We start from the raw sequence: 144,179 nt of genomic DNA, 5'->3' as shown, positions 1-144,179 counted from the left end.
TCTGTCAAGGTGTCTGCATGCCCCAGTCAGACTGGTAATATGTACCTTAACAGTAACCGCGTTGGTGGTAATGTGGTGGTGACTGCGGACCTAGTAGCACGGTTGTATTTTGTTGGTTTTCGGAATGCGGCCAGGATTAAGTGGGCCGTGGCGGGGGGATGGTGTGGGGGCTCTCTTGTTGTGTCGGTAAAGGTGAAATTCTTGGACTGCCACCAGACGAACCAATGCAAAGGCACTTGCCAAGAATGTTTTCCCTGTTGGAGGAGGAGGGGGATGTTTTTGAGGCACTACGTGTCCTCTCCACGTGTCCGTGGTTATATGCACCTTAACAGTAACCGCGTTGGTGGGAAATGGCCTCGCCGCCATCATGTCTTTGGGAAGCCTCTGTTTCCACACCCCAGAGACATACCATTAGCAGCGGTATAGGCAGAGCCCAGAATTCGTAACATTTCAGCCGTAGCATTAGGACAGGCTCCACTAACATATCACTAGCAGCATTATAGGAGGAGCGCAGTCTTCGTTCCATGTCAGCAATAGTAGCACTCAAGACAGGCCCCAGTAACAATTCCGAAGCAGCAGTATAGCGGGAGCGCAGTCTTCGTTCCATGTCAGCAATAGTAGCACTCAAGACAGGCCCCAGTAACAATTCCGAAGCAGCAGTATAGCGGGAGCGCAGTCTTAGTTCCATTTCAGTAGCCTTAGTATAGCCAAGGCCCAAGTTACATTTATGTAGCTAAAGTGTAGGCCAACCCCACACACCTTTCTGTACCATGAGTGCAGGCGAAGAACATACAAATTGCTATGATTACACTGTAGGTGAGGGCCCCAAAAATTTGGTGTACCAACAGTACTAATGTACCTCAGTAAAAATTGGCCATGCCCAACCAAGATGGCAGGTGAATCGCTTTGGTTAATGTGGCTTAAGTGGTAACTAGGCCTGGAGGCAGCCCAGTGTAACGAAAAATTGGTTCAAGTTAAAGTTCCAACGCTTTTAAGCGCATTGAAACTTATAAAAATTGTTCAGAAAAATTATTTGAGTGAGCCTTGTGGCCCTAAGAAAAATTGCCCGTTCAGCGTGATTACGTGAGGTTTCAGGAGGAGGAGCAGGAGGAGGAGGAGGAATATTAGACACAGATTGATGAAGCAGAAATGTCCCCGTTTTGGATGGTGAGAGAGAACGTAGCTTCCATCCGCGGGTGCAGCCTACGTATTGCTTACGTATCGCTGCTGTCCGCTGGTGGAGAACAGAAGTCTGGGGAAATCCAGCCTTTGTTCATCTTGATGAGTGTCAGCCTGTCGGCACTGTCGGTTGACAAGCGGCTACGCTTATCTGTGATGATTCCCCCAGCCGCACTAAACACCCTCTCCGACAAGACGCTAGCCGCAGGACAAGCAAGCACCTCCAGGGCATACAGCGCTAGTTCAGGCCACGTGTCCAGCTTCGACACCCAGTAGTTGTAGGGGGCAGAGGCGTCACCGAGGATGGTCGTGCGATCGGCTACGTACTCCCTCACCATCCTTTTACAGTGCTCCCGCCGACTCAGCCTTGACTGGGGAGCGGTGACACAGTCTTGGTGGGGAGCCATAAAGCTGGCCAGGCCCTTAAAGACTGTTGCACTGCCTGGGATGTACATGCTGCTCGATCTACGCACATCCCCTGCTACCTTGCCCTCGGTACTGCGCCTTCTGCCACTAGCGCTGTCGGCTGGGAATTTTACCATCAGCTTGTCCGCAAGGGTCCTGTGGTATAGCAACACTCTCGAACCCCTTTCCTCTTCGGGAATCAGAGTGGGCAGGTTCTCCTTAAACCGTGGATCGAGCAGTGTGTACACGCAGTAATCCGTCGTGGCCAGAATGCGTGCAACGCGAGGGTCACGAGAAAGGCATCCTAACATGAAGTCAGCCATGTGTGCCAGGGTACCTGTACGCAACACATGGCTGTCTTCACTAGGAAGATCACTTTCAGGATCCTCCTCCTCCTCCTCCTCCTCAGGCCATACACGCTGAAAGGATGACAGGCAATCAGCCGGTGTACCGTCAGCAGCGGGCCAAGCTGTCTCTTCCCCCTCCTCCTCATCCTCCTCATGCTCCTCCTCCTCCTCCTGTACGCGCTGAGAAATAGACAGGAGGGTGCCCTGACTATCCAGCGGCATACTGTCTTCCCCCGCCCCCGTTTCCGAGCGCAAAGCAGCTGCCTTTATGGTTTGCAGGGAATTTCTCAAGATGCATAGCAGAGGAATGGTGACGCTAATAATTGTAGCATCGCCGCTCACCACCTGGGTAGACTCCTCAAAATTACCAAGGACATGGCAGATGTCTGCCAACCAGGCCCACTCTTCTGAAAGGAATTGAGGAGGCTGACTCCCACTGCGCCGCCCATGTTGGAGTTGGTATTCGACTATAGCTCTACGCTGTTCATAGAGCCTGGCCAACATGTGGAGCGTAGAGTTCCACCATGTGGGCACGTCGCACAGCAGTCGGTGCACTGGCAGCTTAAAGTGATGTTGCAGGGTGCGCAGGGTGGCAGCGTCCGTGTGGGACTTGCGGAAATGTGCGCAGAGCCGGCGCGCCTTTACGAGCAGGTCTGACAAGCGTGGGTAGCTTTTCAGAAAGCGCTGAACCACCAAATTAAAGACGTGGGCCAGGCATGGCATGTGCGTGAGGCTGCCGAGCTGCAGAGCCGCCACCAGGTTACGGCTGTTGTCACACACGACCATGCCCGGTTGGAGGCTCAGCGGCGCAAGCCAGCGGTCGGTCTGCTGTGTCAGACCCTGCAGCAGTTCGTGGGCCGTGTGCCTCTTATCGCCTAAGCTGAGTAGTTTCAGCACGGCCTGCTGACGCTTGCCCACCGCTGTGCTGCCACACCGCGCGACACGACTGCTGGCGACATGCTGCTGCTAACACATCTTGATTGCGAGACAGAGGAGGAGGAGGAGGAGGAGGGTGCTTTAGTGGAGGAAGCATACACCTCCGCAGATACCACCACCGAGCTGGGGCCCGCAATTCTGGGGGTGGGTAGGACGTGAGCGGTCCCAGGCTCTGACTCTGTCCCAGCCTCCACTAAATTCACCCAATGTGCCGTCAGGGAGATGTAGTGGCCCTGCCCGCCTGTGCTTGTCCACGTGTCCGTTGTTAAGTGGACCGTGGCAGTAACCGCGTTGGTGAGGGCGCGTACAATGTTGCGGGAGACGTGGTCGTGCAGGGCTGGGACGGCAGATCAGGAAAAGTAGTGGCGACTGGGAACTGAGTAGCGCGGGGCCGCCGCCTCCATGATACTTTTGAAGGACTCCGTTTCCACAACCCTATACGGCAGCATCTCAAGGCTGATGAATTTTGCTATGCGGACGGTTAACGTTTGAGCGTGCGGGTGCGTGGCGGCGTACTTGCGCTTGCGCTCCAACAGTTGCGCAAGCGACGGCTGGACGGTGCGCTGAACTACACTGCTGGATGGGGCCGAGGACAGCGGAGGTGAGGGTGTGGGTGCAGGCCAGGAGACGGTAGTGCCTGTGTCCTGAGAGGGGGGTTGCATCTCAGTGGCAGGTTGGGGCACAGGGGGAGAGGCAGGGGTGCAAACCGGAGGCGCTGAACGGCCTTCGTCCCACCTTGTGGGGTGCTTGGCCATCATATGTCTGCTCATGGTGGTGGTGGTGAGGCTGTTGGTGTTGGCTCCCCGGCTGAGCTTTGCGCGACAAAGGTTGCACACCACTGTTCGTCGGTCGTCAGGCGTCTCTGTGAAAAACTGCCAGACCTTAGAGCACCTCGGCCTCTGCAGGGTGGCATGGCGCGAGGGGGCGCTTTGGGAAACAGTTGGTGGATTATTCGGTCTGGCCCTGCCTCTACCCCTGGCCACCGCACTGTCTCTTGCAACCTGCCCTGCTGATGCCCTTGACTCCCCCTCTGAAGACCTGTCCTCCTGAGTAAGCGTTGCACACCAGGTGGGGTCAGTCACCTCATCGTCCTGCTGCTCTTTCTCCGAATCCTCTGTGCGCTGCTCCCTCGGACTTACTGCCCTTACTACTACCTCACTGCAAGACAACTGTGTCTGATCGTCATCGTCCTCCTCACCCACAGAAAGTTGTTGAGACAGTTGGCGGAAGTCCCCAGCCTCTTCCCCCGGACCCCGGGAACTTTCGAATGGTTGGGCATCAGTGACGATAAACTCCTCTGGTGGGAGAGGAACCGCTGCTGCCCAATCTAAGCAGGGGCCCGAGAACAGTTCCTGGGAGTGTTCCCGCTCCTGAGCAGGTGTCATTGTAGTGGAGTGAGGAGGCTGGGAGGAAGGAGGAGCAGCAGACAGAGGATTCGGATTTGCAGCAGTGGACGGCGCAGAACTGCGTGTTGACGATAGGTTGCTCGAAGCGCTTTCTGCCATCCAGGACAGGACCTGCTCACACTGCTCATTTTCTAATAACCGTCTCCCGCGTGGACCCATTAATTGGGCGATGAATGTGGGGACGCCAGAAACGTGCCTCTCTCCTAATCGCGCAGCAGTCGGCTGCGACACACCTGGATCAGGAGCTCGGCCTGTGCCCACACCCTGACTTGGCCCTCCGCGTCCTCGGCCGCGTCCACGTCCTCTAGGCCTACCCCTACCCCTCAGCATGCTGTATTACCAGTGATTTGATTTCACAGGCAGGAAATAAATTGGCGCAAGACTGCAGGCCAAATATAATTTTTTCCCTTTTTTGAAAACGAAAGGCCCCACTGCCTCTAGTGAATGAATAATCTAAGTTTAATAACTGTGCTGTGTCCCTGCTAATGTGTCACAGAACGTGAGGGTAGCAGAGTTATTAACTCTGGCAGAGCAGGTATTTTTTTTCCCAATTAAGGAAAGCAAATGGCGAAGCCAGGAGTAAAACGTAGCTGGGTGCGTCTGATTTTTAAACGTTGCACACGCAGCCGACACGTGTCCACCGCCCTTAGGACGGACAGAGGCAGGACAAATAGAATTATTTTCAGTTTTTTTCCACCAAAAGGCAGCACTGCGTATGTTCAATGAACATGAGAAGTTTAATAACTGTGCTGTGTCCCTGCTAATGTGTTACAGAACGTGAGGGTAGCAGAGTTATTAACTCTGGCAGAGCAGGTATTTTTTTTCCCAATTAAGGAAAGCAAATGGCGAAGCCAGGAGTAAAACGTAGCTGGGTGCGTCTGATTTTTAAACGTTGCACACGCAGCCGACACGTGTCCACCGCCCTTAGGACGGACAGAGGCAGGACAAATAGAATTATTTTCAGTTTTTTTCCACCAAAAGGCAGCACTGCGTATATTCAATGAATAATAACTGTGTTGTGGCCCTGCCTATACAATTCTTTCCCTGCAGTATCAATGGAGGGTGGAATGCTCTGCAGAGGCGATTTTGAGAAGCCCAAAAAAAATGCAGCACAGCTAACAGCAGCCTGGACAGTACTGCACACGGATAAATATGGCCCTAGAAAGGACCGTTGAGGTTCTTGAAGGCTACACTCACTCCTAACACTCTCCCTGCCTATGCAGCACTTCTGTCCCTAATGCCGGGTGCAACGCTCTGCAGAGGCGATTTTGAGAAAAAAAATAATTGCCACTGCTAACAGCAGCCAACACACAGCTATCAGTGGCCCTAATAAGGACCTTTGGGGGGTCTTGAAGCCTACACTAACTACCAATTCTTTCCCTACAGCAGCTCCGGTACAAACAGCATCTAACTCACACCGCATCTGAGGCGAACCGCGGGAGGGGCCGACTTTTATATTCGGCGGACACCTGATCACCCCAGCCACTCACAGCAGGGGGGTGGTATAGGGCTGGAACAACACAGGGGGAAGTTGTAATGCCTTCCCTGTCTTTCAATTGGCCAGAAAAGCGCGCTAACGTCTCAGGGAAGGAAGTGAAAGTAACCCGAAAACCGCATGGTGTTCGTTACGAATAACGAACATCCCGAACACCCTAATATTCGCACGAATATCAAGCTCGGACGAACACGTTCGCTCATCTCTAGTTAACTGCTACAAATCTAACGAAACAAACTGTTTTCCATGAAAATTAAATAGCTCTTTATCATTACCTCTTATAGTCATGATCTTACACAGAAGTTTTGACGATAGAAGACACCATAGATTTAACTCAACACTACGAATTCTGATTCCTAGAAAAGTAATGCAATTAACCCCTTAAGGACCAGGCTGTTTTGTACCTAAAGGACCAGAAATGTTTTAGGGATTTTTACCCATGTGGCGGTTTTACTGCCGTATTTTTTTTTCTTTAGCTACCAAAATTAGTTTTGCTATGTTATTTTTCCCCCATGACATATAAGGTGATTTGTTATACCATTTTAATCCTGTATTTTAGTTTTATTGGAGGTAATAAGCTAAAGGAAAAAAACCTTTTTTTATTCATAGTTTATTTTTAAAGTTAGTATATTTACGCTAAAATAAAGTACAGGAATAGGGGTCCTTGTTCTGTTTCGGATGTTTTGATATATAGTTTGTATGGTCTCGGATTGCAGGGCGCATACGGCAATGCTTTTGGTTGGCGGCGGCAGTGAGTCATTTGCTTTTTTATGTGTATATATATATATTTTTTTTTCTGTAATAGTTTTTTTTAACTTGTTTTTGTAACTATTTTTTAACATCTATGTCCCCCATGGCGTCATATAGGACCTTTAGGCCTCCTTCCCACGAACGGATTTCCGCTGCGTAATTCGCGGCGGAAATCCGCTGCGTTGCCCGCAGTTATTAGGTTCTATTGAACCTAATAGCTCAATGCTCACGGTGCATTCCGCACCGTGAAATCTCCCGTCCTCACCCGCGGCATGCTCTATTTGCCGCGGGTGTACACGCGGATGGCTTCCATTGCAGTCAATGAAAGCCGTCCGTTCACGCTATCTTCCACTGGAAGATAGCGTGAAAACGCTTCCCCGCCCACCACCGCCGCGTCATATGACGCGGCTGTCCGCGTCATGTGATGAGGTGGGTGTGTCACATGACGCGGTGGAGGTGGGCGGGGAAGCATCATGCGGGAGTGAGGACGCCGGATCCGCAGGTAAGTTTGGGGTCTCCTGGGGGGGCGCCGTGACGGGCTCCGTCGCGGAATTTTGTGGCGGAGCCCGACACAACCGTGTGCAGCCGGCCTTAGGAGTCATTCACATGGTCTTTTTTTATTTATTTCACACTTTTCCCCTGTAGCTGATGCATCCATAGGAGCTCCAGTTACAAGGGAAAACATCCCCCTGTAGTGACAATAGTCACTAACAGAGGTTATCTGGGTCTGCTTGGACCATGCAGCTCTGCTGTGTAAGGGGATACCCAGCAGTCACATGATCGCTGGGTCACCTAGTGGAAGTATTACTACTGCTTTCTCTCTGCACTACATAGCGCTCATTGAGAACTATGTAACGCGTCAAGGAGAAGCCAGAAGCTATATAAAATTGCTTCTCCCTTCTCCTCTGGGTCTTTGGCTGTCACTAACAGCTGAGAACCCGACCTCCCCCTACTTGATTGCAGGAACAGGAAATTTAAGCTTGCGCCGTTCTTTTGCTATCAGCGGGGATTAAAGCCCAGTACCAAGCGCCGTAAATTTAGCATGCTGGGTCCTTAAAGGGTTACTAAGTTATGGGAGAAAAAAGATTCAATCTGCTTATCTCTTTGCCTCTATCTGTCTTTCTCATATCCATCTCTCTCATATCTCTTTCTCATATCTATCTGTCTTGTATCTTCACATAGGAGACACTTTGGCAAAAGCTATAGATAACTCTGGGTTCCTTATGACAGCTCATACCTAACAGTATATGGGTTAGTAGGCCTAATTTAGGGGGCAGGCTTCTTTTAAGGGGCAATAGTACATGCAAGCCTGCAGGAGCGAAGAGTTTCCATAACATACAAACCGTACATATAAAGCACAAGGATGTCTCAAGGACTGTATTGTTGAGATGTTGTTAATTACATTCGGTTATGCCTAATATGTAAACACTTGTGTAGAGGTGCAGCAGCCCACCTGGTGCTAGACAAACAGTTTGAGAAAAAGGTAGTTGCAATTGGATAAACCCTCAGGTAAATTGGGAAATAGTGATGTTTACCATGACTGGCGTTCCAGTGAGAAGACACAGCCCCTACGGGACGGGGAAAAGGTCTGTTCTAAGTGAAGCAGAATATGATAGTGACTCCAATGGCCATGATGGGGAATAGGTGACTTGCTGCCTCCAAGGATTGAACACAGTGAACGTACTGCTATTTGTTGAGAGTTCTGTTACCGTAAATTATCCTGAAATGTTTAAAGTACAATTACCCTCCTATGGAGTGACAAAATACTGCGTAGCTCATAAAAGTGTTTTTTCTCAATCTACCCCTGTCTCCATCTGTCAGCTGTTGCACCATCCTAAACCTGTGTCATACCACCACCTGTGACACAGCAATGGTGTCGGAAGTTGTCATCTGCTGTTATAGCCCATCTGTTTGAGTTGTGCATTCGGCATGTTAGTTGGTTCAGTAGAGATGCATTTCGCTGCAGTTTCCTCAATCGCACCATTCTCTGTATACTTTCCACACCGCTGCACGAGAAAACCCACAAGTTGGCAATGAATCCGGGCCCCAGCTAGTCTAGCCCGATGACCAGGAACTCACTCTGATCGCTGGATTTTTCCATGTAATGTGAATTCTCACCAAAACTGATCCAAAACTTGGAACTTGATTTTATACTGCGATCCGGGATCACAGCTCTAATTTCAATACAGGGAAGCTCCAATCGTGACAGGGTGGGGTCTCTAATAAAGGGCCATCCAGTGTATACTTACTAGAACCCTTGCTGTGTCTTTTTAAATAGGTGAGCTATGAAAAAAACATGCAATAGAGAAATGCATTATTTTTGCATATAAGATTCCGGGGCTTCAATTTAAATTACATATATTTGTTGTCCCCAGACACCGGGAATATGGATGAATATACAGTATTATATGGCTGTTTGTGGAATTACTATGAACATGTAATGGTAACCATGGTGATTTTTTTCTCCAGATATTGGAAGTAAAATAAAAAGCTGTCCATCAAAAATACATAAAAATGAAAAACAATGGCATGTAACATAAAATTAACAAGTTTACAAAGAGTATTGTCATCCTTTAAAGGGTTTGCCCCACCAAAAAACTTATCTCCAATCCATAGGATAGGAGATACATATCTGATCAGCAGGGGTTTGATCACTGGAACTCCCAGTCATCACAAAAATAGAGTTCCCAAAGGTCCCCAAATGAATGGAGCGGTGTTTACACGTGTGGAATATTACGCCATTCATTTCAGTGGAAGTGCCAGAGATAGCCGAACACTTGTACTTGAGTACCTCTGGAAATCCCATTGAAATGAATGGAGTGGTTCACAAATCTGAACTCCCCTTTACTCATTCAATGACCTTTGGAACTCCCATTCTCGTGATCAGTGGGGATCATAGCACGCAAACCCCCACTGATCAGCTACTTATCCCCTATCCTGTGGGATTTATATAATGGTCTCTATATACATTTTTTTATCACCATAATTGTATTGACCCACAATATAACGATAACACATTATACTGAATACATATATGCTGACCGTTGGACAGTGCAAAATTTAAAACAAAAATCAGTGGGATTGCAGTTTTTTTCCTCCCCCCCCCCCCCGAGAAAGTGTTAATAAAATTAATAAACAAGTTCTATGTACTCCAAAATGGTGCCATTAAAAGTCCAACTCGTGCTGCAAAAACATACATCTTTGCTCATGGAAAAATACTGTTCAAAAATGTTATGGTTTTTGGAATGTGGAGATGGAAAAAAACAAAAAAAACAAATGTCCTTAAAACCAACAAAAGCTGTGGTACCATTCTGGGCCATTGCACATCTTATGATGCACTATGGCTCCTTCACAGCAGCTGATGGTAGGGGCACCGGGTGTAGGACCTCAGACAATTTGATACTGATAGTGATAACTCAAACCTCAAGCGGTTCATTTCTGCCAAATCAGAGCGTCCTAAAACATGTACTCAATGTCTAAAAGCTTTGAAATAGTTGTCTTTGTTCAGAATTGACCCTAGGACTCTATCACTACAAGGCAACAGTGCTAACCACTGAGCTACATCCATTTCTTTACCATTTCTGAGCTCTTCAACAGTGTTTAGCACTTGTTTTAGGCGTTTTTATGAATTTCCAGTTCGGTTAAAACTTATTCAGACTGAACTGAACTTTTTGATGAAATTTGGCAAATTAGCAGAACTGATTTTTTGAAAAGTTCGCTCCTCTCCAATCCTGAGGATAGGTCATCAATATTACAGTATAAGGGCGAGCACCCACTGGCGTTTGCGTTTCCCGCGGGAAAAAAACGCAGCGTTTTCGCCGCGTGTCCCGCGTTTTTTCCGCGCGTTTTCCGCGGCGTTTTTCGTGGCGTTTTCGCGGCTTTGCCATTAATTTCCATGGAGAAAAATAAGGACACATATGCAACTGACAGTTCCTATGTTAAAAACGCAAACGCAATGCAAAAAAAACGCCAGTGGACAGGAACACATGTTATCTCTATGCCTGTGCAGGAAAAACGCAAAACGCAAAACGCAGGTAAAAAAACGCCAGTGGGTGCTCGCCCTAATACTGGAAAACACCTTTATGAACCATTCTGCATAGGTGCCCCCCACCACTTATTGGGCCAGTGCCATGAATGATTGCACCTCTGTCCCAGAGATGGTGGCCACAACACAGACTGTTCTTCACTAATTGTCATTGCTGGTTTCGGTTATGGTGCAATCTACAACATACTACAATTCTGCTATATTCACAGTTAATCAGTGTTTAACTTTGAAAGGACATAATGACAAGTACACGTCTGGCTGCTTCCATTGTGCGTATTGGATGTCACTTTATGTTGAACTTCACCTTGAATTCTCAGCATCAGAGAATGATGCCACCATGGAAACCAGAAATCCATAAGAACGGAGAGTCTCAATACAATTTGTACTTTATTATTGTCTGATTTTTCTTTCTTGTTGAAGCTGAAATATAGTAATCTAATAAGAAAATGCGGTACATGTATCTGTTTAACCCTTACACGGCTAGAGCACATGGTGCTGCTCTGTACTCCCTTCTTTCAATAACCATTTAAGATTTATTATGTGCTGGCCATTGTGTTAGGCCTCATGTCCACGGGGAAAATCAGGCCCGCTACGGATTCTCCATGGTGAATCCGTAGCGGGTCCCTCCTGCCCCGCGGACATGAGCGCTGAAAATAAGAATAAACTTATCCGTAGCGGACCAGGCAGGTCTTCTCTTCTTCACGGCCGGATCTTCTTTCTTCGGCTGGAGGATGTACTCGGCACGCCGGCAGCGTGCCGCGCACATGCAACGGGCACATCCGCCGGGCCGAAGAAAGAAGATCCAGTTGTGAAGAAGAGAAGACGTGCCCGGTCCGCTGCGGGTAAGTTATTCTTATTTTAGGTCTCCCGCGGATCCCGACGGCTTCCATAGGTTTCAATAAAAGCCTGCGGGAGCCGTCCCCGCGGGAGACCCGCACGAAAATGGAGCATGTCACGTTTTTTTTCATGCTCCATTTTTTTTAAAATTCACTTTTATTGACCATCCGCGGGTATTTATCTACCCGCGGGTGGTCAATGCATCCCTATGGGATGCGGATCTGCATTCGGGTGATCCGCTGCGGATTTAAAATCATATTTTGCCCGTGGACATGAGGCCTTACACTTTACGGTTTATCTGCCATTTATTTGGTATTTGAATAGAGCATATAAATATTTGTTTTGGTCTTCAGAATTTGGAGAAAATTCAATGTTTTTGTAATTATCTGTAAAAAAAATTTACAAGATACATTTTTAATAAGGCCAAGTATGTTTTGGTTCTATTTTACAATTATTGACAAAAAAAAGGATTTTTATGCAATTCCATAGACTTCAATGGGTGATTTTGGTCCATATATGGGGATGAAAGTAGGGCATGCAGCATGTCTTTATTCATGCAAACAATTGATCCACAAAAGACAGCGCATCTGAATACACCAATGCAAATCAATGGTTTTGTATTCTTTCTGTATTTAACCCATAAAAAATATGAACGAAATACAGACAGAAAATATGCCCATGTGAACTGGCCAGTTGGAGTACAAAGTGGCAACAGAGAGTCTCTGTTCTTCTGGAGGACCCTGCATGTCCATGTATTACAGGAACAGAACATTGATTTCAGTAGGCACTATGCAATGCTTCATTAGCCCTGAGGAGGCACTGCAGGGAAATTGAACACTTAGGGCGTCTTCACACGATCATATTTGTGCATGTTTTTGTGCGCGTAAAATATACGGGTGCAAAACACAGAGAACAAACCCAGTGATGTCAATGAATTCATTCTCATGAGCGTGTTTTGCGCACGGAAAAAAGGAACCGCTCTATCTTTCTGCATATTGTGCAGCAAAGTTTCCCATAGAAGTCTATGAGAGGTGCACAAATACATAAGGGAATGTATGAAACAGTGCACAAAACCACGGTAAAAAGAACGCATCTTGACCTCATTAGCCTTTTAATCCATGGAAGGCGTGTGTCATGCGTGCATGTTACTGGCCCTGCACGCACAAAAAGTACAGTGCAGACACGTGCGCAAATCAACCAGAGCAACCTCATTCATAGTGCAATACGTTGCACTGAGGCATGCATTTTTGCGCATACACTTGTTTGAAGCCACGCTTAATGTCATGTTCCCCTGCTTAAACAGCTGATCATCAGGTTGGTTCAACAGCAGTACACCCTGTGTTCATGTTTGGGGTATGTCTAGGAGGCACATGCCCTGGGTGTGAGGGGTCACCAGCAAGCCACTCTACCCCATCCAGAGTATTTAGAGACAAGGCTTGGAAAGAGAACTGAATCTATACCTTGAGTGATGAAAGTCTAGATATGACTCTGTATCAGCTTATTGTTCTGTGAACACATTTGGCAAGTCAAGCTGACCAGTGATGGCCACATACTGGTAGCGATCAAATGGAGAGGTCATGCCCATGTCTCTTTCATTGGCTGTCCACAGATGGGGGTCTCTGATTTGGCTGATATGACTAATCCTGTTCCAAGCCTCTATAAATGGTCAGTTACTGAGAATGATATAGAGGGGTGTGATTTAGAGTATAATATAAGCCGTGGAGACTCACCAGGAGAGCTCCCACCGGATATGCTAGCTTCCTAGCTTGGTTTTCTTCCTGAGGTGGTGTTTTTAACTCTCCTGTACAGGCTGCCTTGCTTGTCCTTGAGCCTTTGGTTATGTTGCACCATGGTTCCTGTTTTGGAGGAGCAGTGATAGCAGAGACTGGTCTGTCGCGTAACTGAATTGCAATGACGTGAAGGAAATAAGCTGGCGGTGCACATGTGCTTCATGGTAGCTCTCAGGTGCAGGCATCTGTGAACTGTACTGCGAATACTTTGCACTATGAGTCTGCCTGTGCAACATGGGAGGTAATATCGAATATTGAGCGGGATGATCGTGTAGAATGCATGGAATGCTTTGACCATCCAGATTGCTTTACTGAGAGGTGCTGCGGTGCGGTAAACAGGTTGGTGGAATTTGCTTTCTCAACTCCTGCAACCCCAGTAAGAAATGCTCATGAAACATCTACAGTTGTATTTACCTTCTCTGATGGGGCTTTTAATAAGTCATCTCACTCCGCTGAGAAGGGTAAGCATGGCTCTCTTTTATATACTTGATCTGCTTCAGCTGCCTCTGTGAATACTATGATGCAGGCCATTTCATCACAAGCTAGTGGTGTGGATATGCATAATGATACACAGAATAAACCTGCTCTACACAATGTTTTTCTAGCTGTGACTAAAAGTAATTGGCTTTCCTCTCTGCTCAGGTTGGTTGCCTGAATGAGGATGTTGGATTAATAAAATATGATTTGCAGAAAGTTACTGAGAGATTGTTTAAAGCAGCGACACGTATCAATGAAGTGGAAGAAAAAAATGCAGGATACAATTAGTAAATGCGAACAGTCTATCCGTACTTTGTAATATAAAGCAGATGGTCCGGAAAATAGACTAAGGAAAAATAATTTGTGATGGGTGGTTCTAGAAAAGCTGGAAAATCAACTGTTAGGAAAGATGCTTTGTCAGCTTTCTCTGCTGTGGAAAGCACTCATAGAGTTCCTGCTAAACCACCTCCACCGGGTGCCACGTGAGAACTGGATTGATAAAACTCCTGCATTATAAAGATCAGGACATTATTTTAAAGAAAGCAATGGAGATGAAAGCGATAACTATGGACGGTCATCGTATAGCTGTCTTTCCAGATTATTCAGTAGATATGCAAAAAGAAAAAGGATTCACCTGCATGATGCAGAGAAGGGTTTGGGGTTTACAACTGCCTTATACTATTTTGTTCTGGAACGGCTGAGAGTTGTGATGCCGGGAGAGACTTTTTTCTTTGATAATCCTACGGATGCCTTCTCTTGGATTGATAAACATGAACAGCATTTATATAACAGTAAGGGCGGACACCCACTGGCGATATTTTCTGTCTTGCGCTGCGAGAGCAAGTGAAAACACTCGCTGCGCAAGAAAGACGCCGCAATGAGACCGGGATATCGCCAGTCATTTCAATGGGGCCAGCGGCAGCAGCGCTAGCCCCATTGAAAAGATATGGAGTATACCGCGGACTTCTGCCACAGCTATGAATGAATAGCTAAGCACTATCTGTAATTGGATGAGCGCTCAGCCAATAGCTAAGAACTAGCTGTTATTGGCTGAGCGCTCAGCCAATCAGCACAGCTCTTTCAGGAGGCGGAGATTTTTAAATCCCCGGCTGCTGAAAGTGCTGGACAGCAGTGTTGGGAAGCCAGCCGGAGGACGCGTCTGAGCGGCGGAGAGGTGAGTATTTTTTTTTTACTTTTTTTTACCACTTATTGATGATTTCCAGGGAAGGGCTTATATTTCAAGCCCTTCCCCGAAAATCATACTGCAGGGTTTGCCAAAAACCACTGCTTTCAATGGGACCGGCAGCAGCGCCGATCCCATTGAAAGCAATGGGATAGCATGCTGCACTTCTGCCAGTATTCTCCATATCTTTTCAATGGGGCTAGCGCTGCTGCCACTGGCCCCATTGATAAGACTGGCGATATCCCGGCGTCATCCCAGTTTTTTTCTCGCACTGTGAGGCGAGAGTTTTCACTTGCTCTCGCAGCGCAGTGGAGAAAAAAACGCCAGTGGGTGTCCACCCTAAGGCCCAATATACATGGGCAGATTTGAATTGCGGGCATCCGCGTGGACGATCTGCAGTTTAAGCCGCCTATAATGAAACATGGGCGTCCGCACCTGAATTAAAGCATGCGGATCTTTGTATGCGGAAATCAAACCGCAGTATGCTCCATTTCAGTGCGGTTCCCACATGGACGGCTTCCATTGACTTCAAGTCAGGGAAGTCAATGGAAGCCATCCCATCCGCAGCCCCTCCACAATTGACATAGCGAATAGACCTCGGATTCCACAAACATTTCCGCAGTCAAGAAAAAAGAAGACCCGGTATGCACGGTCCACAGCCGCGGGCAGGGTCAGATTCTATAAGTAGTCCTTTTTATTAGTGGATTATTGGTAGAGTATTAGACCACTTAAAATAAGATTATTTGGTAAGTGGAAGGTTCCTGGGTACTGCTCCTTAGTATTACTGACCTTAGGCTGCCCTCACATCTGCACTTGGGGGTTCTGTTCTCCTGCTCCATTATAGGAGCAGGAAAGAAGAATTCCCTGGCTGAATGGATCCATCTTATTATGGAACCAAACAGTGCCGAACAGACCCCATTGATTATACGAGGGGCTGCTGATAAGTCTTTGGCTTTGTGTTCTTTTTTTGTTTCTATGGTAACGAATGTTACATCACATGCAAGCCTTATGTGTCTAATATATATTTCTAAAACTTTGTGTTTGTAGCTTATGGCAACAGTGATCTAGGCACGCGGGAAAACAAAATAGCGGAGTCTAAGGCGATATTAACAGCAAATGAGAGCGGAGGAGTGATAAAATTCTTGTTTCTGCAAGGAAAGTCTGCGAAGGATATTCATGGTGATATGTCGCAGACATTGGGGGATCAATGCCCTTCATATTCTACAGTTAAGAACTGGGTTGCCAAATTTAAAATGGGCCACTTCAGCACCAATGATGAGGAACGTCCTGGACGACCGAGAGAGGTTGTTGTTCCGGAGATCGTCGATGCTGTGCACAACCTCATAGTGAAGAATCGGCGAATTTCAGCTAAAGGAATAGCAGACATCATGGGGATTTCTCATGAACGTTTTGTGTCATTATCCATAAACATTGGAACATGAAGAAGTTATCTGCAAAGTGGGTCCCCAAATGTTTGACAACAGATCAGACGAGCATGCGAGTGAAAACCTCCCGGTCCATTTGTCAGCGTTTCCGAACTGATAAGAACTTCCTGGATCGACTGGTCACTATGGATGAGACCTACATTTATTTGTATGACCCTGAAACTAAGCAGTAGTCAAAAGAGCAGCGGCACAGTGGTTCTCCTCCCCCAAAGAAGTTCAGGGTGCAAAAATCAGCCACTAAGGTGATGGCGTCTGTGTTCTGGGATATGGAGAGTGTGCTGCTACTAGACTACCTTCAAAATGGTTCCACCATCAATGCAAGGTATTACATTGAACTTTTGGACCAATTGAAAGCAATTCTGAAGGCCAAAAGGAGCGGCAAGCTGTCCAAAAGGAATCTTGTTCCTGCAAGACAATGCCTCCGCTCAAACTGCACAAGCGACCACAGCAAAACTGGTGGAGCTAGGCTTCCAGCTGGTTGACCACCCACCTTATTCACCAGATCTAGCTACCTCTGACTATCATCTGTTTTCAAACCTGAAGAAACACCTCAAGGGTACCAAATTTCACACCATTTCTGATGCCATGGCTGCTACGGATGACTGGTTTGAGGCACAACTGAAATCCTTCTTTTTGCAAGGCTTACAGAACTTGGAATACCGATGTAAGAAGTGTGCTGGCATCAGTGGAGAGTATGTGGAATAAATGTAAAGTTTCATCTTCCTATCTCGTTACTGGGTAAAGCCAAAGACTTATTAGCAGCCCCTCATAATAGGGTCCGTTTGGTTTCCGCTCAGCTGTCTGGCATTTTACCAGATGAAAAAAGTGCTGCATGCAGTGCTATCTCTTCTGGTATTTTGTTTTGGATCTGCAACAGAACCTACAAACAGAGGTTCCAGTGCAGACGTAAAAGCGACCTTACTGTGATATTGGGATTTTTTTGGACCATTATCACTACACCTAGCTGATTAGAGCCCTAGGGAATATGTATGTGTGTGTATGGGGTTGGGTGTGGCGGAGTGTTTTTTCCCCATGTTTATTTCCCCGCTCTCTCTTTCTTCTCCTCTACTATGCACTGCAGCCAATGTTTTAAGTTATATGTGTAAAACATAAATAATAAATATTATCTACCATGGTTTAAAAGTTTATTTAATTTTGTGGAATGTGCAGGTTTGCAGGTTATAGTGTTAAGCCATTGATGCGCCCCTTTTTCTTAACCCTTGGGTGCTCCCCCCCCCCCCTTTATCTTTTGTCTAGGTATACAACATTCAGTACACCTAGAATTCTGAGGGACTTACACAATATCAATGTTTCCTACCCCAGAATAGAATTTTAATAGATATTTGTTATAGTTTGTAGTAAAAAGGTGGTGGGTTAATTTATAATTTAGTATATCCTTATTTATAAGCCTGTGATTTATTTTATATTTAGTTATACTAATAAAAGTTACGTTTTACGAATCAGGCCAGTGAATTTGTTTAGAATAGAATTGATTCCTCTGCTTCAGTGAAAATAAAAAATATTTGTATTCAGATGCAACTATCTTACACTAATCTCCTTCAAAGCAGTCCCCTTGGGCAGCCACACACTTCTCCCAATGCTTCTGGCACTGTCGGAAGCAGTTCTGGAACGCCTCTTTTGAGATGGTGCGTAGATGGTCCGTGGCATTCTGCATGATGTTTTATCTGGACTGAAATCTGGTTCCTTTCAGGGGCATATTCAGCTTGGGGAACAGCCAGAAGTGACATGGAGCCATGTCGGGAGAGTAGGGAGCCTGACGAAGCATTAATCAGACGGAAATTAATTGGAAAGATGTACAGTCTCAACTTGCAGATTATCTGAGAAGTGATGTAAAAAATAAGTGTCTTTTTATGAAGCAGAGGATCTTTGAGGTAGGGGTAGCAGGAGTTGTTTTTTGGCTTCTATCATTAAGGCACAGGAATCATCAGCTTATGTGGAAGCATTGAGAAACTGATAATTCTTAGGTTTTAAAGAAGGATGACATGTGGAGACCTTTTTTTCACTATTTTAAAAGCCTGCATGCTTCTAAGTTTAGTGTGGATTGAGACGATGTTGATGAATATTTTGCTTGGGTGCAATTACCAACTTTGCCTGATGGTTAGGGAGTGATATTCGAGGCTACTTTAACACTGAATAAGTTAAGGGATGTAGTAGCAGTATTTTCTGATGAAAAATCTCCTGGGTTGGATGGACTTCCAAATGAATCTTTTAAGCATTAAGGCCCATTTACACGCAATGATTAACGCTCAAAATTTGTTCGAACGATAGCATATGAGCGATAATCGTTGCGTGTAAACGTTGCTATCATTCACTCTTTTCGGCTGAACGATGATTTTAAGGTGAGCTTAAAATCCATTGTTCAGCCAGAGAGAAGATAACACAGACTGCACACTGTGTTCTGCATGGGAGTTAGAGATTAGATTTTACTCTGCCAACAGCCTGTGCAAGAAAGAAGGAGCTGTGTGCAGAGCTCAGACCACATGCTGTGCTCTGCAAACAGCTTCCGGAGGCTCTTTTACACACAAATGAAGCTAATAAAGTGCTAATGGGCATTAGTGTCCATTAACATCTTATGCAAAACGATCGCTAAAACTGTCAAACTTTTAATGGTTTGAAAGATTGTCTTTGTGTGTAAATGGGCCTTTACCAGGATATGCTTATGCCACGTTTATTGATGGTGATTAATGAATTATTTCATGAAGGCATAATTCCACCACCAATGCGAGATGCTGGGACTGTCTTACTTCCTAACCCAGGAAAGGATATGTCTCTTCCTGACTTCTATCGTCCAATATCAGTGTTGACAACTGATGTTAAAATTTTGGCGGATGTACTTGCGAATAGATTACGTTTAGTAATGACTCATTTAATACATCAGTATCACTCCGGCTTTTTGCCAAACAAAACTGCTATTAATTTAAGGAGGTTATTTCTGAAACTTCAAGCGGATCATCAAGTTTGTGGAATCAGGGCTGTTTTTTCACTTGACACTGCCAAAGCTTTTGACAGTGTGGAGTGGAACTGTTTGTGAGAACTTTGTGGCATGGGTTAAGCTGCTCTATTCAATGCTAGTGCCAAGAAAGAGGGTATATGGACATACTTCTATACAGATGGTGTTAGAGAGGGGAACAAGGCAGGGGAAAATTTATATTCCCAAATTCTTTTATGGCTTTGTGATTTGAAATTGGCTTTCAGTATAATTGCAGCACCCGCGGAGCAGGCCCTCAGCAGGGTAGAGAAATACCTTGTCACAGGGCTCTACCGTCTCCTCCCTAAGGGTAGCTCAGGACTCGAACCCATTACTGCTGGAGGAATTCACGAAATAGTAACCGTGGTTACCTGTAGTCCAGTTTGTCACACATGACGCCAACGTTCCGTCATCTACGGTGGATCTCTTCTACATAAATCCTGAGAAATAAAGTAGTCTACGCACAGAGTTTACTTTTCTAAACAAGAACTGGGAACGTTCGGTTCTGCCCGTCTACCTTACTCTTACCAAGGCAAACCGCAATACAACAGTCTTAAGTAGAAAAACACAATTTAGAGTTTGTGCGGGATCAGGGAGGATTCCCGGGCCACTAGCATAACTATAGGGATGCAGGGAATGCAGTTGCACCTGAGTCCAGGAGCCTTAGGGGCCCAGAAGGCCTCTCTTCTCCATATAGGGAGTCCATACTATGAATGAAGCATTATAGTTGGGGGCTCTGTTACAGGTTTTGCATTGGGGTCCAGGAGCTTCAAGTTACGCCTCTGCCTGGGGCATTACTCAACCGCAGTCCCAGTTATCTGTCCGTTCTCTGTCTTTCCCGGTAACTCTCTCTCTCTTTCCACTGCCAGTCACTCACGATTTTCTTGCTTTCTAGCGGTTTTCTTCTCCCTCTCTGAACTCATGCTGTTCCTACGTGTATTCTCATGTCCGGGTGCGCTCACTCTTTTTTAGATAGTGGTCTTAGGGAGTTTCTCTAGAAGGGCTAGGCCCAAGCGGGGCAGTGGACCACCTCTCAGACTCTTCCATGTCTAACCCTCTCTGCACTTCAGTCTTTTTTTTCTCTCTCCTCTCACTTATCTTCTCTTCTTTCCTCCTCTTCACTTTCCCATTAACTCCCTCACTTTCTCTGGTCCGATGCTGAAAACACCTAGACCTCTTTGGGCTCCCACCTGACTACACTTTTATATGACACACAAGATAAAATGATACATATCCTAGACATTAACCCTTTCATGCCTGCAGACATCCAATACACATAACTCTGATTCATTTCACATACAAGACAGTGCACGAGACAAACATAAAACATGTATTTTAGGGTGCTGGAGGAGACCCTTAACTCTGGGCCACTACATACTGTAATAACTTTCATATCTTCTATGTTGTGTCCGTGACTAGAAAAGTGCTCCGCCACAGGTAATTCTCTTTTTCTGTGTTTAATCGTGTGGCGATGAGATCTCATCCTGGCTTTCAGTTTTTGTTCTGTTTCTCCGACATAAAGACCCCCAACAGGACATTTACTGTACAGGATCAGGTACACAACATCAGACATGGAATATGTGAATGTCCCCGGGATCTTATAGTCCTGCTGTGTGTTGGGGATCCGTATCCTGTCCGCAGTCAGTATATGTGAGCAGGTCTTACAGCTCCTTACATTGCAGGGATAAGATCCTTTTTGTGTGTCAGAGGGTAATGCACTCCTGATTATAAAGTTCTGCAAAATTGGGGGTTGCCTGTAACACAGAAGAGGAGGGTCTGGGAATATGGTTTTCAGACGGTCATCCTGGTGTAGGGTATTATGGAGTTTATTTGCGGTTTTCCTTAGTATCTCTAGATTTGAATTATAGGTCACTACTAGAGGTACACAATTGTTTCCTTCCTTCTCTGTGTATTGGAGTAGTTGATTTCTGGGTATCCTGGTGGCTCCGGTGATTTGGTCATCAAATGAGGTGGGATAGTAGCCCTGATTTAAAAATGTCCTTTTGTACTGTAATAGAGGTCAAGATGGCAAACAACCGAATACCTCTGTAAGGAGGTAGTGTTGTCGCACCCCCTCTTGCAATGCTTGCAGCCGCTATCTAGCACATTTCTGGAGCTGCGGCATGTACCTCTGCCCCCTCCAGTCCAGTACCCTTCCTGGAAGGAAAGTGGGGTGACAGGAGAGCCACGGCTGGGGAGGGGAGACAGAGAGAGTGTCCAAGGCATCATGTTACAAGCGCCGGACAGTGCCATTTTGTAGAAGACTACTGGAGGCTGTGTGAGGAGAGGGGTGCCACCCTTGTAGTGATGAGGGCGGTGATAGGGCTAGCATGTCATCACCCAGATAAATGCTCCCTCCATAGGAAATAGTCAAGGGCTAATCTCTCCCCCAGCACACAGGTCAAGAAAAGTCACTAGCAGCCTTAAAAGATTATAAATGAACTTGTAGCTGCATCATAGAGAGCTAAGCAGCAGGGAGGCGGGTGATTGCACCTACGTTACAGATAGTCCGCTAGGCTGTGGAGCTTCAAAAGTATAGATGAGAGAGACGGTCTGAGTTATATGCAGACCTTTTGCACCTACGATGCATTAGATCGTGAAGATACCGTGATGCCACAGACCTTTAGAAACATGAGGATAGCATGAAGGGCGACAACAGAGATGCCTTGATGGTAGTATGGGTCAAAGCGCATTGCCAGTCCGAGAATGAGACATATTGTCAGCGTGACTTCCAGCTAAAGTGTTATTGAGCCAGTGTAGAGCAACTGGTAAAGAGCGCGCATGTAATGAGTGATAAGTGATTGATTATTATGAAGCAACATTTAAGTATACTTACCCTCCAATGGAGCGGGGTGTTATTTATACTGTTCCGGTTTAGTAAGGTTATCTTTATAAAATAACAGCCTGAACCTGCATCACACCACCACCTGCTTCCGCCTGCACCTTCACATGCAGGACATTTATTGGTTACGTGTGATGATCTTGCAAAATAAGATGGGTTTCACCTTTTCTTTGGTTGTTTTCCTTTATTAATCCTCAGTTATCGTAACAGTCTGTTATGCAGTTTTTTGAGTCAAAGACAGGAGCGAGTTCAGAAGGAAATACAAATACGCCAAATGTTCCTTCAGCTATGACATTTGCTGCTCATGCTTGATCTGTATCTAGGCTTATAGTCCAACATACTTGACTTTCCTGGGGTCTTCTGGAGCTACGAAGGGTGTTACATCTTATTTATATAGACAGATGCTTTCTTACTATTTACAGAAATTACCAATAAAGGTAAAAGAAAAATGGCAATAAGATTTTGGTCATATTACTGAAGATAAATGGGTCACACTGTTGCGTATGATTTCAATGATAACTCTATCTGAGGCTTGATTCAGACGAACGTATATCGGCTGGGTTTTCACGAAAACCCAGCCGATATACGTCGTCTCTCTCTGCAGTGGGAGGAGGCTGGAAGAGCCAGGAGCAGTGCTCTGAGTTCCCACCCCCTCTCTGCCTCCTCTCCACCCCCTCTCCGACCTTCTGCACTATTTGCAATGAGGAGAGGCAGGATGGGGCGGGGCTAATTCTCAGAACTTAGCCCCTCCCCGTCCCGCCTCCTTTCATTGCAAATAGTGCAGAGGGGCGGAGAGGGGGTGGAGAGGAGGCAGAGAGGGGGTGGGAGCTCAGTTACTGCTCCTGGCTCTTACATCCCCCCCCCTGCAGATGAGGACACCGTATATCGGCTCAGCGTGAAAACCCAGCCGATATACGGTCGTCTGAATCCACCCTGAAAGTCAGAAATTGTATTAGGTGCATAGAGTTTATTGTACTCCATTACTCAATTAAAGATGTTTAACATGGGTTTTAGATTAAACTCAGACTGTCTGAAATGTTACATGGACGGTGCAGATTTAATGCAGTCCGGGATTGTGTAACATTGTGTACATTTTGGAATGGGGTACTGGAGATAATTACTAAAATATATCTAGTTAAGGCTGCATTCACACGAACGTATATCGGCTCGGTTTTCACGCCGAGCCGATATACGTCGTCCTCATCTACAGGGGGGGAGGATGGAAGAGCCAGGAGCAGGAACTGAGCTCCCGCCCCCTCTTTGCCTCCTCTCCGCCCCCCTACACTATTTGCAATGGGGGCAGGCGGGAGGTAGGCGGGCTGATTCTCGGAACTTAGCCCCGCCCCCACCCCACCTCCTTTCATTGCAAATAGTGCAGAGGGGCGGAGAGGAGGCAGAGAGGGGGTGGGAGCTCAGTTCCTGCTCCTGGCTCTTCCATCCCCCCCCCTGCAGATGAGGACGACATATATCGGCTCGGTGTGAAAACCAAACCGATATACGATCGTGTGAATGCAGCCTAATATTGGTCTTAGTCCCAGAACTTGTATATTGGACATCGTTGATTGGTTTGATGGGCATACTCTTCTGGGAATTCAGAGAGCATTGTACCAGAAGTAGAAGCGGATTACTGCCCATTGGATGCAGCCTGCCCCCAACAGTAGGAGATTTTGTCATAAAGTTAGGAGAGGTTATATCTTTGGAAAGGCGAATTTATAAAAATAGAGGCTGATTGACGAGGTTGGAGGAAACTTGGGGAAGATGGGCTGATATATATAATGGTTGGTTCATACTGAGTGCTGGTTGCATTGGGGTATCGTAGAAAAGCTGGTAGGATTTGGAGGGGGTGAGGAAGAGAAGTGAGAAGGGGGAGAAGAGGGAGTTTTTTTTTTTGTTTTTTTTTTTATATGTATCTAAATATTTTATTTTGCTTGCGTTTTTTTGTTTAGGGGGATTATGATTTGCTTAAATATAATTATGATTGATTGTATTTTGGGAATGGTATGTTTTATCTATATCATATTTATGCATGTCTAAAAGTCATGAAATTAAGGGCTAATTTTATTCAAAAATATAACTTCAATAAAAATAATCTGATAAAAAAACAAATATGCCAAAAAGCACTTCTGGTGCATTTCAACGGAAAAACTGCATAAAAAATTCCCTGGATATTTGAAATAACAATTTCGGCTCTGCTACATCTGTAAATCCCCTGCTTCGAACTCTCACTCAGCAGATTTATGTTTTTCACATCTTTCATTATGCAGAAACACGAGGGTGCCAGATATTCCCAGAAATACATTTACAACGCCATCCTCCCAGTCAATCACCGGAGAGCACAGGCAGCACATGAGCATCCTAATACAAACTACAACTCCCAGCAGGCTTTGCACACAACCACTCCCCAGCTAAGATCGTCCCTGCTGGAATATCTAGATGAGAAGAACAAGCAGCAACCGGGGCTACAAGTGCTGAGAGCTGCGATCCGCTCAGGGCTGGGACAGGGAGAAGAAGCAACTGTAAGTACTAAAGGCTCTTAAAGAGAATTGTTACATTGTTGCGATGAGTGTTATATTGTATATTAGACAATTTGTCATCTTTATGCCTTTAAAGTCCAATAGTCATCGGACACTCCTGTGCATGCTCACTATGTATATGCCCCTGTCCTTTTACATATGTGCTATTATATACCATGTACTCTATATTAATTCCAGTTTCTATAGACTTTTATGGACCGTCCGTAATAAGAACCCCAAAGGCTAATATTGCACATTACTTTTGGCTGCGTGCGTCCTATTACTACAACATGGATGTATTTCTATAGGGCTGAATATTAGCCTTTTGTCTATCTGCGATGCAGATTTAATTAGAGACGATTCACGGCATTACTGTATTTCTGCTGCTGAAGCATCAGCGCTTTCCCTCGGGATTATCAAATTTCCTTGGAGAATCCTCAGTATCTCCGGGTTACAATACCAGCGCCACACATTCCTATTTATCGTCTGCTTGCAACCTACTAATCTATGTAGTTCTCATTCTTCTCTCCCCCGGGGACTGTGCGGACAGTGCGCTCTGCTCATGTTCATTACTCACCATAATGTCGGGTTTTTTTCCTTTTATATATGGACATTGCTCTAAGTGGCGGCTTTAAACAGCCGCCATTGATCTGATTTATGAAGGTTAAATGTGGCCTGACTTCCAGATCCTTCTTTTTCCGTCATTGTTTCTATGTTGGTTATGGATTTGGAAGGACTGTATGATTAATAAGCGACTGGCGGAGGATGCATGAAGGAAGGCTGATATCGTACTTGTATGGCATGTTGTCGGAACCAACTTCGGAAGTTTTAGGAAACTGTCCTTTCGTACTTCTCTCAAGGCATCGAGAACTCTGCGAATAGAAGTGTTGTTCTGAGGAAGCCCTGTATTGTTACTAAGGGTGTATTCACACGAACGAGTTGCGTCCGATTGCGTTATGAACAGAACTTGCAGAACACCTATATTTAAATACTTTGAGTCACATTAGTGATTTTTCTCATGGACCGATGGTCTAATATAGAAGAGCTAATGCACGTCTTATTTTGGGGAAATTCTATTCAAGAATCGCCCATTATTTTCTATGGGTGGAAAAAAAAGAATGACATCACACTCGAATGTGATTTTCATGCATGTGAAAAGCGCATGTACGGTGATGCTTTTTGTTTTGCAAAACGCATCGCACGTGCAGGCAAAAATTGCATGTTTGCAAGTGCAATATTGGTCCAAGTTCCTTGGACTCACATTGCGCTCGCCCGTGTGAATTCACCCTTAGAGTAGCATGCGCTTTTAACTTTCATTCGTTTCTGCAGTGTAACCAGTATTGGATAACAAAAAGGGCAAAAGCGGCAATTGCCCTGGCAGTTCCACCATCCAATTGCCTCCAACCCCATAAGGCATGCTAAAGAATAGGAATGCTGAAGCATCTTTCTCTAAGATTCTGCGTTGCTCAGGTCCTCTGTTCCTCCTGCAAGTGTTCAAGCTTATGGACAACTAGATGTTACCATTTCTTTTGTTACTGGGTGTGTCCCTACACTCTCTGACAATGTGAGCACTGAGTGTATAGACAAGTCCTATTGACAAGGGAAATGGTATTAAATCGCCACTTTCTTCATACATTTCCAGGAAGGATAACAGAGGAACAGCCCATAGCAGAGTTCTAAGAAAAGAAGTTCCAGTATTTTTATTTTATGGTGAATGCAGGTATTTACTAACACAAACGGGTTAGCTAACAGGTCCTCTTTAAGATGTAACTCTAACCTTATGAATGTGGTAAGGCTTTTACTAATATCTATTATTAAGGGTCAGGGCTCCATTCTGCTGAATAGCAATGCTAACTACAGGACCCCCAGGGGGCCTTTATGATCAGTGTCAGCCTTAGGTTAGATGGCAACCAGTGCAGAAATCTTCTCTCTATCTCATTATAAGAAAAAATATACATATTGAACTGATAGGCAATCTGTGTATATTCTGATTGTGCATAAAGCAGCAAAATGGCAGCATACCCACACCAGAATAGATCAGTAAGTAAATGCTGTACCAGAACCAAGCTCATAACATAAATACTGTACCAGAACCATGCTCAGTAAATGCTTATAGCACCAGACCTAAGACCATACCATCAATACAGCACCAGAGCCAAGCTAATAACAAGAATATAGCTATAGTATCAAGTTTAGTACACAAATACAACGCAAGCCAAGCTCTATACATAAATATGGAACCAGAACCAAGATCATGCCATAAAGCACCAAAACCAGGCTCATACCATAAATACAGTCCTGGAACCAAATTAAGTACATACATATAGCACAAAATAAGCTCCATACATAAATATAGCACCAGAACCAAGCTCAATACAGTATGTATATATAATTCTAAAACTATATAAAATACAAAACCAGAACTGTGCTTAGTACATAAATACAGTACCAGAACAAAGCTCATATTATGAATGCAGTTGCAGAACTAAGCAATTTTGTTGCAAGGGTATCGATGGGCTGGCAGCTGCATCTTGGAACATCAGAGGGGAGGAGGCAGAGCCAGGAGGAGGATGCATGTAGCTCCACAAGACACTGCAGCACAAAGGAAAGAGACCATCTGAATCAGTAGACCTAAGGTGAGGGATTGCCCTCAGCCTACATCCTCCTGATGTCTTTCCAAGCTGGTGGCTGGCACACACAGGTCGTGAGTAGCCTTAGGCCTCCCTCACGCAGACTTTTTTTTGTACAGCGATTAGCGCTGCCCTTTCAGTGCTGCGGTAAACGCTGTACAATGCTCCCATTTATTTCAATGGAGCTGCTCACACAAGCGCCAAACTGCAGCTTCTTCAACAGCGATGCATGTTCTATCTTTGGCCGTTTTCAGCCCTGCTTCGTCTATTGAAATGAATGGGCAGTGGTTTTAGCGTTTCTGAAAACGGGGCACAACTTGGTACCATGTCTTTAGCAGCACTAAATGCAAGCGCTAGCTGCACTACCTAAAGAAAAAAAAAGAATATTCACTTAGCTGTCGCCGTTGTGGTCCCCGCCGCTGTTCTCCGGAGCTCCGGGCAGGCAGCTGGGCACTGTCAAGCCGACAAAGCATCTATTGCTAGTGATAGGGATTGAAATCCCTGCCTCCTATCGAGAGATTGCTCTGATTGGTTCAGGAAAGCCGATGCACCCAATCGGAGCCGGCGCTCGATGCGCCAATCACAGCCATTCAATGAACAATCTCTTGCTGGAGGCGGGGTCTTCAAACCCCGTCACTAGCAAAAGATCCTCTGTCGGCAATGACAAGTGCCGGGAGCTCCAGAGAACAGCGGCAGGACCTGGATGGCGCCAGTTAGGTGAGTATTGATTTTTGGTTTTTAGCATTCTTGGCTGCATTGTCAGCTATGCTGAAAACGCACCCAAACCTTTGTCAAAAATGCATGACAACGCTGCTAAAACTGCAGTACATACGGCGCTGAAAAACGCTGCGTTTCTGCAAACACCTGTGTGAAGGAGGCCAAAGGCCAGCCATGTATGTTACACATACAGGGTGCACACAGCAATACCTATCCAGGGGCAAAAGATATCTTTCCAGCATAGCATGAGGGGATGTGTGCAGAGCTTCTTGTTTTTAGAGCTAAAATAACAAAAATGAATCCATTTAAGACAAATTAGCATTAGAAACAAAATAACTTCTGACTCTAAAGGATAAAAAAACAAATACAAAAAATGTCCAAAATGACCAGTGTTAGCGGCTTTGAAAAGATGTACATGGTTCTTTTAGGGTCACCGGTTTATGGTCACTAATATTAGTCTCTCCAGTTCATCAACATCACAAGGTGCTGCTGGATTTCCATTATAGACAGCAGTCAGGAGATGACCCCACAGAAAGAAATACTTAGGTATTTCAGTCTATAGTAATAGATCACAGACTGAACGTGAGTCAACAATATGATGCAGCAGCAAAAAAGGTAAACACAACTGATGTTTTAAGAGATGGTATGTATTAAGAGAAGCATAGAGTCTAAATCCCGTGAGGTAATTATTCCCCTCTAATTTCCTCAGTCAGACCTCATCTGGAATACTGTGTCCAGTTTTGGGCACCCCACTTTAAAAAAGACATAGAAAAACTGGAGCAAGTTCAGAGAAGAGTTACCAAGATGGTGAGCGGTCTACAAATCATGTCCTATGAGGAACAGTTAAAGGATCTGAGAATATTTAACTTGCAAAAAAAAAGGCTGAGAGGAGACTTAATAGCTGTCTACAAATATCTGAAGGGCTGTCACAGTGCAGAGGGATCAGCCCTATTCTCATTTGTATAAGGAAAGACTAGAAGCAACGGGATGAAACTCAGGGGGAGGAGAAATGGATTAGATATTAGAATAAACTTTCCGACAGTGAGGATGATCAATGAGTGGAACAGGTTGCCATGGGAGGAAGTCTTCAAACAAAGGCTGGACAAATATCTGTCTGGGATGATTTAGGGAATCCTGCACTGAGCAGGGAGGTGGACCAGATGACCCTGGAGGTCCCTTCCAACTCTACCATTCTATTCTAAGTCTGTAGAACATGGTGGCCAAGGAACACTGCCTTTTTGTCCAAACTTGCAGGTTCCAAACCTAGCTGCAAGCCACTGACACACATCTCTTCGGGAATGAGGTGGAGCACCAACGTGCTGCTACCAAACCTGTAGGCTTTGCAGCTTCAGCTCATGTGTTTCATCCTGTTTCCACGTAAAGGATTTCACGCTGTACTCTACATATCACCTAGCAGCTTGCACCATGTTGTAGAGACACTGGCATCACGTGTTGCAATATGATTCACCAAGATTTCTTACATGATTTGCCTCCTGGCCTTATGTTAAAAAATGTGCCTATTGCTGCTGATTTACTCATCAGAGGAGCCTTTAGTGGACTGAATTATTTTATTTCACTGATTGCATTAATTCATTCCTGGTATTTTGTAATTGCCACCAATGAATAAATGTATTTTTATGCTGATTCATCTTAAATTGATTTCCTTCGATTATTTTAGTGCTGGAATGATAAGCTCTGCACACGTTCACTTGTGCATTGCTGGAAAGATCTCTTTTCTTGCCCCTGGATAGGTATTTCTGAGTGGTAGTAGTAATTTATTGCAAATTGTCAGCTTGCACCTGTAATTGAAACTTGAACAATGTCAAGTCCAAGTGCAGCCTGGTAATTAGCGATAAACCATGAGCATTACCTGTGCTAGCTAATGCTCGTGTAATAGCACTCTTGAAGAACAAAAAACCTGCATGGTGGCAGTTATCAGGTCTTATTGCCGGAATTAGCCAAAAACTAATGCTGGGAATAAAGTAGAGGTGGAACAACCTCCAGAATCTGGATATTGCAGTGCGATGACATAAAGAAGAGGGCCCCATTCTAGTTTTGCTCTGGGGTCTCTTTGTTTTATGCTGATCTGAGATAAGAAAATTAGATTTTGAGCCCCACTGAGAACAGGGATTGATGATAATTTACACTGACATGCCAAAAGTCATGGGACAGGAACTAATATCCGATAGCCTGGTGAAGTGCAGTAACTCAACATGGCATCAATTCCATAAGTGGACAGAAGACATATGAAAGATTGTTGAGCCATGCCATCTGGCTAGCCACCAAAAGCTCCACGGTATTTGTAGGTGTAGGATTTTTGGTTTGAGTGGACCTCTCTTTATTACGTTCCATAAATGTTCAGTTGGGCTCATGGCTGGTGAATGTGCAGGACACCACCATTCATAGGAATTCTTCAGAGTGCTCCTTGAAACAATTCTGGACAACTTGGATTCATGGGCGCTATGCATTATCCTTCTTGGAATATCCTATCATTGTGAAGGTACAGTTAGGTAGACCGGTGGACCCAACCCATGCCGTGAGAACACACCCCACACCAGTATGGAACCATCATCAGCCTGCACAGTTTTGACAACTGGGGTCCATGGCTTTACGGGATCTGCACCACAGACAAACTCTATCAGCCCAAAACAATTGGTAATGTTACTCTTCGCACCACGGCACACGTTGCTAGTCCTCTAGGGTCCAGTTAACAACCTCAAGAGCCAAGGTGAGGAGCTGTGTTTGGTGTTGTGCTGATAACAGAGGTGCTCTGGTGGGTCTTACTGAGTACCGTCAATAATAACGCAGGCAAAGAATGGGAAATGTTAGCGATTCTTAGTGATATCTGTAATGTAACAGGGTCTCTTTACCAAGGATATGCTAGCTGCTGATATGTGGGTTGCAGGCCTGCATAACTCCCTAGTGTCTCTTTATGTGTATGCACATTTGGCTTTAAATGAGGCCCAACCTCACTTACAACCTCAACCTGTCTGGTGAATAGGATGATGATGCTCCTAAAGTCGGTGGTGATATCCAGTGGCGAAAGCTGGAGAATAGCATGCCCTTCTCCGAAGCAGTCCTCTTATGTCCTACTGCAGTTCTGCCCTCTCTGCATTACTCACTGGTCGCAGCTATTGTTCCCAGACTGCCCTCTACAGTACGTCTGCTTCCTTCAGCCAAAACACAGTCCAATCTGATAGGATGCTCTCACACTGCACGAGCCTCCTCTTCTACGTGCCGTGCTCTTCTTCTCCCATCATAACCCAGGAGCTCCCGCCCATCCTGGGGGCGGAACTTCGTTTAGGCGCCAAAAACATTCTCTTGTGGGAATAACTGTTCACCCATCTGTAGATATTAGCAGGGGCACGTGAATTTTTGATAACGCTCTCACGTGGATCCCCTTACAGTGATATAACATCTTTTTATCTGCGTTACATTGCCATGTGACAGACTTGTCACATTTTCCTTCTCGTTGCCATGTTGTGACATCCTTTGGTACAGTATGATAATTGTGACTGTTTTATTTCTAGTTTTAGCTGACAGCTGTGGCGTTTTCCCTATTGCAATTTGGCATCGTGATTCAATTATTATAGTATAGAGTGTAAGCTGCAGATGTAGCAGAGCTGATTGTGTGAATTAACCCTTAGTGGCTGCACTGTTCATCTATTATGAGGAGGGTAATGTGTAATTAATACAGAGACCTATTTCATATGCAATGAATGGTACTTCTGACCCAAACGAGCCCTGCTACATCTTGTTGTTAGACTCCATTCAGACGACGATGTGCGACTCGCAGCTATCTGTGTGCCGTCCGATATTGACAGACACTGCATATTGTATGTGTGATTCTCATCCATGAAACCAAACAAGAATGGGACATGCAGCGAGCTCTTTCATATGAACCATTGGATTGTGCAAAGGAACATTCACGTGAATATCCTCATGGGCTGTTATGGGACCGTGTGCAGCCTGTCAAATACACGGCGCACATATACGACCGCCTGAATGAGCGCTTCTAGTCAATGATTATTGTCACTCCCACTTTCACTTTTCCTATATATCATTCCCAAGGCCTGTAGTACACAAGCCTATGCATATTTGTGTGTGCTTTTGCGCTGTGTGTTTGCAGAATGTTTGTTGCGTTTTTGCGTGTGCTTCGGTGTATCTTACTGTACTTTTGTGTGCGCAAAAAAACACGCACCAATGCTCGCAGCCATTAAAATGGCCAATTAGTTTAATGAGTTAGATTCATGCTGTTCCTGTGCAAATGAGCATGATGCTGCGGGATTATTTTGCGCAATGCAAGTGCGCAAGTAAAATAGGCGCTTGTGAATTTATCCACTGAAATCAATGGGTTTTATTTTCTGTGCCACAGACCTAAGGCCGGCTTAACGCAGATGTAAGAGTATTTGCGCGTATATTTGTACTATGTATTTACGTGATGGGTGTCACATTTTTTGTGCATGTGTACGTATTTTACTGTATTTTTTGCGTGTGCATGCCCTGTATATTTGCATACGCAAAAAAACATGCATGCATTCTCCCATTGATTTTAATAGGCAATTAAGTTTAATTAGTTTAATATGTGCTATTTTTGTACACACGAAAATAGGGTGTGCTGCGGATTATTTTGCACAAACGAAATGTTCATGCAAAATACGCTCATTTGACCAATGGGTTGTATTTATTGCGTATTGCGTGCACAAAATTTTCACACAATATGCAACGAAAAATACGCCCATGTGAATAAGCCCTTAGTCTGTAGCCAAATGGGTTCTATACATTTCAAAGTGTATGGATGACTGTTGCTTGTGCGCTTTTACATGGAGCGTTTATTGTTCACTTGTTTTCTAATATCTAATCTGTGTCTCCTCCCTTTCAGTTTCATCCCATTGCTTCTAGTCTTTCCTTGTGCAAATGAGAATATGGCTGATCCCTCTGCAGTGTGACAGCCCTTCAGATATTTGTAGATCGCTATTAAGTCTCTTCTTAGTCTTCTCTTTTGCAAACTAAACATTCCCAGATCCTTTAACTGTTCCTCATAGGACATGATTTGCAGACCACTCACCATCTTGGTAACTCTTCTCTGAACTTGCTCCAGTTTGTCTATGTCTTTTTTTTAAAGTGGGGTGCCCAGAACTGGACACAGTATTCCAGATGAGGTCTGACTAAGGAAGAGTAGAGGGTGATAATTACCTCACGTGATCTAGACTCTATGCTTCTCTTAATACCTCCCAGAATTGTGTTTGCCTTTTTGGCTGCTGCATCACATTGTTGACTCATGTTCAGTCTATGATCTATTAGTAAACCCAAGTCTTTTTCACATGTGCTGCTGCGTAGCCCAATTCCTCCCATTGTGTATATGCTTTTTTCATTTTTCTTGCCCAGATGTAGGACTTTGCATTTCTCCTTGTTAAATACCATTCTGTTAGTCGCTGCCCACTCTTCAAGCTTGTCTTGATCTTTTTGAATTTGCTCCCTCTCTTCTCTATTATTAGCTATTCTACCTAGCAAATTTGATCAGTTTCCCCTCAATTCCCTTCTCCAGATAATTTATAAAAATGTTGAACACTGGGCCTAGGACAGAGCCTTGTGGTACCCCACTTGACACATTCTTCCACTTGGATGTGCAGTCATTTATGACCACACTTTGAGTAGGATTACTCAGCCAGTTGAAGAAAGTGATAGTCATGTGACTTACTGAAAAAAGTGAGTCATGTGACTTACTGCTGCCAGGAGGAATGAAACGGGTGGCATATGTCGGAAGAGTCGCCAATTAATGAAAATGTATAATTTCAGTACAAGAGTACTGTCGCTTTAAAAAAAGAAATTATGCTACCAATTTAATACACAATGTTTAACCACTTTACACTCCATCACATACAGTTTCATCATGGAGGTTCGGGGGTTTGTATGGAACGAGATCAATTGTAAGCCATACAATGTGGGTGTTGGCTGTTTTTGGCAGCTGACACCTGCCTGCAACAGCTGCAATCAGCACTCATGCAGATCGTGGCTGTTAACCTCAATTCTGCCAGCTGCATTTAAATGCCCCATTGAAGTTCAGGGGTCCTGAATGCAGGGTGACTTCTGAAGACTCCCAGGGCTGCCATTGCAGATTGCCTATCAAGTCATGCATATGGTGTGGCTTGGTAGACTGCCTTTCAGAACGTGGTAGAATGTAATACTATGAGCAAAAAATCACAAGTTCAAGTACCCTATGGGAACTTAAAAAAAATTAAAAATGAGTAAAGAGTCATAAAAGTTTAAAAAAAAAACGTTTTCCCATATTCATAATAAAATTAATAAATAAATTTAAATAATAAAAATAAAAAAAAGCATATTTGGTATTGCTGTGTCCATAAAGGTATCAAAGTAATGCATTATTTTTCCTGCTCAGTGAACAATGTTAGAAAAAAAATAAAACAGAATTGCATTTTTTTGGTCACGCCGTCTCCAAGGAAAAATGTAATTAAAAGCAATCAAAAAGTTGTATGTATTCCAAAATGGTACTAATATAAATTACCGGAATTTCTGCAAAAACGAGCCCTCACACAACTATGTTGACAGAAAAAAAAGTTATGGCTGTCAGTAGATGGCAGCAGAAAATAATTAAATTTTTTTCCAAAGGTATTTTTTTTTATTAAACGGCAAAGGTCAAAGAAAACAGTTTCCAAATCATTTTAAAGTACCAATTTTCCTATTATAAATTCACGTCAGGGCTTCTTCAGATGACGTATATCGGCCGTGTATTCACACCGGCCGATATACGTCGTCCCTCTCTGCAGGGGGAGGAGGCTAGAAGAGCCTGGAGCAGTGCACTGAGCTCCTGCCCCCTCTCCGCCCCTCTGTACTATTTGCAATGAGGGGAGGCGGGATGAGGGCGGAGCTAATATAATGTAGTAACATTATATACTCGGAAATGAGAGATTAACATGAGATCATAATCAAGTAGTTCTTTAACATCGGAAAAACATTTCTGGAACATAGGGAGGGGGGTATAAGGTTTGAATTCAGATTGGCTCCTGAGGCATACATCATACATCAAAGGTATTTTATTTTTTAAAAGTTTTTTTTTTTCGCTGCACTACTGAATTTTGTGCCGTAGTAGTCGTACTGACTCATAGAATAAAGTTATCAGGTCCATTTTGCTGCGGTTTCTACACCTTAGACTCCCCCCCCCCCCCCAAAAAAAAAAGATGTCGGAATGACACTTTTTTCCCATTTCACTCCACTTTGAATTTTTAAACATTTTTCACTACATTATATGGTACACTACATAGTACCACTGAGAAATATAACTTGTCTCGCAAAAAAATAAGCCCTCAAACACTTACATTGATGGATAAATAAAAGAATTATGATTTTTTGAAAGTGAGGAGGAAAGTGAGTGGGGAGGAAAAACTGAAAATAAGGGAAAAAAGGCTGCGTCCTTAAAGGGGTTGTCCCGCGGCAGCAAGTGGGTCTATACACTTCTGTATGGCCATATTAATGCACTTTGTAATGTACATTGTGCATTAATTATGAGCCATACAGAAGTTATAAGAAGTTTTTCACTTACCTGCTCCGTTGCTAGCGTCCTCGTTCCCATGGAGCCGACTAATTTTCGCCATCTAATGGCCAAATTAGCCGCGCTTGCGCAGTCCGGGTCTTCTTCTGTTCTCAATGGGGCTCCGTGTAGCTCCGTGTAGCTCCGCCCCGTCACGTGCCGATTCCAGCCAATCAGGAGGCTGGAATCGGCAATGGACCGCACAGAAGAGCTGCGGTCCACGGAGGGAGAAGATGCCGGCGGCCATCTTCACCGGTAAGTATAGAAGTCACCAGAGCGCGGGGATTCAGGTAAGCGCTGTGCTGTTTGTTTTTTTTTTAAGTCCCTGCATCGGGGTTGTCTCGCGCCGAACGGGGGGGGGGGGGGGGGGGTTGAAAAAAAAAAAAACCTGTTTCGGCGCGGGACAACCCCTTTAAGGGGTTAAAGTACATGAGCCCCCTGCGGAGTCATATATGTCTATTACACACATCTTCATAAAACTTAATTTTATAAAATGGTCCGCCTCTGCCTCTGTCTGTCATCACCGCGCCATCTTGAACCTAGGCACGTACTACCAGGCTGTTACTAAAACGCCGCATTGCAGTCTCTCACCGGACCAAAGTCAGCCAAAGACCATGGCAGCGAGTGTCCCCTTGAAGACCAGCAGGGACTGCTCAGTCACAGATCACTTGCACACATATGTGTTTTCTGGGAACCAATGAGGGTTACATGGTAGAGCAAAATGTTCATAAGAAGGCAGGAGCCAAACAGTGTTAGCTGAACAAGCGCACACCTCCCTGCAAAGTTGTTGACTAGCCATTGAAAGGCAACAATTATGTATCTACACCAAGTGATAACTATTCAACCAGTGACTATTTTTAGGTGAGCTGAAAACTAAGCGACTAGTGAACAAATTCTTGTTCGTCACCCGATTGGTGAATGTGTTTACACGGAACAGCTGTCCCTTACATACACTCTATCAAGCGACCATTTAGATGATAGTTGTCCTATGTAAAGCCACCTATAAGTCCCACACATAGCCTAAAACTGGATCGCCCCTCTTCTCTCAACTTTTACTTCCCCTCCGTCTCCCTTCTTGAGTTCTTTGAGGTCACCTATGAAGTTTCTGAACATCTACAGAGAGTCGTCGGGCAGAGAAAGGGAGAACTACAGGATACTGGAAGGTGGTGAAGAGGCCTGGAAAGGCTGACACCAACAAGCCACTTCACATTGAGATATAAATGAAGACAAGGATAACTAGGACTTCTCCTCAAGGGCACTTTTCGTGGAGCAATTGACCGTCAACAGGGCATTGAGCAACAAATCGTTTACTTGTCGGAGTCGCTTGGTTTTTAGTTTTCCTTAAATTCTCGATTGGCCCATGTGAACAGGAGTCGCTCAATGTTTGAGCGACTCCTGTTTACTATCAATGTAGGCGGACGGGCCAGAAGGTTTCCTGGCCGCTCCGCCGCCATTTACTGAATGACTATCACTTCTGTGTAAAGCATAGGAGCGATAGTCAGGCGGCAGTCCATGGGACGGCTATCAGGCACTTATGCGCCCAACAGTTTTCCTATGTGAAGGGACCTTTAGCTCCTTAGACATATGAACTGAATAAATGGCTTAACAATAGAGTTGACTAATAGAGTCCTGACCCAGCTATATCTGGGATGTCACATTTATCTTACTCGTGTCAGTTTTCATATTTTTATGTATCAGTAACATAGGAGAGAAACATTTCTCAAAGCTTTACTCTATAGATGGTTTGCATTTAATTGGAACAGTAAATGCCCGGAAGGTCAAACTTGTCTCCATTCTTTGGTAATAAAGGGTCATGAAACCAGAGAAACTTCAGGGAGGAGAGGTGGAAAAAAAGCCTTAAAGTATATAATAAAGTAATAGGAAAAAAGAATGGACTGGGTGAAGGTACTGTACAAGATGACCTTATTAATGCGTTTATGGCAGGCCTTCTTACAAAGAAATGTTTGAAGTTTTTCACAACCAAAGAGCTACTGCACGTTTTTTGGATTTTTTGGATTTCATATTTCATGCAACATTTTATTTTAGTAGTTTCTTCTTTCCATGCATGGCCGGTCTTAGCTATGTACAACACATGTAATCCCACAAGGCGCTAGCCACCAGACTGTAGGGTGGGCACCAGGTGGATTTAGGCTGGGGGCAAGTGCCTCCTTAAGGTTGGCCCAGCCAGATGATCTTCACCTTTCATGTAGCAACATCTTGTGTAGCTACATGAATCATGCTCCTCCTGGCTCTGTCCCCTCAAATATTCTGAGGAACCGCTGTCAGCGCATCAGTGCCTCCGCAACAGAATCGCTTAGTACTGCCACTGTAATTATGTTATGAGCTTGGTTCTGGTATGGTATTTATGTATTGAGATTGGTTTGGCTGTGTCTACATTGTGAGTTTACTTCTGGGGCTGTATTTATGCACTGAGCTTGATTTTAGTGTTAAATATAGCACCAGAACCAATCTCAGTACATAAATATATGTGCTGAGCCTGGTTATGGGACTTTATGTATTTCCTGATGGTTATGGAGCTATATTTATGTTTTGAACTTGATTCTTGGGCTGTCTTTATGTGTTGAATCTGGATCTGGAGCTCTTTCTATGTGCTGGGCCTGGCCCTGGAGCTTTATCTATGTGCTCAGCACATAAATACAGCACAATAAACAGTCATAACAAAGCCCTTTAACAAGACTCAGCACATAGCTGTGAACCATGGCTCCTGGGACTGTATCTATGTGGTGAGTCTAGTTCTTGGGTTGTATCTATATTATGACTTTGGGCTGCAGCTATGTGCTGAGTCTTGTTAAAGGGCTTTGTTATGACTGTTTCTTGTGCTGTATTTATGTGCTGAGCTTGTCTCTGGTACAGTATTTATTCACTAAGCTACTCTTGTGTGAGTATGCTACTATCTTGCTGTTTTCTGTGCAAGAACAATGCAGGCAGACTGACCTATCGGTGCAATATGTGTTTTGTTTTTTTTACAATGGGGGTGGGAGAGTGTAAACTTCTGCACATATAACATAAAGCCAGCACTGTTTCCTTGTAAGTGTTAATTTCTGCAGCATCCAGTGATTTAATATTCTACATATCAGTTGGAAAAGGAAAGAAATTTGGCATGCCAACGCAAGAATGAGATATTATTATGCATTACGAGATCAAAGGCATAGAATAAAGCCATTGAGGGGGAGTTCCCCGCTCTACAGGGTGCAGGCGAGGATTTACCCTCGGTGAAGTCACACATTAAGATACATTGGACATGAAAATTAAAATAAATGAAAAAATGATAATGATAAAGTGGGTTTAGGCTGCAGCTTCACAGGAACATCTGCTGTGCGTGGAAATATGATTCACATAGTAACACTGCATTCTGTCACAGCCTGTTTCTTGCACACTTTGGGAGAAATAGGTGATTAGTTTACCTTAGCCTTTTTCCTAAATACATTGGGCCACATTTACTAACCCAGTGTTAATACTTAGACAATATTTAGGTAAGTTTGATCAGTGTAAAGATGCATCAAAGTGATCACAGTAGGTAATGATTAGAGATGAGCGAGCACCAAAATGCTCGGGTGCTCGTTACTCGGGACGAATTTATCGCGATGCTCGAGCGTTCGTTTCGAGTAACGAACCCCATTGAAGTCAATGGGCGACCGGAGCATTTTTGTATTTCGCCGATGCTCGCTAAGGTTTTTTATGTGTGAAAATCTAGGCAATTCAAGAAAGTGATGGGAACGACACAGCAACGGATAGGGCAGGCGAGGGGCTACATGTTGGGCTGCATCTCAAGTTCACAGGTCCCACTATTAAGCCACAATACCGGCAAGAGTGCCCCCCCCCCCCCCCTCCCAACAACTTTTACTTCTGAAAAGCCCTCATTAGCATGGCATACCTTAGCTAAGCACCACACTAGCTACAACAAAGCACAATCACTGCCTGCATGACACTCCGCTGCCACTTCTCCTGGGTTACATGCTGCCCAACCCCCCTCCCCCCTGCACGACACAGTGTCCACAGCGCACACCAAACTGTCCCTGCGCAGCCTTCAGCTGCCCTCATGCCACACCACCCTCATGTCTATTTATAAGTGCATCTGCCATGAGGAGGAACTGCAGGCACACACTGCAGAGGGTTGGCACGGCTAGGCAGCGACCCTCTTTAAAAGTGGTGGGGCGATAGCCCACAATGCTGTACAGAAGCAATGAGAAATCCAATCCTGTGCCACCTCCATCAGGAGCTGCACACGTGGGCATAGCAATGGGGAACCTATGTGCCACACACTATTCATTCTGTCAAGGTGTCTGTATGCCCCAGTCAGACTGGTAATATGTACCTTAACAGTAACCGTGTTGGTGGTAATGTGGTGGTGACTGCGGACCTAGTAGCACGGTTGTATTTTGTTGGTTTTCGGAATGCGGCCAGGATTAAGTGGGCCGTGGCGGGGGGATGGTGGGGGGGCTCTCTTGTTGTGTCGGTAAAGGTGAAATTCTTGGACTGCCACCAGACGAACCAATGCAAAGGCATTTGCCAAGAATGTTTTCATTGTTGGAGGAGGAGGAGGATGTTTTTGAGGCACTACGTGTCCTCTCCACGTGTCCGTGGTTATATGCACCTTAACAGTAACCGCGTTGGTGGGAAATGGCCTCGCCGCCATCATGTCTTTGGGAAGCCTCTGTTTCCACACCCCAGAGACATACCATTAGCAGCGGTATAGGCAGAGCCCAGAATTCGTAACATTTCAGCCGTAGCATTAGGACAGGCCCCACTAACATATTACTAGCAGCATTATAGGGGGAGCACAGTATTAGTTCCATTTCAGTAATAGTAGCACTCAAGACAGGCCCCAGTAACAATTCCGAAGCAGCAGTATAGGAAGAGCATAGTCTAAGTTCCATTTAAGTAATAGTAGCAGCCTATACAGGCCCCAGGAACAATTCCGAAGCAGCAGTATAGTGGGAGCGCAGTCTTAGTTCCATTTCAGTAGCTGCAGTATAGCCAAGGCCCAAGTTACATTTATGTAGCTAAAGTGTAGGCCAACCACACACACCTTTCTGTACCATGAGTGCAGGCGAAGAACATAGAAATTGCTATGATTACACTGTAGGTGAGGGCCCCAAAAAATTGGTGTACCAACAGTACTAATGTACCTCAGTAAAAATTGGCCATGCCCAACCAAGATGGCAGGTGAAACCCATTAATCGCTTTGGTTAATGGGGCTTAAGTGGTAACTAGGCCTGGATGCAGCCCAGTTTAACGAAAAATTGGTTCAAGTTAAAGTTCCAACGCTTTTAAGAGCATTGAAACGTATAAAAATTTTTTAGAAAAATTATATGAGTGAGCCTTGTGGCCCTAAGAAAAATTGCCCGTTCAGCGTGATTACGTGAGGTTTCAGGAGGAGGAGCAGGAGGAGGAGGAGGAATATTATACACAGATTGATGAAGCAGAAATGTCCCCGTTTTGGATGGTGAGAGAGAACTATGCTTCCATCCGCGGGTGCAGCCTACGTATTGCTTAGGTATCGCTGCTGTCCGCTGGTGGAGAAGAGAAGTCTGGGGAAATCCAGGCTTTGTTCATCTTGATGAGTGTTAGCCTGTCGGCACTGTCGGTTGACAGGCGGGTACGCTTATCTGTGATGATTCCCCCAGCCGCACTAAACACCCTCTCCGACAAGACGCTAGCCGCAGGACAAGCAAGCACCTCCAGGGCATACAGCGCTAGTTCAGGCCACGTGTCCAGCTTCGACACCCAGTAGTTGTAGGTGGCAGAGGCGTCACGGAGGACGGTCGTGCAATCGGCTACGTACTCCCTCACCATCCTTTTACAGTGCTCCCGCCGACTCAGCCTTGACTGGGGAGCAGTGACACAGTCTTGCTGGGGAGCCATAAAGCTGTCCAGGCCCTTAAAGACTGTTGCACTGCCTGGGCTGTACATGCTGCTCGATCTCCGCACCTCCCCTGCTACCTGGCCCTCGGAACTGCGCCTTCTGCCACTAGCGCTGTCGGGTGGGAATTTTACCATCAGCTTGTCCGCAAGGGTCCTGTGGTATAGCAACACTCTCGAACCCCTTTCCTCTTCGGGAATGAGAGTGGGAAGGTTCTCCTTATAGCGTGGGTCGAGCAGTGTGTACACCCAGTAATCCGTAGTGGCCAGAATGCGTGTAACGCGAGGGTCACGAGAAAGGCATCCTAACATGAAGTCAGCCATGTGTGCCAGGGTACCTGTACGCAACACATGGCTGTCTTCACTAGGAAGATCACTTTCAGGATCCTCCTCCTCCTCCTCCTCCTCCTCCTCAGGCCATACACGCTGAAATGATGACAGGCAAGCAGCATGGGTACCGTCAGCAGTGGGCCAAGCTGTCTCTTCCCCCTCCTCCTCCTCATCCTCCTCATGCTCCTCCTCCTCCTCCTCCTGAACGCGCTGAGATATAGACAGGAGGGTGCTCTGACTATCCAGCGACATACTGTCTTCCCCCGGCTCTGTTTCCGAGCGCAAAGCGGCTGCCTTTATGGTTTGCAGGGAACTTCTCAAGATGCATAGCAGAGGAATAGTGACGCTAATGATTGCAGCATCGCCGCTCACCACCTAGGTAGACTGCTCAAAGTTTCGAAGGACCTGGCAGATGTCTGCCAACCAGGCCCACTCTTCTGAAAAGAATTGAGGAGGCTGACTCCCACTGCGCCGCCCATGTTGGAGTTGGTATTCCACTATAGCTCTGCGCTGCTCATAGAGCCTAGCCAACATGTGGAGCGTAGAGTTCCACCGTGTGGGCACGTCGCACAGCAGTCGGTGTACTGGCAGATTAAACCGATGTTGCAGGGTGCGCAGGGTGGCAGCGTCCGTGTGGGACTTGCGGAAATGTGCGCAGAGCCGGCGTACCTTTACGAGCAGGTCTGACAAGCGTGGGTAGCTTTTCAGAAAGCGCTGAACCACCAAATTAAAGACATGGGGCAGGCATGGCACGTGCGTGAGGCTGCCGAGCTGCAGAGCCGCCACCAGGTTACGGCCGTTGTCACACACGACCATGCCCGGTTGGAGGCTCAGCGGCGCAAGCCAACGGTCGGTCTGCTCTGTCAGACCCTGCAGCAGTTCGTGGGCCGTGTGCCTCCTATCTCCTAAGCTGAGTAGTTTCAGCACGGCCTGCTGACGCTTGCCCACCGCTGTGCTGCCACGCCGCGCGACACCGACTGCTGGCGACGTCCTGCTGCTGCTGACACATCTAGAATGCGAGACAGAGGTTGAGGAGGAGGAGGAGGAGGAGGGTGCTTTAGTGGAGGAAGCATACACCGCCGAACATACCACCACCGAGCTGGGGCCCGCAATTCTGGGGGTGGGTAGGACGTGAGCGGTCCCAGGCTCTGACTCTGTCCCAGCCTCCACTAAATTCACCCAATGTGCCGTCAGGGAGATGTAGTGGCCCTGCCCGCCTGTGCTTGTCCACGTGTTTGTAGTTAAGTGGACCTTGCCACTAACCGCATTGGTGAGGGCGCGTACAATGTTGCGGGAGACGTGGTCGTGCAGGGCTGGGACGGCACATCGGGAAAAGTAGTGGCGACTGGGAACTGAGTAGCGCGGGGCCGCCGCCGCCATCATAGCTTTGAAAGCCTCCGTTTCCACAACCCTATATGGCAGCATCTCAAGGCTGATAAATTTGGCTATGTGGACGGTTAACGATTGAGCGTGCGGGTGCGTGGCGGCGTACTTGCGCTTGCGCTCCAACACTTGCGCTAGCAATGGCTGGATTGTGCAGTGCGAGACATTGGTGGATGGGGCCGAGGACAGCGGAGGTGAGGGTGTGGGTGCAGGCCAGGAGACGGTAGTGCCTGTGTCCTGAGAGGGGGGTTGTATCTCAGTGGCAGGTTGGGGCGCAGGGGGAGAGGCAGCGGTGCAAACCGGAGGCGGTGAACGGCCTTCATCCCACCTTGTGGGGTGCTTGGCCATCATATGTCTGCGCATGCTGGTGGTGGTGAGGCTGTTGGTGGTGGCTCCCCGGCTGATCTTGGCGCAACAAAGGTTGCACACCACTGTTCGTCGGTCGTCAGACCTTAGAGCACCTCGGCCTCTGCAGGGTGGCATGGCGCGAGGGTGCGCTTTGGGAAACAGTTGGTGGATTATTCGGTCTGGCCCTGCCTCCACCCCTGGCCACCGCACTGCCTCTTGCAACCTGCCCTGCTGCTGCCCTTGCCTGCCCCTCTGAAGACCTGTCCTGAGTAGGCGTTGCACACCAGGTGGGGTCAGTCACCTCATCGTCCTGCTGCTCTTCCTCCGAATCCTCTGTGCGCTCCTCCCTCGGACTTACTGCCCTTACTACTACCTCACTGCAAGACAACTGTGTCTCATCGTCATCGTCCTCCTCACCCACTGAAAGGTCTTGAGACAGTTGCCGGAAGTCCCCAGCCTCATCCCCCGGACCCTGGGAACTTTCCAATAGTTGTGCATCAGTGACGATAAACTCCTCTGGTGGGAGAGGAACCACTGCTGCCCAATCTGAGCAGGGGCCCGAGAACAGTTCCTGGGAGTCTTCCCGCTCCTGAGCATGTGTCATTGTAGTGGAGTGAGGAGGCTGGGAGGAAGGAGGAGCAGCAGACAGAGGATTCGGATTTGCAGCACTGGACGGCGCAGAACTCTGGGTGGATGATAGCTTGCTCGAAGCACTTTCTGCCATCCACGACAGGACCTGCTCATACTGCTCATTTTCTAATAAAGGTCTCCCGCGTGGACCCATTAATTGGGCGATGAATGTGGGGACGCCAGAAACGTGCCTCTCTCCTAATCGCGCAGCAGTCGGCTGCGACACACCTGGATCAGGAGCTCGGCCTGTGCCCACACCCTCACTTGGGCCTACGCGTCCTCGGACGCGTCCACGTCCTCTAGGCCTACCCCTACCCCTCAGCATGCTGTATTACCAGTGATTTCCAAGCCAGGAAAGAAATTGGCGCAAGCCTGCAGCCAAAATAGAATTTTTTCCCTTATTTTTCAAAGGACAAGCCACACTGCGTGTATTCAATGAATACTACTAAGTTTAATAACTGTGTTGTGGCCCTGCAAATGTGTCACAGACCTGCAGTGATGCAAAGTTATTCGCTACAGCAGATCAGGGATTTCCCATGCAGGAAAAAAATTGGCGCAAGCCTGCAGTAAAACGTAGCTGGCTGCGTCTGATTTTTTTTAACGTTCTGCACGCAGCACACACGTACCCAGAGCCCTGAGGACTGTCAGAGGCAGGCGAAATAGAATTTTTTCCCTTGTTTTTCAAAGGAAAAGCCACACTGCGTCTATTCAATGAATAATGTATGTCTTCTGGCCCTGCCTACACAATTCTATCCCTGTAGTATTAATGCCGGGTGCAATGGTCTGCACAGCCGGTTTTGAGAAAAAAGAAAAAAAATGCAACACTGCTAACAGCAGCCTGGACAGTACTGCACACGGATAGATGTGGCCCTAGAAAGGACCGTTGGGGTTCTTGAAGCCTACACTCACTGCTAACACTCTCCCTGCCTAACCACCACTTCTGTCCCTATTGCAGGGCGCAATGCTCTGCAGATCCAATTTTGAAAAAGAAAATACAGTGCTAACACAGTGCTGCACACTATTAGATGTGGCCCTGAGAAGGACCGTTGGGGTTCTTGAAGCCTACACTAACTCCTAACGCTCTCCCTACAGCAGCTCCAGCACGATAGCACTTTCCCTCAGCTAACTCACAAGGCATCTGAGCCGAGCCGCGGGAGGGGCCGATTTTTATACTCGGGTGACATCAGATCTCCCCAGCCACTCACAGCAGGGGGGTGGTATAGGGCTTGAACGTCACAGGGGGAAGTTGTAATGCCTTCCCTGTCTTTCAATTGGCCAGAAAAGCGCGCTAACGTCTCAGAGAGGAAACTGAAAGTAACCAGAACATCGCGTGGTACTCGTTACGAGTACCGAGCATCCCGAACACGCTAATATTCGCCCGAGTATCAAGCTCGGACGAGTACGTTCGCTCATCTCTAGTAATGATGGATGATAAATTTGGCACCAAAATTTGGTGCACTTCATGACCCTTCCCACACAAAGGGCCTAAAACACATTATAAATGTGGTGCATGGCATGTATGTATCAAGGCACTGCCAGTCACTCTCTGGGCAAGGGGGACCAGGGTGACATCACAACGTCCAGAGTGACATCAGCCCGCCTATCAATGATGCTTCTTATGGTATTTAAACCAATCCCCCACTCTTGACAGTGCCAGTTATACTATCTGTCTCCTTATGTAGTCAGGTTTGGTCAGTGGTCAGCTTCCTGTAGTTTCTGGTTCGGTTCCCCTATTGCGCTCTGACCTCAGACCTTACCACATACAAGCAATGAGGTCGCCCTTTTCAGGGTGGGTGCTCTGCTTCATGGTGGATCGAAAAGACGAATTAAGAAGTTAATGAGATTCTGTCACCACGTTCATGCTGACCAGATCCCGGGCAGTATTAAGCCGGGACAGGTATGCTTACTACCCCCATGTATGTTTTATTCTAATAAGCTATGACGTTTCAGAATAAACACACTTTGAAGTTAGCTTCAGAACTCAGCTCAGAGTCACAGAGGTGGGCCGCTCCAGCCTCTCCCTGCTTGCAGCATGTAGATGGACAGCTGTTTGGTACTGTTGTGTCTTGTCTCCACCAGAGTTATGGGTGGAGACATGGGCTGGGCTGCTGGAGCTAGAGAGAACGCCCACAGCTCCGGATTGGCTGCTGGAGACACACACCTGCACCGAGCTGAGGACATTTAGCAGAAGTCTCTGGCCCCGCTTCTCTGGCCCCCACTCTGCTAACCTCTGGCAAATATGTATGCTGCTGTAGCATTGTTCTTTCCCCCTCTTCTGGCTACTGTCACTGTCGCACCTGCTTTCCCTTCTCCCCTCCTGGCTCCTGCGCTGACCACAGTCACCCCCACGGACTTCCATATAGGCTGTAATTCGTGCTGCCGTAGTCTTTTTCCACCTGAAGGCGGCCACGTGCTGTCTCTCTCTTCCCATCCTTCCCCACCGTCTATCACATCTCGCAGTCGGGCAGTGCCTAGCAGCGGTAAAAAGTTGCCCCTAGCTGGGAGCAGCCTCGCCCGCAGTGGCAGCCAGCCGGTCATCCGGCCTCTTAGTATATCAGCAGTTGAGAACCGATCAGGAGAAATTACACAGTACAGAGGTCAATGAACAAGGGTCCAGGTGCACCAATCACACATCAATGGCCCATTTATAGCCAGTTTCCTATCTTAGTTAATGCTGATTAGATCTGGAATAATGGGGCACAGGAAATTGTATAATAATAATGAGAAGAAAACTAGTTTTTAATGACAGTTACATTTTAATTACTCAGATACACTCCATTGCATTTATATTGTTCTCATCTCAATTGAATGGCATTACTACAGAGAATAAAAAGTATTTCATGAGTAAACAAACATTTAAATGGAAAACAATGTCTCCATTAAAAGTCGATTTTGTTCCGTTATTTTGCAAGAAAATTCTATTTGTTAATTAAAAAATTAATGAAAAATCCAACGCTTCCTGCACTCCGAGATGTTTGTAATAGATTTCATTGTGTCATTTCTCATCGAATGCGGAGTTCTGGATATTATGAGTTTTTTTAATGTTGGTATTCTCGATGGAGCAAAAATAATCAAACAACTATGTGATAATTCCAGGAATATAGTCCATAGTTGTATAGTAAATAATGTCACTCATTGCTTCAATATTTCCGGAAAATGTATTTTTTTTATATCCGGTTTTAATCATAAACATAATTTTAAAAATGATAATCCATAAATCCTCCATGAACATACTGTAATATTGCAGTTTGCACACTGGCACTAGAGGAATTCTAATGGCCTGATATGGTATCTAATGTTTTCAGCTTTTTTGTGTAGACTAGGACAGGGTCACCAGAGCCATTTCATCATCATTAAAAGATGAGGGATTTAATAACATATGGCAACTCTGTTGTACAGCACTGCTGGAGGACTAGATAAAGAGGGATAACACTATACACACAGATAAAACTCTGTATGCAGCTCCCCTGCTGATACCTATTCTCTGGGGGAAGGGATCTATACTCTATTCCTTCCTGGAGACTGTATTAAAAAGGTTTTCCCATCTCATACATTTATAGCATATCTACAGGATATGTAATAAATGTCCAATAAGTGCAGGCCCCTCCACAGGGACTCATACCTCTCTACATAATTACCCCCTGTGGAACCCCTACTGGTTCACTGCTGCCCGAGGTGGCCGAGGTTCTTCGCTGTTTCTGTCACTTCTATAGAAGTAAACGTTGCAAGTTTCCAGATTGGGACTCTTTTTCACTATTGAAAATCAATGGTTCTGTTCCGGAACCCATCTTAATACCATTTTTGGTGATTTAGACAGAATGCCAAGCCAGAAAGGTTGAGCATATACGCTGATGTAGTGGGAATCCAGCCCTGACAGGCAGCCTATTAGGTCCTACCTTAGACAGTACATTAGCGTTGAGCGAACGGAAATAGTAGAACCCTGTTTAGAACTTTGCTGAAAGTTTGGTTCGATGAGAACCCAAACCTTGGGCGGTTCATCTCGGCTGAACCTACTAACAAAAGACGAAGTAAAAGGAAGGAAAACTGACAACAATAAGGTAAACGAACAAGAAGCAAACAGAACAAAAAGGAAAAACAATACTTTTGTCTTTTTTCATCTTTTTCCTTCACTAACTTTGCCTTAATAACATCTCAAAAAGTACTTGGGTGATCTAAAAGTGCTATATATAGGGCCTTCATGGCTTTTTGTTGCACACCAGTTTTGTAAATACTGGTGAAGTTGTGGTTCGGTTCTAACTCATTTGGACAGAACCAAACCTTTTGTCGAAAATGTGGCAAACCATCCAAACTGAACTTTTCAGAAGTTCACTCATCACTACAGTACATATCAGACCTGGAGGTCCTTGTTAGGTTCCCATTTGCCAGGTCAACTCATGGACACTCAGTAGTCTCTCCAATAGGCCTAAAGATGGACACTAATCCACTTAGTTGCTAGTGTCAGTTTTAACGTTGGCATCTTTTAGGGGCTAAAAACTTGTGTGTTACTGCTGATAACTGCCGTGGATAAAGCAAACACGGTTCCTGAGCCGGTGTTATCACTGTGCTGTACATTTAGGATGCTATTACATAAAGTGTCTCTTGGTTGCAAAACGCAGGCGGATCTCTGCTGATTGCGGCTGGCACCTGTACTCAGTAGTCCAATCTGTATGGCGTATCCAGGTGCCGGCCGCCATCAGTATTTCTTCACCTGTGTTTAACAACCTTACAGCTCCCTGCGTGAAGGGATTGATTTACTACTGTAAGGGAACACGTCTGCTCCCTGTTTCATTGTGTACCTGGTAATACTTTTTTTTAGAATGTGTCAAACATGGGAGCATATTTATTACTGCTGGCATACTTCTGAGCGGTGTGTCAGTATGTGATATCAGTCTAACAAGACAGCACACAGTATTTGATGACTTTGGCACAGGAACTGAACTACTATAAGTTATAAGAATATTGGAAGTCACAGAGGAGCTCCGTGACATGAATATGCACAAGGCACAGGTTGAGTACACTAACATAAGTCACTGCGTTCTGAAGTGACTCCTAATATGCTTTATAATTTATACCAGTAGTATAGGATACATTTCTTATAAGACACTGCTTAGCTGCTGGAGAACCTCTTTTTGAAGTTAATTCCTTCTAATTATTGGTTGATGTGAAACGCCCTCATCCTGTTTGCACCATCTGAGGTGTGTATTGTGATGTTCTGCAGCAGAGGTTCCGGTCATAGCCTCTGTCGCTGGTTTACTTTAAAATATAGCCCCAAATAATGCTTGTCCTGTAAAATGCCAGATGGTTGTATGGAAACTGAAAAAAACCTATTATAGTCAACGTCAACGGTCCTCCTATGACAGTTTCATTCGGCCAATGGGTTTCTTATTACTGCAGAGCAGGAACTCAAGGCGTTAGCGTGAACAAGTTCTAGGTAAAGGTAAAGTCCCCTGATGCAAGCACTGAGTCGTGACCGACTCCTAGGGTGACTGCATTTTTTGGCCTGACCCAGTGTGGGATGCATTTGGTGCTGCTGGTTGGATTCTTTTTTTCTTAGACTCATAGGGTGACGTCACATCGTGACATTTTCTTGGCAGACTGTTTTTGGGGGTGGTTTGCCATTGGCTTCCCCAGTCATTTTATCAGCCACAGAAGGATGGAGCTGGCTACCTGAACCATGCAATGATTCAACCCGCAACCTTCAGGTCGTGAGCGAGAGCTTAAGACTGTATTCTGCTGTCTTAACACTCTGCACCACACGAGGCTCTTATAACCAGCCCTAACATATGTCTTATTTTGTACTGCGGGTATAGTAAAGTGTGATGCAGACTACAGCTGCTGAATTATCACACTACGTGACAGTCAATTAGAGGGGTTGTGCCAAGATAGCATCTCTTAAATATATGCTCTAATGGGGCATATGAATGTCATAGGAGCCTCCCACTTAGGACTCTCCACTAGGGCCAGAATGGAGAGCAGCACTTCCGGTTGAACCATATGCTGTCCTTGTAAAGGCCATTCACATGCGTTTGCTGCAGGGAAAATGTCTCATTGACATTGGCTTCCTCCAACAATATCAACTGTTTGCAGGGGAATGCTTATCGCCTTGGGCCACCAAATTCTGAAAGGGGTTGTGCATGTTGGCACAACCACTTTTCATGGTTGACCTAGATAGAGAGTACATCCAGCCAGGGATGCCTCAGGCAGGATCAGATGTTGCCTTGCCACTTTCAGAGAGACTACAGGGCTAGCTATGAAGGCAGGGCGAGGACCAACCTCCACCGGGTGCCATTAGGTAAACGCTTAGTCGCATACTTGGGCGGAACGATGCCTTGGTTCATCGGATTACAATTGCTCATTAGTGCAGCAAATTGGACAAGACCTTAATTCAGTGCCTTCCTTGACCTTCAGAGGATGCAATCGGGACAAGCAAATAACACGGGCACTCTGTCAAACAGATCTTCAGCGTTTGGTGATCACAACACCACCTGGTCTCAACAGCTCCAACTCCAGGAGCCAGCTCGCTCCTATCTGTGCTATAAGCTTAACTCTTGACTGTGCCAGCCACATCCCGGAACCCTGTTCCACCTCTTTCAACCACTCACAATCAACACCTAGACAACCCTCTTCCAGTGCCACTTCCTCGATCACCCACCAATCAAGGTTGACACATGATGGCACAAGAACATTTAAAGAGAAATTTAATACAATAATGTAACACAAATCAAGAGCTGCACACTCCTACCACCCTCTTACCCAGGGAAGGAACTTCCTACACAAGTGATCTGTAGTAGAGAGCTTCAGTAGAAAGAGAGAAGTAGCACCTATTTAGCACTGCTCTTCTCTGTACTGCCAGGCTTCGGCATCAGAATGTGATGTTTTTATAGAAATATTATTTATAGACCTGTCACAGGAAAATTATTTAGAAGCGCAGTACTGTAGTTATCACATGTCTTTTCAATCCATATAATTCATCTATAAAATGAATGTCATCAATGTATCACCGTAAATGGTTTACATTCATTGTACCTAATGCAGACAGGAGATAATGTATACTTTAAAAAATCACCAAGAAAAAAAAAAAAGCCCTACTATCCCCTTTCATTGCAGCGAATTGCTATTATCATGAGTTATAAATAAGCTGAGCCGTTTCCCGGTGATTGGCTCCTGGCGTGCCTGGTGGTCGTATCATGTACACCGCTGTGAAACGTCTCTGAAATGAAGAGTAAAAATAAATATTCTCACCGCATCGACTAATGAAATGTCACTATACGATGACTCCGTGTGTCCTGGTAGACTGGAGATGCAGGATGGGATTTTGCTAAATTTACATTTCATACAGATATCTTCTATGTAATCATAAAATCTATAGTTAGATGTCATTGCATGTAGTCTACAATGTACATTATAGCCTCAATACACATTGCAGGGCTATTCGGAAAATATACTCACTCATCTGGTCTCTAACGAGGCTAATACGTTAGTGCTGGTGATAGATTAGAGAGAACTGTTGATAGTACATCTCATGATGGGTTTTTGTTGCTAATTGTACAGTATAGGAAAGTGTAGCAAAGTAAAGGTATACAGCATACAGCCGTCCTTCAGATGTGAAAGGACACTCATTTGGCCTATAGTTGTCTAAGGACCTGTTCTTTATAGGGTTGTCACGTTTGTCACAAAAAATACCGCCCAAGGTAACGGGTGTGGGTGGGGGTGTGGCGTATCACAACAAATGTTCTTACCTCTGTTATTCTAGTGGCCGCAGTTAGTAATTGCACCCACCTCATTGTCCCTAATAGTATAAGTTATGGCCTCAAAAGTAATAGTGCCTTTAGTATTGGCCTCAACAGTAACTCTGCCCTCTCAGTGGCCCCAATAGTAATAGTTCACCCAGTAGTGACCTAAATATTTAGTGTTTCCAGTAGTGGCCCCAACATTAATAGTGCCCCCAGTTTTGGCCCTAATACTAATAATGGCCACAATAGTAATAGTGCCTACAGCAGTGGCCCCAATAGTAAGTGGCCCCAATACTAATATTAGCCCCAATAGTAATAGTGCCTGCAGCAGTGGCCCCAATAGTAATAGTACCCCAGTTGTGGCTCTAGTAGTAATTTTGTATTTAGTTTTGGCCCCAATAGTAATTGTGCACCACATTGTGGCATCAAGAGTAATTGTGCCCTCAACCAGTGTAAATGTAATCTGGCCAATTAATTCTAGACCACAGGCCCGTGCACTGTGCCATGAGGTCATCACCTGCGGCTGCTGAGTCCTGCTGCTGTCGCCGTCTGCCAAGTCTGAGGAGAAGCCTTCTTGATCCACCTCTACCTGGCTGTGTATCAATGAGAGCCGTGCCTGCAGATGTAAGTGCCAACCACTACTTTGAGGTCGGCACAGAAACTTCCGCTCTGTATTTGCAGCGCTGACAGTATGCGCCTGCTCAGCTGATCAGTCAGGGTCCAGAGTGGCGTATTCCAGACAATCAACTATTGATGACCTATCCTGCTCAGTAATACAAATTTTGAGCTCTTTCCACACTGGAATCTTGCCTTTTTGTTCCTTTTGCTGGAACTGGCCTTCTGCTGTTCTAGTCCATTCGTGCTAGGGAACGACAAGTTGTGTATCCAGACACATTAGTTGGAGCATCACTGTTGTATTCAGCTGCAATTTGTTTGATTGCACAGTGCCTGTTCATCAGAACAATTCTTGACATCCTCCTTACTCCTTTTGCTCTACGAGTTGTTTATATTCACAGGATTCCCTTTCGCACGCCATTCCCGGTATACTCTCCACACGTGGTTGGCAGTGAAATCCCGGCCCCATCTAATTTAGCACCGATGACTAGGTCTTGTTAGAAGTCACTCAGATCGCTGAATTTTCCCATCTAATGTGGATTCACACGTAAACCGATCCACAAAAACTTGTCAGGTGACTTTATGCTGCACTCTGAGTTTAACTTCCATACAAGGAAGCTCCAATCATAAAAGGGTGAACATACACACCAAACATGCTGTGAACAATCATAGCCAGCTAGTACAGTCTAGTTCCAGGTCGGCAGTGGTAACCTCTCTCCTAAGAGAGAGCATCAAGAATGTTAGTGAGGAGACTTATAAGGCCAGCAATGCTCCTCTGGGTAATATTCAAATAAGGAAGATGGAACAATACCTCTGCAGCGCCACCTATTGAATGGCAGCATTCCTTCAAATCAGTGCTTGACTCTTTATACAGGTCTGTAGAGCAATGATTGGGAATTGAAAACCAAGTCAGAATCCATACACAGACAGCTGTTTCAGGGGTTTTTTCCCTTGTCAGTGTGCAGTAGGATCCTGCCTTGGCTAGTGAGAGGCCTATGACATGAGTAGGGAGGGGTAACATCTCTACTTAGGGAGAGCACCAAGAAGGTAAGTGAGGAAACTTATAAGGCTATCCATAATCCTCTAGGTAATATGCCCAATCATTGCTCTACAGACCTGTGTAAAGGATCCGATATTGATTTAAAGGAATGCTGCCATCCAATAGGTGGCGCTGCAGAGGTATTGTTCCATCGTCCTTATGTGCAGTCTAGTTCCGCACACAGCGGAAAATATCTTCTGTATTTTCTCCTCAAATATCCAAAATTTGCTCTGAAATCCGTACCTGATTTAGTTGCGCATTTACTGCAGATTTAGTTGCAGGATTTCACACATTACATTGAAATGAATGAAATTCACAGTGACTTCTCCTCGACAGATGGGGCATTCTGTGGAGTCAAATCGGCAGCAGACTTTCTCCGCTGCTAGCATATGATGCTTGTTATAACCACATTCACCAACATTGTACTGTATATAGTTGTGGAATTGGGGTGTAAAAGAATTCTGCAACTAGTATGCAATATGTTAAACTGACCTCAGGCTGCTTTCACACAGCCGAGAAAATCGTGCGAAATTTGTGCATTGCAAGACACACAAATTTCGCACGAATATGAACCCCATTCTTTTGAATGAAGTTGTAGTTGCCCAAAATACATATGTCTGGCCCCCTCATAAATGTTTATAGTTGCCCCATATATCATGTCTTAATTGTGGATGCACTGTGCAAATTGTCTTGTCAGCAGTTGTGTATTGCACAGCTGCAGCACGGAAAAGGTTAATGTCTGTGAATATCTGGGTTATGTCTGGATAATGTAACAGTTTTGTGTTGTGAGTTTGTGGTCACATGTCAACACTTGAGATTATATATATATATACGTATATATATATATATATATATATATATATATATATATATTTTTTTGCAGAGCGATAGAGATAGGGGTAATAGCTATAGCTATAGTAGTAATGGGTATAGCAATGGGTGGTAGTGGTGGTAGTGGATTACAGAGTCTTCCAGATAGTTTGGAGTGACAGAGCCAGCCGCATGGAGGTACCTTCAACCTTCATGTGGTGAAGTATGGAAGCTAAGGAGAGGTGTCCTGGAAGTCTATGCCTAGGACCCCTACCCTGAAGAGAGTGAAGAGAAGGAGAGAGTCTGCTGTGCGGTGTTCAGAGTCTACAGCAGCGAGTGAGTGTTCAGTGGAGTATTCTTGTCCTCCTCTGGAGTGTGTGTGTCCAGGAGCGAAGACATACAGATAACTTGGACTGTAGGCCCGGTGTCATCCTGTGTCCCAGAGTGTGTGTGTCCAAGAGTGGAGTCATACAGATAACTTGGACTGTAGGCCCAGTGTCATCCTGTGTTTTCTCCCTGACCTCCTTGATCATTTTCCTGCACTGGTATGTGTATTTTCTATGGACTGTAATCACGTGTTCGAGTGTCGTCTACAAGTAATGTTCTGGTTGCTGACCGTTCCCGGCAACTGAGTGTTTTCAAGTTAACCTGTGTGTGTGTGTGGACTTTATTCTTTAATGTCGGATTCACCGCAGAGTAAGGAACAGTGGTGTCACCTGTGACTAAGTCTGAAGTTCGTCTAACTAAGTTTATTTAGGTAACTGCTGCGCCAGTGTTGCCTGGAGAGGCCTGTCAGGGCCTTGGCAAAGGGTTGTACGCATCCCTCGGAGGAGGAGTTGGAATAGTGGGCAGAGAAAAAACAACCCCCAACGCTCCAGTGGTCTGGACACAAAAAGGAAATAACTTACTTTGTAGGGGTGCCTGGTCCGTGGCACCCCTCTATACCAGGAGGCTTTAAAAGTAGATACGGAGATAGGAGTATGCTCAAAGTTTCCAAGGATAGAAGTTTATTTTTGATAAGTGCAACACATTTCGGCTTTAGACAAGCCTTTTTCAAGCAAACTCCTGGGTCTGACATTTTGGTAAGGAGATCCCCCTTTCTTTTAAAGCCTCATTAAGTCACACCTTCATTAACCTCCTTTTTTACATAATCGATAGTTGGGCTCAGTAGATGTGATCTTCTGAATGGAAACCCAATGTAACATTTTGGCCAGATTTCCCTAGGAGGCACTCTAATAGGGGCGCTAAGGCCAGCATGTTTCATGTCATGCATTCTCTTACTCGTGGATAGCCAAGATGATATGCAACAAATGAGTAGCTTTGCAGATATGCGATTCTGTGGGTTACGGGGATTGCACAGAAGCAAAAGGGAATGCACTGCATCTGTGGTACACTCGTGATTCCAAAAATATAACCACTGTTGGGCTAGGACCCTTGGATGACCCATAGTCCCTGTTACACGCTTACTAGGAGACACTCTTCCCTCCGAAATCCAGACGTCTTCAGTCTCAGTTATCTGATAGACCATCTGTTGGGTATGCACTCCTCACTCAGTAACATCATTCACTCAAGTTTTCTATTTGGTTCTCAGGCCTCTTAAGTTGCTTTCCTTCTTTTTGTAGTGGCAGGAAACCCGTCTAGCTCAGTGCTGGAACGTCCACCACCTCCGACTACATTTTCTCAACTCGCTTTCACTAAACTCCACCTCTCAACTACCTAAGTGTTTATGCAACACCCCAGAGGGGTGACCCTGGGCACCTGGCTAACATGAAGAGCTGGGAGGATTAAGAACTGTCTCTAACCAGGCTCTGGTCCCAGAGGGATGACACGTAGCCAAGGCCAGAGCAGGATCGCAGCACAGCTTCGACACTCCTTTGGCAGGGAGTGCCAATAAAGGGAATGAGGGGAGTTGTAGTAGATGTCACTCATGACGCCACCGTTCCCACACACTGTTATTCTATGCGACAGAGTAATAAACACGGAGACTTGGGTATAGTACCTCGGGTCCCCAGGAACAGTTAGGGCCCGGTATAACTTTTACTTGAGAATAACTTGGTATAACAGGTAGTACAGGTACAATTCACTTCAAGTAGTTACAGGCTAAAGCTCAGAGGTAGGGAGGATGCACAGGATAAATATGTCCCTACAGTCCACGTTATCTGTATGTCACCAGTCCTGGATTGGGAGCACTCCAGGGGAGGAAGGGGGGTAGTGGTCACTCAGCATACACTCTGGAAGAAAACAATTACTAAAGGGAAGCTTAGCCAATACACACCCCGCACAGCTAATGCGTGGGTGTCTCAATCAAGTACCTCTGTGCGGGGATTCTAATGACTGACAGCTGCACAGGAAAAGCCTATGGTGTGATCGAGTGCCTGTTTTCAGAAACTGGGGTGGTGCACTCTCTCTTTCTGTTGCAGGGACTCACTCCTCTCACATCCGCACTCCAAGCGCTATGGGATGTTGCTCTTTTTCCTCCATCTTCACCTACATGGAAGTTGAAGGTGCTTCCATGTGGCTCAGTGTTAGCACTCTGTAGCAGGCAAGATGGAAGACCTCTTCCCGCTCTCAAACACTCACATTTATTCCTTCACTTAGACCACATGACAAGACAAACTGATACATCTACATGCAGGCAATGATTTTATTAGAGTTAACCTCTCAAGTGCCGCAGTTGTGCAACACACACTGGATATGACAGGGCAAGCGTTACACAGTGCATCTACATAGGATAAACATGTATGACATTTATGGAGGGGACCAGGATGGTGTTCTGGGCCACTACATTTCAACCACTTTAGTCACGCAGTTAAAGAGACACACATGCAGGACTCATCCACAACAGTTATTCACATACATCCACACCACAACTTCAGGCCACTACACTAACTTCATTATCACCACAACAAAGGGTTTACTTGCTGGTCCCAAAAGGAGCAAGGGACATCAAAGGCCCCTCCAGCATAGGTGGGAAATGGAATGAATATTGATGAGCTCTGCTTGGCAGGAAACATGTAGTGGCCAGAAGTCAATAAGTGCCATACATGTCAAGTCATTGGTGGATGCACTGTGCAAAGTTGTATAGTCATCTTGTTATGTGTATTGCACAGCTTCAGCAAGTGAGAAGTTAATGTCTGCATGAGACTGGAAGATGCCTGCAAACGTATCAATCTATGTCTAGTCACGAGGTATGTGAGAGACTATAAATATGAGAGTTTTGGGTGTGGGAGTCAGCCAGAGAGTTTGTTCTTCTTCTGGGTTCCTAAGAGAGAGTGCCAGTCACAAGGAGGTACCATCAATCCTCATGTGGTGAAGACTGGAAGAAGAAAGGTTTTCCTGAGTACGCCAATGCCAGGAGCCAGCAGTGAGTAAGGACCAGTAAGAGAGAGATTCAGAGTGAGCGAGAAGAGATGGCCAAAACTAATGTGCAGAGGTACTGTTCCATGAGAGTGACTGTGGAGTGACCCCTACACCTATCCTCCTCTGGAGAGTTCCCTGTCCAGGAGTGGTTCCTAGCAGATAACTGTGACTGCAGGACCGGTTTCATCCTGAGTTTTCTCCCTGACCTCTACTCTTGTGTTTTATCTGCACCAGTGTATTTTTGATTGTATCCTGATAAAGTTTCCAAGTAAAGTTTTGCCAGGCCCTGACCGCTCCCAGGGATCTGAGGTACGTTACATAGTCCATGGCTCATTTATTTACTGCCGAGGGTTATTACGGTGGGTAACAGAACAGTGGTGTCACCCGTGACAATCTTTTCTCCTGTTCTTATGTTTATTGTTCATCCCTCACCTAGGGGTGTCCAGAAGAGGCCCAGTGCTGCTCTGGCTGAGGCTACATGTGTCCCTCTGGGAGGAAGCCTTGTAAGTGCCACTGTGACAAGTGACCACTCTACCCTCCCAGCTCCTCAATGTATGCCCCGTGTCCGGAGTCACCCTATAGGACGCTGCAAATACACTTAACCATTTGCCTAGATCAAATCAACTTTCCCCAGACCAAAAAGGGGTAGATTAACACGTGAAGGTAGTTGACGATCTACCAGTATCATTAGATCACATGGATTATAAAGAAACATTACAAATATTCACAATGTATTTGACTACGCTTATAAAATGTGAAACACAGTATGGTCTTCTTGTACCAGAAGGTATAACGCAGCTAATTTCCATCACATATACACATAACCTCGCACACTATCTTATCAAATGTGTTAATTGAATTCTACAAAAATAGTTCTGTACAAATTTAGTACAAATTTAGTTTAGCTTCAAGTTATTTCCATAGTCTAATTGCATTATCTCTTCAAAACGGCCCCGGTGATCACCTGAACATCACAGGTTTAGAACCAAATGTTTCAGGGCTGGCTGGTATTCTGGGATTCAGCTAAGTTTCTCTATTGATGACCAATGGATCCCAGACGATCAGCTGATTCTTGGGGCTGCTGTTGCTATGGCCAGTGCAGGTAGCAGACTATGCTGATCACAGCAGAGCTGCTCAGGTTGGTATTGCAGCACAGTTTCCAGTCAATCCAGCAAGAGCTGCACCTACAATACCAATCTGGAGCGCTGCACTATGGTCAGCACTCTCTGTTTCATGTGTTGACCATAGCAACAGTAGCCCCAGGAATCACTGATCAGCAGGAATCCAAGTGGTGAGTCCCAGAATACCCCTTTAATGCTTCCAAACTTTTTTGACATGTTGGGAAATATCACTGTGGGTGGCCTGTGCCATGCAATCCTCCCTGTTCACTAAAACAAAGGTCCAGTAGCTCTCAGAAGACATGGCAGGACATTATGCTTGGAGGAGCACCATAGCCACCATGGCCATACTTATGTGCAACCTGTGCAGACACAAAGGGTGCTGGTCACTGGAGTAACTATAGGGGGTGCAGTTACACCCAGGCCCAGGAGCCTTAGGGGGCCCATAGCGCCTCCCTTCTCCATAAAGCCTAGAACTATGAATAAAGCACTATAGTTGGGGGCCCTGTTACAGGTTTTGCATTGGGGCCCAGGTGATTCTAGGTATGCCTCTGCATTAAAGGGTTAAGAGAAGTTGAGGGGCCCCAAGATAAACTTTTGCACCTGGGCCCATGAGCCTTTAGCTACGCCCCTAGTGCTGGCCACCGACTTGGGGGGATGGTACCAGGTAGATGTAGGCAGGGGGTGACCATTCCCCACTGAGGTCTGTCTGACCACATAGTCTTCTAACTCTGTGCATCAATCTCTTGCGTAGCTACATAAATTGTCCTCATCCTGTCTCTGTCTCCTCTCCTCTGATGTGTCAAAGAGCTGCTGTCAGCTCATCGGTGCCTCTAAAGCACAATTGCTCTTTTCTGCTACTGTATTCATTTTATAAGCTTAGTTGTGATGCTGTATTTATGTTATGACCTTTGTTCCGCTGCTGTATCTACACACTACGGCCTCATGTCCACGGGGAAAATCAGGCCCGCCGCGGATTCTCCATGCAGAATCCTGCAGTAGGTCCCTCCTTTCCCGGGGACATGAGGCTAAAAATAAGAATAAACTCACCTGTCCGGACGCTGCGGATCTTCCCTCTGTTGCGGCCGGATCTTCTTTCTTTGGCCCGGCGGATGTGCTCGGCACGCCGGCGGCGCGCCGTGCGCATGCGCTGGGCACATGCACTGGGCCGAAGAAAGAAGATCCGGCCGCAACGGAGGGAAGATCCGCAGCATCCGGACAAGTTAGTTTTAATTCTGGTACGGGTGTTCCGCGGATCTGGACGGCTTCCATAGGCTTCAATAGAAGCCTGCGGGAGACCTGCACTAAAATGGAGCATGTCGTGGTTTTTTTCCCGCACGCGGATCCGCGCCTGAAGGGAAAAATGACATCCACAGGTATTTAACTACCTGCGGATGTCCAATGCATCCCTATGGGGCGCGGATCCGTGTGCGGGAAAAGCGCTGCGGATTTTAAATAATCTTTTCCCCGTGGACATGAGGCCTTAGGGTTGATTTGTGATCTATTTGTGTTGAGTTTAGATCTGGTGCTGTATATATGTTCTAAGCTTAGTTCTAGTATTGTATCTGTGTACTGAACTTGGTTCTGGTGCTGTATCTACATACTGAGGTTGATTTGTGATCTAAAAATTCCATCCATCTAACCTAAGGCCATCATTGGACAGTTTAGCAATGGAAGAACTTCTATGAAGTGACGAATCATACTACTCTATCTTCAAATCAAATGGACGTACCTAGGTGTCGAGAATCCTGGGGAACGCCACCTTCCTGTGTGTGTTGTGCCAACAGTTACGTATGGTGAAGGCTCCATTACGATCTGGGGATGTTTTACGTGGCATGGTCTCGGTCTGTTGGTTGTAGTGACAAGAACCATGAGTATGAAGGTGCAATGACATTCTAGACAATAATTTGCTGCCAACAGTGTGACAATCCTCTGGAAACAGTCATCAATATTTCCAACAAGATGAGTCTTGTCACAACTCCAACACTGTGTTACGCTGATTGGAGGATAAGGATGTTCCACAATTGTTCTGGCCTGCACAAGGTCTCGACCTGAACCCTACTAAACATTTTTGGGATGAACTGGAACTTCAGGTCAAGAAATATGAGCAGCATCCATCATTTGCAGGATGAATGGAGGGAAATACCAGCTGAAGTATATCAGATGTTAGTAGAAAGTATGCCACGGAGAGGATCCAATGTCATTAGGGCCAAAAGAGACCCCACTAAAGGCCCATTTAGACACAATGATTATCGCTCAAAACCAATATAAGAATTAAAGATGGCAGCCTACGTGGTGCAATAAAACAATTCTTCTTTTATATACCTCCAGAGTAAAACCACAACGTTTCGACTTGCGTCTTTTATCAACTGTAAAATTACAATAGACATACAACACATGTATAATCCTTATACCACAGCAACACAAATCACAATGTCTGACCCACAATTGGATCTGCCCACTAATCTCCATTTCACCTGCTAAAATCATCATGACAAGATGTTCCACTCTCCATTCTGCGTCTCATTAAGGCGTATACGTCATCATCCACCGCTCCATGCAGCTCCCGCGATATCCATGGCAACAGGATGTCACTTCCCACGTGTGTAGACATCATATGTGCCTCACCGCAATTGCGCATACGCGGGATCAACAAAAGATCTCGCAATGTCTCTGAGACAGTTAATAATACTCACACCAACGAATAGTCATTCGTAGCACACTGGCCTATATCACACATGTGCAGAGGCCTCCCAATTGTAGTTCCCACAGTACTATTCAAAAAAGGAGAGGCAGAAAAAGGGGAGGGAAGTGGAGGAAGGGAAAAGAGAAGAATGGGGAGTGGCAGTGGCATCCTGTTGCCATGGATATCGCAGGAGCTGCATGGAGCAGTGGATGATAACGTCTACACCCTAATGAGACACAGAGTGGAGAGTGGAACATCTTGTCATGATGATTTCAGCACCAGGTGAAATGGAGATTAGTGGGCGGATCCAATTGTTGGTCAGACATTGTGTCCCTGCTTGTCTACTGCATCCAGCTGTTCTCCGCTCCGAGCGCCCGGCTGTTATACAGCTGAGCGCTCTGAGCGGAGGATGCAGAAGACAAGCGGGGTGTCCCTGCTTGTCTACTGCATCCAGCTGTTCTCCGCTCCGAGCGCCCGGCTGTTATACAGCTGAGCGCTCTGAGCGGAGGATGCAGAAGACAAGCGGGGTGTCCCCGTTTGTCTTCTGCATCCAGATGTTTTCTGCACGCAGCGTCCGACTGTTATACAGCTGAGCACCCCGTGCCGGGTATGGAGATCAGCGCTGGACCGCTGTGTTCTTCATACCCAGCCTGTCATCAGGGAGCGGGATACAGCTGAAACAATAGTATCAGCTGTATCTCACTGTGAATCACTGATAAGGCTCATCGTTACACACAACGATTATCGCTCAAAAGACGGTTTTTGAGCGAACTTTGAGAAATGATCGCTGTGTCTAAATGGGCCTTAAATATTAACATACATTAATAAATACTACTTTTGATTCTTGCTCAGGTGTCCAATTACTTTTGGTCGGATGGTGTATATTGTATTATCAGTAGTAATGTAAAGTAGACATCTGAAGGCTAGATACAGAAGCACTCAGACATTTCATTGATTATATATACTACAACCGAGTCTGCATAAGGCCGAGTCTCTGCGTAGCATCCTGCCATGACCTCACATGACACAACTATATTACCAACTGCCAGGCTCTCATTATACAAGATAATTACATAGAAAAACAAAAATCAGGTGCAATTAATGACAAATGTAATAGCAGAGCAGTAAACAAAGGTCAGATTGTGTTATGTCCTCACTATACTATTCTGCTTTATTCCATAAATAGATGTAGCACGGCTGTTTCTTATTTGTTAAAGTGAGTTAAACTAACACAGTAGGTTTACCTGCAGTTTTATAATAAAACGTGCTGCTATACGACAAGTTCAGTACATCTGCATTGACAGGCTTAGCTCTGCTATATCTGCTGTAGACACGTCTGTACTGTACGAGGGGCTGCTGATAAGTCTTTGGCTTTACCCAGAAAGAAACGAGATAGGAAGATGAAACTTTACATTTATTCCATATACTTTCCACTGATGTCAACACACTTCTTACATCGGTATTCCAAGTTCTGTAAGCCTTGCAAAAAGAAGGATTTCGGTTGTGCCTCAAACCAGTCATCCGTAGCAGCCGTGGCATCAGAAATGGTGTGAAATTTGGTACCCTTAAAGTGTTTCTTCAGATTTGGAAACAGATGAGAGTCAAAGGGAGCTAGATCTGGTGAATAAGGTGGGTGGTCTACCAGATGGAAGCCTAGCTCCACCAGTTTTGCCGTGGTCGCTTGTGCAGTGTGAGCGGAGGCGTTGTCTTGAAGGAACAAGATTCCTTTTGGACAGCTTGCCACGCCTTTTGGCCTTCAGAGTTGCCTTCAATTGATCCAAAAGTTCAATGTAATACCTTGCATTGATGGTGGAACCATTTTGAAGGTAGTCCACTAGCAGCACGCCCTCCTTATCCCGGAACACAGACGCCATCACCTTAGTGGCTGATTTTTTGCACCCTGAGCTTCTTTGGGGGTGGAGAACCCTTGTGCCTCCACTCCTTTGACTGCTTCTTTGTTTCAGGGTCATACAAATAAATCCAGGTCTCATCCACAGTGACCAGTCGATCCAGGAAGTTCTTATCAGTCCGGAAACGCTGACAAATGGACCGGGAGGTTTTCACTCGCATGCTTTTCTGATCTGTTGTCAAACATTTGGGGACCCACTTTGCAGATCGCTTCTTCATGTTCAAATGTTCATGGATAATGACACAAACACGTTCATGAGAAATCCCCATGATGTCTGCTATTCCTTTAGCTGAAATTTACCGATTCTCCAGTATGAGGTTGTGCACAGCATCGACGATCTCCGGAACAACAACCTCTCTCGGTCGTCCAGGACTTTCCTCATCATTGGTGCTGAAGTGGCCCGTTTTAAATTTAGCAACCCAGTTCTTAACTGTAGAATATGAAGGGCATTGATCCCCCAATGTCTGCGACATATCACCATGAATATCCTTCACGGACTTTCCTTGCAGAAACAAGAATTTTATCCCTCCTCTGCTCTCATTTGCTGTGAATATCGCCTTAGACTCCGCCATTTTGTTTTCCCGCGTGCCTAGATCACTGTTGCCATAAGCAAGCACAAAATTTTGAAAACATATATTAGACACATAAGGCTTTCATGTGATGTAACATTCGTTACCATAGAAACAAAAAAAAAAAGAACACAAAGCCAAAGACTTATTAGCACCCCCTCGTATATGTAAGAACTCAGCATGCATTGTCTCTATAGTAAAACAAAAATGTTAATAAAATACATGTTTTTCTCGTGTCAAGAAGTTAACTTCAACTCATCCATACCCATTGATTCCAGATCTTTTCCTTAAAGAGGGTGTTCCACCATCATTGATTTTTTTTCCACCTATCCAGTGGGGGTCTCACTGCGGAGGAGGAAAGGGGGACACAGGACCCCCATTCTCAGGATCGGTGAGACCTCCACCAATCAGACTTTTAGCACCTATCTTATGAATAGGTGATAAAAGTTAATAGTGATACAGCCACTTTAACACCTTAAAAACGCATTTGTTTTTTTTACCCATTTTTAATTTTTGCTTCTCGCTTTAAAATTTTTTTTTTATTTTTTATTTTTCTATGTACATAACTACATGAGGGCTTGTTTACTGTAGGACGAATTGTATTTTTCAATGGCACCATCTAATACACCATATCATTTGCTGGGAAACTTTGAAAAATTTCTAAGTGGAATGAAGAGGGGAAAAAAACAATTTCTGCCATTTTTGAGGGGGTTGGTTTTTGTTTTCATGGTGTACACATGACGACAAAAATTACATGATAACTTTATCCTGTGGGACAATACGATTATGATGATACCAAATTTCTAAAGTTTTACTTACTTGCAATCTTACTTATAATCTTATTTTTTTCCAGATAATTTTTTCATTTTTATTTTGTACTGCCATCTTCTGACAGGTGTAACTTATTGATTTTTTGTTAACATAGCTGTGTGGGGGCCCGTTCTTTTGCAGGATGTCCTGTAGTTTCTATTTGTATCATTTTGAAGTTTTGACTTTTTGATCGCTTTTTATTACACTTTTTCTTGGAGACTGCATGGCCAAAAAGGCACAATTCTGGTGGATAATGTATTACTATTTTCCGACATCAACCATGGGGTATAAATAATGCGTTACTTTGACAGATCAGACTTTTATTTATTTTTTATTATTAACGTGGGAAAAGTGTATTTTTAACTTTTACTTACTTTATTTTTTGCAATCATTTTATAAAAACTTTTTTTCACATATTTTAACTGCTTTTTTTTTTGTTCCCATAGGGGACTTGAATTTGTGACCGTTTGTGTCAAAGTTCACACTATGATATCTGCAAAATCAAGATTTCTTGTTTCTCCAGGTTTGTCTCGTCCCCCTTTTTTTTGTTTTTACTTTAATATAACTGGCGACTCCCTCTCAAGATTCAATGTGGCTCACAAGTTAGAAAAGTTTGGGACCTCTGACTTAAAGGGGTTGTCCCGCGAAAGCAAGTGGGTCTATACACTTCTGTATGGCCATATTAATGCACTTTGTAATATACATTGTGCATTAATTATGAGCCATACAGAAGTTATCAGAAGTTATTCACTTACCTGCTCCGTTGCTGGCGTCCTCGTCTCCATGGTGCCGTCTAATTTTCAGCGTCTAATCGCCCGATTAGACGCGCTTGCGCAGTCCGGTCTTCTTCTTTTCTGAATGGGGCCGCTCGTGCCGGAGAGCGGCTCCTGGTAGCTCCGCCCCGTCACGTGCCGATTCCAGCCAATCAGGAGGCTGGAATCGGCAATGGACCGCACAGAAGCCCTGCGGTCCACCGAGGGAGAAGATCCCGGCGGCCATCTTCACCAGGTAAGTAAGAAGTCACCGGAGCGCGGGGATTCAGGTAAGCACTGTCCGGTTTTCTTTTTTAACCCCTGCATCGGGGTTGTCTCGCGCGGAACAGGGGGGCTGTTGAAAAAAAAAAAAACAGTTTCGGCGCGGGACAACCCCTTTAAAGTAAGTTATAAAAGTGTTCTTTTGACATACACCAGACCTGTATTTGTTGGTCTAGAGGTGTAGCAAGGTTCCGTGGAACTTTTATGTCAGCCTGTTGGTGTTTTCGACCTGCAAATATAAATAAATGGCCTCTAAAAAGGTATCGTAAGGAAAATAAATCCAACAAAAATCCAGAGATCAAGTTCAACAAAGTTATGTCTCGTTTTCCTTTGTAGTTCCAACTTTGATTCCTCATTCTGGATGCCAGCAGAGATAAGGCAGCGGTATAGTAAATATTCACCAGCTCTACTGTTGAGGTGTGCTGATTTAAGTTCTTAAATATATCTTTATGGTGTGCAGAGCTGTTGTGTTGCACGGTGCTTTAAAGTCTTTGGATGAACATTAGAGATGAGCGAACACCAAAATGTTCGGGTGTTCGTTATTCGAAACGAACTTCCCGCGATGTTCGAGGGTTCGTTTCGAATAACGAACCCCATTGAAGTCAATGGGCGACCAGAACATTTTTGTATTTCGCCGATGCTCGCTAAGGTTTTCATGTGTGAAAATCTGGGCAATTCAAGAAAGTGATGGGAACGACACAGCAACGGATAGGGCAGGCGAGGGGCTACATGTTGGGCTGCATCTCAAGTTCACAGGTCCCACTATTAAGCCACAATACCGGCAAGAGTGGGCCCCCCCGCCCCCTCCCAACAACTTTTACTTCTGAAAAGCCCTCATTAGCAATGCATACCTTAGCTAAGCACCACACTACCTCCAACAAAGCACAATCACTGCCTGCATGACACTCTGCTGCCACTTCTCCTGGGTAACATGCTGCCAAACCCCCCCCCCCCCCACGACCCAGTGTCCACAGCGCACACGCACACCAAACTGTCCCTGCCCAGCCTTCAGCTGCCCTCATGCCACGCCACACTCATGTCTATTTATAAGTGCGTCTGCCAGAGGAAAAGCAGGCACACACTGCAGAGGGTTGGCACGGCTAGGCAGCGACCCTCTTTAAAAGGGGCGGGGCGATAGCCCACAATGCTGTACAGAAGCAATGAGAAATAGAATCCTGTGCCACCGCCATCAGGAGCTGCACACGTGGGCATAGCAATGGGGAACCTATGTGTCACACACTATTCATTCTGTCAAGGTGTCTCTGCATGCCCCAGTTAGACCGGGCTTTTTAATTCATAGACACAGGCAGGTACAACTCCCTATTGTGAAGTCCCTGTCGACCGACAGCATGGGTGGCTCCCTGGAACCCACCGGCGGTACACAAAAATATCCCATTGCATTGCCCAACACAGCTGAGGTAGTAATGTCGTGCGTAATACAGGTGGGCTTCGGCCCACACTGCATGCCCCAGTCAGACTGGGGTTCTTTACAAGTGGACACATGTAGGTTACACTCCGTGTGCACCTACAGCATGGGTGGCTCCCTGGAACCCACCGGCGGTACACAAAAATATCCCATTGCATTGCCCAACACAGCTGAGGTAGTAATGTCGTGCGTAATACAGGTGGGCTTCGGCCCACACTGCATGCCCCAGTCAGACTGGGGTTCTTTACAAGTGGACACATGTAGGTTACACTCCGTGTGCACCTACAGCATGGGTGGCTCCCTGGAACCCACCGGCGGTACACAAAAATATCCCATTGCATTGCCCAACACAGCTGAGGTAGTAATGTCGTGCTTAATGCAGGTGGGCTAAAAATTTATTTGATTACATTGTAGGCGAGGGCCCACAAAAATTGCTGTATCAACAGTACTAATGTACATCCCAAAAATTGGCCATGGCCAGCCAAGAGGGCAGGTGAAACCCATTAATCGCTTTGGTTAATGTGGCTTAAGTGGTAACTAGGCCTGGAGGCAGCCCAGTGTAACGAAAAATTGGTTCAAGTTAAAGTTCCAACGCTTTTAAGCGCATTGAAACTTTTAAAAATTGTTTAGAAAAATTATTTGAGTGAGCCTTGTGGCCCTAAGAAAAATTGCCCGTTCAGCGTGATTACGTGAGGTTTCAGGAGGAGTAGCAGGAGGAGGAGGAGGAGGAATATTAGACACAGATTGATGAAGCAGAAATGTCCCCGTTTTGGATGGTGAGAGAGAACGTAGCTTCCATCCGTGGGTGCAGCCTACGTATTGCTTACGTATCGCTGCTGTCCGCTGGTTGAGAAGAGAAGTCTGGCGAAATCCAGCCTTTGTTCATCTTGATGAGTGTTAGCCTGTCGGCACTGTCGGTTGACAGGCGGGTACGCTTATCTGTGATGATTCCCCCAGCCGCACTAAACACCCTCTCCGACAAGACGCTAGCCGCAGGACAAGCAAGCACCTCCAGGGCATACAGCGCTAGTTCAGGCCATGTGTCCAGCTTCGACACCCAGTAGTTGTAGGTGGCAGAGGCGTCACGGAGGACGGTCGTGCGATCGGCTACGTACTCCCTCACCATCCTTTTACAGTGCTCCCGCCGACTCAGCCTTGACTGGGGAGCGGTGACACAGTCTTGGTGGGGAGCCATAAAGCTGTCCAGGCCCTTAAAGACTGTTGCACTGCCTGGGATGTACATGCTGCTCGATCTCCACACCTCCCCTGCTACCTTGCCCTCGGTACTGCGCCTTCTGCCACTAGCGCTGTCGGCTGGGAATTTTACCATCAGCTTGTCCGCAAGGGTCCTGTGGTATAGCAACACTCTCGAACCCCTTTCCTCTTCGGGAATGAGAGTGGGCAGGTTCTCCTTATACCGTGGGTCGAGCAGTGTGTACACCCAGTAATCCGTTGTGGCCAGAATGCGTGCAACGCGAGGGTCACGAGAAAGGCATCCTAACATGAAGTCAGCCATGTGTGCCAGGGTACCAGTACGCAACACATGGCTGTCTTCACTAGGAAGATCACTTTCAGGATCCTCCTCCTCCTCCTCCTCCTCAGGCCATACACGCTGAAAGGATGACAGGCAATCAGCCGGTGTACCGTCAGCAGCGGCCCAAGCTGTCTCTTCCCCCTCCTCCTCATCCTCCTCATGCTCCTCCTCCTCCTCCTGTACGCGCTGAGAAATAGACAGGAGGGTGCCCTGACTATCCAGCGGCATACTGTCTTCCCCCACCCCCGTTTCCGAGCGCAAAGCAGCTGCCTTTATGGTTTGCAGGGAATTTCTCAAGATGCATAGCAGAGGAATGGTGACGCTAATGATTGTAGCATCGCCGCTCACCACCTGGGTAGACTGCTCAAAATTACCAAGGACATGGCAGATGTCTGCCAACCAGGCCCACTCTTCTGAAAGGAATTGAGGAGGCTGACTCCCACTGCGCCGCCCATGTTGGAGTTGGTATTCGACTATAGCTCTACGCTGTTCATAGAGCCTGGCCAACATGTGGAGCGTAGAGTTCCACCGTGTGGGCACGTCGCACAGCAGTCGGTGCACTGGCAGCTTAAAGTGATGTTGCAGGGTGCGCAGGGTGGCAGCGTCCGTGTGGGACTTGCGGAAATGTGCGCAGAGCCGGCGCGCCTTTACGAGCAGGTCTGACAAGCGTGGGTAGCTTTTCAGAAAGCGCTGAACCACCCAATTAAAGACATGGGCCAGGCATGGCACGTGCGTGAGGCTGCCGAGCTGCAGAGCCGCCACCAGGTTACAGCCGTTGTCACACACGACCATGCCCGGTTGGAGGCTCAGCGGCGCAAGCCAGCGGTCGGTCTGCTGTGTCAGACCCTGCAGCAGTTCGTGGGCCGTGTGCCTCTTATCGCCTAAGCTGAGTAGTTTCAGCACGGCCTGCTGACGCTTGCCCACCGCTGTGCTGCCACACCGCGCGACACCGACTGCTGGCGACATGCTGCTGCTAACACATCTTGATTGCGAGACAGAGGAGGAGGAGGAGGGTGCTTTAGTGGAGGAAGCATACACCTCCGCAGATACAACCACCGAGCTGGTGCCCGCAATTCTGGGGGTGGGTAGGACGTGAGCGGTCCCAGGCTCTGACTCTGTCCCAGCCTCCACTAAATTCACCCAATGTGCCGTCAGGGAGATGTAGTGGCCCTGCCCGCCTGTGCTTGTCCACGTGTCCGTTGTTAAGTGGACCGTGGCAGTAACCGCGTTGGTGAGGGCGCGTACAGTGTTGCGGGAGATGTGGTCGTGCAGGGCTGGGACGGCACATCGGGAAAAGTAGTGGCGACTGGGAACTGAGTAGCGCGGGGCCGCCGCCTCCATGATACTTTTGAAGGACTCCGTTTCCACAACCCTATACGGCAGCATCTCAAGGCTGATGAATTTTGCTATGCGGACGGTTAACGCTTGAGCGTGCGGGTGCGTGGCGGCGTACTTGCGCTTGCGCTCAAACACTTGCGCAAGCGACGGCTGGACGGTGCGCTGAACTACACTGGTGGATGGGTCCGAGGACAGCGGAGGTGAGGGTGTGGGTGCAGGCCATGAGGCGGTAGTGCCTGTGTCCTGAGAGGGGGGTTGGATAGCAGTGTCAGGTTGGGGCACAGGGGGAGAGGCAGCGGTGCAAACCGGAGGTGGTGAACGGCCTTCGTCCCACCTTGTGGGGTGCTTGGCCATCATATGTCTGCGCATGCTGGTGGTGCTGAGGCTGTTGGTGTTGGCTCCCCGGCTGAGCTTTGCGCGACAAAGGTTGCACACCACTGCTCGTCGGTCGTCAGGCGTCTCTGTGAAAAACTCCCAGACCATAGAGCACCTCGGCCTCTGCAGGGTGGCATGGCGCGAGGGTGCGCTTTGGGAAACAGTTGGTGGATTATTCGGTCTGGCCCTGCCTCTACCCCTGGGCACCGCACTGCCTCTTGCAACCTGCCCTGCTGCTGCCCCTGCCTCCCCCTCTGAAGACCTGTCCTGAGTAGGCGTTGCAAACCAGGTGGGGTCAGTCACCTCATCGTCCTGCTGCTCTTCCTCAGAATCCTCTGCGCGCTCCTCCCTCGCACTTACTGCCCTCACTACTACCTCACTGCAAGACAACTGTGTCTGATCGTCATCGTCCTCCTCACCCACAGAAAGTTCTTGAGACAGTTTGCGGAAGTCCCCAGCCTCATCCCCCGGACCCCGGGAACTTTGCAATGGTTGGGCATCAGTGACCATAAACTCCTCTGGTGGGAGAGGATCCACTGCTGCCCAATCTGAGCAGGGGCCAGAGAACAGTTCCTGGGAGTCTTCACGCAGCTGAGCAGGTGTCATTGTAGTGGAGTGAGGAGGCTGGGAGGAAGGAGGAGCAGCAGACAGAGGATTCTGATTTGCAGCAGTGGACGGCGCAGAACTGCGGTTGGACGATAGGTTGCTCGAAGCACTTTCTGCCATCCAGGACAGGACCTGCTCACACTGCTCATTTTCTAATAACCGTCTCCCGCGTGGACCCATGAATTGTGCGATGACTGTCGGGACGCCAGAAACGTGCCTCTCTACTAATCGCGCCGCAGTCGGCTGCGATACACCTGGATCAGGAGTTTGGCCTGTGCCCACACCCTGACTTGGCCCTCCGCATCCTCGGCCGCGTCCACGTCCTCTAGGCCTACCCCTACCCCTCAGCATGCTGTATTACCAGTGATTTGATTTCACAGGCAGGAAATAAATTGGCGCAAGACTGCAGGCCAAATATAATTGTTTCCCTTTTTTGAAAACGAAAGGCCCCACTGCCTCTAGTGAATGAATAATCTAAGTTTAATAACTGTGCTGTGGCCCTGATAATGTGTCACAGAACTTGAGGGTAGCAGAGTTATTATAACTCTGGCAGAGCAGGTATTTTTTTCCCATTTAAGGAAAGCAAATGGCGAAGCCAGGAGTAAAACGTAGCTGGGTGCGTCTGATTTTTAAACGTTGCACACGCAGCCGACACGTGTCCACCGCCCTTAGGACGGACAGAGGCAGGACAAATACAATTTTTTTCAGTTTTTTTCCACCAAAAGGCAGCACTGCGTATATTCAATGAACATGAGAAGTTTAATAACTGTGCTGTGGCCCTGCTAATGTGGCACAGAACTTGAGGGTAGCAGAGTTATTATAACTCTGGCAGAGCAGGTATTTTTTTTCCAAATTAAGGAAAGCAAATGGCGAAGCCAGGAGTAAAACGTAGCTGGGTGCGTCTGATTTTTAAATGTTGCACACGCAGCCGACACGTGTCCACAGCCCTTAGGACGGACAGAGGCAGGTCAAATAGAATTTTTTTCACTTGTTTTACAAGCAAAAGGCCGCACTGCGTATATTCAATGAATAATAACTGTGTTGTGGCCCTGCCTACACAATTCTTTCCCTGCAGTATCAATGGAGGGTGCAATGCTCTGCAGAGGTGATTTTGAGAAGAAAAAAAAATGCAGCACAGCTAACAGCAGCCTGGACAGTACTGCACACGGTTAAATATGGCCCTAGAAAGGACCGTTGAGGTTCCTGAAGGCTACACTCACTCCTAACACTCTCCCTGCCTATGCAACACTTCTGTCCCTAATGCCGGGTGCAACGCTCTGCAGAGCCGATTTTGAGAAGAAAAAAAAATGCCACTGCTAACAGCAGCCAACACACAGCTATCAGTGGCCCTAATAAGGACCTTTGGGGGTCTTGAAGCCTACACTAACTACCAATTCTTTCCCTACAGCAGCTCCGGTATAAACAGCACTGTCCCTCATCTAACTCACACCGCATCTGAGGCGAGCCGCGGGAGGGGCCGACTTTTATATTAGGCGAACACCTGATCTCGCCAGCCACTCACAGCAGGGGGGTGGTATAGGGCTGGAACAACACAGGAGGAAGTTGTAATGCCTTCCCTGTCTTTCAATTGGCCAGAAAAGCGCGCTAACGTCTCAGGGAAGGAAGTGAAAGTAACCAGAACACCGCATGGTGTTCGTTACGAATAACGAACATCCCGAACACCCTAATATTCGCACGAATATCAAGCTCGGACGAACACGTTCGCTCATCTCTAATGAACATGTATTTTATGAGTTTATTGTATTAAAGAAACTCTCTAAAGAAACTTTATGTAGTTGATTCCATGTGCAATTTACGACATGCACTTGCCGATTGCTTACTCATGGATTCTCTGCTCTGTTCTGGACCCCCATTGTCCCACATGACCCCCTCCTTTGACTAACTAAATCTCACTTCATCTGCTGTGTGGACCAGATGTCATATTTTTATTCATCCCAATGTGAGTCTCAAAGGAATGACTAGAGAAAGTGGATTCTGGTCCGCACAGCAGATGCTGTGAGATTCAGCTAGTCAAAGTAGAGGTCATGTGGGACAATGGGGGTCCAGAATGGAGCAGAGAATTCATGAACAAGCAATTGGCAAATATATTAACTGACCTGTTATGTACTTTATGTCATTTACACATGGATGAAACTATATAAAGTTTCCATGAATTGCTCCTTTAAGTATGCAGTAAGCTCCTCCCTACCATGGCTTAAAGGCTATGGACACTTTGGGGGTGAGGTGGGGGTGTGTGTGAATTTTTTCACCTAAATGCATGTATTTTAGGCTGATAATCATTTTTGCAATAGGGTTTCATTAAAACTTGTACACCATTTGCTTCTGCAGCTTCTAGATATCACTGTAAATAGAAACTGCAGCCTAAATCTTGGTAGACAGTGAGGCTGGATTGATGGCTTGGTTTTCCACCCTTGGGTCTTCTCTCCTGCAACTTCTTGTCAGCTGGTTTATGACCACAATATAGGTAAACTTTGTTTTGGTCATAAACTGATAAACTAAGCCATCAGTACAACTTTACTGATAGATTGTCTATAGAGACTGAGTCTGCAGTTTCTATTTACAGTGATATGTAGAAGCTGCAGAAAACAAGCAATGAAACATTTTTCAACAAGCTCTATTGCAAAAATAATTATCAGCCCAGTATACATGCATTTAGGTGAAAAAAATTACCCCCAAAGGTATCTGTAACCTTTGAAGTCTACAGAATTTTGTCACTTAACTTTATGTCCATCCAGGTAATTTGGAACTGCAGTTGGTATACGGTATTAAAGGGATTTTTTGTGAATTACAGTAATATTGATGGACTATCCTAAAGGATATGCAGCGACCGAGACACAAGGCATGACACTGAGGAGATGGCTGGGTAGAGATGGCACTTGTCACGGTGGCTCTACCAAACATGTATGGCCTGAGCCAAGGCACCGCTCGGCCACTTCCAGGCAACGCTGGGACAACGATTACCTGTATAGGGGTGTAGTGGACTTGAGAAGTTGTCACTCATAACGCCACCATTCCTTCACATCGTTGGTTGTCCGTCAGAAAAAATTGTGGAGTCCATACACAGTTATAGTTGAATACCTCAATCACTGGGAACAGGCAGTGACTGGAACTTTACTTCTTTAAAGCAACATTCACACACCAGTGTAGGAAGAACAGTTAAGCAAGGTCAGGGAGGACAACACAGGATGACACTGGGCCTACAGTCCTAGTTATCTGTATGACTCCGCTCCTGGACAGACATGCACACTCCGGGACACAGGATGAAACCAGGCCTACAGGCTGAGTAATTTGTACAACTCCGCTCCTGGACAGACACACTGGAGGTGGAAAAAACACTCCGCAGACACTCACTAGTGATTAGTAGCTTGAACACTGCATGGCAGGCTCCTTTCTCCACTCTCTCTCTAGGTGGGGTCCTAGGATGGAAACATCAGGATACCTCTCCTTGGCCTCCATTCTTCACCACCTGAGGGTTGAAGGTACCCCCATGTGGCTGGCACTTTGTCTCAAGGAACCCAGAATGAACAGACAGCCAGAAAAGAAGCAGGAGCCCTTTGCACACCTCTTGCAAACACATATATAGGGCAGCATCACATGGCAAGACAATTTGTTACATTTTACAGACATGTCCCAGACATTAACCTCTTACATGCTGCAGCTGTGCAATACATACAACTAGAGACAAGACAATTTGCCCAGTGCAACTAGTCTGAAGACATGACATGTATTACTATTATGGAGGGGCCAGATATATAGACTTCGGGCCACTACAGGTAAGCCATCAATATTTGATCCATCTGCAAAATTAAGGGGGTTCCTTCACTGCACAGGAAAGTGGCTCATCCACATGGCGTTCTGTATCTGGTGCTGCAGCTCAGTCCCAGCCAAGTAATTTCAAGTGAATGGCACTTTGTTGAATTAACAGGCACAGTCTCTTTTATGGTCCATAGCTTCTTTATTCTCCTGTCAGCGGAGATCTCAATAGTTGGACCCCCACAATCCAATCCTACGAATCAGTCATCAATATTTAAGTGATGGAAAACACCTTTAAAATAGGCTTTACGTAAAACATCACTTTAACCCTTAATGCTCCATGACATACAGTTACATGATGGAGGTTTAGGGTTTGTATGGAGGGGGATTGGCAGCAAATCCTCCTCCAAACAATGCATGTGTCAGCTGTTTCTTACAGCTGCCACCTGCCAGCAATAGCTGTGATTAGCACTCTCACTGATCACGGCTGTCAAACCTGTAAATGCCCTAATCGGAGACTAGGTATCCCAAACGGCCCCCCACGATGAGATCCTGTTGTGCCCCTTGATTGCCATACTAGCCTTCTGGAAGCCGCCAGGGCAGATTGCCTATCAAGCTATGCCTGTGGTGTGGCTTAATTGATTGCCTATCTGATTGTTATATAATGTAATACTCTGGCATTATATCATACTGCAGGAGCAATCAAACCGTTGCAAGTTCTTGTTCTCTATGGGGACTAAAAATATATATAAAAAATCAGTTTTAAAAAGTTATATTAATTATTAAAGAAAATAAAAGATAATCAAAGTTTTTAAAACCCCTTTTCCCATATTTATAGTAAAAGAAAATCTAAATAACTCCCTCCCAAAACATATTTGGTATCCCTGTGTCCATAAAAATCCGATCTATCAAAGTAACACATTATTTACCCTGCAGGGTGAACGTCATCAGAAAAAAAAAATACACAACGTCAGAATTGCACTTTTTTGTTCACCCCCATCTCCAACAAAAAATGTAATAAAAAGCGATCAAAAAGTCATATGTACTCCAAAATCATACCAACTGAAACTACGGGACGTCCTGCAAAGAACGATCCTTCGCACAACTATGTCTACGAAAAATAAAAAAAGTTTTAGCTATCAGAAGATGGTGGCAGAGTATAATTGTATTTATTTCCAAAGATATTTTATCTTTTAAAAGTAATACAGCAAAAAAATATATATAAAACTTGGTAAATTGTACTGCTGACCCATAGAGTAAAGTTATGATATCATTTTTGCTGTGTGTACACCATCGAACAATTACTGCCCCCCCCCAAAAAAAATGGCGAAATTGCACTTTTTTTCTTTTTCACTCCACTTAGATTTTTAAAAAGTTTTTCAGTACATTACATGGTACATTTACATAGTAGCATTGAAAAATACGACTCGTCCCGCAAAAAGAAACCCTTCAGACGTGGATGCATAAATAAAAGTGTTATGGTTTAAAAAAAGGGGGGGGGGGAGATTTTTTTTTAAAAAGGGCTGCATCCTTAAGGGTTTAAGCCTTGACTGAGGCGATTGCCATCATAGAGGAAAGGACATTAGCACAGGTCACCTCACCATGAAATGCCGTGACCTGACTCCGGATAATAACATGATAAATCATTACAGCAGAGACCACCAGGATGTGGCTACATGGAGAAAAGTGAAGGGCAAGCAGCCCTGGGAATACGTTATTTGTTCCGCAGGAAGCAGAGACTCAGCATTAAGTCATATTCTCAAGAAGAACAGGAGACAAATACATCAAAATGATCAATACCAAGGAAGAGATGGGGGATGGGACAACGGCAAGGTTATGATCAAGATGAAGAGCTTCACTACTTAGGTTATATTTAAAGATGATGGAAGAGGCGTTCTATAGTCTGATTTTGTTACTTTAGGGAATGTTTTAATAAAGTAGTAACTTTGTGTTTCAGATTTAGCGATGAGTATTATTTTAACCCCTGCCCGCTACGGCCCTCATTTTCAAAAATCATAGCTTTTTTTTTTCTTTCCGGTGACACAGCTACCTGAGGACTTGTTTTTGGAGGGCCATGTTGTATTTTTTTAAAGGTACCATAAAAAGTATTCAAAAACTTTTTACAATTTCTAAACAGGGCAAGGTGGAAAATGAGAACAGAATTGCGGAATTAATGAGAATTTTGTTTCTGTGGTTATCATGGTGCGGTAAAACTAAAATATTGTCCTTATTCTATTGGTCAGTACGATTGCAAACATACCAAATTTATAGTTTTATTTATGTTGTACTGCTTAAAAAATACTTTTTCATTAAAAACAAAATATTTGTCACCAATTTTGCCCCCCGTAACTTTCTAATTTTTGATGGGGTTGTTTAAGGCCTTGTTTTTCTGTAGGGTGACCTGTAGTTATTAGTGGTGGTATCATTTTGGGGTAGAGAAAATCATAGAATGCGGCCATGTACTTACTGATCAACTGATACAAAAGACAAGGGCAAATACAAATCCAACCTTTTGGACTGAGTCGATTGTGGCATCATGAGGTTGTAAGCCTGCATGGTGCACTACATGTATCAGTTCGGTCTGGTACCTTCTTATGTGTTATCTTTGTGCATATATAGTCAAGGCAGCCCCCTCAATATGTAGTAGGCATATGAGTGTTTGTTCATCCGTATTTTGCACAAATGCAGTGCTCCAACATTTTGCAATTCGGCTGTCTGCATGCTGTGGGTTGTGTTTCTACACCTGCACCAGTATTTTCTATCAGTAAGTATGGGCACATTCTTTTCTTGAGTTAATATGCCCTTCCTCTATGATTCGTGTGTGATGGTCCAATTTCGGGGTACATACAACTTTTTGATTGATTTTTTTTTTCCTGACACCATGCGATTATTAATAATGTGATATTTTAATAATTTGGACTTTTACGAACAAAACAATACCAATTTTTAATTTTTTTTTTAGTATTTTTTAATTTTTGATGTGACACTTGGGAAAGGTATTTTTTATCTTTCCTAATAAAGAAAATATTTTTTACTTTTTATATTTTTTTTTTTAGTCCTCCAATCACAGCTGTTCTAAACGGGTGTCAGCTGAGCCCACGTCATACACTGACACACGACGTGCACTGTACTTGTACAGCGCATGTCAGTAAGAGATTAACTCTCCCTAGTCTGTTATAAGCATAAACATTGGTAGACGTGTGGATTAGAGATGAGCGAGCATACTCGTCCGAGCTTGATGCTCGTTCGAGTATTAGGGTGCTCGAGATGCTCGTTACTCGAGACGAGCACCACGCGGTACTCGTCTCGATTAAACGAGCACTGACCATTGAATTCAATGGAGCCGGCAATACAGCCGGCTCCATTGAAAGCAATGGCCTGCCGGCGAGCGCGGGATGAATTGTCGGGAAGGGCTTAAATATATAAGCCCTTCCCTGCAATTCATCCAGAAATGTGTAAAATATATATATATATATATATATACTCGCCTTGTCCCGGCAGAATGATGTTAGCCCATTGAATTCAATGGAGCCGGCAATACAGCCGGTTCCATTAAAAGCAATGGGCTGCCGGCGATCGCGGAATGAATTGTCGGGAAGGGGTTAAATATATAAGCCCTTCCCTGCAATTCATCCAGAAATGTGTAAAAAAAATAAAATAAATATATATATATATATACTCACCTGGTCCCGGCAGACGGAGTTCAGCGCGGCCAGCGGCAGTCCTCCTGAACTGCTCTGAACAGCTGTGAGTAGTATTCAGCATCCGGGGATTTAAAATCCCCGCCTGCTGAATGAGCTGCCTCTAATTGGTCACAGCCTGACCAATCAGAGGCAGATTCCACTCACACACCCATTCATGAATTTATGAATGGGTGTATGACTGTTGCCTCTGATTGGCTCAGCGGGACCAATCAGATGAGAGGCAGCAGTCACTCACCCATTCATAATTGTGGCTTAATAGTGGGACCTGGGAACTTGAGATGCAGCCCAACATGTAGCCCCTCGCCTGCGCTATCCGTTTCTGTGTCGTTCCCGTCACTTTCTTGAATTTCCCAGGTTTTCACAAATGAAAACCTTAGCGAGCATCGGCGATATACAAAAATGCTCGAGTTGCCCATTGACTTCAATGGGGTTCGTTACGCGAAACGAACTCTCGAGCATCACTGAAAGTTCGTCTCGAGTAACGAGCACCCGAGCATTTTGGTGCTCGCTCATCTCTAGTGTGGATCAATAACATGTTTGTATAAATCTAGCTCTATTTCAGTCGATTTTTCTTAAAGGGGTTGTCTCGCGAAATCAAGTGGGGTTATACACTTCTGTATGGCCATATTAATGCACTTTGTAATATACATCGTGCATTAAATATGAGCCATACAGAAGTTATTCACTTACCTGCTCCGTTGGTAGCGTCCTCGTCGCCATGGTTCCGTCTAATTTCGGGGTCTTCTTGCTTTTTTAGACGCGCTTGCGCTGTGCGGTCTTCTCCCTTCGGCTCTGCTCGGCAGCATCTGCGTTTTGGCTCCGCCCCCTTGTACGCATCATCGCGTAGCTCCGCCCCCGTCACGTGCCGATTCCAGCCAATCAGGAGGCTGGAACCGGCACACGTCATGGGGCGGAGCTACGCGATGACGCGTACAAGGGGGCGGAGCCAAAAACGCAGATGCTGCCGAGCAGAGCCGAAGGGAGAAGACCGCACAGCGCAAGCGCGTCTAAAAAAGCAAGAAGACCCCGAAATTAGACGGAACCATGGTGATGAGGACGCTAGCAACGGAGCAGGTAAGTGAATAACTTCTGTATGGCTCATATTTAATGCACGATGTATATTACAAAGTGCATTAATATGGCCATACAGAAGTCTAATTTTCAGCGTCTAATGGCCAAATTAGACGCGCTTGCGCAGTCTGGGTCTTCTTCTTTTCTCAATGGGGCTCCGTGTAGCTCCGCCCCGTCACGTGCCGATTCCAGCCAATCAGGAGGCTGGAATCGGCAATGGACCGCACAGAAGCCCTGCGGTCCACCGAGGGAGAAGATCCCAGCGGCCATCTTCAGCAGGTAAGTAAGAAGTCACCGTAGCGCGGGGATTCAGGTAAGCGCTGTCCGGTGTTCTTGTTTAACCCCTGCATCGGGGTTGTCTCGCGCCGAACGGGGGGGCTGTTGAAAAAAAAACAAAAAACGTTTTGGCGCGGGACAACCCCTTTAATGCACGATGTATATTACAAAGTGCATTAATATGGCCATACAGAAGTGTATAACCCCACTTGATTTCGCGAGACAACCCCTTTAAGTATAGTGGTACCTTGGCATGCGAGTGCCTTAGCTTGCGAATTTTTTGACTTGCAAGCTGGCTGTCTCTCAAAATTTTGCTCTGATTTACGAGCAAAAACTCGGGGTGCGAGTCTGCTTGCAAGATGATTGTGTGAGGAGGAGAAGACAAGAGGAGAGCCAAGAAGAAGTCTTGTAAGAATCAAAACTTACTGTGGGGAGATATTGAGAGATTAGGTCAGGGATGTACATGGGGGGCATGTTGAAGATTGAAAATTACATGTGGGGAGGTATCGCGATATTAAGTCATAAATATATGGAGGGGACCTATTGTAGACTGGAGATTATCTGTTGGGAGGTATTGGGATATCAGGCTAGAGGTGTATGGAGGGGACAGGTTGAGAACTGGAATTAGTTGTGGGGAGGTATCGGAAGATTAGGACAGAGATTAGAGATGAGCGAGCGTACTCGCTAAGGCAAACTACTCGAGCGAGTAGTGCCTTATGCGAGTACCTGCCCGCTCGTCTCAAAAGATTTGGGTGCCGGCGGGGGAGAGCGGTGAGTTGCGGGAGTGAGCAGGGGGGAGAGAGTGAGAGAGAGATCTCCCCCCAGTTCCTCCACGCTCTCCCCCGCCATTCCCCGCCCCCCTCTGGCACCCGACTCTTTAGAGACGAGTGGGCAGGTACTCGCATAAGGCACTACTCGCTCGAATAGTTTGCCTTAGCGAGTACGCTCGCTCATCTCTATCAGAGATCTATGAAGGGGACATTTTTAGGTTGGAGATTACATGTGGGGAGGTATCTAGAGACTAGAGCAGAGATGTATGAGGGAACAGATTGAGACCTGGAGATTATTGTGGGGAGCTACTGGGTCTCCTGACCTAAAGTCCAAGCATCATACATTGCTATGATGCTCAGAGTTTGAGTCTGGAGCCCCCTGGTCATGACATACTTCTATATTATGCAGCAGTTGAAATCTGGTAATGCGCTACTGGCCCTAAATGACATCAACGGAGTGGGGACGAAACGTGTTATGTAGTGCAGTGTTTTATTTGATATTATTTTAGATGTTTATTTTTTAATATCACTATTACGGTATATATGAATAATTATTATTATTTTATTCAATAAAGTTACTTTTTCTCCCAAGACAGATGCAACATTTGTCTTTTAAAATTGGGACAGTTTAGAACTTGGCATAAATAAATCCTTCCCCCTCCTCGCCATATTAGAAATGGAATAAGTCCACCCACTGAAATATATTTACATATGACTGTTCTGTGACTTAAGGAAGTCAGCATAATTGGCACAACTTTAGAGAACATTACTTTACATGTACCTGGCCAGGGTCCCATTCTCAGTAGTTACTTTTTGTTCTACATTAACATTAATTTTAAAATTTTTAATAAAATAATAAAAACAGTCATTTAATAAGCTGGAAAATATATTTTATGTTTAATCACTGGCTGTATTGTTTTTTGTTAGTCGTGTATCTGTGAGCCAAAAATAAATTCTGGCACATCTGTCTGCCAAGAGCCATGTCCCGAAATCTGTGACTTAGACAGTTCACTCTTGCAAGATATTGTTTTCAGGCTCTAAATAGAGTATTATGAATAAATAATGAAGCCATTGGCCTAACAACCTGTGACGGCTTATGTTTATCCGATTAATTCTATTTGCATAAATTCACTTAAATGAACAAATTAAAAACCAGTATACCAAAGTACATTGTGTAAATGAACCGCCTTTCAAATAAAAAGCGTTACTTGTTATTTTATAGCTGCATAAGAATGAGCAAATAATTCCAGATTGTACGTGGATATGAATATATGCATGTAATTTCAGGGTAAGTTGTATACAAAAAGATGATTTGTACTTTGGTTATGGTGCCAATGTTTTTTTTTCATTCTTGGCGAAATATGAATAACAGATTGGGTTTTATTTTTATATCACACAGTTCACTACTCCAAAAGTTTGATTCTTGAAGAGGAGTTACCATAGAGAGGGATTCTCTTGCTCATGACTCCCTCTATTAGTCAGAGCAGAGAACCACTGCTCTGGAGGACTCAGTGTGACCATGTTTGACAATTTCTCTCATTCATTTTAACGAGAGCCGTGTAATACGACAATTCTCCAGCAGTGGCCACTATAGGTGAAATGAGCAGCCACCTGCAGCTTCTACCAGCCATAACAATTAATAACATAAGTTCCAGCTGTCAGATAATTAGTTGTTTGCCAACAGGTCCTGGTTTAGAGAAGGGACAATGGAGCACGTTTGTTATTGATGCTGTGCCCGAATTTGTGACAATTATGGCATACATTGCACTTTTTTGGTACAATCATTTTAGACACATTTACTATTGATCAATAGTACCAAAAGGAACAGAGGTACTGCCTATCACTCCACTTTTCAAAAATGTCTAGAAAAGTGGGCGTGGTTTACTGTTGACCAGGATTTAGAGATATTTATGAAGTGCGACTTGTTGCAAAATTTGATGCCATCTCCCTCCAGTAGCTGGGTGGTATACAAAGTGACTCCACATCTCAAGACATATTTAAAGATGTCACAAATTTATCAGCATCATGCAATATTTGATAACATTGTCGCATCTGTAAATTGAAGAAGGGAAGAAAGGCTGCCAGAAAACTGACAGAAAAATATCTATGATGATAAATATTCCCCAATCTCTTTAAAGCATTTTAAAAGGGGAAATCTTGAGTTAAACTTTTTCCAAAAAGCTGCTGGTCCTGCTATACCAACATAAAAGAAGCCATACTCACACCCCCACTTCTACTCCACCGGTATCTAGTCCCCTGCTGCTCTTCACTACTGCCTGCAGAGCGGTGGTCCAACAACAGGAATGTCACCGCTTCAGCTAATCACTGTCTGATGTGAGCCAGTGATTGACTGCAGCAGTCACATGATCCTGGTATTGGTGACATGATCACTGGATTGCTGCAGATGGGAGGGGGCCCGCAGCCGAGGAGACAGCTGGGTAGATTGAGGCCTTGTCCCGGTGCTCTATTATCTCCTCCCCTGGGGGTAGCATGGGATCCGTGCAAGATACTGCAAGGGAGTTTCACATAGGAAAATCTAAGTGGCGGTTTACCTTCAATCCTGTTGTCACTCGTGACGCCAGTGTTCCGTCCTCTGCGGTGAAACTAGATGTTGTTAATAAAGAGTTCACACACAGGGATAATGTTTCAGAGCAGAACCAGGAATGGTTGGTTAAGCTTGTTTACTTATAATAATAGTTAACAGTTCAAACTCTATAAAAAGGCCATCAGGACACTGGTGCAGGCAAATTAGCGGTGTGACAGGGAGGAATCACAGGATGACAGATGAGTCCACAGTCCAAGTTATCTGGTTAATGATTAAAGGGGTTGTGCTAAGATCCTGTCTGGCCTTAGCTATGTGCCATCCGTACGGTTGTACAGGGTATTGTCCGCAAGCTTCTAAGGGGGATGGGAGGCACCAGTAGATTTAGGGTGTGGGCAATCACTATCTCTTAGGTCTAACCGGCCTGATGATCTTCCTTCACACCGTGGGGCCTTGTAGAGCTACATGAATCATCCTCTTTCTTGCTCTCTTCTGATGCCTTATAACAGAGGGGAGGAGAAAGAGCTGGGAGAAGGATCCATGTGGCTCCCAAGATGCTGTTGCATGGAGGAAGTGCGAATATTAACCCTTTTCAATCCACTGTCTGACGTCTGAAGACATTCTGATTGAAGGCTGTACAGCTCGTATGTCGAAAGACGTCCAGCAGGGTATTCTTACTGTATATTACTGGCCGCTCTGTTGTTGGAGGGGCTCTCCAGCATGTCCCATACCGCAGTACTGGCTCTAGCCAGCAGACGGCGCCATTGTATAATGGCAGAAAGAGAAAGCCCCCTAGGAAACCCTGAATCCAAAATTGGATTGCAAAGGGCTAAACACGTAAGCCCAAGATCTGCAATGAGGAGGAACTTCTGGAGCACAGAGGGGCACTAGTTTTTTGTGGGAGCACAAAAGCAGCACTATTGTACTGTGGGTGTACAAAGGGAACACAATTATATTGGGCTGTATTTATGTCAGGACCTTGTTTCTAGTGCTGTAGTTATGTTACGAGTTTGGTTGTGTGCATTTATTTGCTGAGTTTGGTTTTGGTGCTGTATTTATGTTATGAGTTTGGTTTTGATGCCGTATTTATTCACTGAGCTGCTGTGGCGCAGGTATGCTATTATCTAGCTGCAGGCAGAATGCAGGCAAGACTGATCATCAGTTCAATGTAATTTTTTCTCATTGTGGAGGGCGCCAAAAAAATTCTAGCCGGGGTGCCATCTAACATAAGGCCACCCCTGGCTAAGATATAAAGTTATGGGATAGGTGATAACATTATGATTGTTAGGGTATGACTGCTTGTACTTAGCAATTTCTGGTGCTACCATGAATGTGTGAATGCCACTGCATTGCTTTGGGCACCTAGGGGACCTCCATTCTATGGATCGACAGGGGACCCAAGAGTTGAACCCCACCAATCATAAACTTATCTCTTAACTTTATATCTGGACCCTTAAATTATGACATCTTCAGTCTGTATCCATACAAGCATTTATTTTATTTCCAAGGCTATTAGGGGGTCACCTGCTCCACTTACATTGGACATAAAGTTTGCTAAGCCACACCCTTTTCATTAGTCTCCACCTTCATAGCTACTTTTAAGTCGAAATACTGTAGAACTGATAAAGAGAAAATAACCTGCTCTTTTTACAGGACTTTTTGTTTTAGAGTCTTGTGGAAAGCTTTGCAGACTATCAAACTCTGTACAATAAATTTCCTTTTTTTATTTTACTCACTTCTAGTATTGGCATCCCTTGAAATTTTATATTAAGCTATTGCTTCTTGTAATTGGCCAAGAGTGCGATTATATACATCTAATTCCTGGAGTAAGATAAATTAGGAATAGGTACTTTCGCTAATTCACATAGCGAGGAAGTGTCAGCCACATGTTTTATGCAGAGGACCAGCACTTTCTTTAATTAAACCCATAAAAACCTTCATTAGACCTGCCTCGGCTTCTGCGCTGATTACAATATTTTCCAGTTTTTTTTTTCTATGTTTTTCCAAACCTTGTATTAAAAAGCTGACAGAACCCGGTTTTATATATCCTTGGAAGATCATTTTGACTAGAAATGAATGGATCATAAAGTTTCAGTGACAAGTGTTATAAATCACAGAAGCACACAGAGGACGTTGCGTGCGGCAGAAGATAGTCAAATGTGTCTTTTAATTCATATTCTCTCGCTATAAGGTATGTATGCTGAGACTGCTTGGGAAACAAATTTGTTTCAGTACACTCTTTTGGCTCAAAGGATTTGTCAAGTGATCAGTAAAGTCCTTACTGTAAGACACATGGCTGCTTGTATGTAATATTGATGAGGTCCTGTAGTACAAGCAAATTCTGTGGGGAGCACAAGGTTGATATTTTGGAGTGAATGCCCACCATTATACGCTATTTTACTTTTTGCTTTTATATCTAAACTAGCTGATATACCCGGCTTTGCCCGAGTTAATTTGGTACTGGTGTTTATCTGGTGTTCACATGGAAAATCTTATGAAGTCGTGGTTACTTTAGAGATACTGAGGAAAAACATATGTTCACCATTTTGCATAGTTCTCTGCATTACCCAGGAAACACCACGTGGAGGCAACCATGCGACGTTTCCTTTATATAAAATGACATCAGGAAGTGAGAGAATTAGATTACGTACATAAAATTTGGACACTTAGAATTGAATAATCGAGTAGGGACTCATTAACTTTTCATATTTATGACACAATCAATGCTTGTGCCAAATTTCATGTTTCTATGACATTGGGAAGTGAGAGATTTAGATTACGTACGTTAAATTTGGACGCTAATTCTTTTGCGCATAGAATTGAATAATGGAGTTGGGACCCATTAGCTTTTCCTATTTATGACATAATCAATGCTCGTGCCAAATTTCCCGTTTCTATGACACCGGAAAGTGAGAAAATTAGATTCCACACGTAAAATTTGGACGCTAATTCTTTTGCGCTAGAATTGAATAATCGAGTTGGAACCTATGAACCTATCCTATTTATGACATAATCAATGCTCATGCCAAATTTCCCGTTTCTATGACACCGGAAAGTGAGAAAATTAGATTCTGTACGTAAAATTTGGACGCTAATTCTTTTGCGCATAGAATTAAATAATTGAGTTGGGACCCATTAAGTTTCATATTTATGACACAATCAATGCTCGTGCCAAATTTCATGTTTCTATCACATTGGGAAGTGAGAGATTTAGATTATGTACATAAAATTTGGACGCTAATTCTTTTGCGCATAGAATTGAATAATGGAGTTGGGACCCATTAGCTTTTCCTATTTATGACATAATCAATGCTCGTGCCAAATTTCCCGTTTCTATGACACCGGGAAGTGAGAAAATTAGATTCCGTACGTAAAATTTGGATGCTAATTCTTTTGCGCATAGAATTGAATAATCGAGTTGGGACCCATTAGCTTTTCCTATTTATAACATAATCAATGCGCGTGCCAAATTTCCTGTTTCTATGACACCGGAAAGTGAAGAAATTACATTCTGCACGTAAAATTTGGACGCTAATTATTTTGCGCATAGAATTGAATAATCGAGTTAGGACCCATTAGCTTTTCCTATTTATGACATAATCAATGCTCATGCCTAATTTCGAGTTTCTATGACACCGGGAAGTGAGAGAATTAGATTCCGTACGTAAAATTTGGACGCTAATTCTTTTGCGCATAGAATTGAATAATCGAGTTGGGACCTATTAACTTTTCCTATTTATGACATATTCAATGCGCGTGCCAAATTTCCTGTTTCTATGACACCGGAAAGTGAAGAAATTACATTCCGCACGTAAAATTTGGACGCTAATTCTTTTGCGCTTAGAATTGAATAATGGAGTTGGGACCCATTAGCTTTTCCTATTTATGACATAATCAATGCTCGTGCCAAATTTCCCGTTTCTATGACACCGGAAAGTGAGAAAATTAGATTCCGTACATAGAATTTGGACACTAATTCTTTTGCGCATAGAATGGAATAATCGAGTTGGGACCCATTAGCTTTTACTATTTATGACATAATCAATGCTCGTGCCAAATTTCCTGTTTCTATGACACTGGAAAGTGAAGAAATTTCATTCTGCACGTAAAATTTGGACGCTAATTCTTTTGCGCATAGAATTGAATAATCGAGTTGGGACCTATTAACTTTTCCTATTTATGACATTCAATGCACGTGCCAAATTTTAAGTTTCTATGACACCGGAAAGTGAGAAAATTAGATTCTGTACGTAAAATTTGGACGCTAATTCTTTTGCGCATAGAATTGAATAATGGAGTTGGGACCCATTAGCTTTTCCTATTTATGACATAATCAATGCTCCTGCCAAATTTCCTGTTTTTATGACACTGGAAAGTGAAGAAATTACATTCTGCACATAAAATTTGGACGCTAATTCTTTGGCGTATAGAATTGAATAATCGAGTTGGGACCTATTAACTTTTCCTATTTATGACATAATCAATGCTCGTGCCAAATTTCCTGTTTCTATGACATTGGGAAGTGAGAGATTTAGATTATGTACGTTAATTTTCGACGCCAATTCTTTTGCGCTAGAATTGAATAATCGAGTTGGGACCCAATTACTTTTCCTATTTTGGAGATAATCTATGCTTGTGCCAAAATTCATGTTTCTACGACATCGGGAAGTTGGAGAACTTTTGGCTAGTCAGTCAGTGAGTGAGTGAGTGAGTGAGTGAGTGAGTGAGTGAGTCAGTGAGGGATTTCGTCTTTATATATATAAATACATGTAGGTAGTGCCATATTTAGAGTTAATGCTCATCTAAGCACTTTTAGAGCTCATGCCCCCTATTGGTGAGTCGGGTTAACCTATTAATGGCAGTCTTTTTTTTTCTTTCCCACTTCCAAGAAATCATAACTCTTAGGGCTCCTACCCACTTGCGTTTTTTTAACGCTGCGTTATCGCTGCGTTTTTTTAACGCAATTGTCAATGGGACTTTCTAATGTTAAAAACGCATCGCAAGTTTGTCCCTTGCGATTTTTGTGCGAAGCGTTTTTAACATTAGAAAGTACCATTGACAATTGCGTTTAAAAAACGCAGCGATATCGCAGCGTTAAAAAAACGCAAGTGTGTAGGAGCCCTTAGGCTGTTTTCACACAGCCAAGAAAATAGTGTGAGATTTGTACCTTGCAAGACATCTTTTGAATGGGGCCATATGCATGAGCAATTTAATTTTTTTCCCGCATCGCAGTGCAGAAAAAAATGCGGCATGTCCTATCTTTGGGCATTTCCCCTGGAACGCATCGTCCATTGTTTTCAATGGGGCTGGAAAACACATTACTGTGCACGTGAATGTGATGCGAGGTTTCCATTTGCCGATACTCCGATGCGGCTATAAGCCGCGCAAGAGGGTAGCTACTTTACTGAAGTGATGGGAGTTTTTTGATAGAAAAACGCCTCGCATCACTGTAAAAATGCACGTAGGCGAGCGTGATCAACTTGACCCATGATCACGCTCACCTGTGTATAGGTAGCTTAAAGGGGTTGTCCTGCGGCAGCAAGTGGGTCTATACACTTCTGTATGGCCATAATAATGCACTTTGTAATGTACATTGTGCATTAATTATGAGCCATACAGAAGTTATAAGAAGTTTTTCACTTACCTGCTCCGTTGCTAGCGTCCTCGTTTCCATGGAGCCGACTAATTTTCGGCGTCTAATGGCCAAATTAGCCGCGCTTGCGCAGTCCGGGTCTTCTTCTTTTCTCAATGGGGCTCCGTGTAGCTCCGCCCCGTCACGTGCCGATTCCAGCCAATCAGGAGGCTGGAATCGGCAATGGACCGCACAGAAGCCCTGCGGTCCACCGAGGGAGAAGAATCCGGCGGCCATCTTCAACCGGTAAGTAAGAAGTCACCGGAGCGCGGGGATTCAGGTAAGCGCTGTGCGGTTTTTTTTTTAAGTCCCTGCATCGGGGTTGTCTCGCGCCGAACGGGGGGGGGGGTTGAAAAAAACAAAAAAAACCCGTTTCGGCGCGGGACAACCCCTTTAACACTGATGTGTAAGACTAAGAGCCTTAAAAGCCCTTTTTAACACTCTTCGGTCACCTAGGAGTGTATCTAAGTACTTTTGAGCTGTTTTCAGGGTAAAGTTAAAGGGGTTGTCCCGCGCCGAAACTGGTTTTTTCTTTTTTTTTTTTTAACCCCCCCCCCCCGTTCGGCGCGAGACAACCCCGATGCAGGGGTTAAAAAAACAAACTGCTCAGCGCTTACCTGAATCCCGGCGGTCCGGCGTCTTCATACTTACCTGCTGAAGATGGCCGCCGGGGTCTGCTCCCTCCGTGGACCGCAGCTCTTCTGTGCGGTCCATTGCCGATTCCAGCCTCCTGATTGGCTGGAATCGGCACGTGACGGGGCGGAGCTACACGGAGACGGCATTCTGCACGAGTGGCTCCATTGAAGAGAGCAGAAGACCCGGACTGCGCAAGCGCGGCTAATTTGGCCATCGGAGGGCGAAAATTAGTCGGCTCCATGGGAACGAGGACGCTAGCAACGGAGCAGGTAAGTAAAAAACTTTTTATAACTTCTGTATGGCTCATAATTAATGCACAATGTACATTACAAAGTGCATTAATATGGCCATACAGAAGTATATAGACCCACTTGCTGCCGCGGGACAACCCCTTTAATGAAGAAAAAAGAAGGAAGAAGAAAAAGGAGAACAAAAGGAAAAGGAAGGAGAAGGAGGATAAGAAGGAAAATTGCCTTCTTATTCCTTATGTTCTTCTTTTTCCTCTTTTTCCTTCCTCTCCAATGTTTTCTTCTTCATTTTCTTTCTTTTTAAAAGAAAGAAAAAATGTTTTCTTCTTTTTCCTTATTTTTAAAAGAAGAATTTCAGCAGGTTCAGCCAAGACGAATTGCCCAATGTTTGGGTTCATGCCCAACTGAACTTTTGGCAAAGTTCAATTTGAAACAGTGTTTGTGTGCTTTCACACCTGCACTGGCCGGGGAGCTGCCTGGCTTTTGGACAGAAGATAATGTGCTGTATGCAGCACTTTTTCTTCTGTTTTTTTTCATCCGCATCCATGATGGAACATCTGGCCAGAGGTTCTGACGCAAATGTAAAACCACCCTTTGACTGGTTCAGTTTGCTTAAGACTAACCACTATGCACTCTAAGTATACACATCAAATTTAGTCATGCCCCTTTTCAGTAAACCAGTTAAAAAGTAGGCAGCACTCTATGCTTGAGAATAAATAAACCAAAGTGGATATATGGAAAAGACTCACCTGGTATTTCGGTGAAACTTGAAGAAAAAGCCACTGTCACATCTGACAATCCATGAAAGCTTTAATAAACTTTCAGGAAAGCTCTCAGGTCAACCATGGACTTCCAATCTGGAGGGCACTAGCTATCTCCCCAATGTGCCAATGGCTTTGGTGTATAGCAATAACCATAAAAGGGAAAAAGAATTCCAGCATTCAAGGTAAGCTCAGAAGTAAGAACAATTAGTGAATCCACACCATCTTCACTTACTTGGTTACGGGGATAGTACACTTGGTCCTCTACCCTCTTTCCAGGCTAGCCTGATATGGTATGAATAGAACCATAAAATGTTATGTGCCCATTAATAATCTCCCATTCATCTCATTGGTTAGAAACCACACTAGCGTGGCCTCCACAATTGGCTGGTGCAATAGCAGCAATGCGTTCCATGAGTCTTTCATGCTTTCCATTGGCCGTTGGAACACACCGCTGCTCTGAGGGAAAGAGCGGTATGGTTCCAAAAATAATTTGACCTTGCATTCCCTAGAACTCTTTGCTTGTCCATGTGGCATGTATCAAAATTGTTGTACTGTATATGCAAAAAAAAAAAAAAACTTCTTTCGGCTTGAAAAATGGTGTGTCTTTTGTATTCGGGGGGATGGGGTGGTGGGAGGGTGAAATCCTGAGATGGGACAACCCCTTTATCTCTCCTCTCTAGTTCTGAGCTCAGAAATGATTAATCAACTAATCTAGTCTGACTATATAATCCAGTTTTCCCAGGATGCTCTTGCCAGTTATTGTTTCTTCTCATGCAGCTCTGGTGCTATTCACATGGATTATGTTCTGGATTCTTGACCCTGTTAAGCTTTGATACGTCATATGGGTAAACCTTTATCCAATGAAGAACGGCGATAGCATAAAAGTTCAAAAAAAGTTTAAAGACAACGTTTCATCTCTCCTCACGGATCGGATCTGTGAGGAGAGATGAAACGACTCATCTCCTTCCTTCGTGATGTCCCGCGACGTTCTGGGCCTGTAAGGACCTGACGCCGTCTTTTGCGCATGCGTACCAGACGTAAAATGTCAGACGCATGCGTAGAAGGCTGGGAAGCCTGAGAAATTTAAAATCTCCTGGCTTGCTAAGATAGCCGAGAGTAGGGAGATGTTATCTAATGGAAAAGTTTTTAAAAAGTATTTAAAAAAAGTTTAAAAACTTTAAGTTTTATCTCCCTTCATGGATTGTATCCGTGATGAGAGATGAAATGACGTACCTAAGGACCCAGATTTATCCATGGACCATAACCCAGCTTCTGCGCATGCACCCATCAGCAAAACGTGGCCGAGAGACTGGAGATTTCCCTGAGGGCCGCAGCATGCGGTCCCTGGTCACGTGATCATCATTATTAGAGATGAATGAGCATGCTCGTTTAAGGCTGCTACTCGATCAAGTAGCAGTCTAATCGAGTAACTGTGTACTCACCCGAGCAGCATGGGGGGTGGCAGGGGAGCGGGAGGGAGCGGAGGGAGAGTGAGAGAGATCTCTCTCTCTCTACCCCCACTGGCCCTTGTCCCCCCCCCCCCACATGCTGCTCGGGCGAGTACACAGTTACTCGATTAGACTGCTACTTGATCGAGTAGCAGCCTTAAACGAGCGTGCTCGCTCATCTCTAATCGTTATCCAATGGATAACGGTAATTATGTAAAAGTATAAAAAAGTTAGTTTCACCTCCCCTCACGGATCAGATCCGTGAGGGGAGGTGAAATTTCTTACCTAAGGCCTCCGGCGATGTTTCCAATAGGATCTTTATTCGTCGACCCTGCTCCGACTTCTGCGCATGCGCCTGTCGGCAAGATGGCAGACGCAAGCACAGAAGCTGGGGAGGGCCCGGAAAATTTAAAATCTCCTTGCTCCTGGCTACTAAAGATAGCTGAGAGCCTGGAGCAGTGACTGAGGGCCGCAGTGAGCGGTCTCTAGTTACATCATTGCCGTTATGCAATGGATAATGGCGATTATGCAATCAGTAAGGGGACATAAAGCATCTTACCGGAGGCTTCCGCATTTGAACCCCAATGTGATCATCCTCTGTGGACCTTCCCGGCTTCTGTGCATACGCCTGCCGGCAAAATAATAGACACATATGCAGGAGCCAGGGACCCTGGACAATTAAAAAAATTTACTTGCTCCCAGCTACTAAAGGTAGCTGAAATCCTGGAGCAGTGACCAGTGGCCTCATTCAGCGGTCCCCGGTCACATGATAAAAAGGTAGCGATCCGCCATAGGCCCGTCCCACGCGACCGGATAGGAATTGCGGATTCCACATGCATTTGATCTGCGGTAATACGCGGATCAATCAAATGCACTGGCTTACACAATTCCGCGCACATTAGCGGGTCGGAATTATGTAATCCACTCGCAGAAAACAGAACGCAGTATGTTCTATTTTACTGCGGATAAACGCAGCATAGAGCCCATTGTGCTCTATGGTTGCAGATATAACCCCAGCCCATACGCAATTACATTGTGTACGGTCTGCGCATTACCCGTGTCATTGCGAACCGACGGCATGGGAAATATAAACAAACAAACAACGGTGTACTCCGCATGACCGCCTGTGTGAGTATTCACTTATGTGCAGTACATTACGTGGCCGTATGCAGGGCCACGGCTGGGCTTACAGCTGGGATACGCTGCGGGCCTCCGCAAGCAGATTCCACATATGTCCGTGTGAGCCTGGCATTATTCAGTTCGCTACCTGTAATACATAATTTACAAGACGTTCCTGGGAACGCTCGCCTTCCTGCAGTTCCAGGAGCAGCTTGTTAAGCGCCTTCTGTGTGAGACCACCACACCTCAGCAAGCTTACGAAGCCTCTGAGAGCACCACTTTTTACACCCCATCCCTGCTGCTGAGGTCAAGAAACACCCCCAAAAAAGTGTTGGGTTTGCAGCAAGCACGAGAGGAGGAGGGATACTCGGTTATATTGTTCTATGTGCCCATTACAACCAGCCTCCGTAATTACCCCTCTTTTGAGACATACCACACAGTCTTACATTATTACTGTTATCTAAGATTTAGGGAATACCAAAAGGCGTGGGGGCGGGGATTGTTTTGAGGGAGTCAATTTTTTTTCTGGAATTTATTCAGTTGTGCCCCAAAATCCAACTGGTTTTTCCTCCATTACAGGCCTAGCCACGACTCCTATGAGTAGATTGAGGCTACAATGGGTATGTTTCTAAACACAGGACAAGCAAGGGTTATCCATTTTAGGGTTTAAGGCTTCAATTATATGTGTTCTGTACAAAAAAAAAATGTTTTTAAAATGACACAACTGCCTAAAAAATGAAAATCGCAAATTGCCTAAATCACCTTTAACCCCTTGAGTGGCGGGTTTCCTACCACCCTGTCGTGCCCACCAGGGCAGGTTTTTTAAAATGGTCTAATCACTGAATTTCAACTAATTTTGCAGTTGCGTCTCAAGAGCCATAACTTTTTCATTTTTCCATTGACATGGCCATATAAGGGCTTGTTTTTTGCAGGACAAGTTGTGATTTTTTAAACAGGGGGAAGGAAAAAAAGAAATGGTAAAAAAAGAAAAAAAGGGGCCAGGTCATTAAGGGGTTAAATAATGTATTAACTTCCTTCTCTGGGTCATTACGACGCATGGATACCACATGTGTGATTGTATTTTTGATTTTTTACAAAGTAAAGGGAGACAAGTGTTTTTATAATTTTTTAACTTTTTTTTTTTTTTTTGTCCCTTTAGGGGACTTCCACAGGGACTCATCAGGACCCCTGATCACATTTCGGGGGTCCGATGGTGACAGCCCTTTACATGCTACAGTGACAGCCCTTTACATGCTGCAGTCACATAGACTGCAGCATGTAAAGGGTTAACACAGCAGAGATCGGAGGTTTTCTCTGATCTCTGCTGTAAGAGCTAGTACCTAGCTGTCCTCTGACAGCCAAGCACCAAGCTCTCCCTGCCACAGAGACCATCGGCTTGCTTCTGACAAGCCGATGGTCTCTATGGCAACCTGTAAACAAATCAGGAGATTGCCGGCACATTGGCAATATCTTCTGCTGGTTTTTCAAAGTACTGCACTGCTCTGTGTGGGTCTGTGCAGGCAGAGCACACTGTCACAGCTTGTGGCATTGTGCTCTGCAGCTCCCATAGTGATACATAGCCCGGAAATCTTCCGGGCTATGTTGCTATGAGCAGTGGAGCTCGTCCCGGAAATTTTCCGGGCGTGCCACTCAAGGGGTTAAGCAAAATGTCTATTCTGAAAGCCACCGGCTGCTTCTTTCAGTTTGGGCTTTGTCATGTATACGGACATAAGACTAGGGCCACAATAGGTACATTTCTGAACACAGGACAACCAGGGGTATCCATTTTGGAGTGAAAGTCTTCATTCATAAGTGTGCTGTGCAAAATAAGTTTTTAAAATGACACAATTGCCAAACAATGAAAATCGTAATTTTTTTTCCTTCTGCTTTGCTTAGAATCATTCAAAAAGGGTGGGGTCAAAATACGCAGTACACCCCTAGAGGAATTTACTAAAGGGTCTAGTTTTAAAAATGGGGTCATTTGTGGGGGTTCTCGACTCGTCTTGGCAGCTCTATGGCTCTACAAGTGTGCTATGGGGCCTAAATCCCCTTCAAGCAAAATGTCTGTTCTGAAAGCCACCGGCTGCTCCTTACATTTTGGGCTCTGTTGTGCGTACAGACATAATATTAGGATCACAATGGGTATGTTTCCGAACACAGAACAAACAGGGGTATCCATTTTGGGGTAAAAAAAAACTCATTTAAGTGTGCACTATAGAAAAACTAGTTTAAAATGACATATTTGCAAAAATATGAAATTTCATTTTTTCTCCTCTAAATTGCATTAACTCCTGAAAAGAAACTGTGTTTTTTTCCAAAATTTTCCCAATTTTGGTGTTTTTAATAAATATATACAAATTCTATCGGTCTATTTTTGCTACCTAAATGAAGTACAACATGTGGCGAGTAAACAGTCTTAGAATTACTTGGATATGCAAAACTTTAATGGAGTTATTCTATGTCAAAGTGACACATGTTAGATTTTCAAAATTTGGCCTGGTCAATAAGGTGCAAACTGGCTTGGTCACTAAGGGGTTAAGCTGTGTTCACACTGTGTTTTTTTTTGCTGGCTTTTTGTACAGCGGCAAAAGAGCCACATCGAAAAAACGCATGCAGTTTTTAAAAATGCCTGCATGAGCTGGATCCGACACATGACAGACCTCATTAACTATCCTGCCTGTCATTTTTCTGGCCAAAGCACTATGCTCTGATATTTTGTCTGGGCTTTTTGCTGAATCAGCACCAGAAGCTCCAAATGGAGCCTTTGGCGCAGATGTGAACACCGCCTAAATTAGCAAAATTAAATGGATCAGTTTGTTGGCTGAAGGAACATATTATATCAGCACAAATTATCAACCACACTACTTGTCAATTGAATATCTAGGCATCCACCTTAGGTCGGCTTCACATAGACGAGAAAATCCTGCATGAATATGAACCCCATGCTTTTGAATGCGGTCATTCACATGAGCGATTTGCTGAAGCATCGCAAGCAAATCGCAGCCCGTCCAATCTTGGAACGTGCTCTTGCATTGCATCTCCCATTGGGGCCGGCGGCAGCATCGTACCACATGCTAGGTACACGAGGTGCGATGCAAGGTGTCCCCATTGAAAACAATAGGAGAAACTTTGCTGACAGCCGGAGATTGCTTCTTCCCCAAAGTGATATGAGGCGGTCTTGAAACAAAAACACCTCGAATCTGCGGCAAAATTGCATGTTGGCGAGTGCAAAATCGGGCCCTGAGCATTTTACATGGACTACAAAATCGCGCGATTTTCTCACGATGCGATAGCGCTACAAATCACACATGTGTGAAGCTCATCCTTTCCAATGAGTTCCTTCACCTTAGCAATGTATTGTAGGCTGCTGCATTGCAAGAAAAAAAATTGCAGCATGCTGAATATTTGCCACGATTTGCGATGTTTTGTAGCCCATGTATCCCTATGGAGCCTTCCTTTATGTTGCATCTCATTACACGAAATCGCAGTTTTCGTGCGGTGCGATGCAACCTTTACATTAGGAAGTCCTACTCTTTGTCCGTAAAATAAGCCCCAACTACATTAAAGGGGTTGTCCCGCGAAAGCAAGTGGGGTTAAGCACTTCTGTATGGCCATATTAATGCACTTTGTAATATACATCGTGCATTAAATATTGGCCATACAGAAGTTATACACTTACCCCCTCCGGTGTTGGTGTCCCCGTCTCCATGGCTCCGACCGAAGCCTTCTTCTCCCTCGATTAGACGCGCTTGCGCAGTCTGCCCTTTTCTGTCCGGCTCCGGCGTGCTTGCGCCGCAAAGGTCTTCTGCGCAAGCGCAGAAGACCTGTGCGGCGCAAGCACGCCGGAGCGGCCCCTTCAGCGGAAGCATTGCCTTTAGCATGCGAGCATTGCCTTTAGCGAGTATCTCCCCCGCTCGAGATGGAAAGGTTCCGTTGCCGGCAGCGGGCACGGAGCTGCGGGGGAGAGCGTGGCGGAACGGAGGGGAGATCTCCCTCTCCCCCCCCCCCGCTCCCTCCTGCTGACAGCCGCTACTCACCGCTCCCCTGCGCCGACACCCGAACCTTCCATCTCGAGCGGGGGAGATACTCGCTAAAGGCAATGCTCGCTCGAGCAATTGCCTTTAGCAAGTATACTCGCTCATCTCTAGTGGAGATGTATATAGCATCTAGGATAAAGGTAAATAGGATGCATTTAGTGCATACAGCTCGTCAATAGACAGTTCGCCATACCTCTAGTCCTGGTTCTGTCTCCAAAATGTTGCAACGGTCGACTATAACACCTGGTCCCAAAGAGTTTCCATAAGGAGGAGGAGGGAGAGTGTCAAATTCATATGCCTGCAGGAATTTCTGATCATTCATTATATATTTCTTCTGGTCCTGGTGGAGAATAACCATGAATTTCTGATCATTCTTTATACATCATTTCCATCTTTGCACCAGGCCACAAAAGCTATCTCAGCAGCTGATAACTATTTAAATGCCATTGTCAGTTAACCATTTAAAGTGGTGTAGTTTTCAAAATAGGGTCATTTGTGGGAGTATCTATCGTTCTGACACTTATGAGCCATTGCTATTTTGGCCCATGTAGAAAAACAAAGTGTTCCTCAAAATGTTGATAAGTAATTTTAACTTTGTACGTCTCCTAAATGGTTAAAAAAATCTAAAGTTTTTCAAATATGGGTCCAGAATAAAGTAAACTGATGGTAATATATATCTTATCAAAAATTCATACAGTATGTTTGCACATATTTGGAATATTACAGTTGAAAATGTGAAAAAATAACTTTTTCAAAATGTTCCCAATTTTGGCGCTTTTAATAAATATACACAAATTCCATTGGACTATTTTTATCACCTAAATGAAGTACAATATGTGCCAAAAAAAACTGTCAGAATGACTTGGATATGCAAAACCTTTACAGAGTTAGTGTATGTTATAGTGACACATGTTAGATTTTCAAAATTTGGCCTGGTCATTAAGGTGCAAACAGGCTTCATCACTAATGGGTTAAATGGTCGAACTTCCCTTCCACAATGAGATCTTTGGCTGCTTTTCGGGGGTCATGGCAGCCTTGAGCCTTCTGAAACCCCTTAGGGCATCCATTTACTACTTTTGGCTCTTTGGCTTGTCTTAAAAGACCACCTGCAGAAATGCAATATACTGCAATACTGAAGTGTTGCTGTGTATTGTATAAATGATCACTAGTTCAAGCCCTCCATAGGAGCTAATGTTTTATACAAAGAAGCATGATTTTGTGTGTGTGTGTATGTATGTATATATATATATATATATATATATATATATATATATATATATAATATTACACACACACACACGTCCTTAATTCCTTTGGAGAAAGTAAAAAAAAAGTCTATATAAATGTTATAGCTACACAATTCTGCTTGTTTCTATGAAACATTCTCACTATGAGAGTCTGGGAGAAGGAGCTGGGCCATAAATTCAGCAAGAAAAAAATCGAAGCAAGCTTTCTAAGATGGTATTATACGTCAGTTGGAGAAATTGTGGTGACAGCATTGTGTAGGGTTAAATTTGACTTTCCTAGTTGTTTTGGATTTCTTTCCATTTGTCTCCTTTAACACTGGTGAGAGTTTCTATAGGTGTGTTTTACTGTTGGAGTACATTTGAGGGCAATTGGGGAGGGTTTTCATTTCCACCTTGCCTTGATTCTGTGCTGGTCAATCTTTGCAGTTTCTTTCTGCTGATGTAGGTGAACATTTCTAGATTAGGGTTCTGTGGGTCTTCCAACAACTCATAGGATAAGTACTGAGGTTTATTTTTTGCATTTGTTTATATGCACTGTGGTATTCATTTGTCATTTTTGCAGGATTAGTGAGTGGCAAAGGAACGAGGGTTGGATGCGTCCTTACCAGGGCAGGCCATCCACTGTTAGGCAGGAACTGTCACCATCAAGTGCCCTGTAGGCAAAGTTCTCCTTCTCTTTTGTTTTTTCCTGATGCATAGCTAGTATTCCTGGTAGTGTGATGTGTATTTTGTCAAGAGATTACTTTGGTTTGCAGTTATTGCATGCTTTACAGGAACTGCCCTTTTCTCCAACAGTAATGAGACTCCGTGTTTCGGTTATTATCATCTCCAGTTAGTTAAGTGGTCCCGAAATCATCTTCGTTGGCTTTGAGGAATATTTAAAGTTCCCATGTGATCCTGCCACTGTTTCGAATTCTGTCCTGCAAAGTCCTGGCATTAACCATCTTAGTTATAATTAGACATTGGAAAAGTATTGATATTTCTAACATAGGGGAAACTGTCACCCTAATCAACCAGACATATGTGTATGTAAAAATACTTGCATGCAATTCATCTTTATTCTTGAAATTTCAATATATATGGAAAGCCTGGATGTCTTCTATCAGTGTCTACCTGGATGATTGCTATGTTGTTGGACTTCTGTAGACTCTTTTGCTTTTATCAGTTGATCTATTAATCTCAAGAGCTAAGTTTGTAATTTTCTCTTGTTTTACCTGGTATTAGTTACTTCTCTATCTTTGTTAAAAAATTAGAAAAGTGAAAAAAATCTTCCAATAAATATTGTTGGAATAAAAAAATGAAATATTTTTTATGAGTTCTAATTTTTGAAAGTGGGAAACCGAAAAGAAAAATGATGAAAAAAATGGTTGTGTTCTCAAGGAGTCAAGGAGGTTTTACGTGTTATTACTTTTATATAGTTTTCGGCCCTTCATGCCCAAAAAGATATAGAATATACTAACCATGCAGCTGGACCTTTTAGAGTACTTGCAAAGTTGTCTGATTTTACATTAACCCCTTAATGATAGCTGCACTGGTTTTTATGGTCGCCACTAAGGAGCCTTAGGCTAAGCCACTGTGTTTTTACGGCAAACTACTCTAACGTTAATATGGGAGTCCCAAGCAGAGAAAAGCCAGGCCCCAGATGTCAGATGACAGTCGGAGCCCTGCACTATCTGCCAGGAGCAGAGAAACCTCCCTTCCTGATCGTTTAATCCCTTACATTACCCGATCAACAGAGATCAAGGCATGTAAGAGGGTGATCAGGAAGAAGTAGTGATCGTGTGGTGTCAATGGATTTCTAGGGCAGCCAAAGGCCTCATTAAGGTCTCCAGATCTGCCAGGATCTGATTGCCGGTCATTCAAAGGTGCACTATACTGCACTACATAAGCAGTGTAGTGTAGCAGAGATCAAAGCATCACATCTTCAAGTCCTTTGGAAGGACAAAAAATGTGTTAAAAAAAAAGTTAAATACAGTTTATTTGGAAAATAGACACTTTTTTTCCTACAAACTCCTTCACAATAGGAAAAAAATTAACATATTATATATCGCCGCATTGGTAATGACCCATACTATAAAAATATTAAGTCTGTTATACCTCACGGTAAATGGCATAAAGCAATACTAAAAAAAACAATGAAAAAATTGATAGTTTACATCATCAGCCTCCAAAAAAAGCATTAAAAAGTAATCAAAAAGTTACATGTATCCCCAAATGGTATAAAAGGAAATTACAGCTTGTCTCGCAAAAAACAAGGCCTTCCACAGCTCGTTTAGTGAAAAATAAAAATGTAATGGGGCGTGGACAGCGGTGATGCAAATGCAATTATTCTTTTGAATAGAAAGGGCTTTTTTGTGCCAAAGTAATACAGTACATAAATTTAGTATTTCCAAAATCGTATTCACCCACAGAACAAAGTTAGCACATTTATACTGCACAGTAGGTGCAATTCAAAATAATAACTAAAAAAAAGCAAACATTGCTGTATTTGGTCTGTCTCTCAAAAAAATGCGATAAAAAATTATTGAAAAGTTGAAGTTACCAAACATAGGAAACTACAACCCATCCTGCAGAAATCAACACAGAGCTCCACTGCTGAAAATTAACAAGTTAATATATCTTGGAATACGGCAATGCAAATACACATTTTTTAAGTGTTGTTATTGTAGAAAAATAGTAACACATTTAAAAAAGCTACATAAAGCCTCATTCAGATGAGATGCGCAAAAAGATCACCACTCGCGTGTGAAAAAATTGCATGAACGAAGCTGAAGGAGCGACCTACATTCACACATAAATTGCTCAGTCATACGATCCGTGCTGTGTGTTAATCTAGCTCCCATAGGAGTCAATGGGAACTCCTGCACAAAACGCACCAAAGATAGGTCAGGTCCTATCTTTACTTGCAGCACGCACCTTAGATGCATGCATTGTAGCCACGCATGTCCTATCTTTTGCAGGTGTGAGTATTTTGCGCGTCTAAAAATCATTTACGTAAACGCTTCAATAGGAAACCATTGGTTCTAATAGACGCATTCTTTTTGTGATGCTATTTGTGCGCAAAACACCCGCTCATCTGAACGAGGCCTAAATTAGCTTTTTCCATAATCGTATTAACCGCACAGAAGAAAAATAACATTTCATTAATACAATACGGTGAGCCTCTTAAAAGAAAACTTAAAAAACAATGACGGAATTTGTGGGGGGGTTCCATCTTCTCTTTCGTATTTATTCGACAAAAAAATAAAAATGTTATGGTTCTTGGAATGCAAAGATGTAAAAACGAAAAAAAAAATCACCTGGTTGTTAAGGTACAAAATAGTCACTGAGGGGTTAACATGTAAAAATTAAAAATTGTCGCAAAACTAGAATTTCCCTTTAAGTGTATGAAGCCCGTGCTTTTTGCTATCCTTCTTTTGCTCTGCCTTTGCAAACCTATTAATCAAATTGATGCTTTGTCCTAAATTTGCCAGAGAGCAACGAGGCTGGAGGTAAATATGCCACTTTTATGATATTTTTTTGAGGCTGTGCCAAGATCCATTTAGATGGGTTTAAGCAGAAAGCATGAAAAAAATACAGGCCAGATTTTAGGAAGACGTATAACTTGGTTCATATGGATGTTCTTGGCTCACATCTAAGATGTGATATAAATAGAGCTAGACATTACTCAGCTGCAGCCATACGAGCGTCCTGCACAGAGCGAGGAAGAGGTGCCTAGTGTCTTGTAATATAATGTGCGTCCGTGCAGGGAGGATGAGGTAATGCTCACCTAACATTATCAAGCCTTCTGTTCAAGGACCTGGAAGAATGGGGCTCGTAGGCTATTTTAGAAAAATGATGTCATGTGATTGTCTTCGGAGGTTATCCGAGATAGCGTGAACCATGAAAGCCGGCATGTGACCCTTTACAAATACCTGCTAACGTTACGGTCAGATTAGTTTACTTTTAGCGACAGATGTAACAGAATCTTAAATTGACATTTAACGCACAGAGAAAGTTTCAATTAATTGGCCTTATCAATGGCTTTTTTTGTGCATGTCCACGGAGGATAAAAACTCTTACAGCCAATATTCGGTTATGCTGCATTTTTAAAAAATACAGGCATGTGATTAGATACATAGATTTAAATTAGCTATGTATTACGGTCCGCAAAACAGAAACCTAATACGGGGGTAAAATACGCTCGACTAAAACCAGCTTTAAAGGAAACCTGCCATCTACTATAAACACTATAAACTAGGTTATGCTGCTTAGTCCAGGGAGCCTCTTTTCATACTCATCTGGTCCCCCATTCCTGCGGTGTCTCCTGGGAAAGTTAGTGTGCACAGCAAGCTTGACTTATTTCAGAAGGCTGTGCATGCAAACTCCAATAGAGATGAATGGGAGTGCATTTATGTAGCCTTCTGAAAAGAGTCAAACAGGGGTGCATGTGCTGACTTTGCCGGAGGTTATCGCAGGAACAATAGACCAAGTGAGTATGAAAAGAGGCTCCCCGGACTCCACATCACCTAAACTAGAAGCAACATAAGTTAGTTTATGGCACGTCTTGTAGTTGATGACAGGTTTCCTGTAATATAAGATAACTTGTTGCAGCCAGTTATCACAGTTAAACTTTGCTACATCTATAATATTTTTGCTTTGTGGCAGGTGTTGTGGAAGCCTGTGTCTTTATGAAAGCCCCCAGGGCTGCCATAAATATTTGCATATTAGGCGTGCCTGTGGCAGGGCTTAATAGAATACATATCAAAGTATAGTATAATGCAATACTGCAGTACTGCATTATATTGTATAAGTTCAATTCCCATGTGGTGACTAAAAAAAAATAAAATTAAATATTTTTTTTAATGATTACAAAATATTAAAAAATATTAAGAGCTAAAAATCCTTTTCGTGGTCATTGCATAAAAAAAGTATCACTGCGTCTCTAAAAGTCCAATTGTACTGAATTGCAAAATAAACATTCATGTCATGTTTATTGCAACATATATGCCAAAAATGAAACCACCCCTCCCCCAAAGATGGTGAAATTGCATTTATTTCCATTAAGTCCCAATAAGAAGTTTTACAGTATATTATATGGTACGTTAAATAGTACCATTAACACTTTAGTGACTAGCCCATAGTGTTTTTACGTCCTGCTTTAGTGGGCTTTAATCCCCAGGACCATAAAAACAAGATCGCATAGGGGATTAAAGCCTTGTGGGCTGAGGACGTGACAGCTCCATGCTGTCAGCTGTCGGAGGTAGCCGACAACCTGGAGCTGTCATGGGTGACCACAGGAAGCTCTCCATTCCCCCGGCCATGTGATCGCCGTTACCCAATGGATAACGGCAATCACATGAAAATAAATAAAATGTAAAAAAGTTAACATTTCAGCTCCCCTCATTGATCAGATCAATAAGGGAAGCTGAAACTACTCACCTCCGTCCTCCGCAATGTCCTGTGGTGTTATGGCCCTTCCAGGACCTGACGCTGCCTTCTGCACTTGCGCGCCAGACGTAAAACATCACATGCAGAAGACCGGCAGACCTGGGGAATTTGAAATCTCCTGGCTACCGGCTACTGAAGGTAGCCAGGAGGCAGGAGATATCACCAGTGATCACTGTTCAAATGGATAATGGCGATCATAGAAAAGTGAAAAAAAGGTAAAGTTTCAGCTCCCCTCATGGATCGGATCCATGAGGGGGAATGAAAATACTCACCTACGTCCTCTGCAATGTCCCGCGGCGATCTGGACCTGACGTGGGCTTCTGCCCATGCGCCGATGTGGTGTGCATGCGCAGAGGGCCGGAGAGCCTAGCAAATTTAAAATCTCCCAGTACCCGGCTGTCAAAGATAGCCAAGTGCAGGAAGATGTCACCGGGGACCGTAAAGTTAAAAAGTGTAAGAAGAAAAAAAGAAGTTTAAAAAGTAAATTTTTCATCTTCCCTTATGGATCGTATCCGTGAGGGGAGATAAAATTACATACCAAAGGTCCCCAGATTACTCCCCCGATTGGATCTTTATAGAAAGACCTTTCCTAGCTTTGGGGCATGTGTCCATCAGCAAGATAGCGGATGCATGCGCAAAAGTCAAGAATTGTCCGGTAAATTTAAAATCTCCCTGCTCCTGGCTACCAAAGGTAGCCGAGAGACTGGAGATCTTATGGGGTGCTGTAGTATGCGGCTCCTGGTCACGTGATCCCGTAAAAGTTATTAAAAAAAAGGTTTAAGTTTCATCTCCCCTCACCCATGCGATCGATGAGGGGTGATGAAATTTCTTACCGGAGGCCTCCGCATTTGAACCCCCAACGTGATCCTCCTCCGTGGACCTTCCCCAGCTTCTGCTCATGTGCCCGCCGGTAATATGCCGGACACATGCACAGGAGCCGAGGAGGGCCCAGGAAATGTAAAATCTAGGTCGCCGAAGCCTGGAGCAGTGACCAGTGGCCTCGTTGAGCGGTCTCCAGTCGGGTGATAAAAAGTTAGTGATCTACCTTAAGCCAGTCTCACATGACCGGATAGAAATTGCAGATTCCGCATGCGTCTAATTCGCGGTAATACGCAGTTCAATCAAATGCACTGGTTTTATTGCCCCATGTGCCCATCCAAACCAGGTCTCCGTAATTACCCCTGTCTTCAGACCTACCACACAGTTTACATTATTACTTTTATCTAAGATTAAGGGAATGCCAAAAAGGGGGGGAAGGTGTGTGTGGGGGGGTTATTTTTAGAGAATCAATTTTTTTTTTCTGCACAAGTGTGCAATGGGGCCTGGAATTTATTCGGTTGTGCTCTGAAATCCAATGGGTATTCCCTCCATTACAGGTCTAGCCAAGTGTCCTGTAAGTAGATTGGGGCCACAATGCGTACGTTTGTGAACACAGGAGAAACAGAGAGATCCATTCTGGGGTGAAAGTCTTCATTCATATGTGTGCTGTACAAAAAACAGTTGTAAAAATGACACAATTGCCAAAATAAAAGAAAATCATATATTTTTCCTTCTGCTTTGCTTAAATTTATTCAAAAACTGTTGGGTCAAAATACACAGTTCACACCTAGACGAATTCGTTAAGGGGTCTAGTTTTCAAAATGCGGTCTTTTGTGGGGGCTCGCCATCATTTTGGCCGCTCAAGGGCACTACAAAGTGTGCAATGGGGCCTAAATCACCTTCAAGCAAAATTTCTGATCTGAAAGCCACCAGCTGCTCCTTTCATTTTGGCCCCCGCTGTGCATACAGACATAAGATTAGGGCCACAATGGGTATGTTTCTGAACACAGGACAAACAGGGTATCAATTTTGGGGTGTAAATCCTCATTTTTATGTGCACAATAGAAAAACAAAGCTGCCTTTAAAATGACATATTTGAAAAAATATTACATTTTATTTTTTCTCTTCTAAATTGCATTACCTTTTGGAAAAAAAACAAACTGTGGGGTCAAAATACTCCTGACACCCTCAGTGAATATATTGAGGGGTCTAGTTGTTAAAATGGGGTTATTTGTGGGGTATTTATCATTCTGCACCCCTAAGCTTTTGCAATCTTAGGTTGGTGTAGGAAAACAAAGTGCTCCTCAAAATGTTAATAATTAGAGATGAGCGAACACGTTCGGCCCCGCCCCTTTTTCGCCCGAACACCGAACTTTGCGAACACTTCAGTGTTCGGGCGAAAAAGTTCGGGGGCCGCCGTGGCAGCGCGGGGGGGTGCGGCGGGGAGTGGGGGGGAGAGGGAGAGAGAGAGGGCTCCCCCCTGTTCCCCGCTACTGCCGCCCGCGCCGCCGCGCATCTCCCCGCCCCCCGGCGGCACCCGGACCTTTACGCGCGAACACTGCAGTGTTCGGCAAAGCCGGTGTCCGGGTGCGGATGTGTCCGTAACGGACACGTTCGCTCATCTCTATTAATAATCAATGTTAAATTTGTACGAAAGTTTTTCCAATGTGCATCCAGAATAAAGTAAATAGATGCAAATATATATCTTATCAAAAATGTGTACAGTATGTTTGCACATATTTGAGCTATTGCAATTGAAATTGTGAAAAGATGACATTTTTTTCACAATTTTCCCAATTTTGACGTTAATAAATATACACAAATGTTATCTGTTTTTTCGCAACATATTGTACTTCATTTAGGTGGTAAAAATAGACAATGTCAGAATCACTTGAATATGCAGAACCTTAACGGAGTTATTCTATATTAACGTGGCAGATTTCCAAAATTTGTCTTGGTCACCAAGAGGTTAAAAAATACAACTTATGCAAAAAAAAAAAAGCCCTCATGTAGATATATCACTGAAAAAATAAAAAAAAAGTTATAATTTTTCTGAATGTCAGGAGGAAAACATGAAAAAGAGGGGCAGAAGGAAGGGGTTAATTAAAACAATCGCCATCAACTCCTCTCTTCTGACCATCACTGCGGGCGTCAACCTAAGGGGCTGCAATCTTGCCAAGAGAAATCGTAGCACAGCTAATTGACATGTGGACATTATCATTAGATAAGATCACAGTTAGTTGGATCACAAAAATGCTGCATGTTAACAAGTACATTTAGCTCTGTAATTAGATTTTTCTTTCAGTTGCTGCTTTGAGTATTTGTGCGCTGTACTGACAGATATACTCTACTAAAACCATACCTCCCAGTCTTCCTTGCATGTCTAGGTTAATGCTTGGACTCTCAGAAGTGCAACCGAATCTCTCAAGTGCCCAGTTTCCTTTCCTTGTTAGTGCAGACCTATATCCTGGCACTGGAGCTGGCATTAGGATGCTTTCTGTGGTGATACCTGGGAGGGCAGAGGATTACAAGCTGCAGGAACTAGGAAAATGGAATGCGAGTTTTTATTTATTTAGGGGCCTGGTCTGAGGTCTGTGCTTATTTGGAGCTCTGGAACCAGTATTACTTTAGGGGGGCTTAGATCTGTTTTCAGGGAGTCTGGCGTGGGCTCTGCATTTCGGGAGTCTGGCGTGGGCTCTGCATTTCGGGAGTCTGGCGTGGGCTCTGCATTTCGGGAGTCTGGCGTGGGCTCTGCATTTCGGGAGTCTGGCGTGGGCTCTGCATTTCGGGAGTCTGGCCTGGGCTCTGCATTTCGGGAGTCTGGCCTGGGCTCTGCATTTTGGGAGTCTGGCCTGGGCTCTGTCTTTAGAGAGTCTGGTCTGATCACAGTATATTAAAAGGGTTTTCTGAGTAATTGTTATATTGGTGGCAGTTGGGGTATGCGTTTTATATTAAATAAAACCATCATTCACCTCTCTGCTGTTGAGATGCCTCCCCCGCCATTTGCTCTGGGCCTCTGGTCTTCTATTTACTTCAGCTCAATGGTCACATGAGTTGCTTACCCACTGTGGCTGCTGCTGTTAATAGAAGGCTTGATAGGGATGTCATCAGTGATGTCCCTTAAACTACATTAGAAGCCCACAGGAAATGGCTATGACCTGGTGATGTCACCTGTCAGATTGTTTGGCACCAAAGTGGCACTCCTGGAGCCATAGTAAGTATATTACTTTTATATAGTTTTAGGTACGGGGAGCCCAAAACTATATTAATAATTTAAACTGGTAAAACCCTTTAACTGAGTGGACATAAAAAGATATTATCTTGTGACTTAAAGGGGTTGTCTCGCGAAAGCAAGTGGGGTTAAGTACTTCTGTATGGCCATATTAATGCACTTTGTAATATACATCGTGCATTAAATATGAGCCATACAGAAGTTATTCACTTACCTGCTCCGTTGCTGGCGTCCCCGTCTCCATGGCTCCGTCTAATTTCGGTGTCTTCTTGCTTTTTTAGACGCGCTTGCGCAGATGGGTCTTCTCCCTTCGGCTTGGCTCGGCAGCACCAGCGTTTTGGCTCCGCCCCCTTGTACGCGTCATTGCGTAGCTCCGCCCCGTCACATGTGCCGATTCCAGCCAATCAGGAGGCTGGAATCGGCACATGTGACGGGGGCGGAGCTACGCGATGATGCGTACAAGGGGCGGAGCCAAAACGCAGCTGCTGCCGAGCCAAGCCGAAGGGAGAAGACCCATCTGCGCAAGCGCGTCTAAAAAAGCAAGAAGACACCGAAATTAGACGGAGCCATGGAGACGGGGACGCCAGCAACGGAGCAGGTAAGTGAATAACTTCTGTATGGCTCATATTTAATGCACGATGTATATTACAAAGTGCATTAATATGGCCATACAGAAGTACTTAACCCCACTTGCTTTCACGAGACAACCCCTTTAAAAGGATTCTCTGGGACTTTTACTATTGATGACCTTTTTTAGGATAGATCACCAAGTTGATCACCATGGGTTTGCTCGGCATCCCTGCCATTCAGCTGATCACTGGGCGAATGTCTTCTCATATTCTCCCTCCACCTGGCACTTTACAGGGCTTTCTCATATGTTATGTAGACACTGAATTATTCCAGTAAGCCGATCACAGACTCTTTACGATTGTCTAAGTGCTTTGTGATTGGTTGATAAATGATGCAATATCAATGTGCATAAGCAGTCTAGAACCACATATGGAGGAAGAAGAAAGAAACTTGTTGCCTTCAGACCAAGAAGTTAAACCCCTTCACATGGCATTGACTCATTCACTTTCCTAGACCACTAGAGGTGTTATTATTCCTTTCACTGCTTCAGACCACCAGGAATGTTAAATCTAACCTATTCACTACCATAGGCCATCATATCATCATTAACCCTTTCACTTCCCTGGCCCACCAGTGATGCTATCATTGGCCTCTCTACTGCCCAAACTCCCCAGAGATATTACCTATCAATAAGAGAGAAATGAAAACTATCTTGCCATTTTCCAGAACAAGAGAAGATGTTAGCATAACTGTGCTTTCTAAAAACCTTTGAGGTGTCATAGGGACATATCAAAAGTTCTGATCGCTGGGGTCCTGGTGCTGAAACCCCCACCAATCGTTAGAATGAGCCAATTGAAGCGCTTGTCCGAGAATAGTCACTTCTCACTAGCTGAAGACGATGCCATAGATGTTCTGTTGAGTCCATCTTCAGCTACAATACAGTGGCTGCGCTTGGATAAGCACTTCAGCTTGCTCATTCTAGCAATCGGTTGGAGTCTTAGTTGACGAAATCCTGCAATCAAACTTTTAACTTGTCCGTATGACATGTCAAAAGTTTTTAAAAAGATCAGTTACACTTTACATTGCAGAGCCTAAAAGATATTTTTGCACGGAAGTCCTCAATTGTCTTTGTTAATTTTTTGCATGGTACTATGGATGATCAAGTTGGTCTATACACCAAGACTCATATGTATCGAAGAAGGTCAACTAAATGTCTGTTTAATATGATTTGTCTGTGATTTAGATAATAATTTCTATTTTCATTTCTCAATAGATCTTCAAGAGTCATGGATAAAGATTTCTATGATCTGTAAAGAAATCTATAGCTTGCATGGAGCTTCTTCACATCAACGGTCAACCACAAAGACTTGATGAGTGCAACAATGTGGACTGGGGTTATAATGTGAAAGATCCAAAAGCCTATTGCTATGAAAACCACTGTGTTACCTCTGCCTTGTCACCAGATCAATATGAGTCTATATCATTGGCGACATCCGATGATGTATCCTATCCTAAACTATCCCAAGAAGATTACAGCAAAGAAAGAAGAAAGGTGTGTTGCGTCGAAGAATTGGAAACCTCTTTTACTTATGTTGATGAGAATGTTAACATAGAACATGTGACCCATCCACCGTTCAAAAATGGCCACAGTCATCAACATCACAACTCTGATCGAGAAATCCAGCAAGATAGCATTCAAGAAGTATCTATTATATCTGATGATGAAGCCACCTCAGAAGCTTCCGGGAAGTCTGTAGACTATGGCTTCATCAGTGCAGTAACATTCCTCATCACAGGGATTCTTCTCGTTATAATTTCATACTTATTCCCAAGAGTCACTCGGTCAGATCCGAGTTCTATCACAGCGAGGGAGATGGAACAGATAGAGAAGAAAAATGCAATGATCGGGGCACATTTGGATAGGTGTGTGATTGCCGGACTGTGTCTCCTAACTCTCGGAGGTGTTGTGTTGTCGGTATTATTAATGATCTCCATGTGGAAAGGTGAACTCTACAGGAGGAAGGCTTTTGCTTCTAAAGACTCTGCTAAACTCTATGGATCCATTAATTTTAACCATTCCAAGTCTGGTGGAACTGAAAATACCTTGGTGCAAGAGGAAACCATTGACGTTGTTAATTAACGTATCCTCCATATTTTCATCAGCTGTTTCCTTCCAAACGTGGAAAACAGTTTTAATTGTCTGTCTGCTTTAAAATTACATCTGAAACACTACTTCAATTTTTTTTTACTTTTCGAGTTAAAAAAAACAACTAGTCATGTCATATAAATGTCTGTAAAATAAAGCCGCTATGAAGGAACCATGTATGACTCTATATGAGGGATATTAAAACTGACATGAGCAGGGAAATCAATGCAAAGTCTATTCGTGGCATTAAAGGTGCATTTCTATGCTAGATGTTTATGGTATATGTACACACGAGCAGCTACATCTCCATTCATTCTCTGTCTGGATGCCGGGGCAAAAGGTTGCTTTACCAAGTGAAATGAGGGTTGGGGCCACTGGCATACCATGAAGGGGTCGCAGTGGCAACCCGGCGCCTGTGCTGAGGGGACCCAGAGGCCCTGCCATGTTCAAAATGCACAATGCGTGCATTACTGGCACTGTTGGCCGCGTGATTGCTGCGGCCGACAGTGTGTGGTTGCAGGAGTAGGAGGGAAGCGGGGATGTAGCGACAAAGGTCGGCACTCACAGAATGGAGGGCTGCTACCCATGGAGTCAGTAACCAATTACAGTCTGCAGACTCCCATGGTGCGTGGCCCTCCCACTGAGAGACTGCAGTTGTGAGTGGTCAGAGCTGCAGTCTATCAGTGCACTGCCAGCCAGGCTTACCAGGGAGAAGGACTAGGTCCCTGCTCTACTCAACTCCGGAGCAATTGATGCACAGCTGGTAAATGAAAGTGCAGGAGGCGCTTTGGTTGCAGATCACATGAGCCAGATTCAGTCATGTGATCAAAAGTTCTGGACTTTCATTTACAGGATGCCCAGACATCGCTCCAGAGGTGAGTACAGAAGCAAGTGTAATTAAGTATGTATAGCTGGTATAAGTTATACCAGCTGTACATATATAATTATATACAGGAGATACACAGGTTATACCAGCATGGTCCATATCACTATATACAGGGATACAGGGGGATATGCATTTACTGTATATAGTGATATGGAGCATGCTGATGTAACCTGGAGGTCTCCTGTATATAATTATATATGTACAGCTGGTATAAGTTATACATCTTCTGTATATAGTGATATGGAGCATGCTGGTGTAACCTATAGATCTCCTGTATATAATTATATATGTACAGCTGGTATAAGTTATATATTCGGTATATAGTGATATAGACTGCTGTTATCGGACCACAACGGTACCGATCTGATGACCTTGTTTTCCGGTGCCAAATTGGTAGATATAGAAGCCCACGATGAGAAGATTTTGCTAGCAATTATCTATCAATAGCATGAAATCACTCCATTTTATGTCAAGACACTTCTCCAATGAGAACTCAATGAATTCTGTTTAATTAAGAACATTGTCAACTTTTATAAACCAAGGAAGAAGGTGTTATCATACAAAGGTTACTTTTTACATAGGCTACTGTTACATAGGTTACACAGCTTATAGATCATAAGGCGTATTGACATTTACCAAATAGTCTCAAAGTTCTTAAGGCTCATCTAGACATGGAAATCACTGCAGTCAGGGTATTGTTATCACATTATACACTATTTTTCAGCAAGTTTTGTGTGTCTTTTAAGTTAACACAGCTCAACCTTATTTAACTTATCTGTTGACTTAGAATCCTTAGAATCTGTTGTCTTAGAATCCTAGTTACCTGCACTACAAAGCATAGGTTTTAGTCTTCTGTTTAAGGGCCAATAGTCCAATACAAGATAAGAAACATACACTTATGGCATATAAACTGTTGAGTTTCAGAATGCAATAACACCATGCTGGTATAACCTGGCCCAGTTTATACCCACATGGTTAATATCACTATATACAGGATGTAGAGCTTCTACCAGCTGTACATATATAATTATATACAGAATATAACCCAGTTTTGTGTGATTTCACACCTGCACTGGGGGATTCCACTTTCCTGCTCAGTTTGGGGACCAGAAAATGGGAATCCCCGCGGCCGAATGGAATCAGTCTCTGGGCGGAACCGAACAGTGCCGGAAGGACCCCACTGACTATAATGGGGTCTGTCCGATTTCTGCCCAGCTTTTGGCCAGAAGAAAAAGTGTAACATGCAGCATTTTCTTTTGCGGGATTTGGTGCCAGATCTGTGACGAAATCTCCGTCCAGAAGTTTCGACGCAGATGTGAACCCGTCCTTACACCAGCATGATCAACATCACTGTATACAGGAGATGTATATACTTCTCCCTGTATATCGTGATAAGGAGCATGTGGTGTAACCTGGAAATCTGTATAATCATATATGTACAGCTGGTATAACCTGGGTATATACTGTATATGATTGCATACAACTGAAAAACTCATCAGAAACCTGCATGCAGTTTAAAAAAACTCAGAAAAAAGGCATGTATTGTTTGAATCCACATGCGGTTTTTAAAAGTGCATGCAGTTTTTTTAATGTGATTTTATTGTGGTTCAAAAATGCAAAAAAAACATGAACATAGGCTTAGGCCGGCTGCACACAACTGGGTCGCAGCGGAATCCAACCCTGTGCCTGGCTGGCATCTGCGCGTACCTGTAATTTCTTTCTTTTTTCTGTACTGCGGATGGTCCACAAGGCGAGCCATCGGACCCGCGCAGTACAGTTTTTTTTTTTTTTAATCACTGACTGTCCCGCGCCATCGCTAGACAATGACACGGGTGTTTGCGATCTTTTTCGCAATGTCATTGCAAAAGGGCCATGCATCGGACAGCGTGCATTGACTTCAATGGAGGCCGTCCATTCTGAATCTACACTAAAATAGAGCATGCTGCGATTTTTCTTCCTTGAGCGTAAAACCGCAATTGATTTCTGCTCATGTGCAGGAAAAAACGCTTTTACATAGCACGATTTGTGCATCTCGCAATACACAAATCTCGCGCGATTTTCGGGACTGTGGGAAAGCAGCGTAAGACGGTTGCCAACAGATTTTTACGTAGTCCAGGAAATTAGTCATATTGAGAAAGCTTACGCCAAGGGGCAGATCATGTATGTAAATTAGCACAGGTAGGTATAGGTACGGGTACAGATTATGGGGGGGGGGGGGGTGGAGCTGGACTTTTGCACCTGGACCCATGAGCCTTTAGGTATGCTTTTTAATTTTTTTTTGCACCCCCACCCCCACTTCCACTATTATACGAAAACAAAACTATATATATTGCACTGATAAGCAGTCTGCCTGTATTCTGTTTGTGCACAAAGCAGAAGGATAGCAGCATACCACAACACAACAGCTCAGTGAATAGATGCAGCACCAGAATCAAGCTCCGTATACTATATATGTACAGTTTCAGAACCAATCTCATAAGATAAAGTATCAGAACTAAGTGACTGTATTGCAGGGATGCCGATAGGATAACAGTAACATCTTGGAACATCAGAGACATGGGCGTAACTAAAGGCTCAGGGGCCCCGGGTGCAAAAGTTCAGCTTGCCCTCCCCCTGCACTTCATCTGTACTTGTACTGGTACCCATATCTAAACCATACAGCATATAGCTAGAAAACAAATTTCCATACATGATCTGGCCCCTTGGCATAAGCTCTCCAAACATGACTCATTTCCAGGACTACAGAAAAAAATTGTTTTTAGCCCCTTAGGCTGTGTTCATTGTTTTTGTTCCATTTTTGAACCACAATTAGGCCACTCTCACAGATGCGTTAAGTTAAATGTCACGCAAAACCACGGCATTTTACTGTGTTTTCGAGTGGCATTTTTAAATGCATGTTCGAGTTTTTCATGCACCACATCATCAGCTGTGTAAATGCGAAAATGCAGAAAAGTAGAGCAGACAGCACTTAAAAAAAAATCACACAGATCTGAAATCAATGGGAGCATTGTACTGTGATTAGCGCAGTGCTCAGGATGCTACGCTAATCGCGGTAAAAAAATGGTCAGTGTGACAGCAACCTTAAGGCCTCTTTCACACTGGTGGAAAAGTTGCACAATATTTTTGCGTTGCAAAAGTGCTACAACTCTCCGGCAGACTTGCTGGAAGTTCTCCTACTGAGCTTCCTGCAGCCAATCAGGGCCAGTGCTTGAGGAACCAATCTCAGCCATCTATTGAATGACTGAATGGCTGTGGTTCATCGAGCATAGTTTGCATGTATTCTTTGGCTTGTTTGAGGTGTGAACAAAAAACATCTAAGTCTGCATCTTGAAGTTTGTTTCCGTCTTCGCATGCAATTTCTTGAAGACTCGGAAAAGATCCAGTTTGGCAATTAAGGAAGAGATTATACCTTTAGCCTTAATTAAATTCATTTTGTCCCCTTGTAGCTTTGTGCTGACCTTATTGAGTTTGTCGAATATGTTTGAGAGATAGGCAACGTCAGGACATCATAGCTCTATTACATCACAAAGGTTTGGGTCACTCGGCCAAAGAAACTTGACAACTGTGTCAAAAAGGTTCGTAGGAGCGTTGTAAGCACTTTCCTCTTGACAGCCACCTCATATTGGTGTGCAGGAGTAGACGTTCAAATTCTTCATCATGGTCTTGACAGAGCTTGCAGAAAAAACATTTTTTCAAAGAGTGCACTTTCATCTTGCTACATAGCACAGAGAATCATGCAACAAGGTGCTGCCGATGGATCACACAGTGGACTGCCATTATGCCAGGTATAGTAGATTTTAAATGGGCTATAAATCCACAATATCGACCAATCGTGGGTGCAGCTCCATCTGTTGCACAAGCAAGTACACTTGTTAAAGGGATTTTTTTTCTTGGAAAAATTCTTCCACTCTTTTGTATATAGGGAAGCCTTTCATGTCAGTGGTTAAATTTATGGTAAACAACAGTTCCTCCACTCCCTCTTCATTCCGATTAATGAAACGAGCTTAAGCTTAAGCAATGCTTCATTGTCTTTAACCGTTGACTTGTCAATTTGCATTACAAATTCTGTGTTCTTTAACACGTCCAAAAGCGTTTCTTCTACATCAGCAGCCATCTCATCAATTCTTCTTCAAACGGTGTCATTACTCAAAGGAATCGATTTTCCCATATCACACGCATCAGGCCCCAGATTATTCTGACAATCTCTTTAACTGCGGGTAACACAAGTGTTTCCCCAATAGTATGTGATTTGCCATATTGATCTAATAATAAAGAGACTTTATAGGAAGCAAGGAGGCCTTTGTCAGCATTGAGAGCAGATTTTCCAAATAGCTTGCCTACAGTGCTGCGGTTCTCAAACTTTGACTTTAAACCTTGGAAAAATGAAATAGTCTCACCCACTTTGTCTGAATGCATTTATACAGGGTGATCACTCTGTCTCAAAGGCTTTATAGCTTCATTTGAAAATGCCTTTTCACAAACGAGGCACGAGGGAAGCTGTCCATTTGTAGGAGAAGGGATGAATCTGTATTTTAAGTATTTATTTGAATATTGACAGCATTTAATATTCTCAGCCATTTTTATAAAGTATGCTTCAAGAATGTACTGCTTATGTTGGTCTATCATATAATGATGTGTTGACTTTTATAACTCCATGACTCCGCTACAAATCAATCACATTGGATAACCCAAAGAACAACCTAACCCACTGTATTCCATAATACCGCTGATTGGCTGGAACTTTCAATTGTGTGGGTCTGCAGGAGTTGTAGTTTTGTATCAGTGTTCTGAAAAGACACTTGGCGTACACTAAGACTACAACTCCCAGAGACACACATAATTGATTGGCTGGAACTGCTTCAAGCTTTCAGTGGCATTATGAAATACAGCAGGGTAGGTTGTGCTGTAGGTTATCTAGTGTTATGAAGTGTGATTGATCTGTAGCCGAGTCAAGGAGTTATAAAAGTCATACATTATTTGATAGAGGCGCAGGCTGCACACAACTCCCATTACATGTAAATGATTCATATGGAAATAATTGCTTCGGTTTTCATCGGTTTCGGATTTCACAGATTTTTTTTCGGATGAATTATTTTCGAAAACCGAGGTATCACTACTAGTTTTTAGAAAAATTTAGTTACTAGACAAAAAAAAAAAAATCAACAAAGCAAAAACAGAATGCCCCCAACTGCTCCTTTATGTTCCAACGCGTCCCTGCCGCCCCTTCTGTTCCACTGCCCCCTTGAGAAGTAAAAACACCCCCCCAGGGGGCAATAATGCCCACGTTGAGAACCACTGGTCTAGACAGTGCTCTGTGAGCTAAACAGCCTGGACTTCAGACTGATACATTGGAGCTAGCTACTAGTGAGATTTGTATAACGGCTGCTGATGTATTTAGCTCCCAGAGCATTGTCTGCACTGCATACAGTTGTAGCTACTGGTTTACTGCCTCTGAATGGAAACTAGATTGTTCTCAGACATTGACAGCAAACATATGTTGAAGATGGTGGGGTATTGTGTGATTTATATAATCTAAGGTTGTAGATCTATTCAATATTTCAGTCTGGTTACACTTTAACATAATGCCCTTTTAATGTGCGCCCTGAGATATAGCATAGTATAATATACATTCTGTCTCAATAACCTGTTATTGTAGAGTTTTGTTGCCAAATCATGTGAGCAGTTTCCCACATGGTGTTTCTTCTGTTGGCATGCATTCGGAGTACATGGCTTCTGGAGATGAGGAGGGACGGATATTCTGAAGCTCTGTTTTGAGTAACATGCTGTGATGCAGGCAATGACACATGCACAGTGACAATGTAGGCATTGGCGCATGTGCAGAAAGTCACGACACATGTCTTCATGACAGTCCGTCATTGTAGATAGAGCTTCAGACAATCCAGCCCTCCTCCTTTACAGATAACACGCGGTCAGCGGAAGGAACACCACAATGTAGCTCAATAATAACAGATTATTGAGGCAGAATGTATAGTATATAATGCTATATATCAGGGTGCATGTTAAAAGGGCATTAAGTCAAAATACAGTATAACCAACAACCCCCTTTAAAGGGGGTCTCCCACTTATAGTTGTTTTCAGACACCTCTGTACATTGCACAGTGGTGTCGGTTGGTACTACAGCTGAATCCTGTTGAAGTGAATGGGACTCAGCCTGCAACACCTATCTGAGCCACAGCGCAATGCATGGAGCTGTCTGAAAACAGCTAGAAGTGGTAGAGCCCCTTAAAGGACACACAAATTTTTTTCTTATTTTTTTTAATCATTGCCTTCCAAGAGCCAAAGGGGAACACTGGCAGGAAAAAAGACTTGGGGGTTTTAGTTAACTGTAAGCTTAACTGGAGGTGTCAGGCAGCTGCTGCCAAGGCAAATAGGATCATGGGGTGCATCAAAAAAGGTCTAGGGGCGCATGACGAGAACATTGTTCTTCCTCTATACAAGTCACTGGTCAGACCACACATGGAATATTGTGGACAGTTTTGGGCACCGGTACTCAAGAAGGACATATCAGAGCTTGAGTGGGTTACAAGGCGGGCAGTTAAAGTAATAAATGGAATGTACTGCACTGCAAGTTGCATGATGGGGTTAAAGGGTTTATTTTATCTGGGCAACTCCTGTTCACATGCCCTATTAGGGCATATGGATGTCGTAAAGGAAAGTCCTCTGATGTGGACCACCTCTAGGAGTCAGAGTGGAGAAGCAATCAGACGTTCTCAGTCTAGCTGACTTACATAGATGGCAACGTCTTTGGATGACAGCCATGTAAGCTGCTGCAGTAATCATTTTCAACTGATGACAACCACCTCTAACAAAATCAGTTTTGAGTGTTGGGGCCAAACTAGCAGCAATCAGCTGAATAACAAGGCCCGTTTTATAGTAACGGAGCTGTTGTCAGTGATGGGACTTCTCCTTTTAAATGAATTAGAAACCTATAACGGTGCCTGAAAATGTTCGTGATGATGTCAAGGGGATGGAAAATGTTTTGGCTGCACACTTTACGTTCTGTTGAGACCATCTCTAGAAAATGACATGATGTGCTGAGTACACAGATCAATGCTTTATACTCCGCTTATAACCTCCACTGCGCCGTTACATTTTTAATGTTCTGTATGCACTCACAGAGTTGGTGATGTAGTCTTTTCTCCAATGCCCAGTGGCCTCCAAACTCTGGAGACCAGCTGTTGTGCACTTACAACTCTAAACAGAACCTATCAGCTCCTGACTGTCATTGTGGAATAGATTTCACTAGGTGTTGAAGTAGTTGAAATCATTTTGCAGGATTATTGGCCCATGCGGACAGGAAGCTTCTTGCATTGAAAGTCCTGACCTGCTCTGAACGCTTGACAGGAAGGGGTCATCGATTCATGCTGCTTGTGCCAAATTCTGACCTCCCTTCAGCACAGAGCAACAGAAATCTGGATTCATCTGACCAGGTGATGTTTTTCCACTGATCAGTGATACACTTTTTGTGCTCTTTTGCCCACTGGAGTCATATATATATATATATATATATATATATATATATATATATATATATATATATATATGTGTGTGTGTGTGTTAGTGCATACATTTATTGAGAAGAAGGGAAGAGGAAGAAACATGGTGGCTCAGTGGTTAATACTATTGCCTTGCAGTGTTGGGGTCTGAGGTTCAACCTCCCTGTGGAGTTTATATGTTCTCTGTGTTTCAAGGCCAAACTTTGCTAAAAGTTTGCTTCAGCACGAACTGAACTTTTAGCAAGGTTTAACCTGGAACAAAGGTAAATAGTTTCGATTCGCTCCACATCACCCCAAAGGTTGTCAGTGAGGCCCTGGCTAGTCAAGAACCGATGACCAGGCCTCATTGGAAGTTGCTCAGATCACTGGATTTTCCAATCTAATGTAGACTTACACTGAAAGTGACCCACAGAAAACTTGTCATTGAGTTTATGACGCACTCCGGGCTCTAATTTTCTTACAGGGAATCTCCAACCATGAAAGAGCTGGTGTCTCTAATAAAGCGGCCAATCGGTGTATGTATAGAGTGCAACAAGTATTTATTTCTCACAGTTTCATTAGCAGCTCTCGCCCTCCAGACGATGCTCCCAGCTAATCTGCACAACAGATGATGGTGCTCGTGGGAATAAACCACAGCAAAAACAAATAATAGCCGTTCCTTTAGCTGTCTCTGCAATCCTCATTATAATTATATTTCCCCATGTCACCGCGAGCCCCGCGCATTTATCAGACTATTTCTTCGCTCATTAAACTTAGGATAGAACTGGTATTTCAGCGCTTTTGAGCATGCTGCGATGATGAATGTAAGGATTATGAGTAGTATCGCCATGGTTACCCTATCATCATGTCACATGCTCCTACTCATTTGTAAAGTATCGCATAAACCGTTCTTGTTAGCTGAGTGAGAAGGAAGGTTTATCATATAAATGCACAATATTCCAAGGCCATGTGTTATCTGCGCAGAACCTGCTCTACAAATTAGTTATCAGGGCAGCAAAAATCTGTTTTTCCCCCCTAAAGGATTATTTTTCAGTAGTGAAATAGTGCAAATCAGTCCGGATTAAGGCAGGGACAGAAGGGCTAATTATCTTGGGGCCTCCACTATTTCTGTGGGTATTCTTGTAATGGGCGGGTGGTACGTGCTCATATTGCAGGAGGAACAGGTGGCACGTTTTTACAAAAATATACTTTGCTGAACACCAACTTTTGCAACTACTCATGTCTTTTTGCAACTACTCAAATTCTCCATAGGAGCAGCGTCACTACTCACAAAATGATATAACACATCCCATATTAGACGTCACTTACATATAAAGGGGTCGTCACACATTAAAGGTGGTTTAATATCCCACGTCACATATTACACTATACAAATCCATACTGCTGCTCTATGCCGGGTGCCTCACTGCACTATTACACATACTTCGTTGTAAACATATACTGCATATACTCGAGTATAAGCCTAGTTTTTCAGCACATTTTTTGTGTGCTGAAAAAGCCCTCCTTGGCCTATACTCGAGTCAGGGAAGGCTTAAAAAAACCCCTCCATATTCACCTCCCAGCCGTTGCGGCAGGCTTCTTGAATTCTCTCCGCTGTCATCCCCCGCTGTTCTCTCTGCTCAGCTCTGTCATCCCCCGCCGTCAGCGCTGTGTAAGTAAGAGCTGTGATTGGATCAAGCGTTAGCTGGTGTTCGATCATTCACAGCCAATCACGCTGCTTAAGAATTCTCCCCGCTGTCATCTCCCTGCTCGGCTTTCAAATCCCCTGCCGTCATTGCAGTGTAAGTAAGCGCTGTGACTAGATCGAGCGCCAGCTGTGATTGGCTGACGCTCAATCCAATCAAAGCGCTTACTTACACAGCACTGACAGAGCCAAGCAGAGAGGACGGCGGGGGATGACAACAGGGAGAATTCAGGCAGCTTGTCGCACAGACACAGACGCCGGCTGGGAGGGGAGTATGGAGTTTGTTTTTTGTTTTTTTACCTAGTATATACTTTAGTAGAGCTCGGCTTATACTCGGGTCAATAAGTTTTCCCATTTTTTTGCGGTAAAACCTATTGTCTCGGTTTATACTCGGGTCGGCTAATACTCGAGTATATATGGTACATTAAAAGTCTTTGAACCCACAGTACATAACATGATGACAGGATGGTAGTCACGGTGGCTATGCTGCTCCTCTCGAAAGGTGAAACGCGGTCTGGTACAGTTGCACACAGGGGTAAATTGGCAGTTGATTAGCCTGCTGCTTGCACGGTTGGGCAATGTAAGATAGTGATACCCCAGTGGGGCACTACCCGCGGAGTCCAGTAGGGAAAGGTGTGATTTTTTCATGACGCCAGTTCATGTAAGGATAGAGACCTGTTCCGAGCAAAATAATAAAATACAAAAAGTGGGGAGAGTTTAATTATTCAAGAGCAGATGAAGAACTAACTTGACTAGTTGTGTATAAATCACACCAGATGACTTTAGGAGAAGCAGTTACAGTTGCACGCATTAATTACTTCTGCATTCTGTTCAGGGGATTGGTACAAGAAACTGCAATTGTACACTTCGCTTTTCTTCCAGCTTTGCTCCGTGGCCATGCCTATGTCTGGCTAACTTAGTCTCCTTTCCTGCTGTGCCTATGTATGGCTGACTTAGTGCTCCTTCTTCTTTACTCTGCTCTCCTTTCTCTCCTCTTGCTCTTAAGTACTCACACTTTAAATGTTCTCATTCCCACTGCACTGGCTTTCTCCGTGTTCCTCCCTGACATCTCACATACTAAAGCTTCACTCTAGACTTGGAAGACTGACTAAACTCTGCCCACTCTCTCCTTTGATACTGTCATACTAACCCAGACTAACAAGGGACTCACTAATCACAGGCTCTCTTCAACTGGCTAACTACTCCCCTGACTGTTGCTAGGTGACCTGTATTCACTAGCGAGCTGGAGAATTTTACTAGAACACATAATTAAATGAGAAATATGAATAGCAGAACATCATAACATTTGACACATCTCATACATCACATTAAACTTGATTTAACACTGTAATCGTTACAGAAGTAATGGAATAACCAATTCTGGGGTACTACACCTGCACGGCCTTGCGAATAAATAATCCATGGTGTCATAACTCACAGTCCCTTTGAGTCCATCACCCCCACCATGCCCAGGGGCTTTATGTAGCACAGTCCTGCGCATGGTAACACACGCATGCTAACTTGATACATCATTAGATGCTTTCTCCTTCATCTGTGCTGCTTTCAACATTTAGACCACCCATAGCAAGTCTTCGGCACCACCGCTGTGATGCCCAGCACTGCAGGGAGGGAGACTCTCTGTTACGGCACTCTGACCCCCGAGCGCCAGATGGGGTGCCCTGAACTCACCGCACCCCACTGTCCCTGCCTACTTGCCTCGACCTGGCTAACCTCAGGCGGACAACTGGGCGGCGGTTCCCTGCACTGGCTAGGGACCTGGCGGCTACCTAGATGGAACTACCTGACGGGGGTCAGAGTGCCGACAGGGAAGGCAGATGGAAATGACCTAACAGAAACAGACACAACTACAGACAAGCTGGAGGAAGCTGACAAGCTAACTAGGAGCTGGCTGAGACTAGCTGCAGACAGGCTAACTAGAAGCTGACAGAACCAATAACTGGCAGTGAGCTCAGGCCACTGCCAGCCTTATAAACAAAAGACTCCGCCCAGGGGCAGAGAGTGGGAGGAGCCAACTCCCCCACTCAGGCACAAGAGAGAGGAAGGGATGCGGGCGGCACCCTACGGGCGGACCCGCCCACGCCGCCGCACACCGGCCGCCCCACATCACCGGGAGAGCCCTGATGTCACAGCTCCAGGACGGCGGAGCCGACGCCAGAGCGGCGCTCTGACCACGGGACCCCGCGCCGCACTGCATGGTAACATTACCCCCCCTCTGACGGGGGACCTCTGGGCCCCCGGAAACCCGACCAGGCTTATCCAGAAAACGACGGTGAAAACGCCGTACCAACACGGGAGCATGGACTTCCCGTGCAGCCACCTAGGAATGGTCTTCAGGACCAAACCCCTTCCACGCCACCAGATATTGCAAGGTCCCCCATCGCAAACGAGAATCCCACTACTTCTAGATTCTCTTGCACTTCCTTCCATACCGCCTGCAGCACATCGGTGGCGACATCAGCTGCAGGACAGGCAGACGGGGTAGGAAGAGAAGTCAGAACACGGGCATGCCCTTGTGATTCTGGCAAGTCAGTAACAAAATTTACCGAAAGGTGCGACCGGGGGCGCAACGGCACGGGCAATGGTCTCAGGGGGCCCTCCGGGCGCCGATGGCGACTCTTGCCGCGCGCGCAAACAGAGCACCCCCTTACGAAGTCACGTATTTGACGAGACATGCCCGACCACCAGTAGATCCTGGCACAGAGATCCAGGGTCCCTTGCACTCCCGGATGACCCGCGAACTCTGACGAGTGGGACTCTTCAATAACCGTGAGACGTAACGATTCGGGCACAAATCATCTGCCCTCGGGATCCCCTGGTGGAGCGTTCTGCTGAGCACTCTGAAGGCGGGGACTGAGCACGGTATCTACTGAGCAGAGAGGGAGGGGAGCAAGATGGCTATGGCAGACTGGTCCCCAATGAGTCAGTTCCCGGGTGGTCCAATTGAATTGAGGGTTGTGCAGCGCCAACCACGGCATCCCTAGTACCATGTCTACTAACATTTTCTCCATCACCAGGAATGATAGATCTTCCGAGTGGAGACCCCCCACCGTGAACTGTAACACTGGGGTCCTCCATCGTACCAAGCCCGTAGCAAGAGGGGTAGCATCAATGCTAGTAAAACCAATTGGCGTCTTCAGCGCCACAAATTCAGCCATCAGGGGTCTAACGAAACGCATGCTTATTAGGTTAGCGGCCGCTCCGGAATCAATAAACGCCTGCCCTGGGCGGGAAAAGTTCCGGAATCTAACCTGAAAAGGTACCATAAGTTTAGAAAGTACCTGCAGTTCTTGGCAATCCTCCCTGCAATCGCCTAGGACTTTGGAGTCTTCCGCCGGTTCAGACTGTGGGCGCTGAAGCTTCAGGGGGCAGGTTATCACCCGATGTCCAGCTTTCCCGCAGTAGAGGCAGAGATGATGCAATAAACGAATCCGGCGTCGCTCCTTGGGGTCCAGCAGGTGCACCTCCATAGGCTCGGGAACAGAGACTGGTACGGAAGAGGAGGGAACAGGACAAATGACCTCCCTAACTCTATGGACCTGTCTATCTTGCTTCCCAGACCTGAGCCTCCTATCTGCCTTCACTGCTAGCTCCATAGCCTCCTTTAAGGACCCGGGAATGGGATGGGAAATCAACAGTTCTTTAACCGCGTCCGAGAGGCCCTGCAGAAAAACGTCTTTCAGAGCGCTATCGTTCCATGCAGTATCACCCGCATAGCGTCTGAAATTGGAGCAATAATCCTCCACACAAAGCAACCCCTGGTGCAACGCCAACAGCCGGGAAACCGCCAACCCCACTCGGTCCGCTTCATCGAAGATACCCCCGAGTTCCTGGAAGAAGGAGTCCACCGACTGCAGGCCGGGGGAACCCTCGGGAATGGAAAAAGCCCAGGTCTGGGCAGAACCCCGCAGCAGGGACATTATCAGCCCAACCCTCTGAGCCTCCGACCTGGAAAAACGGGGACGCATCCGAAAAAACAACCGACACGCCTGTTGAAAAACAAAAAACTTGTTCCTCTCCCCAGAGAACACCAGGGCTTGCAGCTGGTTTGCGAGGGAGCTGATCGCCTCCATGGAAAAAAAAACAGTTTAAAGGGCCAGTTATTATGTTACGGCACTCTGACCCCCGAGCGCCAGATGGGGTGCCCTGAACTCACCGCACCCCACTGTCCCTGCCTACTTGCCTCGACCTGGCTAACCCCAGGCGGACAACTGGGCGGCGGTCCCTGCACTGGCTAGGGACCTGGCGGCTACCTAGATGGAACTACCTGACGGGGGTCAGAGTGCCGACAGGGAAGGCAGATGGAAATGACCTAACAGAAACAGACACAACTACAGACAAGCTGGAGGAAGCTGACAAGCTAACTAGGAGCTGGCTGAGACTAGCTGCAGACAGGCTAACTAGATGCTGACAGAACCAATAACTGGCAGTGAGCTCAGGTCACTGCCAGCCTTATAAACGAAAGACTCCGCCCAGGGGCGGAGAGTGGGAGGAGCCAACTCCCCCACTCAGGCACAAGAGAGAGGAAGGAATACGGGCAGACCCGCCCACACCACCGCACAGCGGCCGCCCCACGTCGCCGGGAGAGCCCTGACGTCACAGCTCCAGGGCGCCGGAGCGGCGCGCGCTGACCGCGGGACCCCGCGCCGCACTGCATGGTAACACTCTCTTTCCTCCCATGCACTATGGGGCACTTCAACCCAGGAATTTAGTCACTGTCTCTTTCTTTCTGGGCAGCTCTGCAGAATGTGTAAAATACCCACAGAGCAGCCCCTTTGCTGCCCACACAATCCGTTTTACTGCATCTGTTGCCTGTGATGCAACTCCTAAACTTAAATACAGTAGGTGCCAAGAGCCTTCTCCTCAGAGAGGTAAGCAGTCATAGCCCAGCACTATTCTTCAACATGGGGTCGGATGTTCATAATGGTGATGAACTGTGTCACCAATACATAACTAGGGATGAAGTATCCTCACATAGCACTTCTTAGCACTTTCTAACATGGTGCCAGGTGCCTGAACCTTTCACCTGCTCACCTCCCTGACCATGACACTGGCCGGCGGAGGGGGGTTATCACACAGCACTGCAGCATGCTGTCCTGGACAATGCTGGCAAGTGCTGTTCTCCTTTTCTTTCTTGCTCCTCTTCCTGGCTAAATGTTGTAGCCTGGGGTGGTCAGGATTTACAGAAACAGCCAAAGAGGCATCACTACACTGTTTTAGTCAAAGGAAATTATAGAAACAGTGTAGCACAGCAAACTATACTTTTCCACATTTAACTTGCTGTCAGTACTGCAGTGTATTATCATAGTGATCATAGGTTTGCAGGCTCAAGGCCTGTACAGGGTAATAAAAAATGTAAGAAAGTAAAATAAAAAGGGTAAAAAAAAAAATAAAAAAAACAACATTTTTGCTCATTTCCATTCTTTGTTTACAAAAATAAAATAATTAAAACACATGTTTGGTATTATCTAGAGATGAGCGAGCACCAAAATGCTCGGGTGCTTGTTGCTCGAGTAGAACGTTTTGTAATGCTCGAGAGCTCGTTTCGAGTAATGAACCCCATTGAAGTCAATAGGAGACTCGGGCATTTTTGTATGGGACCAATGCTCCGCATAGGGGAGGTTGTGTGAATCACCTGAAAACATCAGAAAGTCATGGAAACACCACAGAAATGCATAGGGAACATCAGGGGCAGCATGCATGGATGCATCTGAGGCTCCCAGGTCGCACTATTAGCCCAAATTGGGGGAAAGAGCCTGGCGGTCACCCCCCTAACAATGTACTTGGGACAGGCCATAATCAGCAAGGCACACGCGCTGGCACATCTTAGCTAAGCGTTTATCAGGCTAAACCAATCTGGCTGCTTACCACTCAGGGTATTATACATTCGCGTACATCCAAAAACAGACAGTGTGCAATGAGTTGTCTTGTTATACAGCGCTCATCAGAATTGCAATCCCATGCCACCTTGGTCACAAAATTGTCAAGAGCCACAAACATGGCCATAAAGCAGACTCAGATGCTAGTTCTTCTAACCATCTGCACAATTCAACAACCCATTCTAAAACCAAAGATTGGTTTGAAGCAGGGGGTGTCGCAAAAGTAGCCACCACAGGTATACAGTGAAACTGTGAGAGTCTCATTAAGTCAGTTATGCTTCCTTTGATTGCTCCAATCCAGTGTCTTGGATAACTGTGGTAACACAAGAGATAATACATGGCGACCAGCGCTGAACCCCTGGGATGCGTGTGTCTATCAAACTCCAACTAAACCGACAGTTTACCACTCAGGGTATTTTACGCCCGCTTAAATCCAAAAACAGACAGTGTGTAATGAGTTCTGTCTTGTTATACAGTGCTGATCAGAATTCCAATGCCCATGTCACCTCCATCACAAATTTGTCAGGAGCCACAAATGTGGCCATAAAGCAGACTTGGTTGCTAGCACTTCTAACCATATGCACAATTCAGCAACGCATTCTAAAACAAAAGATTTCTTTTAAGCAGGAGGTGTCGCAAAAGATGCCACCACAGGCCTACAGTGCAACTGTGAAAGTCTCATTAAATCAGTTAAGCTTCCTTTGATCGCTACAAGGACAGCATGAACCATAAGGAATTTTGAGTGGCCAAACCTGGCACAGCTGCACCCCGCCCAGGACCTCGGCCTCTGTCCACACCCTTATTCGGGCGCCCACATCCACATCCTCGTCCTCGACTCTTACCACTAGTCTTTATCATGCTGTATAAAGCACTGCGTCAAAATGCTACGCAAACTGCGAGGTATTTTGCGTACACTTTAAGCAAAAAATAGACAGTGTAAAATGTGTACAGTCTTGTGTGTCCTCTCTATCAGGGTAATAAAATATTCTAAGTACAGCACCAATCGGGCCCACCCCACTTGCCCCGTTGCCGGCGGTAAGAAGAGACACCACACAGGGATCTGGTATCATTCCTCACACGGGACATGGCTGCGCTGTGCCGACGTGCTTTATTACAGATTACATGAGATCTTATACCCTTTGTCCCATCCCCACCAGGGGGTGATGGGCTCATAACCATATATGGGAAGTCCGGATTTCCGCCTTAGACAGTGAGGCGCCTCTGGCTTGTACAGAAAATCACGTATTTAATTAACTCCAGTGCAAAGAATCACCCACTCAATTCTAAGAAGTCCGGATTTCCGGCCTGGGACAGTGAAAATTATGTACATAGTGGAACATCTTGATATGGGCTTCTGGGAAAACGGCCAAGTACACGCGTCCTTCATGTCTGGTTTGGTATCATCTCTGAATTTCTAGAACATCTCTCTCAGCCTTCTAAAGCCTTGGAATATCTGATGTAAGGCGACATATAAGTTTTTTTCTCATTTGGAATTGAATAAAACTTGCATATAGGTATAAAAGTATAAAGAACATATGGCAATATATATATATACCCTCACACTCTCGATCTGCACTATATAACCCTTATGCAAATGCTTTCAGCCCCAAACAACTAAAAAAATGAAAAAAAAGAAGAGTTTTGTTAGTTCCTATATAGTCGGTGTACACCAGTAGCAGTATACTGTATAGAAGCGGTAACAGTATGCAGTATACAGCGGGGATGCTTGTGAATGCTTTGTGTGCACTACTGGTCCCAGGCAGCCAAACTGATGATGCACACAATGAGAGGAATTGTAGTCCTAGAAAGGAATGTTGGGTTCCAATAATTCCAATCCCATGCCACCTCCGTCACAAAATTCTCAGGAGCCACAAACGTGGCCATAAAGCGGACTCGGATGCTAGCACTTCCAACCATCTGCCTAATTGAGCAACGCATTCTAAAACCACAGATTGGCTTGAAGCAGGAGGTGTCGCAAAAGTAGCCACCACAGGTATACAGTTAACCTGTGAAAGTCTCATTAAATCAGTTACGCTTCCTGTGAACGCTCCAATCCAGTATCTCGGATAACTGTGGTAAAACGAGAGTTAATACTTGGTGACCAGCGCTGATCCCAAGACCCCCAGGTGTTAGTCTGCCAAGCTGCAGAGCCGCCACCAGGCTTTAATCCTTAGATGATGCATGCTTCTACGTCCTCTAGGATTAAAGCCCACTTAGGCAGGACGTAAAAAGACAATAGGGTCGTCACTAAGGGGTTAAGAGATTGTCTTTCTTACATCCTTGTGAGGCACTTTCCAAATCTATAACTTCCATAACCAGAAAGTGATGCTGTATGAGCGGCCAAGGACTGCAGGACTCCACCGGAGCTCTAGATAGCAGTAGGAGAGACTTGGTCGAGCCTGCGGTAGGTAAGTATAATAAGACATCCCCTGGAAATAGGACCTAGTGCTTTTTTGGGGGCAAAATGAATATAAGACCAGGTGTTATTTTTGGGGAAACACGGTAGCACATATTCTACAGTGGAAGTGTGCTGCTGATGTCTGTGATTTATAAAAGATTGTTACCAAATCCCACTTACGTTAGAGTTAAGCATATTCTTAAAGTCAGGTAGGTTGTCTTCTGAATAACCGCATATTGCTTATCTATTAACAGAAGCTTCTACGGCAACTTCATCTCCAAAGTTATGTGTTAAAATAAAAACATATATATTTTTGTAAGCCTGGTGTCCGCATTCTTGTGTCGCCTGCACCTACCGCGACAGAGACATGGCAACAAAGCCATATCTGCTGATGTCAAGCAGCTCCGTAAATCCAACCTTAGGAACCCATTTCTAATGTGAATCTTCAAAGCTCTTTGCAAGCGATGGGAAAAAAATCCAGATGTAAAAATCTCAAGTACGAAATCCGATTCTATTTTTAGTGGATGCGAGCAACCTGCACCTATAAGATATAGAGATTGTCAGGCTGAAGCCTGTAAGAGGAAGCTGTGTGATCTACGGAAGATGAAAGTGCTGTAGGGGACAACTAATGAGAGGACATCGGAGCGGGGAATGACGAGAGAAGCAGCATTTAATACATGAATACAAATCTACAGTGAAATCTCAAATCGGGGGCAGAGTTGTCTCATGTACCTGACATGCACTCAACTAGGAGTGTCTTACCGTACAGTTTAACATCTTCAGTACCGTTAAGTTTTACATCAAGAGAGTGATGTAAGTTAACCCATTAAGAATGCAGCACTTTGTTTTTTCCAGTTTCAGTTTATCCTCCTCACTTTCAAAAAATCATAACTCTTATTTTTCTATTAATGTAGCTGTCTAAGCATTTGTTTTTTTGTGGGACGAGTCGTATTTTTCAATTATACTATTTAATGCACCATATAATGTACTGAAAAACTTTAAAAAAACTTCTAAGTGGAGTAAAATGGAGCCCCCCCCCCCCCCCCCCCCCCCCGCAATTTGGCCATCTTTTTGGTGGGACATCTTGTAGTTTATTCATTGGTACCATTTTGAAGTACATACAACTTTTTTATTGCTTTTTCTTCAATATGTTTTTGGAGGCAGGATGACGAAAAAAAGCGTAAATTTTGATGTTGTGATTGTTTTTGTTCCGTCGATGGCTACCATGCAGAATAAATAACATGTTACCTTCAGTTTTCGGGTCATCATATTCCAAACATTCAAGACCGCTAGAAGTGTGGCTGAGGTAAGGGAGGGTTTAGAGTTGAAATATAGTTCTGCTAATAACTGATGTCTCAGGCAATGGTTGTTTAATCTACAGTTCTCAATAGCCACCCATTGCTTTACAGGGTCGTTAAGCCACGAGAATCTAAGTTGGTCTAATATAGTTGCTCTGTAATATTGTACAATGGAAGGGAATCCAAGGCTGCCGTTTTTCCTATGTATGTATAGAATGTCTCTTCTGACCCTGGGTTTCTTTTCCCCCCAGATGAAAGTAGAAAAGCCGATTGGATATTTTTAAGATATGAAATTTGGAGGAAGATGGGGACATTTCGAAAAAGATATAGGATTTTAGGGAGGATTATCATTTTGGTGGCCGATATTCTACCAAGCCAGGACATCCCATACGTTTTAACCCTATTAAGCTCTGTCTGAATGGATGTAAGAAGGGGCTTGTAATTTTGGTCAAATAGTTTGGCCGATGGGGAAGTTAATTTGATACCCAAGTATGGAAGGGCTTCTTCAGTCCAACAAAAGTTGTACTCCTTTGCGAGGGAGGAAATTAAAAAATTTCTAATGCCTATGTTTAGAATTAAAGATTTTGAGGTGTTAACTTTGTAATAAGAGATTTCAGAGAATCTGTTGATCAAAACGTTTACTGCTGGCAGGAAACAAAGCGGAAATAACAATACTAGAAATAGCCATCCAGTACCTTTTTCTCTCCAACTGGAAACAACTAGGCCTAACCCACATTAGCCAATTTTGGGAGAATGCACATCTTCTAGCATTCTCAGAGTTGTCAGACAGATTTAATATCCCCAAAACAAATTTTTTCAAAGATATACAAATTACCCACCTCCTGAATCCCTCCCCCCCCCTTATTAGAATTAATGTGCCATCTAAACTCGATGCTTGCAAATCTGGATCTCTGAAAATCAATGGTATGAGGCATACTCCACAGTGGGCTCAATTTCTAAGAGCACCAATCATTTTGAAAATTCACGCTAAATACTGTATAGATGGTACCTAACCCCATGCTCCTTGAACAAAATGGACCCTTGTTTCTCTAGAAACTGTTGGAGGTGCCGGGCGCCAGATGGCACTTTGCTGCATCTGTGGTGGGACTGTCGTTATGTGTCCAATCTTTGGAGTCAGGCCTTCCATCTTGTTACAAATCTCACCAATATCCAAATGTTACCTAACCCTGCCCTGGCTCTCGTAAACATAGATGCAGATTTACTCCCAAGCACTTTACGCACTCCAATAATGAATATCTTGATCGTCTGCAGATCTAGTATCGCCCAACATTGGAACGGTAACTCCATCTCCTCCATTGCTGACATAATTAAATCAGCCAACAACAATTGTTGGTTTGGGGGCATGCATTCCAGTGCTTTTAGCAAGAAAGAGAGGTTCAGATGTGATTGGGCAGCCTGGCTCCAGAGTTCCTACTGCTGCTTCCCTGAATTGATTCTCTAACAGTAATGAGTTTACTTTTGACCTAATGAAATCACTATATAATTACCATTTGTAAGTCCGAATTAACCAGTCTAAGTTACGACTAAGGCTGCCTGTCCACGGAAGTTGCGGTATCCTGCGAAGGATCTCCTCTGCGGGAGCCACCACCCGGGAGCAGGAGCCAGCAGACGGATCTCCGTGGTGAGCCTATCTGACAGATAGGCTGACCGCGGAGAATCACAGCAATTTGCAGCATGCTGCGAATTGCCGGCCGCGAGTGGAGAATCGCAATGATTCTCCGCTTGTGGACAGGGGGCCGGCGCTGTCCATAGCAACGCTATGGAAAGTTTCAGACAGCGTGATTCGCTGGCGATTTACTGCCGGCAGAATCACGCCTGTGAACCAGGGGCCTTACTTTATTTATTTTCACATTAAAACTGTTTTGAAACTGCTTACACTTAAATAATGTAAACTGAAATCCTATTTTCTCATATGTATACATCGGAACTTTGATTTGTTTTCTGTACTAAAATACTGCTAAAATGTAATAAAAACTATGCTTAAAAAAAAAAAAAAAAAAATTACTTTGATAGATCAGACTTTTATAAAGGCAGCGATACCAAATATGCTTTTATTTGTTTTTCTTTTTTAATATTAATATGGGAAATGTTTTTTTTTATAAGTTTTACTTCTTTTTTTTAAACTTATTCTTACATTTTTTAGGGTACTTGAACTTGTGATGGTTTAATCGTTCATACAGTATAATGCAATACCACAGTTTTACATTATACTGCATTTTGATAGGCAGTCTATGCAGGCATGCCACAGGCGTGGCTTGATAGACTTTTATTCATGGCAATCCTCGAGGCCCTCAGAAGACCCATAGTTACTATGGCAACCAAATGGCTCTCTGCAATCTCGTCACAGGGGTCCATTTGGGAACACTGAACAACAATTGGGGCATTTGGAGACTTAACAGCAATGATCAGCGTCAGTTATTACAGAAAGCCGGCACCCTCCATGTATGGAGAGGGATCAGCTCACAATCTTGCTCCATATAAACCCTGCACACCCAGGACATAACTGTGGTCTTAAGGAGTTAAGATTGGTGTTTCAAAGTCTGTTGTAGTGAAATGCACTAAATATATCAATAAGCGCATGCCTCTTAAAAAATTTTGCCCATCTTTGGCTGTGATTGCTCCAGAAATTGAAATATAGTCCTGCTATGAGCATTGCAGTTTTGCACTTTGATTTGTATCATTTAAATAAATGACAAATCTCTGCAGTGAGTGGTGCGGAAATTGTTGTTAAACATCTGGTGCAAAATGAGTCATTCACATCAATTCCAGAGGTTGCAATATTGTATAGGTTTGGCCACTATTCAAAGCCATGCTTTGGAGTGTGTGGATATATTCATCACCCTGTAGCCAATCATGCCATGGGAAATACTGACAGCAGCAAGTACTTAAAATAATACAACCATACACATACTAAAAGTAATAGTACACACAACCTAAATAGTACCACCATATATACTCTAAATAATACTACCATACACAGTATAAGGCTGGATTCACACGAACGTATATTGGCTGGGTTTTCACGCCAAGCCGATATACGTCGTCTTTCTCTGCAGGAGGGGGAGGAGGCTGGAAGAGCCAGGAGCAGGAACTGAGCTCCCGCCCCCTCTCTGCCTCCTCTCTGCCCCTCTGCACTATTTTCAATGAGGAGAGGCGGGATGGGGGTGGGGCTAATTCTCAGACTTTAGCCCCGCCCCGTCTCGCATCCTTTCATTGCAAATAGTGCAGAGGGGTGGAGAGGAGGCAGAGAGGGGGCAGGAGCTCAGTTCCTGCTCCTGGGTCTTCCACCCCCCCCCCCCCCGCAGATGAGGACGACGTATATCGGCTGGGCGTGAAAACCGAGCCGATATACATTCGTGGGAATCCAGCCTAAATAATACAACTATATGCATCCTAAAAATAATACTACACACAACCTAAATAGTACCACCCTATACCACCTAAATAATACCATCATATATACCCTAAATAGTACCACTATACACCACTTAAATAATACCATTATATACAACCTAAATAATTCTACCATACAACCTAAATAATGCCACAGTATACAATTAAATACTACCATACACAACCTAAATAATACCACCATAATAACCTAAATAGCTCCATACACAACCTAAATAATACTACCATAATAACCTAAATAGCTCCATACACAACATAAATAATACAATCATACACAACTTACAGTAAATACTACTGTACACAGCTGTAAATATAAAATAAAGTTTTGCTCACTATAGCTCTTTCTCTTCACACTTGCTTTGTACCGACAAGGTTATCCACCATTCCAGCCATGCCGCCCAGTCCTAGCAGTGCTTAAGCATAAGAAATCCATGTCAGAGAAAAGCAGGTATCTTTGTGAAAAGGGTCTTGTCATTTATTAAATTTGTGCCATACAAACAGGTTTAAACTTGTTTGTATGGCACAAATTTAATAAAAGACAAGATTTTTTCACAAAGATACCAGCTTTTCTCTGACATGGACTACTATACACAACCTAAATAATACAACTATATGCAACGGAAATAATATGACCATGCATGAGCTCAATTACATCTGCATACCCAACTTAAATAACATTACCACACTCAACCTTAAAAATACCACTATGCACAATCTAAATCGCACCTCCAGACACAACTTAAATAATATTGCCATTCACTTTTTAAATAATGCCATGATACACATCCTAAATAATACCACCACCATACACAAACTCATTAATACTACTGCACACAACCTAAGTAGTACCACCTAAATACCACCATACATAATAAAGCCATCGTACACAGCAATGCAATGAATTGCTGTTTTCTTTGTGGCCCCGGGGTTCCAAAGGAAAAATGGAATTTAAAAATTATTTAAAGTCGTAAGTAACTGTAAAGGGTGCCTCCAGGTTTTCTCTCTCACAATATTTCCTCTGGGAAATGTGTAGATTTTGCTAGTGGCGACATTGGTTGTTTTTTAGAAAAAGCGTTGGTATAAAGACACGCCGAGCTAGGTGCACCGAATGGTGATTGTCCAGCACCATATCACAGAGACTGCAGAAGCCCAGCCACAGGCACAGTAAGAGCACGCGGTTTCTTCCTGAACGTCGCAGCACTGTTGAGTCCCGCTCCCTCGCACCAGTGCTTAATAGCTGTGCAACAAGCACTAGAGACTGTTTTTCACCAGCCATAGAGACAAGCTGGAGTGATACTAGTGAAAGACATTGATAAAACGACATTCATATTTTATGATTTTCCTCAGCACCTGTTGTGCTGTTACAATTTGCAACTGTTCAAGTAATATACAAGCTTCACCCCAAGATATTTACCGGACACTGTTATTTTACAAGCAATATGCTGCCCTGCTGGCTATTCGTCGCCCATGGAAGAGGTATTGGAACAAGCTCATGCTCAGGGCATCCAAATCCCTGGTAGAGGCTACGGCAACAAGACAACTGATCCGGAAGCCAACTTGCCTGTCTGAGTGGCCATGTCTATCCTGAGCCAGTGCCTGTGTAAGAGTCGTGGATGGTGAGGGTGGTGGTATGACCCTCAGGGAATGGCACTCCATAGGCTCCCTCAGTAACGGGCACCCCTAGGGTCAGGGTGTGATTTCCCTAGTCTCTCCACCTCTCTCAGATGACTACAGCCTATGGGATGGCTTAGGGCTAGGTGCGCATACCCCTGGCATAAGTATCTTTATGCATACAGTCAAAATCTGGATGCTTGGTTCCATGCTCAAAATAGTAACTTTTATTGTTAAATGGTGAATAATTTAGCTTTTTCAGGATTCTCAGGGTATGGACATTAAATGCAGTTTCAAAACAATGAGAAGGTCAATGGTAAGCGCTGAAGTCTCGCCTCTTATCCCTCTACTGGTACGTTAATATAAATTCAAAGGCAGGATTTCTTTTCCAGTATATTAAGAATAGCAAAGTCCCACTTTAAATTTATCTCTGTCAGGTCTGCAGAAGGTACTTCCAGGAATGCCATAGGCAACAGAAATACAGGATGGATGCTGAAGATACATAAACCAGTGGGCTCTGGAATTGTATTTCTCTGGTAGCTCATTTGTAGCATCCCATAGGGAGACCCTGGACACCAGACATACGTGGGGAGCTGGGAGGGTATAGTGCTGGCTTGTCATGGCGGCACCTACCAGGCTCCTTCCGGAGGGACACACGCAGCTGAGGCCAGAGTAACACTGCAGTCGACATAGGACACAGCTATGATAGGAAATGCCCACCAAACAGGATAACAGGGGGTTAATTGTAACGCAAGACACCACTGTTCCTACACACACCAGTATGACCCTCGGCAAATAAGAAATTCAGCCACAGACAGTTCTTGAGTACCACAAGTCTCTAGGAATGGTTAGAGCCAGGCATAAATTTTACTTGAAATTTGCAACAGACAATACAAGACTGTTCAAGTGTAGACTTCACAGTGCAGGCAAGTGAACAGACTTCAGAATGTAGTACCTCCACACTGCTCTTATAAGCTCGAAGATGCACATGTGTGAATAGAGATGATTATCTTGTAGTACCTCCACCCAGCCTTGGAGACGCGTGGGTGTGACAAATTAAAGTTGTACCTCTACGCAGTGATCCAGACTTCAGATGGCCACATAGGAAAATTGAAAGATTAGATAGTAACTCTGCACTGGCCTTGAAAAAGAGCTGTTACTCATAGATGCTCTCTCTTTCACACTTGGGGCTCACTCCATTAACATCCAATCTCATACAGAATGGGAAATCTCTCCTCCTCTTCCATGCTTCAGCACATGAGGGCTGAAGGTGCCCCCATGTACCTGGACCTCCTGCACAGCAACACTCTTGAAGACATGGACTCCCTTCTCACTCTCAAGCACTCATATTTATATCCTCTCTCATACCACATGGCATGACATAACTGATACATTTACATGCAGGCTTTGGATTTTTGCAGGCATTAACCTCCAAAGCGCTGCAGCTGTGCAACACACATACTGGAAATGATAAGACAGGTTTGCACAGTGCATCAACATCAGACAAACATGTATGACATTTATGTGAGGGACCAGGATGATGTACTGGGTCACTACACATTAAATAGGCGAAGGCACCACACAAATATCCAATCCCCTGTGAGAGGAAACGTAAACACATATTTTACTTCCTTCAGGACTTCTATGAACACAGGAAGCATGTGCCCTCTAGTTCGCGGCTGCAGCCATCACTCCTCCTCCAAGTACCCACAGCTTATAAAATAGCAAACATTAAAATTAACATAACATAAAATCAGGGAAAACAAGGGCCAAACAAATGTACCACCAACCCCCAACACCTGGCTCACCCAAAATGATAAAACAATATAAGCTACATTTTGTCCTGGAAAAAAAACAAGCTCTCACACGGCCCCATCGATAGAAAAATGAAAAAAAGAGAAAATAATGGGTTTTTGGATTCGATAAGCAAAGCACGTTTTTTTTTTTTTGTAAAGGGATGCTACTTTTATAGGGTTTTTATTGTATTTTACTACTTAAAAAATTAAATAAAAAACTTAAAGGGAACCTGTCACCTCTCTACAGCACCATAAACTAACTTATGTTGGAGGAAGTGATAGGAACCGGTTCTCCCTGTCAAGTCCGTGCAAAGGCCAAAAAACGAACGCTTTTCAGAGTTCCATGTGTGCGCTCTCTTATACAAGTCTATGGCAGAGTGTGCACATGGGACTCTTAAATAGGGGGTGGACCATGGGACTCAGGAAAAAGAGATACATCACCTGGCATCCTGTCACCTCCTCCAACAGCATCAAAAGTTAGTTTATGGTGCTGTAGGGAGGTGACAGATTCTAGAGATGAGCGAACGCGTTCGTCCGAGCTTGATATTCGTGCGAATATTAGGGTGTTCGGGATGTTCGTTATTCGTGACGAACACCATGCGGTGTTCTGGTTACTTTCACTTCCTTCCCTGAGACGTTAGCGCGCTTTTCTGGCCAATTGAAAGACAGGGAAGGCATTACAACTTCCCCCTGCAACGTTTAAGCCCTATACCACCCCCCTGCTGTGAGTGGCTGGCGAGATCAGGTGTTCGCCTAATATAAAAGTCGGCCCCTCCCGCGGTTCGCCTCAGATGCGGTGTGAGTTAGATGAGGGACAGTGCTGTTTATACCGGAGCTGCTGTAGGGAAAGAATTGGTAGTTAGTGTAGGCTTCAAGACCCCCCAAAGGTCCTTATTAGGGCCACTGATAGCTGTGTGTTGGCTGCTGTTAGCAGTGGGATTTTTTTTTTCTCAAAATCGCCTCTGCAGACCGTTGCACCTGGCATTAGGGACAGAAGTGCTGCATAGGCAGGGAGAGTGTTAGGAGTGAGTGTAGCCTTCAAGAACCTCAACGGTCCTTTCTAGGGCCATATTTATCCGTGTGCAGTACTGTCCAGGCTGCTGTTGGCTGTGCTGCATTTTTTTTGGGCTTCTCAAAATCGCCTCTGCAGAGCATTGCACCCTCCATTGATACTGCAGGGAAAGAATTGTATAGGCAGGGCCACAACACCGTTATTATTCATAGAATATACGCAGTGCTGCCTGTTGGTGGGAAAAAACTGAAAACAAATCTATTTGTCCAGCCTCTGTCCGTCCTTACGGGCGGTGGACACGTGTGAGCTGCGTGAAAAACATTGCTAAATCATACGCAGCCAGCTACGCTTTACTGCTGGGTTCGCCATTTGCTTTCCTTAATTGGGAAAAAAAATACCTGCTCTCCAAGAGTTATAATAACTCTGCTACCCTCACGTTCTGTGACACATAAGCAGGGACACAGCGCAGTTATTAAACTTCGCAGGTTCATTGAATATACGCAGTGCTGCCTGTTGGTGGGAAAAAACTGAAAACAAATCTATTTGTCCAGCCTGTGTCCGTCCTTACGCCTGTGGAGACGTGTGAGCTGCGTGAAAAACATTGCTAAATCATACGCAGCCAGCTACGCTTTACTGCTAGGTTCGCCATTTGCTTTCCTTAATTGGGAAAAAAAATACCTGCTCTCCAAGAGTTATAATAACTCTGCTACCCTCACGTTCTGTGACACATAAGCAGGGACACAGCGCAGTTATTAAACTTCGCAGGTTCATTGAATATACGCAGTGCTGCCTGTTGGTGGGAAAAAACTGAAAACAAATCTATTTGTCCAGCCTGTGTCCGTCCTTACGCCTGTGGAGACGTGTGAGCTGCGTGAAAAACATTGCTAAATCATACGCAGCCAGCTACGCTTTACTGCTAGGTTCGCCATTTGCTTTCCTTAATTGGGAAAAAAAATACCTGCTCTCCAAGAGTTATAATAACTCTGCTACCCTCACGTTCTGTGACACATAAGCAGGGACACAGCACAGTTATTAAACTTCTCAGGTTCATTGAATATACGCAGTGCTGCCTGTTGGTGGGAAAAAACTGAAAAGAAATCTATTTGTCCAGCCTGTATCCGTCCTTACGCCTGTGGAGACGTGTGAGCTGCGTGAAAAACATTGCTAAATCATACGCAGCCAGCTACGCTTTACTGCTGGGTTCGCCATTTGCTTTCCTTAATTGGGAAAAAAAATACCTGCTCTCCAAGAGTTATAATAACTCTGCTACCCTCACGTTCTGTGACACATAAGCAGGGACACAGCACAGTTATTAAACTTCTCAGGTTCATAGAATATACGCAGTGCTGCCTGTTGGTGGGAAAAAACTGAAAACAAATCTATTTGTCCAGCCTCTGTCCGTCCTTACGGGCGGTGGACACGTGTGAGCTGTGTGAAAAACATTGCTAAATCATACGCAGCCAGCTACGCTTTACTGCTGGCTTCGCCATTTGCTTTCCTTAATTGGGAAAAAAAATACCTGCTCTCCAAGAGTTATAATAACTCTGCTACCCTCACGTTCTGTGACACATAAGCAGGGACACAGCACAGTTATTAAACTTCTCAGGTTCATAGAATATACGCAGTGCTGCCTGTTGGTGGGAAAAAACTGAAAACAAATCTATTTGTCCAGCCTCTGTCCGTCCTTACGGGCGGTGGACACGTGTGAGCTGTGTGAAAAACATTGCTAAATCATACGCAGCCAGCTACGCTTTACTGCTGGCTTCGCCATTTGCTTTCCTTAATTGGGAAAAAAAATACCTGCTCTCCAAGAGTTATAATAACTCTGCTACCCTCACGTTCTGTGACACATAAGCAGGGACACAGCACAGTTATTAAACTTCTCAGGTTCATAGAATATACGCAGTGCTGCCTGTTGGTGGGAAAAAACTGAAAACAAATCTATTTGTCCAGCCTCTGTCCGTCCTTACGGGCGGTGGACACGTGTGAGCTGTGTGAAAAACATTGCTAAATCATACGCAGCCAGCTACGCTTTACTGCTGGCTTCGCCATTTGCTTTCCTTAATTGGGAAAAAAAATACCTGCTCTCCAAGAGTTATAATAACTCTGCTACCCTCACGTTCTGTGACACATAAGCAGGGACACAGCACAGTTATTAAACTTCTCAGGTTCATAGAATATACGCAGTGCTGCCTGTTGGTGGGAAAAAACTGAAAACAAATCTATTTGTCCAGCCTCTGTCCGTCCTTACGGGCGGTGGACACGTGTGAGCTGTGTGAAAAACATTGCTAAATCATACGCAGCCAGCTACGCTTTACTGCTGGCTTCGCCATTTGCTTTCCTTAATTGGGAAAAAAAATACCTGCTCTCCAAGAGTTATAATAACTCTGCTACCCTCACGTTCTGTGACACATAAGCAGGGACACAGCACAGTTATTAAACTTCTCAGGTTCATAGAATATACGCAGTGCTGCCTGTTGGTGGGAAAAAACTGAAAACAAATCTATTTGTCCAGCCTCTGTCCGTCCTTACGGGCGGTGGACACGTGTGAGCTGTGTGAAAAACATTGCTAAATCATACGCAGCCAGCTACGCTTTACTGCTGGCTTCGCCATTTGCTTTCCTTAATTGGGAAAAAAAATACCTGCTCTCCAAGAGTTATAATAACTCTGCTACCCTCACGTTCTGTGACACATAAGCAGGGACACAGCACAGTTATTAAACTTCTCAGGTTCATAGAATATACGCAGTGCTGCCTGTTGGTGGGAAAAAACTGAAAACAAATCTATTTGTCCAGCCTCTGTCCGTCCTTACGGGCGGTGGACACGTGTGAGCTGTGTGAAAAACATTGCTAAATCATACGCAGCCAGCTACGCTTTACTGCTGGCTTCGCCATTTGCTTTCCTTAATTGGGAAAAAAAATACCTGCTCTCCAAGAGTTATAATAACTCTGCTACCCTCACGTTCTGTGACACATAAGCAGGGACACAGCACAGTTATTAAACTTCTCAGGTTCATAGAATATACGCAGTGCTGCCTGTTGGTGGGAAAAAACTGAAAACAAATCTATTTGTCCAGCCTCTGTCCGTCCTTACGGGCGGTGGACACGTGTGAGCTGTGTGAAAAACATTGCTAAATCATACGCAGCCAGCTACGCTTTACTGCTGGCTTCGCCATTTGCTTTCCTTAATTGGGAAAAAAAATACCTGCTCTCCAAGAGTTATAATAACTCTGCTACCCTCACGTTCTGTGACACATAAGCAGGGACACAGCACAGTTATTAAACTTAGATAATTCATTCACTAGAGGCAGTGGGGCCTTTCGTTTTCCAAAAAGGGCAAAAATTATATTTGCCCTGCAGTCTTGCGCCAATTTATTTCCTGCCTGGGAAATCTAATCACTGGTAATACAGCATGCTGAGGGGTAGGGGTAAGCCTAGAGGACGTGGACGTGGACGTGGCCGAGGACGCGGAGGGCCAAGTGAGGGTGTGGGCACAGGCCAAGCTCCTGATCCAGGTGTGTCGCAGCTGTCTGCTGCGCGATTAGGAGAGAGGCACGTTTCTGGCGTCCCCACATTCATCGCCCAATTAATGGGTCCACGTGGGAGACGGTTATTAGAAAATGAGCAGTGTGAGCAGGTCCTGTCCTGGATGGCAGAAAGTGCTTCGAGCAACCTATCGTCTACCCGCAGTTCTGCGCCGTCCACTGCTGCCAATCCGAATCCTCTGTCTGCTGCTCCTCCTTCCTCCCAGCCTCCTCACTCCACTACAATGACACCTGCTCAGGAGCGGGAACACTCCCAGGAACTGTTCTCGGGCCCCTGCTTAGATTGGGCAGCAGCGGTTCCTCTCCCACCAGAGGAGTTTATCGTCACTGATGCCCAACCATTCGAAAGTTCCCGGGGTCCGGGGGAAGAGGCTGGGGACTTCCGCCAACTGTCTCAACAACTTTCTGTGGGTGAGGAGGACGATGACGATCAGACACAGTTGTCTTGCAGTGAGGTAGTAGTAAGGGCAGTAAGTCCCAGGGAGCAGCGCACAGAGGATTCGGAGGAAGAGCAGCAGGACGATGAGGTGACTGACCCCACCTGGTGTGCAACGCTTACTCAGGAGGACAGGTCTTCAGAGGGGGAGTCAAGGGCATCAGCAGGGCAGGTTGCAAGAGGCAGTGCAGTGGCCAGGGGTAGAGGCAGGGCCAGACCGAATAATCCACCAAGTGTTTCCCAAAGCGCCCCCTCGCGCCATGCCACCCTGCGGAGGCCGAGGTGCTCTAAGGTCTGGCAGTTTTTCACAGAGACGCCTGACGACCGACGAACAGTGGTGTGCAACCTTTGTCGCGCAAAGCTCAGCCGGGGAGCCAACACCAACAGCCTCACCACCACCACCATGCGCAGACATATGATGGCCAAGCACCCCGCAAGGTGGGACAAAGGCCGTTCACCGCCTCCGGTTTGCACCCCTGCCTCTCCCCCTGTGCCCCAACCTGCCACTGAGATGCAACCCCCCTCTCAGGACACAGGCACTACCGCCTCATGGCCTGCACCCACACCCTCATCTCCGCTGTCCTCGGCCCCATCCAGCAGTGTAGTTCAGCGCACCGTTCAGCCGTCGCTTGCGCAAGTGTTCGAGCGCAAGCGCAAGTACGCCGCCACGCACCCGCACGCTCAAACGTTAACCGTCCGCATCGCAAAATTCATCAGCCTTGAGATGCTGCCGTATAGGGTTGTGGAAACGGAGTCCTTCAAAAGTATCATGGAGGCGGCGGCCCCGCGCTACTCAGTTCCCAGTCGCCACTACTTTTCCCGATGTGCCGTCCCAGCCCTGCACGACCACGTCTCCCGCAACATTGTGCGCGCCCTCACCAACGCGGTTACTGCCACGGTCCACTTAACTACGGACACGTGGACAAGCACAGGCGGGCAGGGCCACTACATCTCCCTGACGGCACATTGGGTGAATTTAGTGGAGGCTGGGACAGAGTCAGAGCCTGGGACCGCTCACGTCCTACCCACCCCCAGAATTGCGGGCCCCAGCTCGGTGGTGGTATCTGCGGAGGTGTATGCTTCCTCCACTAAAGCACCCTCCTCCTCCTCCTCCTCCTCCTCTGTCTCACAATCAAGATGTGTTAGCAGCAGCATGTCGCCAGCAGTCGGTGTCGCGCGGTGTGGCAGCACAGCGGTGGGCAAGCGTCAGCAGGCCGTGCTGAAACTACTCAGCTTAGGCGATAAGAGGCACACGGCCCACGAACTGCTGCAGGGTCTGACACAGCAGACCGACCGCTGGCTTGCGCCGCTGAGCCTCCAACCGGGCATGGTCGTGTGTGACAACGGCCGTAACCTGGTGGCGGCTCTGCAGCTCGGCAGCCTCACGCACGTGCCATGCCTGGCCCACGTCTTTAATTTGGTGGTTCAGCGGTTTCTGAAAAGCTACCCACGCTTGTCAGACCTGCTCGTAAAGGCGCGCCGGCTCTGCGCACATTTCCGCAAGTCCCACACGGACGCTGCCACCCTGCGCACCCTGCAACATCACTTTAAGCTGCCAGTGCACCGACTGCTGTGCGACGTGCCCACACGGTGGAACTCTACGCTCCACATGTTGGCCAGGCTCTATGAACAGCGTAGAGCTATAGTCGAATACCAACTCCAACATGGGCGGCGCAGTGGGAGTCAGCCTCCTCAATTCCTTTCAGAAGAGTGGGCCTGGTTGGCAGACATCTGCCATGTCCTTGGTAATTTTGAGGAGTCTACCCAGGTGGTGAGCGGCGATGCTACAATCATTAGCGTCACCATTCCTCTGCTATGCATCTTGAGAAATTCCCTGCAAACCATAAAGGCAGCTGCTTTGCGCTCGGAAACGGGGGCGGGGGAAGACAGTATGCCGCTGGATAGTCAGGGCACCCTCCTGTCTATTTCTCAGCGCGTACAGGAGGAGGAGGAGGAGCATGAGGAGGATGAGGAGGAGGGGGAAGAGACAGCTTGGCCCGCTGCTGACGGTACACCGGCTGATTGCCTGTCATCCTTTCAGCGTGTATGGCCTGAGGAGGAGGAGGAGGAGGAGGATCCTGAAAGTGATCTTCCTAGTGAAGACAGCCATGTGTTGCGTACAGGTACCCTG

At 45.0% G+C, this 144,179-nt stretch overlaps 1 protein-coding gene across 1 annotated transcript; it reads left to right on the top strand.

Annotated features, from left to right (window-relative positions):
- The first annotated feature begins 24,553 nt into the window (after positions 1-24,553).
- TMEM74 (transmembrane protein 74) lies at positions 24,554-110,612 on the top strand. Its single transcript, XM_066578986.1, has 2 exons — positions 24,554-24,642; positions 109,664-110,612. Exon 2 carries the CDS (start codon positions 109,721-109,723, stop codon positions 110,528-110,530), a length of 810 nt encoding a protein of 269 aa, XP_066435083.1. The 5' UTR covers positions 24,554-24,642; positions 109,664-109,720; the 3' UTR covers positions 110,531-110,612.
- The last annotated feature ends 33,567 nt before the right edge of the window (positions 110,613-144,179 follow it).

The sequence above is a fragment of the Eleutherodactylus coqui genome, chromosome 9, assembly GCF_035609145.1.
Source record: "Eleutherodactylus coqui strain aEleCoq1 chromosome 9, aEleCoq1.hap1, whole genome shotgun sequence".
Classification (NCBI taxonomy): domain Eukaryota; kingdom Metazoa; phylum Chordata; class Amphibia; order Anura; family Eleutherodactylidae; genus Eleutherodactylus; species Eleutherodactylus coqui.
The sequence above is the reverse complement of the archived record's forward strand: the minus strand, read 5'-3'. Positions and strand labels throughout refer to the sequence as shown.

What these genes read in the sequence shown, in the direction of transcription:
- TMEM74 (XM_066578986.1), top strand. Translation starts at nt 109,721, where the DNA reads ATGGAGCTTCTTCACATCAACGGTCAACCACAAAGACTTGATGAGTGC.